The sequence below is a fragment of the Leopardus geoffroyi genome, chromosome A2 (assembly GCF_018350155.1).
Source record: "Leopardus geoffroyi isolate Oge1 chromosome A2, O.geoffroyi_Oge1_pat1.0, whole genome shotgun sequence".
In the NCBI taxonomy this organism is placed as follows: Eukaryota; Metazoa; Chordata; class Mammalia; order Carnivora; family Felidae; genus Leopardus; species Leopardus geoffroyi.
Genome location: NC_059331.1, coordinates 46,384,282 through 46,500,900, shown reverse-complemented (window position 1 = coordinate 46,500,900; position 116,619 = coordinate 46,384,282). Strand labels below are relative to the sequence as shown.

General features: G+C 40.0%; 1 protein-coding gene across 1 annotated transcript; it reads left to right on the top strand.

Moving 5' to 3' along the window:
• The first annotated feature begins 8,893 nt into the window (after positions 1 to 8,893).
• Positions 8,894 to 105,293, top strand: SUMF1 (sulfatase modifying factor 1). The gene is made up of 9 exons (XM_045493608.1): positions 8,894 to 9,215; positions 26,599 to 26,772; positions 31,155 to 31,229; positions 55,523 to 55,605; positions 57,494 to 57,616; positions 58,369 to 58,483; positions 64,001 to 64,114; positions 93,185 to 93,244; positions 104,168 to 105,293. The coding sequence occupies exons 1-9, from the start codon at positions 8,940 to 8,942 to the stop codon at positions 104,276 to 104,278; spliced, it is 1,131 nt and encodes a 376-aa protein (XP_045349564.1). The 5' UTR covers positions 8,894 to 8,939; the 3' UTR covers positions 104,279 to 105,293.
• Positions 105,294 to 116,619: the final 11,326 nt, after the last annotated feature.

Here is a 116,619-nt window from a genome sequence, read left to right as displayed (position 1 = left end):
CCATTTTGAGTGGTGTGTGGGACACATATAATTCCTGGCACAAGATGGCAGCCCATCTGCTAAAAATTTTACTGGTTGTGACCTGGGAACATGTCCATGTGGAAAGGAATGTCTGTGATGGTGTGCGGACTCAAATTTGAAAGGTCAATAGGTACAATAAATCCACGGATAATGGGATTGTCTGGTTATTACCAAGTTGCATTGATCTCCTACAAAGCATAATGAAAAACTGAAGGCAGTTAATAGTCAAAAACTGAGTGAGAGAGCCAGAGGGCCTCTTTGGTAACTTGCCAAGAGGCCCTTTTCCATTACTGTGCAAGACCAGACTCAGCTGAGTGGTAGGCTGATGGGCTAATTGTTAGAACCCAGAAATCCAGAGATGTTTGGACATTCAGCTAATGCAAGTCTCCTATGCTAAAGTTAGGGATCAGGTTGGAAAAACCTGGGGCCTGAAACATGGGACAGGGACATTTAGGTGGATGCGCTTGGGAAATGTAGCTGTATAGACTTTGAACCCCCATAGCCTGTGGAGGTGGCCTATCCCTCCCTATAGAGAAGTAACAGCTCCCCCATGGGGGAAGACACTGTAGAACCCCCTCCCTTACAAGGTAACAGGTCCCCCTGACACAAGGAGCTGCGATGTGGTGTCTAATGGGGTGTCTCTTGATTGGACAAGGGCCCCCAAATGTAGGGCAATGATCAGGTGGATGCCAACGGTGCAGGAGGTGAAAGAATTCACCAGAGGCAGAATAAAGGCAATAGAAGTTCATTGAATACACAGCAAGGGAGCATGGGCGGGACAGCCAAGGAGAGGCTATATGCCATGAGGCAGTGAGTGGGGGCTATTTTTAAAGAGGGAAAGTGAGGAGGTAGGCTATGTATGGAATTCTTCCTTTTTTGGTAACTGTGCCTGGTTGTAAGTAGCCCATTGGTCATTTAGGGCCTATGGATATTTTGGGGTGGGTCTCCTGATGGGCCTGTTTGTATTCAGCCAGGTGATTGCTGAGGGCCCTTTCTACATCCCATCACCCAAACCTGTTTGTCTAAAAGTGTCTCTTCATGCTCCACCTCCTCTGTGGCTGCCAGGCTATAAACAGGGTTAAATCCCAGTATAGCCAAACATAAGAAATGCTGGGCCTGATAAAAGGAGAAAAAAGATTTTATGTTAAAGGAGATGCAAGAATAATTATCATGGTGGAGACATTGGAATGCCTTATGCATTATTGATGGGATGTAAAATGGCACAACCATTTCGATTTTAGCCATCCTGACAGGTGTGAGGTGATATCTCATTGTGGTTTCGATTTGCATTTCCTTGATGTTAAGTAATGTTGAACATCTTTTCATGTGCCTGCTGGCCATCTGTGAGTCTTTGGAGAAATGTCCGTTCATGTCTTCTGCCCATTTTGATTAGATTATTTGTATTTTTGGTGTTGAGTTGTGTAAATTCTTTATATATTTTGGATACTGACCATTTGGATATGTCATTTGCAAATATCCTCTCCCATTCAGTAGGTTGTCTTTTAGCTTTGTTGATTGTTTCCTTCACTGTGCAGAAGTGTTTTATTTTGATGTATTTTTGATAGTTTACTTTTGGTTTTGTTTCCCTTGCCTCGGGAGACATATGTAGAATAACGTTGTTATAGCTGATGTAGATAAATTACTGCCTGTGCTCTCTTCTAGGGTTTTTATGGTTTCAGGACTCACTTTTCGGTCCTTAACCCATTTTGAGTTTATTTTGTATATGATGTAAGAAAGTGATCCAGGTTTATTCTTTTGCATGTAGATCCAGCCACTTTGGAAAACAGTTTGGCAGATCCCTCGAAAGGTTAAAGCGGAATTACAATATGACCAAACAGTCCCACTCCTAGTTTATTCCCAACAGAAATGAAAACATTACTCATAATGGCTAAAACTCAACAGTTCAGGCAAGAAGGAATGATGTTTGCATTTGTTCCAAGAGGCCAGAAGACCCACCGAGGACTATAACCCCTTGGAGGGCTCAGAGGACACACATTCCCCAAGGTCATCAGACATGCACCGGGCAGAGGGGCACCAGCATCAGTCAGCAGTTCAGTGGAGGCTTGCCTCTGCAGGCCAGGGCTGACTGAGAAGGGTAGCCACAAAGCTGGAGCTTGCAAATAGCAATGGAGATGACAGGGTCCTGGGGTAATACAAGCTAGCTGGTGGCATTTATCATTAGCCTCCAGGGGGATAGCATTAGTGCAACAGCAGACAAGTAGGAGGGGGAGCCAAGGAGACTTGCCCCACAGGGCGTGTGTGGATGGTAAAATAGGTGAGTAACCAACAGAGAGCTGCTACAGTTAGAAGGAGGCTAAGGGTGGTCGGCCCACTAAAAAGAGTGCAGACATCAGCAAGCTCAACCAATACTGGCCTCAATCTCAGCTGCTGTGCTTGATGTGGTATTGTTGCCAGAACAGACTTGAATTAAGAATGGTTTTTATGTTTTTCAAGGTTTGTAAAATAACAACAGCAATGAAACTGAAGAATATGCAACAGAGAAACTATGCAGCCCATAAAGCCTAAAATATTTGTCATCTGGCCCTTTATAGAAAAATTTTGCCCACCCCTGCTTTACAGTTTTACTCTCCATCTGTGTTAATGTTCTTGCCCTGTGTCATAGTACAGTTTGAAGAGAGCTGGACTAAGTTATCTGGACATCCTCAGAATATTATGAAGCTATATCACACTGATGATATTAGGTTAATCAGCCAGGATGAGCAAGAGGGGGTTAGCACTGGAAGCCTTTGTATAAAACATAACACTCCAGAGAAGGGAGATAAGCCATGAAGATTCAAGAATTGTCCATCTCTGTAAAGGTGGGTTCACTGGTCAGGCCTGTGCCAGGACAGCTTCTCCAAAGTGAAAGACAGATTGCTGCATTAGGCATCCTATGAAAAAGGAAGCACAAGGGCTAGTCTGGTTCTAGAGACAACATATTCCACAGCTAGGACTGTTGAGATAGCCCATACACCAGGTAACATGGAAGGGCAGGTTTAAGTGGGGCTAGGAGAAAGAAAGAGCTCAGCAGCAGGAAAGAGGCCATATGGAGAGAATGGCAAGCCCAAGTGAAAGAATCACTACACTAGGCCTCAGGGATTCATTAGAAGCAAAGTTGTGCCATCCACAGCAGAGAATGACTGTGATGATTAATTTTGTGTCACCTTCACTGGACCATGAGGCACCCAGATACCTGGTCAAACATTATTCCAGTTGTTTCTGTAAGGGTGTCTTTGGATTAGGTTAACATTTAAGTTGGTAGACTGACAAAAGCAAATTGTTCTCCTTCATGTTGGTGGGCCCCATATAATCAGTTGATGGCCAGACTAGCATAAAAAGGCTGATCCTCCCCTGAGTAAGAGAGAGTTCTTCCTCTCCAAATGCCTTTGAACTGGTACATCACCTTCTCTCCTGCCTTCAGGCTTGAACTGAAACATTTGCTCTTCCTGGGGCTTGAGCCTGCCAGCCTTTGGACTAAAACTACACCATTATCTCTCCTGGTTCTCAGACTTAGACTTGGACTTATACTATCAGTTCTTTTGGATCTCCAGCTTTCCCATTCACCCTGCAGATCTGGGGACTTGCCTGCCTCCGTAGTCATGTAATTCAATTCCTCATAATAAATCTCTTTATTATTAATTAATTAATTTATTTTTAATTTTTTTTAATGTTTATTTTTGACAGAGAAAGAGAGATACAGAGCATGAGTGGGGGAGGGGCAGAGAGGGAGACACAGAATCCGAATCAGGCTGCAGGCTCTGAGCTGTCAGCACAGAGCCTAACACGGGGCTAGAACTCATGGAACTGTGAGATCATGACCTGAGCCGAAGTTGGATGCTCAACCGACTGAGCCACCCAGGCGCCCCTCTTTATTATTTATTCACACACACACACACACACACACACACACACTCTCTCTCTCTCTCTCTCTCTCTCTCTCTCTCTCTCGGTTCTGTTTCTCTGGAGAACCCTGAGAAATGAAATTATGCATCTTTTATTTTATTTTTTTAAGTTTTATTAAGCAGGTAAGAGGGGCAGAGGGAGAGAGAGGAAGAATTCCAAACAGGCTCCATGCGGAGCATGGAGCCTGATGCAGGGCTCAATCCCATGACCCTGGGATCAAAACCTGATCTGAAATCAAGAACTGGATGCTCAACCAAGTGGGCCACCCAGGAGCCCCAATTATGCATCTTTTAAAAGCAGTTCTTGCTTTTAAAAGCAGTGCTCATAAGCACTGCTCCTAAGCACTGGTAGAGATAGAAAGACATGCTCCTAAGCACTGATGGAGATAGAATCGTTGGTGACCAAGTAATCATGAATCTGGAACTGCATTATTAACTTGTTTTGTCAGACCCACTAAGTTCTTAAGTCAGGAAAGCTGAACAACAATCCATTATGAGATGGAAATGGTACATCCAAGATCAAGTCCAAGCAAGACGTGATGACATGAGCAAGCTGCACATAACCACCATTGCACCAGTGCCCCTTCCTCCACTCATATTTAGGGTCATGTAGGGGTCTCTTATGACTTACAGAAGTAGGAGAAAAAAAGCCCAAGCTGGGTTTTTGTATGGGCGGCCTCAGGTTGAGGATGCAACCCGAAAATGGATGGGAGCTAGTAGAATGCCTTATCCACAGGCATGTTTTCCCACCAACACAGCAACTGAGCAGGGGACCCATTTCATAAGGAAGGAGATGCAGGGGTGAACCCATCCAATGGTTTTATCTCATACCACATCAACCAGAAACAAGCTGTCCTTGTGGAAACTGGGAGTGAGTTACTGAGGGCACAGTTGAAATGCCAGCTTGGAGGCCATCCTCTTCGGGATGGGGTCATTTATAAGGATGCCTATATGGCACTGTGTCCCCAAGTAGTAGGAGTAAATGGTTTAGGAATCAAGGGGGTGGTAGTAGAAGTGGCCCCACTTATTATCATTTGTTTTTTTTTTTAATTTTTTTTTAACGTTTATTTATTTTTTGAGACAGAGAGAGACAGAGCATGAACAGGGGATGGGCAGAGAGAGAGGGAGACACAGAATCCAAAACAGGCTCCAGGCTCTGAGCTGTCAGCACAGAGCTCGATGCGGGGCTCGAACTCAGGGACCGTGAGATCATGACCTGAGCCGAAGTCGGACGCTTAACCGACCAAGCCACCCAGGCGCCCCCACTTATTATCATTTGTAATAACCCACTGGGGACTTTGTTCCTCCCATCTCTGGAACTCTAAGCCCTGCAGAGTTGAAGGTCCTGGTCCATTAGATACAGGAAGGGTCCCACTGAACTGTAAGTCATGGCTGCCATCAGGGCACTTTGGATTCCTTGTGTTCAGAGACCAGCAGGCAATATAAGGAATCTCTAATTTGGCAGGGAAATTGACCTGATTGTCAGAAAAAAATGTGAGGTGTCTTCTTAAAACTGCACAATGGCACTGCTTTTCACTTACAGTAAAAGTTTACCATATCGTACATCACCTAGCCCTCTGCTACCTTTCTGATCTCCCTTTCTTTTTATCTTCCTTTTGCTCACTCTATTGTAGCCAAACTCATCTCCTTGCTGCTTAGAAAACATGCATACTTTCAGGGCTAGGGTTCTTTCATCCAGCTTCATTAGTAGAAGGAGCAAGAAGACCAGCACAAGTACCTCAAAAGGGAGGTGGAGTGTGGGAGAGACACCGAATAAAATGACCTTATTTGTACAGAGTTGGTTGGTGAATTGCATGTTTACTTCTACTGTCTAGTGTAAGCCTCTTCATGTAGGGATTTCTTACCAATATCTTCCACTCACTCTTTGATTGGTGACCAGTAAGAAATTATCCAGTGGCTTGAGACAGGAGGTTGACACTTCCTGGAGAATCTACAAAGTATCCATTTTGGATAATGATTGCTAAAAATAGCAAACTATTTTTTGAGGTACTATGAAATTCCAAGCACTGGGCTAAGTCTTTACATACTTTAACTTAATCTTTTTTTTACATTTTAACGTTTATTCATTTTTGAGAGACAGAGAGATAGAGCATGAACGGGGGAGGGGCAGGAGATAGGGAGACACAGAATCCGAAGCAGGCTCCAGGCTCTGTGCTAACAGCACAGAGCCCGACACCGGGCTCAAACTTACAACTGCGAGATTGTAACCTAGGCCGAAGTCAGACGCTTAACAGACTGAGCCAGGCAGGCGCCTCAACTCACTTAATCTTTATAAAACCTCTAAGAAGAAGATATTGTTATCCCTATTTCACATATAAAGAAATAGAGGCTCAGAAAGGTGAATTGGCTTATGTCCTACCTCTCGCAAGTGGATAGCTTTAAACTCAGCTCTTTCTAAGCCTAGATCTGTATTATTTTCTCAGCAATCTGCTTCCCTTTAAGAGAAAGAGGTCACATTCATTCATTTATCCATTAATTCAATAAATTCACTGAGTGCTTATCACATGCCAGGCTTTGGCCTAATTTTGCCGATAACAGGGGTGAAAATTGGCAGGCTTCTTGCCTTCATGGAGGTCATACCCTAATGGTATAGGAGGATCATGAATCTAAGGTGTTCAGTTTTCAGAAGGGCAGCTGACACAGCATGTGCAGAGACTGAACTTTTGTATAGAGACTGATAACAATTATCTTTGACCTAGACTCTGGAATCTAAATTGTCCATAGTAAATTTATAACCATAGTTAAAACAATGAACTTTTAGCCTCACCAACTGTGAAATGGGTATAATCATAGTAGGCTCCTTGTCAAGTGGTTGTGATCTCAAATAATAAAATGTGTGAAAGCTCTTGGAAAACTGTGAGATAGTCAACAAGGGGGAAAGGACTATCCTATATTCTTTTTTTAAAGTTTATTTATTTATTGGGGGGGGGGACAGAAAGTGAGAGGGAGAGAGAGAACCCCAAGCAGGCTCCATGCTCAGCACTGAGCCCAAAGCAGGGCTCTATCTCACAACCATGAGATCATGACCGGAGCTGAAATCCAGAGTTGGTCGCCCAACTGACTGAGCCACCCAGGAGCCCCTATATTCTTTAATAAAAAACAAAAAACAAAATCCAAATGTAAACTAGATAGTGATATAACAAACACCTAGATACCCATAAACAAAAAGCTTCAACAAATATCAACTCAAGGCCAATTCTGTTTCAGTTCTAGTCACCACCTTCCTCCCATCACCCATTTTTTGGGAAGCAAATCCTTGACAGCATATCTCCTTATCTATATATAGATTCCACCACATAAATTTCAAAGGAAGGGATTCTTTAAAAAAACATAACCACAAATACTATTACCAATCTTAAAAATCTACACGCAAAATTGATATTAATTCCTTAATTTTATTGAATATGGTAGTTTGATTCAGGGTCATATTTCCCTGATTATCTCAAAAATGTTTAGATCTCAAAAGAATGTTTGAATCAATATTTAAATAAGATGCAGGGGCGCCTGGGTGGCTCAGTTGGTTGGGCGGCCAACTTCGGCTCAGGTCATGCTCTCATGGTTCATGGGTTCGAGCCCCGTGTCAGGTTCTGTGCTGACAGCTTGGAGCCTGGAGCCTGCTTCGGAATCTGTGACTCCCCCCACCTCTCTGTCCCCTTCCCAGCTCATGCTCTGTCTCTCAAAAAATAAATAAACGTTAAAAAAATTTTTTTAAAAATAAGATGCATATATTACAGTTGGTTGAGGTATCATTTTATTCTTTCTACCTCTTTTTCTTTTGATTTTTTTTTCCTGAGGAAACTGGGTCCTGTAAAACAGTAGCTCTTGAACTTTAGTGTGTATTAGTGTGCATCAGTATGCATCAGAATCATCTAGAAAACATGTTAAAACACGGGTTGCTGGGGGGGCCTGGGTGGCTCATTCATTTAAGCATCTGACTCTCGATTTCACCTCAGGTCATGATCTCACAAGCCCCACATTGGGCTCTGTGCTGACAGTGAAGAGCCTGCTTGGGAGTCTCCCCCACTCCCCCCAAATGCTTGCAGGCTCTCTCTCTCAAAAATAAATAAATATTAAAAACAACAACAACAACAAACCACAGGTTGCTGCATCCTGTCTCCACAGATTCTGACTGAATACTACATTTCTAACGTGTCCCCAGATGATGCTGACGCTGGCTGGTCTGAGACTCTTCAAGAGCCACTGTTGTACCTATCCCAGTGTACCTAAGATTTCTCTAATTATAGCCTCAGTGAAGTGTTTCAATATGGTCATCGTCCCCTTATTTCTTATTAAGGGAAGCTTCTTTAATTGCCTACAGTACATCATAATGACTAAACTCAGGTTTTAAGTTAGATTGGGCTTAAAACTTGTTTTTTGACACTTAATTTGCTACGTGACCTTGGGCAAGTCATTTAATTGCTCTGGGAACCCAGTATTACAGGTCCTCGGGACATCTGGGGCTCAGTTGGTTGAGCCTCTGACTTTGGCTCTGGTCATGAACTCACGGCTTGTGAGTTCGAGCCCTGCGTCGGGCTCTGTGCTGGCAGCTCAGAGCCTAGAACCTGCTTCAGATTCTGTCTCCCTCCCTCTCTCTCTCTGCCCCTCTCCCGCTTGTGGTCTCTCTCTTTCTCTCTCTCAAAAATAAACGTTAAAAAATTTAAAAAATATTACAGGGTCCCTGTGAGGATTAATGAGATTTCAAAAAGTTAAGTACTTACTTAGCATACTGCCTGGCATTTAGCAAATGCTCAACAAATTTGATTATCATTTTTCAACCAAGAAATAATGATGAGGCTCAGAGTCGCTGTAAGGCCTTGAGTTTTGTAGGGTTTTGCGTTGCAGGGTCAGCGGAGCCTACCAGAGGCGCTCCATAGGAATGGTACCCAGAGAAAGTTGGAGAGAGAGCAAGGCTACCTCAAAAATCAACTCAGGGTTGGCTTCTTTAAGGAGGGCGCAGTCACGTGACCCACCTGGTCACATGGCTTGCGGGACAACATGGCTGCGCCCTCACTAGGGCTGGCTGGTGGATCCTGCGCCCGGCTCGGTCTCGTCCTCTTGCTGCCACTGTTCTTGCTGCCGGGCGAGGCGGCTGGGGGCGAAGAGGCCAGGACTGGCGCGGGCGCGGGCGCGGCTTCCCTGGCGGGCTCATGCGGCTGTGGCACTCCCCAGCGGCGCGGGGACCATGGCAGCTCGGCGGCCGCGCACCGATACTCGCGGGAAGCGAACGCCCCCGGGCAGGTCCCGGGAGAGCGGCCGCTCGCGCCCACCAAGGTGCTCTCTCGATTCCCTGAAGGCGGGTGGGGACCTCGGGGTTCTTGGACAGGGTCGGGATGAGCAAGGCAAGGGGTTTGCAGGAAGGCAGGTAAAGATTATAACCACACCCCAAGTCGCTCACGTGCTGATTCGATTCGATGAAAAGCACCTCCCCCCTTTTCCCCCTCAAGACGGTGGGATCTTGGGGCCCGGCTGAATCCTGCTTGTTAGGGAATTTGGTTTGAGGACAGTTGACACTCCCCTTTCTCACTTCTTACTCATTTCCTCCTTACTCCACCCTATCTTCCTCTTCAGTTTCTCTGGCGTTTACTGGCGACAGGTTTTATTAACTGTGAAGGAATCTGGACAGTGGTCTTTAAATGTCTTTAACATTGTTGTATGTTTATCGATAGATTCTTCCAGTAGACACTGGTTCTTTTGTTTTGTTTTTTCAGTAGACTTTCTTGAGGGCAAGGACTTGTCCTGTTTTTCTTATTATCCTTATTACTTCAGCACATAGGAAGGACCAAACCAATTGTAGTTCCTTTATTAGTGTTATTTATCTGTGCCTCTCTTAGTGCCTGGCTGTGTTAAGTGTTAGTATATATGAATAATAACATTGGTAACAACAGTTACTTCATTCTTTCCAGGTACTTTGCATATTGGTATGGGTGTGGAATTATGGGGACTAGAACCCAGATGTTTGACTCCTAAACTCCTTCTTGTATATCTAGTACATCCTTTCCTTATTTTTTCTATCCCCCTTTTCTTTCCTGTGGTTTAATTCTGAACAGTACTCAGGACTTAGGTGAGAGGTAGTGTCCTCCATCAGGCCATGCCTGACTTCTTCCTATTTCTTCCTCTTCAGTATTTCCGTATGCTGCCACCATAGTAGTTCTTTACTTTCACATTACAGTTACCAAAGATACTGTCTGGGGGTGCCTTTCCCCCGCTAGGGAGTGAGGATGTTGGGGGTGAGGACTCTTTGTGGCTCAGGTATAGAGGGTTAGGAGGTTGGTAGCTGGGCTTCTGGTTGTTTCTCTATCCTGTGTAATTTTTGGCCTTATACATTTTCTGGTTGTTACTCAGAGGATGCCCTGATGTATTAGTGTTTATCTTTTGTGTGGTAGGAGCCCTGGTTATTGTTGTAGTGTGTATTGACCATAGATGATTTTAATTTCTTTCTACCTTTGTGGTAAATGATAATCAGTTCCTCCCTCCTTCAAAAGAGAATGCCTTGTATCTTTTTATCTGCTTTGTTACTAACAGGGTGACATTTACAGATTGATCTATATCAAATTTTTCCCTAGAACCTTTTGGCCAGTACAGAACATTCCTCATTTTAAGTGCTCTAACTTCTTTTTTAATTTCAGAATGAAATGTGGGTGCCAATGTCTGTTTAATTATGTTCATAAGATAAACATTTTTTTTTCCATTTTTTCAGAGTGGTTTTGGATCTGGCCTAGGTATTGTTTGGGTCATTTTTGACAAGTTCCTGTTTGCTTGTTTGTTTGTTTCTTCCATACATGTTTTTATTTTATGCTAGTCTTCCCTTGCATTCACTTTCTCTAATGTTTGGAGGCATCTTATGCTATTAGTGAACTAGCTGTTGCTGAGAACACAGCTCACAAGCATTCAAGGACTCTACTTAATGACTGAATCCAAAGTAGCCTTGTTATCAAGACAAAAGACTTCATAAGAGGCAGTTCTTTATCTCTCTGTTTTCCTTAGTTTCAAGTGTTTCAGTTCATGTGGAGATGACTTTGGTCTAATTCTGACACTTAGCCATTATTCTGAATTCAAGAAGTCCAATATTATGAGAGAGATACTTGGTTGTAGTGATTGACATTGTTTCCCTTAATTTTCTTTTTTTTTAAAACTTACTGTTTCTTTTAGAGGATTTTTACATTTAAAACAAAACTGAGAAGAAGGTACAGACATTTCTCATATATCCCCAGCCCCTACACAATGTATAGCCTCCCCAGTTATCAACATCCTCCACCAGAATGGTACATTTGTTACAAATGATGAGCCTACATTTATGTATCATAGTTATCCAAAGTCCATAGTTTTCCTTAGGGTTCACACTTGGTGTTGTGCGTTGTATGGGTTTGGACAAATGTACGGTGTATATTCATCATTATAATATCATATAGTGTGGTATATAGTATAGTATTTTCATTCCCCTAAAACTCTTTGTGCTCCCTCTATTCATTCCTTCCCCTCCTCCCCACTGGCAACGTCTGATCTTTTTATTGTGCCCATAGTTTTGCCTTTTCTGGAATGCCACATTTGGAATTATATACTATGTAGCCTTTCAGATTGGCTTCTTTCTTTGGTAATATGCATTTACGATTCTTCGATGTCTTTTCATAGTTTAATAGCGAGTTTCTTGGTAGCACTGAATAATATCCATAAACTACAGTTTATCTCTCCATTCACTTACCAAAGGGCATCTTGCTTGCATTTAAGTTTTGGCAATTAGGAATAAAGCTGCTATAAACATCTGTGTGCAGGTTTTTGTATGGACATAAATTTTCATAAATACCAAGAAGCACAATTGCTGGAACATATGGCAAGAATATGCTTAGGTTTTTAAGAAACTGCAAAATTGTCTTCCAAAGTGGTTGTATCATTTTGCATTCCCACTAGCAATATATGAGCGTTCCTCTTGCTCCACACTGTCACCAGCATTTGGTGTTGTCATTGTTCCAGATTTTGGGCATTCTGAGGTATGTAGTGGTATCTCACTGTTGTTTTAGTTTGCATTTTTTTGCTTAACATATGATATCTTTGCCATCTGTGTGTCTTCTGTGTTGAGGTGTCTGTTAAGTCTTTGGCCCATTTTTATTTTCCTTTTAATTTTTTTCCTTTTCTTTTTTGATGTTTATTTATTTATTTTGAGAGAGAAAGAGAGCAAGAGCGAGAGTGAGCAGGGGAGGGGCAGAGAAAGGGGCACACAGAAAATCCCAAGCAGGCTTCACACTGTTAGTGTGGAGCCTGATGAGGGCTCGAACCCACAAACCATGAGATCATGACCTGTGCTGAAATCAAGAGTCAGACACGTAACTGACTGAGGCACCCAGGTGCCCCTTGGCCCGTTTTTAAATCAGATTGTTTTGTTTTCTTATTGTTGAGTTTGAAGAGTTCTTTGTTTTGGATAACAGTCCTTTATCAGATGTGTCATCTGCGAATTTTTCTTAGTCTGTGGCTTGTCTTTTCATTCTCTTGAATTATTTTTTGAAGAGCAGAAATTTTGAATTTTATTGAAGCCTGGCTTGGCACCTTCTTTTGTGGATGATGCCTTTGATGTTGTATCTAAAAAGTCATCACCTGGGCCCCTGGGTGGCTCAGTCAGTTAAGCATCTGACTTCAGCTCAGGTCATGATCTCACGGTTCGTGAGTTCAAGCCCCGTGTTGGGCTGTGTGCTGACAGCTCAGAGCCTGGAGCCTGCTTCAGTTTCTGTGCCTCCCTCTCTCTCTGCCCCTCCCCTGTTCAAGTCTGTCTGTGTGTCTGTCTCTCTCTCAAAAATAAATAAACATTAAAAAAATTAAAAAAGTCATCACCAATACCCATTGTCATCTAGGTTTTCTCCTATGTTATCTTCTAAGAGTTTTACAGTTTTGCATTTTAGATTTAGGTCTGTGATCTATTTTGAGTTAATTTTTGTGAAGGGTATAATGTCTGTGTCTGGATTATTATTTTTATGTGAATATCCAGTTGTTCTAGCACTGTTTATTGAAGAGACTATCTTTGCTCCACTGTTTTGCCTTAGCTCCTTCCTCAAAGACCAGTTGACTTTCCTTACGGATGTTTTCTCCTGGGCTCTCTTTGCTGTTTTATTGATCTATTTGTTCTTTCACCAGTATACACCATCTTGATTACTGTAACTTTACAGTTAACTCTTCAAGTTGGGTAGCATCCACCCTCTAGCTTTGTTTTTTTCCTTCAGTGTTGTGTTGGCTATTCTGGGTCTTTTGTCTGTTCATATAAACTTAGAATCACTTTGTTGATATCATAAAATAACTTTCTGAGGTTTGGATTGGGGTTGTATTAAATCTAATTTTTTTTCTTTTGTGTTTATTTAGTTTAATTCAGCAGATGTTTATTTGGTACACATATTTTATAACACTACCTTATGTCCTGGGCATAAAGAAAAGAAAAAGACCTATGCCCTTCCCTTAAGGCATTTACCATTTACTCTCTGGTGGGTGTGCGCTTGCTAGCGTCTGCACATGTGCACTCTCTGTTCCCCCATCGTTTTCTCCCCCTACCTTCCTCTCTCTCTCATTCTCTCTCTCTCTCCCTTCCCCCTCCACGCACAATTACATGTAAGCATCATTTTTCCATAGTGATAACACTATAGGAGAAATATGTTACAAAGCCCTTGGAGAGGAAGCAACGATTCATTCTTCCTGGACAAATTAGGAAATGTCTTAAAGAAAAGGTCACATTAGAGCTAGGGCTTGAAGGAGACATTTTCAGGAGCTGGGATGGAAGGACAGATTAAAGGACATTCCAATAAGGGGAGGAGCGTGGGCACAAACAAAGCGTTGTGCAGGTGCATGGTGTGTTCTGGGAAATGTTAGTAATGTAAGGTTTCTGGGGATGACATTTTCACACTTTTTAACGTAACGCTTTTCAACTAGTGAGTCTTTTTTTGTATTTCAATTCATTTAATGAGCACTTGGCAAGATGAGGGACACAAAATAATAAATAGCACTGGCTTTACCCTCAAGGAATTTACACTTTCATTGGAAAGTTCTTGCAGTAAAAATTGTATGGGAAACAACTTAGATATTTTAAAATTTTACTCAAGTCCCTTCTGGTTAAAAATATATATAATTCTCAATGAGAAAATTGTCCTAACGATTTCTACTGGGGTTATTTTGTACAAGGTAGCAAGATGTTTTGATCTCCATGTATCTTTTAAAACTGTTGCTTGAAAGGCATTTGGAATCATGGGATGATTAAATTGTATGTCATGGCTCTGTATGTATGGGTAACTCCAGTCCTGATTTCCTATCTGAGAATGGTTCTGATTGGGTAATGCTTTCCCATGTGTCGAAGCATGATCGAATGCCATCGCTTCCATGAAACCTTTCCTCCAGAAAGTGGTATTAAAGGCAACTTGTATATTTTCTTTGGTATTTTCTGTGTAGTTGTCTGATATTCTACATGGGAAGTATTTTTAGACCTTTTTAAATCTCTGTATCTCTATTGCCAGAGTGCCTTACACATTTTAGACATTCTCTAATAATTGCTTGAATGATCTGTTACCTTTTTTTTGGTGGATACAATACTGAAAAAAATGCTGTGGGAATAAAGAGTGTCCCATACTTTGAAGAAAACTTTGTAAAATAATCTTTTGCTGTGTCTCATCCTCCCAAGAATCCAGTAAGAGATACTATTGAGGCCACTGAGGGTTAATAGACTTATAAATCCCACTTTACAGATGAGGCCACTGAGGGTTAATAGACTTATAAATCCCAGGGCTTGAAGGAACTTTAATGTTATTCCGTCTGTAATTATTGTCTGTCTTTGTAGGCGGTAGACTAAGGGAATGGTATAGATAGATAAGCCTTGTATAGACAGCTAAGGCAGATCCAGAGATCATGCTTCTCTTTTTCACCTCACTTTCTTCTGAGCCTTTAGCTTATTAGATTTGAGGAGAGGAAAGAAGGAAAAGGGAGGCCTACCCAAAAGTGTTCATATAAGCTTATTTCATTTTTGTATGTAAGATAAAAATCTCACAGCAAGGGAAAGAAAAGGCAAAGCTGACCTCAGCTGGAAAAAAAGTGGGAGGAAGGCCATTATGGGCTCTCATAGTTGGAAAGTTCAAGAGCAGATAAGGCTCCAGACACAACTGGTTCCAGGGCCTGAGTCAGTATCTTCAGATCTTCCTTTTTGACTGTCTCCTGGCTCTTCTTTCTTATGTGTTTGCTCTGTTTTCAGGCAATCTCTCTCTTTCTGTCTATCTCTTTTTACTGATGGAAGAGAGTACCCCTTTTCTCAAAGTCACAGTTGGCCAACCTGAGCCACAGTAGGTGGGGTAAGAGCTCATGACTCTTTATACTTAGAGAGTTGAATACATGGTTTTCAAAGGGATGTCAGTTGCTCTGACAAGAACAGGAAGCATTGAATGCCAGGTGGGCAAAAGTAATAGATGCCCACTGCACCTGGCTGGAGTGTCTAGCCCAAATATGGTTCTAGGGGTAAAAGAATCACCTTGACTTCTGTGCTTTTGGCTTGAGTGGCATTGACACAAACTGTGGTGTGGCAAAAGGGTTTTAACATAATTTCAAGGAGGAATGGATTGTTTGAATCTGGAACTTCAAAAGGAAGACTTGATTAGAATGGTTCTTTCATCTGGCTTACAGTCCTACAGATTGAAACACCTGGTGCTCTGGATTTTACCAGCACCACAGTTCACATTTGTAGGACAGGAAACTCTATCTCATTCATGGAAATTGGAAATTCTGATCTACTCAGAGCAATGCAGGCTACTGTTATCTATTACTTCCAGAACGCCTCCAGAACGGAAACTTGGCTTATTCAGGGTTGGCTATCTCTGATGGTTAATGAAAGAAGAAGAAAAAGAAAAACTAGGCCAGGAGTCCACAGTGGAAGTTGTGATTGTATTAGCATTGTTGGTACTCACCTTGAGGGAGAAGAGGATGAGAAAATGAGGTGATTGTAAAACTTCATTAGGAACAAGGCGCACAGCTTCCTGTGGGTCTGAACACCTGTTCTCAGGATAGGACCTACCTGTCTGCTGCTGGAGAGCTTTTTCATTTTTACCTTTTAAGTCCTTTATTAAACCTCTTTTTAGACCATTTTAATAATCATTTTAAAACTACACTTGAAGCTTTTGTCTGAAGTCTTCTATTTTTCTGCTTCTCTGCAGAACTGCTTAACATTCTGCCTTCTCTTCCAAGGCCTGAGGAATCTTGTGTCTCAGACATTTGGAGGATTATGAGAATAATGCATGAACCTAGTTCAGTCCTTGAGCACAGTCTTTCTTTTGGGGGGAGGGGAGGCAAAGCTTTTATGTCACACAATTCAACCTGTGCCTATTACTCCTCTATACTACAACAGCTTTACATTATACCCAGTCACAAAAATACTGCAAGAATACTTCCTAGGAACCCCAAAATAATATTGACCCTGTTCATTTGGTCTGTCTCCAAATGTTCCAATTTCTTCACACTGGAAAACTCCTCCCTGTGTAGGTTGGAGCATTTTCTGGTGGAGAGCTGTGTTGCTTTGTAGTTGATCAGCGTACTACCCGAGGGTGTGGACTGGCTTCTTCCTTAAAAGGGAAGACCGAGCTGGTGATCTGGCTTTGGGCCGTGGTTTCTTCTTCCCATAAAATTACCTTGTGGTTGCTTTTGAGAATTTCCTTTGGCCTGAGATTCCAGAAGACAGTGCATTTGGATCTGAGGTTCAAAGGTAAAGATGAGGCCCAAACTCTACTAAGAAAATATAGAATGTTTGTCAAGCAGTGTCTTTTACACAGGTTTCATTATCATGCAACCATGCTATCCAAGTCTGGGACTGTGTTATAAAAGAAAAATAATTTTTACAATTAGGAATAATTCAAATAGCTAATTCCTCATCATATTCATGATTTCACTCATTCAGTCCATAAAGATTTTTTTAAGTGTCTGCCCTGAACTATGTGCCATGCTAGGCCCTGGGGATATAGAAGTGAAAACTTTATTTGTGATTCCTAAAGAGCCTAGGATCTAGGGGAGGTGAAAACCCATCATTAAGTTACTGTGTGTGCCACTTTTTAGGATACATAGAGGTATTTTTTGAGGAACCCAAATGAGGACATACGACTCAGACAGAGGAGGGAATTGTAGGCAATAGGCCTAGAGGAAGTGATCTTGAATATTGACTGTTTACAGACAGTGTAGGTAGAATACAGGGTGAGGGAGATGGTGAGAGATTAGGCTTCAAGGCTTAGATACTTTATTTTACCCTGAAAAGGTGAGGGGCACACCTAAACAAATTAAGTAGGAAAGTGGTATATGATTAAATTGACATGAACCTTGAGATCATCACCTGAGCCAAAACCAAGAGTTGCTTAACTGACTGAACCACCCATGCACCCCTACACTATGTGCTTCTTAATGAAGAAGACATCACCACCTCTAGGGAAGTTTTAACTACCCCCAAATCAAACCTGAATCTGATAAAGCCTCCAGATTCAGCTATCAATTTTCAGGAGGTGCAGAGGACAGGGGATAATGGTAAACTACACTATAAGTTTATAGTCAACAAAATCTTGACTCTGGGAATCTCTATGGGACAAATGACCCAGTTTCTTCAGCAAATAAATTGCAAAAGGAAAAAGTTAAGGGAGAACTTACAGATTTAGATACCTAAATACCATATTAAAAAAAAAAAACAATGTAAACTGTAATGTATAGGATGCATAGTTAAACAATTAAACTGCAAATAAAATAAGGTAACAGTGCATATAAAAGGATAGCGCAGTATGGTGACTATAGTTAATGCAGTATTATATATTTGAAAGTTGGTAAGAGATCTTAAAAGTTTTTACCATAAAAAAAACAAATTATTTAACTGCTGTGATGGATGTTAACTAGACTTATTATGTAATCATTTCATACTATATAGGATTATTGAATCATGTTGTACACCTGGAGCTAATACAATGTCCTGTATCAATTGTATCTTAAATAAAAGTGAAAAGTCTGAGCAGTGGTTTTCCTCTCTGATGAGACAGAGGATTTATGTTCACCATGGGCATAATAATGGCTTCTGCAGTAATTGGCAAAGTACTTTCTTTCATGGAGGGTGGGTTATAAAGATGTTTGCCTTACAATTTATTAAGCAATATATGTAATGCTTTTTAAAATATTTGTTACAACTAAAAAAGATTTTATGTTTTAGGTGCTGCAGTAAAGGTGTCCATTCTCCTAAAACAAGAACAATAACAAAAACAGCCATTTGCCCTGAATTTCCTTTTTTTTTAAGTTTTTATTTTATTTTATTTTTCAATATATGAAGTTTATTGTCAAACTGGTTTCCATACAACACCCAGTGCTCATCCCAAAAGGTGCCCTCCTCAATACCCATCACCCACCCTCTCCTCCCTCCCACCCCCCCATCAACCCTCAGTTTGTTCTCAGTTTTTAAGAGTCTCTTATGCTTTGGCTCTCTTCCACTCTAACCTCTTTTTTTTTCCCCTTCCCCTCCCCCATGGGTTTCTGTTAAGTTTCTCAGGATCCACATAAGAGTGAAACCATATGGTATCTGTCTTTCTCTGTATAGCTTATTTCACTTAGCATCACACTCTCCAGTTCCATCCACGTTGCTACAATGCCCTGAATTTTCTAAGCAATGATGTGTATGGGGCACTAAAGAAGCCCCAGAATAAATTTGAAATCTTGTATTGGTTACAAGTTGGGTTTCCACCTGATTCCTTATAGAACTGTCAAAAAGTACACAGTGTTTTTTTAGAGAAGTAAAAAGCTATGCCTTTCTGGAACTGACCAATCTTTTTAATTAAAAAAATTTTTTAAATGTTTATTTATTTATTTTGAGAGAGGGGAACAGGAGAGGGGCAGAGAGAGAGGGAGACAGAATCCCAAGCAGGCTCTGCACCATCAGCGTGGAGCCTGATGCAGGGCTCGAACCCATGAACCATGAGATTATGACCTGAGCTGAAATCAAGAGTTGGGTGTTCAACCAACTGAGCCATCCAGTCCCTCCTGACCAATCTTTTTTAAAAATTTATTTTTAGTGAGGTGTAACTGACCAATTTTCTTTTACCTCCTTTCCTGCCCCCCACCCCCTGCCTGTGGCAACCACCAATCTGTTCTCTGTATCTGTAAGCTTGTTTTTTATTTGTTTGTTTCTTTAGATTCCACATAGAAGAGAGGTCATATGTTATTTGTCTTTCTCTGTCTGACTTACTTTACTTAGCGTAATGCCCTCAAGGTCCATCCATGTTGCAAATGACAAGATTTTATTCTTTTTTATGACTGAACGATTGAGAAATATATGTATATATACATTATATATACCATGTATATGATATACACAAGGCGGTATATTTTTATATATACACACATATTTATATACTTACATACGTTCCACAGTTTCTTTATCCATTCATCCACTGATGGACACTTAAGTTGTTTCCATATCTTGGCTATTATAAATAGTGCTACCTTGAACATTGGGGTGCATACATCTTTTTGAATTTCTGTTTTAGTTATCTTTGGGTAAATACCCAGAAGTGAAATTACTGATTATGTGTTCTTTATTTTTTTATTTTTTAAATATATTTTAATGTTTGTTTATTTCTGAGAGATAGAGAGACTGCATGAGTGGGGGAGGGCGGAGAGAGCAGGATACCGAATCTGAAGCAGGTTGCAGGCTCCAAGCTGTCAGCACAGAGCCCATTGTGGGGCTCGAACTTGTGAAACGCAATATCATGACCTGAACCGAAGTTGGACGCTCAACTGACTGGGCTACAGGGGCGCCTCTATGTGATCATTGTTTAAATAATACTTTTTAGCTTTTTGAGGAGCCTCTATACTGTATTCCATAGTGCTTGTACCAATTTACATCCCCGCCAACAGTACACATGAGTTTCTTTTAACCACATTTTTTGCCAGCACTTGTTTCTTACGCTGTTGATAAGAGCCATTGTAACAAATGTGAGGTGTATTGATAATAGCCATTCTAACAGGTATGAGGTGCAATCTCATTGTGGTTTTGATTTACATTTCGGTGATAATGATGGTGAGCATCTTTTCATGTACTTGTTGACCATCTATATATTTTCTTTGGAAAAATGTCTATTTAGGTCATTTATTAATCAGATTTTTTTTTTTTTTGCTGTTGAATTGTATGAGATCTTTATATATTATGAATATTAGCTTCTTGTTAGATACATGATTTGCAAAAAATTTCTATCATTCATTAGGTTGCCTTTTTATTTTATTGATGGTCTCCTTTGCTGTACAGGTGCTTTTTAATTTGATATAGACCCACTTGTTCATTTTTGCTTTTGTTATACTTTTAGTGTCAGATTCAAAAAATCATCACCAACACCTGTAACAAGGAGCTTACTGCTTAGATTTTCTTCCAGAATGTTATGGTTTCAGGTCTTATGTTCAAGTCTTTCATCCATTTTGAGTTAATTTTGTGTATGGTGTAAGATAGTGGTTTAGTTTCATTCTTCTGAATGTGGCTGTCCAGTTTTCCTAACACTATTTATTGAAGAGACTCTTCTCTCCATTTGATATTCTTGGCCTCTTTGTTGTAAACTTATTGACCATGTTTACATGGGTTTATTTCTGGGCTCTCTGTTATGTTTCATTGTTTGTTTTTATGCCAATACCATACTGTTTTAATTACTGTAGCTTTGTAATACTGTTTTAAATCAGGGAGTGCAATGCCTCCAGCTTTGTTCTTTCTCAAGGTTGCTTTGGCTATTCAGAGTCTTTTGTGGTTTCATGCAAATTTTAGGTTTGTTTTTTCTATTTCTGTGAAAAATGCTATTGGAATTTGATAGGAATTGCATTGAATCATAAGAATGCGATTAATTCTTTATTAATTCTTTATTAATTTATTAATTAATTCAATATTAATTCCTTAAATGCATGAGCATGGAATATCTTTTCCATGGTTGTTTTCAATTTCTTAATGTGTTGTTTTCAGTATACAAGTCTTTCAGCCCCTTGGTTGAGTTTATTCCTGGATATTTTATTATTTTTGATGCAGTTGTAAATGGGATTGTTTTATCTTTCTGATATTTGGTTATTACTGTATGTATATGTAACAGGATTTTTTGCTATTGATTTTGTATCCTGCAACATTACTGGAATTTGATTATTAGTTTACAGTTTTTTGGTGGAGTCTTCGGGGTTTTCTATATAATGTTATCTGTACATGGTGATAGTTTTACTTCTTCCTTTCTCATTTGAATGTCTTTTGTTTCTTTTTCTTCTCTAATTACTCTGGCTAGAACTACCAATATTAAATTGAATGAAAGTGGCAAGAGTGGGCATCCTTGTCTTGTTCCTGATCTTAAAGGAAAAACTTTTAGCTTTTTACCATTGAGTATAATGTTAGCTGTGGTCTTGTCACATACCCTTTATTATGTTTAGGTACTTTCTGTCTGTACCCATTTTGTTGAGAGTTTTTATCATAAGTAGATGTTGAATTTTGGGGGTGCCTGGGTGGCTCAGACAGTTAAGTGTCTGACTCTTGATTTTAGCTCAGGTCATGATCTCATGTTTCATGAGATAGAGCCCTGTGTCAGGCTTTGCGCTGACAGCATGTGGCTTGCTAGGATTCCATCTCTCTGCCCCTGCCCCCGCCTTCTCAAAATAAATAAACCTTAAAAAAAATTAAGTGGATGTTGAAATTTGTCAAATGCTTTTTTGCATCTGTTAATATGATCATATGATTTTTTCTCATATGTTATGTTAATGTGGTGTATCACACTGGCTGATTTGTGGATGTTGAATCAGACTTGCTTCCCAGGAATAAATCCCCCATGATCATGGTGTGTGATCTTTTTAATGTATTGTTGAATTCAGTTTGCTAATACTTTGTTGAGAATTTTTGCATCTATGTTCATCACAGATATGTGCCTATAATTTCTTATTCTTGCAGCATCCTGTCTGGTTTTGGTGTTGGGATAATACTGACCTCATAAAATGAGTTCGGAAGTTCTCTCTCTTCAGTTTTTTGGAAATGTTTGGGGAGGATTGGTAATAATTCTTCTTTGAATGTTTGGTAGAATTCCCCAGTGAAGCTGTCTGGTTCTAGACTTTTGTTTTTTGGGGGAGGTTTTTGATTACTGATTCAATTTCCTTAGTAGTAATCGGTCTGTTCAGATTTTCTGTTTCTCCATGATTCATTCTGGTAGGTTGTATGTTTCTGGAAATTTTTTCCAGTTTTTTAGGTTGTTCAATTTTTTGGCGTATAATTGTTCATAGTGGTTTCTTATGATCCTTTGTGTTTCTGTGGTATCATTTATAATATCTTCTCTTTCATTTTTGATTTTATTTATTTGAGTCCACTCTCTTTTTTTCTTGGTGAGTCTAGCTAAGGATTTATCATTTTTATCTTTTTAAAGAACTGGTTTCTTCATTTATTGCTCTGAATTTCTCAGAATTTCTTTTGCTGCATCCCATAAATTTTAGTATATTTCCATTTTTATTTGTCTCATATTTTTTAAATTTATGTTTTGATTTCTTTTTTGACCGCTTGATTGATAAGTAGCCTGTTGTTTAATCTTAACGTAACTGTGAATTTTGTGGTTTTCTTTATGGAATTGATTTCTAGTTTCATATCATTGTGCTTGGAAAGTTGCTTGACATGATTTCAGACCTCTTAAATTTATTAAGACTTGTTTTGTGGCCTATTATGGGATCTATCCTGGAGAGTGTTCCATGTGCACTTGAGAAGAATGTGTATTTTTTGCTTTTGGATGGGATGTTCTGTATATGTCTGTTAAGTCTATTTGACCTAATGTGTTGTTTAAGGTTGTGGTTTCTTCATTGATTTTCTATCTGGGTGTCCTATCCATTGATATAAGTGGGATATATTATTGTGGTGCTGTCTATTTCTCCCTTTAGGTCTATTAATATTTGGTTTATCTATTTACATGTTTATATGTTTACATATGTTGGTTGCATACATTTTTACAAGTGTTATATCCCCATGTTGGAGTGGCCTCTTTATCATTATGTAATGCTCCTTGTGTTTTATTGTAGTCTCTGTTCTAAAGTTGATTTTGTCTGATGTAAGTATAGCTACTCCAGCTTCCCGTTGGTTTCCATTTTCATGGAATATCTTTTTCCTTCCCTTCACTTTCAGTCTGTGGGTGGTTACCTCTAAAGTAAGTGTCTTGTAGACTGCATATAGATGGTTCTTGTTTTTTAATTTATTCAGTCACTCTTTGTCTTTTGATTGGATAGTTTAGTCCATTTACATTTATAGTAATTATTGATAGGTATGTACTTATTGCCATTTTGTTAATTGTTTTCTGGCTTTTGTTGTTGTTATTCCTGTCTGTTCCTCTTTTCTTCTCTTGCTCTCCTTCTTTGTGGTTTGATTGGTTACTTTAGGGGTTTGCTTATATTCCTTTTCCTTTATCTTTTGTGTATTTACTATAGGTTTTCACTTTGTGATTACCATGAGGTTTTCATATAACAACCATGAGATTTTTATATAGCCTATTTTTAAGTTGATAACTTGTTTTATTGCATTCTAAAGTGTCACATTTTTACTCCCTGCTGCCATATTTCATGTTTTTGATATCTCATTTTATATCTTTTCATTTTACATATCCCTAAACTAGTTATTGTGATGAGTTGTTTTCACTTTCTGTGTCTTTTAATCTTCATGCTAGCTTTATAAGTGATTAGTCCACTATGTTTACTATATATTGGTAAATATATTTATTATGTATTTCCTTTACTTGTGGATGTTTAACTTTCTGTTTTGTGGATGGTCCACAAGTTACTTAACCTGTCTACTTCTGATGGACATTTAGGTTATTTCCAATCTTCTGTTAAAAACAGAGCTGTAATAAATTGTATTGGATACCAAAGATTGGCATTTCAGAAAGTTCAGTAGGTCCTTAAATATTTGCTGAATGAATGACTGAACAGAAGATAAACAGCTTAGCGTGGAGCAAGGAGGGATGTCAAAGGATGAGACTGGAGACAGGGTGACTGGTTGTGAGGCTCCTGCAGTTGTCTGGGAATAGAAAAGAGGGGACAAATCAGAGGGAAATACGTTTAGGAGATCCAGTAAGACAGGGTGACCTCTGTAATGCTGGGATTAGGGGACAAGAATAGTCAGGCATGATTTTTTTAAAGTTTACTTATTTATTTTGAGAGAGAGGGAGTGTACATGTGTGTGCACGCATGTGGTCTCACCAACCATGAGATCGTGACCTGAGCTGAAATCAAGAGTCAGACACTTGACCAACTGAGCCATCCATGTGCCCCAAGCATGATTCCTTAGAGGAATAGTAATACATTGGACAAATAATAAACATTTATTACCCATATATCATAGATGAAAAGAGCTTCATTTTCATTGGGAAATATATGCACAGAATTAAAGACAACCACTAGCAAAGATAATCAATGGAAATAGTAGGAATCAATGATTGTTGATTACTACTTTCCATTTCTTCTGATCTTGTTTTTCCAGATCTTCTGCTGTTACTGCTAACCCACATTCTTTCTTTTTATTCCTAGTTATCTCTCTTTGACTTCCTCTTTTTCCTTCCTCAATTTGAACCTTATTTTATCTTATTTTTATTTTATTTTAAAGTTTACTTATTTTTGAGAGAGACAGAGATAGTGTGAGTGGGGGAAGGGCAGAGATAGAGGGAGAGAGAGAGAATCCCAAGCAGGCTCCATTCATACTGTCAGTGCAGAGCCCATTGTGGGGCTCGAATCCATGAAACTGTGAGATCATGACCTGAGCTGAAATCAGGAGTCAGACACTTAACTGACTGGGCCATCCAGGCACCCTGAGAACCCTTATTTTATAGATTAGATACCTCACAATTCTTAAGCTGCCGGGAGGTCAATGAATTGATTTGTCATTCAGCTGATTAGAAAGTAAGATACTGTGCCTGCAGAGTATATTTCTGACAGATGGTATGGTTGTGTGTGTGTGTGTGTGTGTGTGTGTGTTTAACATTGAGATAGGAATGTGTGGGTGGCTCACTTGGTTACCTGTCTGGCTCTGGATTTTAGCTCAGGTTACAATCTCACAGTTCATGAGATTGAGCCCCAAATCAAGGCTCTGTACTGTGTGGATCCTGCTTGGGATTCTCTCCCTCCCCCTCTCTCTGCCCTTCTCCTGCTTGCATGTGTGTGCATGCTGTCTTTCTCTCTCTCAAAATAAATACATAAACTTAAAAAAAATGAGATAGAATGACATACCATGAAATTCACCTTTATGAGTTGAACAGTTCAGTGTTTCATATCTCATTCACAAGGTTTCACAACCAGCATCAGTAATTCCAGAACGTTGCATCACCCCCAAAAAGAAACCCTGTATCCATTAGCAGTCATTCCCCATTTTTATTTTCCTCTACCTCTGGCAACTGCTGGTCTACACTATGTCTCTTTGGATTTGTCTGTTCCGGGCATTTCATAGGTATGGAATCATACAAGATGTGGCCTTTTGTGAGTAGATTCTTTCACTTAGAATAATGTTTTCAAGGTTCATCCATATTGTAATATGTATTGGTACTTCATTTCTTTTTATGGCTGAGTAATATTTCATTTTATAGATGTACCACATTTTGTGTATCTGTCATTTGATGGACATTTGAGTTTCTGTTTTTTTGGCTGTTGTGAATAATGCTACTCTGAACATTTGTGTAGGAGGTTTCTTTGTGGACATTTGTTTTCATTTATCTTGGATATCTTGCAGGGTCATATGGTAACTCTGTTTTTAGATTTTTAAAGAACCAAGAGACTGCTTTCTAAGGCAGCTGCGTCACTTCACATTCCTTCCAGCAATATGTGAAGGTTCCAATTTCCACATCCTTGTCAATACTTGTTATTGTCAATCTGCTTGGTTGTAGTCATGCTAGTGGGCATGAAGTAGAGTCTCTTTTTAATTTTTTACTTATATTTTTCTGATGATTCATGATGTTGAGCATAGGCTTGCATTTGTTAGGTGAATATATTCGGTGCAGTCCTTAGGTGCTCTGTTTAGGGCTAGACATACAGTTGTGAACAAGGCAGTCCACTGCTCTCTTGGAGATTAGATTTTATTTGAGACCATAGATAGGAGCAAAGTAATTGCAATTAGAGTTTTAATAAGGAATCAATTAAGGACAAGGGCATAATAAGGGCAAGACATGGTCCCTTATTAAACTTTTTACATATTCCATTTCAGTGATTTAAGTCTTTTCTATTTCATTGGAGACCCACATTCACTCAGTGGTTTTTAAGAATATGATATATGGCATTTTTGCATTTGATTTTATTTTTAAAAATAAAATTTGAAAAAATTCAAAGGAAATGAGAGCATATTAAAGGAAAATCATACTGAAATGTATAAAAAAAGTGGAATATTTTCCCTGCCTTTGCACTCCAGCCATTAGCAGCTTGGTGACTATTTATTGCTCCAGACCTATTTCCACGGCATATATCATGTAGAGTTTTGATTAAGGAAACTACCTTGCGAAAGAATTTTCACGTGTTTTTGAGACTTGCATAGGAGCATGAGTGATATCACTGTGCAGTGATTTATGTGGTGGGCATGTAATACCTTGGGTGCTTATTGTGTGCTAGGTGCTCTGTGCTTGACACAGGTCCACTTTGGCTCTAATGGCACAACTCCTCATCTCCCCTTTCGCTGCAGATGGTCCTCATCCCCGCCGGAGTGTTTACAATGGGCACAGATGATCCTCAGATAAAGCAAGATGGGGAAGCACCTGCGAGGAGAGTTGCTATTGATGCCTTTTACATGGATGCCTATGAAGTCAGTAATGCTGAATTTGAGAAGTTTGTGAACTCAACTGGCTATTTGACAGAGGTAATAGGGTTGGGATGGGGAGGAAGAATTTGGTGTTTTCTAAAAAAATTTTTTTTTTGATTTTTTTTTAATGTTTATTTATTTTTGAGAGAGAGAGAGACAGAGTGTGAGCAGGGGAGGGGCAGAGAGAGGGAGACACAGAATTGGAAGCAAGCTCCAGGCTCCGAGCTGTCAGCACGGAGCCCGACACAGGGCTCGAACTCACAGACTGTGAGGTCATGACCTGAGCTGAAGTCGGACGCTTAACCGACTGAGCCACCCAGGCGCCCCTAAAAAAAAAAAATTTTTAAATGTTTATTTATTTTTGAGAGATAGAGAAACACAGCATGAGTGGGGGAAGGGCAGAGAGGGGGGAGACACAGAATCTGAAGCAGGTTCCAGGCTTGGAGCTATCAACACAAAGCCCAACGCAGGGCTTGAGCCCATGAACCTCGAGATCATGACCTGAGCTGAAGTTGGACGCTTAACTGACTGAGCCACCCAGGTGCCCCGAACTTGTTCTTTTCTAATATCGATTATCCACTTTCTATTATGTGCCCAATACCATGTTCAACACCTTATGTATATTTCATCTAATCTAGTTCTCATAGCAACCCCATGAGGCCAGTTATGTTTCAGGAAACCGAGGATTAGAAAGTGGTTTGCCCTGAGTTACACAGCTAGTGTTGGGGCTGGGATTCAGGCCTGGCTAGTGAGATGGCAGGACCTGTGTTCTTAACCAGTAGCCTATATTGTGTCTGGGCTTTAATATGCAGAGTACCACTGCTCGGGATTTTTGAGATAGCACATAGCATCTAGAGTAAGACCACTTTTTCCCTCTCAAAAAATTGCCGTTTGGTTACAGATTTCATTAAGCTATAGATGCAGAAGTGCGGCTTTTCATTTTTGTGGTTTTATTTCAATGCCTGACAACCCATAAGCTCTCCTGTAGCAGTTCCAGATTATTCTCTGGTTCTGAATCCCAAAGCAAGGTTCTGAAAGTGGATATTTATTCTAAAAGGGAATAAGTAGATGGAGGCTTTCTAGTTTATGAAACTTTCTCTAAGTGTCTAGAGTATACTTTTGTAGACTTCCCATTTTCTCTCACCAGAGGACTTTACCCTCGCCTTCAGTTTGTGGGATCCTTGTTTTGTTTTATTTCCCCCTGCCCAGGCCCAAGACATCATTTTTTTTTTTTTTTTTTTTAAGTAGGCTTTATGCCCAGCATGGAGCCCAACGCAGAGCTTGAACTCATACCCCTGAGATCAAGACCTGAGCTGAGATCAAGACTCAGACGTTCCACCAACTGAGTCATCATGGTGCCCCTCAGTTTTCTCTTTTAAGTAAAAAAGTAATTTGAGAGGAGCCTCGCTGGCTCAGTTGGTGGAGCATATGACTCTTGATCTCATGGTTGTGAGTTTGAGCCCCTCATTGTGTGTAGAGATTGCTTAAAAATAAAATCTTAAAAAAAAAATAGTAATTTGAGAGTAAATGTTGAAAGCAAAACAGTGTTCAAACAGTGGTTATGCAGCATCACATTTCTTTGAATTTCCTAAAATATATAAAGTGTATTTCTCTTTTATATGTGTTTAGAGTACAAGAAGTCCCTCTTTTTTTCGTTGTTTCATAAGGTTCCTCTCAGATCAGTTTCCTCGATAGTCTACGTAAGTTTGAAGAAGACTTGGAAGGAGAGGAGCTCCCTTCAGATTAGCATTTAACATAAAGAAGATAGAATCAACAGAATTTAGGGCACCCAGAAACATGGATGGGGAAAAATGACATCTAGCTTTTTACTAAAATTCAGCTTTTCCTTCAATTCAGAGGCAGATGACAAATCATACTAATGGTAGTAGCACCTATAACTTTGTCACCAATTGAAATCACAAATGTTTTTTGTCACATTATTGTTGTTGTATATATCTTAAAATATTTGCATTTATCCCCACTTTAGAAATGATAATTATGAGACCTTCCACTAGATCTCACTTAATATTATTATTATTATTTTTTTTTAATTTTTTTTTTTTCAACGTTTATTTATTTTTGGGACAGAGAGAGACAGAGCATGAATGGGGGAGGGGCAGAGAGAGAAGGAGACACAGAATCGGAAACAGGCTCCAGGCTCTGAGCCATCAGCCCAGAGCCTGACGCGGGGCTCGAATTCACGGACCGCGAGATCGTGACCTGGCTGAAGTCGGACGCTTAACTGACTGCGCCACGCAGGCGCCCCATCACTTAATATTATTAATAAAGAGGACATGTATATTACTATAGCATAAATTAACCTTATTAATATTTATACATAACTAGTTTTCTTTGTAATCATATTGATTTTGTTTTATGCCTTTAAACATTTCATTCTGAGAAGGAGGCCCCTAAGCTTCACCATACTGCCTGAAGGGTCCAGGGCACAAAAAGTGTTAAGAACCCCTACTTTGCATAAATACTTCATTTTTTTATGACACTACATTTTTTTTCTTCCCCTGCATCTTCATTTCATATCACATTCTACTTACTCACCATGTTCTAGCCCAGCTGGTCTTGTTTCTATTCCTTGAAAACTCAGCATTCTTTTCCATCTTGAGATCTCAGCCGTATTTTTTTCTTTTAAAGTTTATTTATTTATTTTGAGAGAGACAAAGAAAGCGTGAGTTGGGGAGGGGCAGAGAGAGAGAGAGAGAGGGAAACAGAGAATCCCAAGCAGGCTCCACACTGTCAGCATAGACCCTGACATAGGGCTTGAACCCACGAATTTGAGATCATGACCTGAGCTGAAACCAAGAGTCAGACACTTAACCGACTGAGCCTCCTGGGTACCCCAGTGGTCCATATTTTTTTTCCCTGCTTGGAGTTCCCCTCTCTCCTTGCCTGTCCCCCTCTTACTGTGGCTGGCTTCTTCTCTTTCTTGATTTGTGTCAGCTTAATGTTTCCTTCTCAAGAAGGCTTTCTTGGCGCACTCTATCAAACAGAGGCTTTTCTTGATACTCTTCATCTTACAGGGTCAAGTAAATTGTAATTATTTTCTTCTTTTTTTTTTTTTCTTTGATTCGATTTTTTTTTTGTCTGCATCCTCCCCTTGCACCAAGTAACTGCTCTTAAGACAGGGACTGTGCCTATTTTATATTGATCTTGTATCTCTGTCATTTAGTTCATAGTCAGGCACAGAACAGAGATGGGTGTTTGATACATGTTCATTGGATGAAGGGTTGGCTTAGATGCTTAGGCATGTCCCCACAAGGGAAGAAGGAAGAAGAGCAGGGGAGAAGAAAAGATGATGAGCTCTGATGAGGAAAAGGAGTTTGAGCTGTCTGTAAGGCCTGAACTACAGGGATCCAGTAAGCGGTTAATATCATCTAGTGGGGATAGGACTGGAGGTAGAGATGTGAGGGTCAATTACAGTGTGTGCTGGTGGCCATTAAAGGGATGAGACTGAAGGATTTTGTGTAGCAGTTTGTCACTGTATCTCAAAGTGTGATCTCTTGGACCACCTGTGTTAGAATCACCAGCTGAGCTGTTCACATATGCAGGTTCCTTGACCTCACCCCAGACCTCCAGAATCAGAATCTCTGGAACTGAGAAGCAGTAATGTGTAGTTTTGATAGGCTGGCCAGGTGATCTCCACTGCGTAAAGCCCAAGAGCCACTGATGTAGTGAGAGAAGAGTAGAGAGCCCAGACAGAGCACTAGGGAGGAATAGTGGTCTAGAGACTAGAAGAAGAGTCTGTGTATTTCAGGGGATGAGGAGGAAGAGTCAGAAAGAGGAGGGAAACTAGCAGAATAGAACCATGGAGACCAAGGGGTTAATGTAGGCATTTGCAGAATGAGGTCACATGCAACAAATAAGACCAGGTAGATGAGGACTTGAGACGGTAATGTTAAACGAAAATAATCAAAATACAAATTTCCATCTGATGCTTGAATTGGCCACTTGAGATTTATAAACACAGTTGACACTTTCATGGAGCCAGAGTATCATATCAGAATATCAGCAAGCAATGCCATTTAGTTCTTTTAGCTAGATTGCAGCAGCAGAACAAAGGACAAAGGTTGATTATGTAATCTGACATGTAAGGAATACTATTATTTCCAAGTCATTTGTAATACTTGGGGAGATGCATTTCCATCAACAGGAGCAATCACATTCTCAAAAGCTAATCTCTTCCAGTCTGCGTTCTTATCAGCTAAATGAACCTGAAAAGACAGTGGCCTCTGTAAGTGATATTAACCTGTTTTAATAGGAAGCCAGATGCTTTTAAGTCATTTCTGAATCCTCTGGGAAGTCATAAGAAAAACTTAAGTTCATCTGGACAAGAAGAATCACTTTAACAGTGTGCAAAAAAAATGGTACTGGTGAAACATGTTACTCCAACCTTCCTGGATTTTTATTGCCTTCTTTCCTTTCAGGCTGAGAAGTTTGGTGACTCCTTTGTCTTTGAAGGCATGTTGAGTGAGCAAGTGAAGACTGATATCCAGCAGGCAGTAAGTAATGTTTAAACAGACTCTCACATTTTTCTACTGCTTGTTGGAAAGGGCTTGAAAACTCCAAACTACAAGTGCCACCCTCCTCATCACCCCCAGCACCTAACCATTTCTGCTCTAGATTTTATTGTGCTAACAGGCCCATGGGCCAGACCACCTTGAATTGAAAATGCCTCAAGTCCAGGATGGTGTTTGAAGAAGTGTTGGGTCTGACTTGGGTTTCTGTCTTGTGCACCTGAGTGACACATTGTGTTGCTGAGGAAAACTCAGCTGTCCACTAGATGTTTCTGGGTTTCTTTTACTTACAGTCATGTCTAGAATGGAGGCTTAAATGTGAATTTTTTTTATTTATTTTTTATTTTTTTTAACATTTATTTATTTTTGAGACAGAGAGAGACAGAGCATGAACAGGGGAGGGGCAGAGAGAGAGGGAGACACAGAATCTGAAACAGGCTCCAGGCTCCGAGCTGTCAGCACAGAGCCCGACGCGGGGCTCGAACTCACGGACCGTGAGATCATGACCTGAGCCGAAGTCGGCCGCTTAACCGACCGAGCCACCCAGGCGCCCCTGTGAATTTTTTTTTTTAAGTTCTCTTCTTAAAGTCTTGACCTCATCAGGTGCCAGTGTGGAGAGAGAGCTTCCTATTTAATTAAACATTCATGAATTCCTATGATCAGAGTAGTATTCATGAAAGGGGGACCTTTGCTCTGGATAGTCACAAGACACTGAGCCACGGAACTGGCCTTACCACCCAGGGTGTACCTGCTTTCATAGAGAGGATCCAGGGAATGCGAATTAGGTGTGTTTTTCTCAGAAATCATGGGAATAGTGCACTGGGCTTCCATAACCTGTGTGGTGAGCAGAACTTGGGATTTCTGTATGTTTGAATATTTGTTTACACACATGTCTCAGAAGGAGGCAGAAAGTATAAGAACAAGGAAAGGGGTGTGGGTAAGCTAGGAGGTTGAAGGTTCACAAAACAAAGAGGGTAGGGAATGCAGAAGAGGCAGGAGGTGGTGAGAGAGATGGGAATTGGGGGCCGCCTTGATTGCAAGGGAGACTGATTAAGATACAGAGATTGAAAACAGGAATTCAACCCTAATCTTCCTTTGTTACACAGATTCCCTTTCAGTTGGCTGAACTTGGTCTTTCTGTATTGGTGTCACTGTTCTCTCTTGTGAGCAGTAGTGCCAAAAAAATTAAACTGTCCTGGCTCCCGTTTTCTTTCTTTTCCAATGACTGTAGCAAAAGTGATGGGGGAGACATGAGATGAAACCAGACTTGCTCTCAATTCATTTATAGGAGAATCAGGCCACTTTTTTGTATGTGTTTTACATAAATGTTTTTAAAACGTGACCAAGCTGCATCTAAATTTCAGTTTTCTTTGCTCATTACAAGTTTTTATTACAAGTCTACTATGTAATCCGATCCTTTTTTTTTTTTTTTTTTTAAAGGCCTTTGAGGTCACATTGGCCTAGGGTTGATGAGCCAGCAACTCAGGATGCAGTACCTTGTTCTAAGATATGGAGCTCAGATGAGGGAGGGCCTCTGTGCTTATTTTTGTAATTTGCTCTTTTAGATACAGAGCCTCCTGTCACTTGAGAACCTCCAAACACATTAGGCATAAAGGCACAGGCAGATTATTGCTAGGCTCTGAAGGTGCCCTGTAAGTGCCTAGCGAAGAGTGTGTGGCTGTAACTAGGACAATAACAAGCCGCTCTCACGGGATCCTAGTGTTGCTCACTTGCTTAAATGCTCATAATGGAAAAGCAAACCTTTTAAGCATGTTTAGAAACGGCTGGAATGAATACGATGAATCTATTCATGATTTGAGAGAGCTAAGTTTTTGTTTTCAACCCCTTCTTAGGCCTGACATAGCCTCATGCACCAGACCTTTTTTTAACCCAGTGTTTCCACAAGCATAGCATATGGGATGGCCCAGGAGGGGACTTGAAGTGAAACAGGAGTTAAGTTAAGGTGGTATGCAGCTAAGCATAAGCTAATCCTGAATCATGGAGTGAGACAGATATTCCCTTTTCAGGTCTCTTCCTAAACCTGAATACGTCAAGGCGTAAGTCTCATTTGAGTGCTAACGTCATTAGCACTAGGTGACACTTGTTAGTCTCCTTTTAAACATGCAAAATTGACCTTGGAACCTTACCCAGGCTACAGTAGCTAACAGAATTTAGTAATATTGTTTACTTTCATGTAATTATTTTATAATGTTATTTATTTTCATATAATTATTTAAAATAATTCATACAACTTTTAAATGAGTGTAATTATTTTAAATGTCATAAATGTTCTTTTTGTGACAGCACTGGTGATACAGATTTTCCTTTAATAAAGCCTTTTTATTGTAAAATAAAACACAAATACAGAAAACCGCACAAAGCAAATGTTTAGCTTACTGAGTGTTCTAAGGTGAGCATGTTTGTAACTATCACTTAAGTCAGGAACAAGAATTTCGCTGCCTGTCCCAATAACCCCCTCCATGAACCACAGCTTTGTCCCCCTTCTCTGTCCCTAAAGTTGCCATTATCCTGCTTTTTATTTTTTTATTTTTTAAGTAAGCTTCATGCCCAGTGCAGAGCCCAGTGCGGGACTTGAACTCATGACTGTGAGATCAAGACCTGAGCTGAGATCAGATCAAGCTATCCTGCTTTTTAAAGTAAATGCTTCCTGAGCCACCTGGGTGGCTCACTCGGTTAACTGTCCACCTTTGACTCAGGTCATGATCTCACAGTTCATGGGTTCGAGCCCCAGTCAGACTGTGCTGACAGCTCAGAGCCTGCTTGGGATTCTCTCTCTGCCCCTCCTCCAGTCATGCTTTCTCTCTCTCTCAAACATAAATAAGTAAACTTAAAAAAAATAAAGTAAATGCTTCCCTGTATTTCTTTATAGTATTATCACCATTTGTACATCCCAAGACTACTATACTATAGTTTAATCCTACCCATTTAAGCATAAATTTGTGGCTTTTTCAAGACATTTTAAATCACAAGTTTCCCTTCCATTGTCCTCTTTCCTCCACCGCCCCCCCCCCCCTTTTTATCCTTAACAGTTTATTTCTGGAAGAATCCTGTGGACGTTTCCCTGGTCTGAATCTTGTTGTTTTCCGTCGCATGGTGCACTTCACCTGTTTTCTGCATTTCCTGTGGTCTGGGAGCTGGATCCACAGGCCTGATCAGACTCGTGTTTGAGCCCTATGACAAGACCTCAGATAATATGGTGTTTGTTGTATACATTGTTCTTAGGTTTTTGATGTTGCTGTTTAGTTGCTTTGTCTGTTTTATGCATAGATTTGGAGAGATCCAAAAATTATACTGCTGCTTTCATCTTAGGTAGGTTTTTTTTTTTTTTTTTTTTTTAATGTAAAGTTTTGAGGCAAGACATTGAACTGGCTTTTAGGGTTTTCCCGCAAAAATATCTGAAACTGTGTGAATTTAATTGTTTAAAACAGAGTACATGTGCATGATGAAATCTACTTAGTTGTGATTATCATTTGAAGGGATTTAAAAAAAGTGTTTATTTATTTTGAGAGAGACAGAGTGCCTTAGTGAGCAGGGGAAGGGCAGAGAGAGAGGAAGAGAGAGAATCCCAAGCAGGTTCCCTGCTAAGCATAGAGCCTGATTCGGGTCTCAGTCCCAGGAACCTCTGAGGTCATGACCTGAACTGAAATCAACAGTTGAATGCTTAACCTGAGCTACCCAGGCGCCCCTGTTGTGATTACCTTTTGAATGCTCAATTTGAAACAATCGTCTTAAAAGGTATAGCTTTTAAATCCTTTAAAGGATTAACGCTAGTTTTTGTTGCTGTGCTATTTTTGTTTTATGGTATTTTAATCTACTTAACCCTTCTATTGTTGAAAAAGATAGTGTTTAAAATATTTAATGTTTAAAAAGTACCTTCTTTTTAATAATTGTATTATTAATTTGTCTTATAAATCTTTGACATGAAGAATGGCCATGGGGTGGGGTGAAAACAGTTGCTCTTGGTTTGTGGTTTGGCACTTTCTGAATTTGCTAACATTTTAAGGAAACAAATTTGAATAGGTGTCCTTGATAAAGGAGGAGGGTAGACTATTTTGAGAAGTTCTTTTTAACTGAAAGCCAATTTCAAGTGAGGAATCAGAATTACCAAGTCATTTTTTTTTTTTTTTTTTAAGTAAAAAACAATTTCGAGACAGCCGTCTCCTGCCCAAGTAATGCTGGGTACTGTGTTATTTGGATGAGGCTGCAAGGAGTAATGCAGCCTGACTGTCTCTTACATAATCACAACTGGGTGACGACTCTGAGGTAGAAAGAGAGCCGTTAGTAAGGATGTGATTCAGTTACCTAAATGTGCATGGGTTGTAATGAGAAATGCCTTGGGGCCCAGCAAGATTCTGAGGTCATACCGCAAAAATAATTTTTAGAAAAAGCCCTGGTAAGTCAACTAGTGTAAGCCAAGCCAGAAAGTGTTCAGAAAGGCAAGTTCCAGTACGTAGGAAAAGTAAATTCAAATGACTCAAAACATGAACCTGATGGATAAATGGCTCAGGCTCGTTTTTGATGTTAGAAGTTTTACTTTTCTGGTAGCTCAACCACGGTTTCCCTGAACAACTTCATTTTGGCTTTAAGAAGTTTCTGCTTTCACAGGACCAATGAGGCTTTTGTTTCTCAAACTGATTTTGGGGCTTGTTTATTCAGAGAAGCCATAAGGAAATGATCACAGCCTTGGAGTGAGGGAGACCTGGTTTTAAACCTCAGCTATGCCTTTTACCAGTTGGTTTTGGGAAAAGGCACTTAATTTCTTTGCTACTCTTTTTTTTTTTTTTTTTTTTTTTGACTTTTCAAGTTTGAGAGTTTATTTTGAAAGTTTTGGGTCATCTTTTTTAAGCATTTTGATCTACAGATTTTTTTTTTATGATCCCATTAGTTCCACATTCTATAGTATAGTTGTATTTAAACCTAAATATTTTCTAATGTCCAGTATCATTTCTCTTAGTGATTCTGTCTGTTTTTGCTTTATATATTTCAGAGCTATGCTGTTAAGCTTGAAATTGTAAGTGCATAAGTGTAGAAATGTATTCTTTTTGTTGAATTAAATGTTTTGTGGTTTGTAAAAAGGGATTCTCTTTTTCTCTAGTAAATTTTATCTTCAAGTCTATTTTTTCTGATATCTACATAGGTGCACAAGCTTTCTTTTGTCTAATTTTTATCTAATACATACTTTTCCGTCTTTTCATTTTCATTCTATCTGTATCTATGTTTTTAGGTAGATTTTTTGGGTTTTTTCCCCCAAAGTTTTATTTATTTAAATAATCTCTATACCCTGTGTGAGGCTTGAACTCATGACCTTGAGATCAAGAGTCATATGCTTTTACAAATGAGCCAGTGGGGCACACCTAAGTATATCTCCTGTAAATAGTATACAGATGTTTTTATTTATTTTTATTTTTTTAAGTTCATTTATTTATTTTGAGAGACAGAGAGTGAGTGGTGAAGGGGCAGAGAGAACGACAGAATGCCAGCCAGGCTCTGTGCTGTTAGCACAGAGCCCAACAAGAGGCTCGAACCCAGAAACCACGAGATCATGACCTGAGCTGAAATCAAGAGTCAGATGCTTAACCGACTGAGCCACCCAGAACCCCAGCATATAACTGTTTTTAAGAAATCCATTCCAATAGTCTTTGTCTTTCAGTCAAGAGTTTATTTATGTTTATATATAGTTTATTATGATTACCTATGTATTGGCTTTATTTCTACCATTTTATTTTTTTCTTTCTCTTTATCACATTTTTTTCTCTTCTTTTTTCTTCAGTTTCTTGCATATTTTTCTCTTTTCTCCTCATTCTAATTTCACTTGTCTCCTTAGAAGTTCTATATGTATGTATCTTCATTTACTAAACTATTGTAACATTCATTTAAAGTCTAACTTTTAGTCTGTTCATTTTTCTGCTCTATAATACTAGGACCGTGCTCTCATCATCCCCATCCAACTTATGTATTACTGATATCCACTATTTTATTCCAATTTGTTCTCTTCCTCCAGTACTTAGATGTTATCAATACATTTCTATATAATCAATATTCAGTTGTGGCTATAATTACTGCTGTCTGCGCCCTCCTTTCTGCATGCCAGACAGAATGTATCTTCTGACTAAAAGACATCCTTTGGTAGTAAATGTTCTTGTTATTAATAGTTTGAAAATATCTTTAATTTTGTTTTATTGTTGAAAGATATTTTCATGAAGTAAAAACTTGAGATTGGCAATTATTTGCTGTCTGTTCACCGAAGAGATGATTTCACTGTCTTCTGGCTTCTGTTGTTGCCATTCTTCAGTCTGGTGCTTTTCCTGTGCAGGTGATCTGGCTCTGGCTGCTTTTAAGATTATCTCCTGTCTTTGTGATTATACATTTGGACTGTGATATTTATAGGTGTTGATTTCTGTCATTTATCCAGCTTGAGTGTCATTGGGCGTCCTGGATCTGAGGACTGTTTCTTAAACAACTGTGGAGTCTTTTTTTTTTTTTTTAAGTAGGCTTCATGCCCCACGTGGAGCCCAACACAAGGCTCCAACTCACGACCCTGAGATCAAGACCTGAGCTGGACATTTAACCAACACCCAGGCGCCCCAACTTCAGACTATTCTTAACAATTATTGTTTTCAATATTGCTTTTTCTTCATTCTCACTTACCCCTCTTAGGGACTCCAGTTAGGTGTGAGTCAGCCCTTGTCAATCTCTTAAACCCACTTTTGAATCTATAGGTATATATATTCCATTTATATATTTTATTTTAATTTTCGTTGCTTTTTGGCTATGTCTTTGGTAATATTAGTAGTTGCCATAAGGATTACAAGATGTGTACATAACTTCTCACAGTCTATCATAGAGTTAACGTTTTAATGCTTCAAGTAAATGTAAGTACCTCATAACCATATAGGTTCCTTTACCCCTGTGCTATACTTGGCATATATAGTACATCTCTATACATTGAAAAGACCCAAGATGGTGTTATAATTTTTGTTTGCAACATCATATATATATATATATATATATATATATATATATACACACACACACACATATATATATATATATTTAATGTTTATTTAATTTTGAGTGAGAGAGAGAGAGACAGAGCACAAGTGGGGGAGGGGCAGAGAGAGAGAGAGAGGGAGACACAGAATCTGAAGCTGGCTCCAGGCTCTGAGCTGTCAGCACAGAGCCTGACGCGGGGCTTAAACTCATGAACAGTGAGATCATGATCTGAGCCCAAGTCGGATGCTTAACCGACTGAGCCACCCAGGTGCCCCTATATTTTTAATTTAAAGAAGAAAAGTAATCTATTATATTTACCCAAACCATTTCTGTTGCTCTTTATTTCAGAAGTTGCCTGTTTTCCTCTGGTATTATCTCCTTTCAACCTAAATAACTTCTGTTAGCATTTATGTGAGAACAAGTCTTATATCCATGAATTCTCTTAGTTTGTTCTCATCTGAGATGAGACATGTCTTTATGTCCCCTTCATTCCTGAAGGATATTTTCACTGGATACAACAGATCTCTGGGTTGGCACTTCTTTCATCACTTTGAAAATGTTTGACTCTTTTCTAGTCATGTGGTTTCTGATAGCACCAGTTCAATCACTGTTCTCTTATATCTATTAGTGTCATTATTTTCTGGCTCCTTTCAAGACTTAAAAAATCTTAGGGCACCCGGATGGCTCAGTCGGTTAAGCATCAGACTTCGGATCAGGTCATGATCTCGCAGTTCGTGAGTTTGAGCCCTGCATCAGGCTCTGTGCTGGCAGCTCAGAGCCTGGAGCCTGCTTCAGATTTTGTGTCCCCCTCTCTCTCTGCCCCTCCCCTGCTTGTGCTCTCCCTTTCTCCCTCTCTCAAAAATAAATAAACATTAAAAAAATTAAAAAAAAATCTTGTCTTTGTAGTTTGATTATGATTTGGACATTTGGGGTTTTCTTAGGATTTACGGATTATCCTATTTTTTGAGGTCCTTGGTCTGTAGATTTATGGCTTTAACCACATTAGGGGAGTTTTCAGCCATTTTGGCAAATATTTTTTTCAACATTAATGTTTCCTTTCTTTTTAGGACTCCAATGCATGGGTGTTATCCCATGTAGATATTATCCTACATGTTCCTAAGGCTTTCTTCATTGTTTGAAAATTGTTTTTTTCTCTCTGTTCTTTTAGATTGTGTACTTTCTATTGATATATCTTCAAGTTCCCCCTTTTCTGTTATTGTCATTGTGCTCTTGAGCCTATCCAGTGAATTTTTAATTTTAGATATTATATTTTGCAATTCTAAAGTTTTTTTATTTTTATTTTTTTTTAATTTTTTAATTTTTTTTAACATTTATTTATTTTTGAGACAGAGAGAGACAGAGCATGAACGGGGGAGGGTCAGAGAGAGGGAGACACAGAATCTGAAACAGGCTCCAGGCTCTGAGCTGTCAGCACAGAGCCCAACGCGGGCTCGAACTCACGGACCGCGAGATCATGACCTGAGCTGAAGTCGGCCGCTTAACCGACTGAGCCACCCAGGTGCCCCTCTAAAGTTTCTTTTTAAAAAATAGTTCCTGTTTCTCTGCTGATAACTCCTACCTATCTATTCATTTCAAGAATATTCACCTTTACTTCATAGCTGATGATTGTAATAGCTGCTTTAAAGTCTTTGGTAATTCCGGGGTGCCTGGGTGGCTTGGTCAGTTCAGTGTACAATTCTTGATCTCAGGGTTGTGAGTTCATACCCTGTGTTGGGCTCCATGCCCTTAAAAAAAGTCTTTGATAATTCCATCTGGGGTATCTTATGGTTGGCACTGGTTCATTTTCTTTTCCCTTCAGTGTTGAGTTTCTGGTCTTGATATAATTCTCAGGAAAATGTTGAGGGGTTTTTTTGTTTTTTTGTTTTTTTTTAAAGGCAGTTAATCTGGTAACCTGGTTAGGTGTAGACCCCAAGTTTTGTCTTGTTTACTGCCAGTGGTGATTTTGTAGTTTTGTTTCTTCATTCCTTTTTTGCCAGTGCATCACTGTGGTTAATTATTTTTTTCTTTACTGTAACTAGCATTTTGCTTCTTTTAATCAATTTCTTGTATGGGTAATAATGCCTAACTAGGAGAGTATTGTAAAGATCAAATTCATGTACAAAGAGCCACCTACTACAGTACTTAGCACATAAAAAGTCTTTTAGTAAATGTCATTATGCTGGCTTCTTCCAGTGTGCTATCTCTAATTGAAAATTGAGTTAAATTTTCTTTGCTTTGCTTTACTGTTGCCCATTTGTAAGATTTGATAACATCATATATAGCACTCTGCCAAGTTGTAATGATATTTTGAAAAGATTTGGTATTGTGGAATAAATCCTCTTGGATTATCTCAGAGTCCTTGGCTGGAGAAATATCAGTGATACATCCTTTCGTTTTCTTTTTTTCTTTTTTTCCTTTTTTCTTTTTTTTTTCCTTTTTTTAGTGGGGGTGGTGAAAATATACAAAAACATAAAATTTAACATTTTAACCATTAAAAAAATTTTTTTTAATGTTTATTTATTTTTGAGTGACAGAGTATGAGTGGGATGTGGGGCAGAGAGAGAGGGAGACACAGAATCTGAAGCAGGCTCCAGGCTCTGAGCTGTCAGCACAGAGCCCGATGTGGGGCTGGAACTCACGAATCGAGATCACGACCTGAGCTGAAGTTGGATGCTTAACCGACTGAGTCACTCAGGCACCCCTTTTTTAACCATTTTTGAGCATACAGTTCGCTGGCAGTAAGTCATTCCCAATGTCATGCAGTCATCATCACTGTATTTTTCCTGAATTTGTTGACCATCCCTTACAGAAACTCTGTACCCATGAAGCAATAACTTCACATTCTCCCTTCCCTCCCATCACCTGGTAACCTTGATTGTACTTGGTCTCTCTATAAGTTTCTTTACTCTCTGTGTCTCATAGAAATGTCCTTTTGTGTCTGGCTTACATGACTTAGCAAAATGTCTTCAAGTTTCATTTATGTTACAGCATGTATTAGATTTCATCTCTTTAAGGCTGAATGATATTCCATTGTTTCTATAGACCACATTTTGTTTATCTGTTCATCTGTTAATGGACATTTATGCTGTTTCTGGCTATTTAACATCTAATAGCTGTTTTGGCTTTTGTGAATAATGCTGCTGTGAACATTGGTCTACAAGTGTCTGAGTGCCTGCTTTCAATTCTTTTGACTATGTACAGTGACGTATTTTTTGAGTAGTTGTTTGGATTCATGCCTCCTTAATTACCTGCCATTATCCCTGTGGTGTGTTCTTTGACTTCTTCTAGTGATGGAAATGAGTCTACCTCCCTCTGTTTGAAAGTTTGCTTTTTGGCTTAAAATGTGGCCTCTTTAGCAAACAATCAAAAATGTCCTACTGTCCTCCAGATACTTTGCTATTCCTGAGAATACAGAAATGGAAGATATTCCACCCTGTTGCCCTTTACAGGCTCACAATTTAAGGGATGGGGTCATATAGGCTCTAAACCAAAATTAGATGTTTTTTTCTGATTTATGAATTTTTTTATATCAAATGTTTTAGAGAAATAAAAACGAAGACACATACATCATGTTTTTTAAATTTTTCAAAAAGAATGAGAATATGTGAGATCCATACCATTGTGGAATGTCCTGGAGGTAGCATGAAATAACATTGAGAAATGAATTGGGAAGGGCATGGACAGGTGCTGTGGTAAGGAATGCTGTGGAGCAGTTAGGGGAGGTGCCTGGAGAGCTGCATTTGTTGTTGACCAGGAAAGGACTGTGTGAGGAAGAAGCATTTAAGGGAAGCCTTGCAGATATGGAATAACTAATTTTGGGATCAACTAGAGCAAAGCATCTGGTGAAGGACCTACTATGTTCCTATGCTCTGGCTACTCACCTTCAGCCTTCTATGGTCTGGTCTTAGCTACATTTACTCTGGGAAGTCCATTTGAAATGGCTTTCTCTTGTCCCATATTCCAGATTTAGATTGTTCCATTTATTCTTGTCGCTTCTTGTGCTTTCTTTTTATGTCAGTTGTCTCACTTATAATTGTTTCTGTAGGTATTTGTTGAATGCCTTCCCCTTTACCAGGTATATTTTATAATGGTGCGTGAGAATGCACTATACCACTATGTCCCCAGCATAGTAACTATCGCTTAAGCACCTAATAAATATTTGCCAAAAAAATGAAAGAATGCCATTTGGGTATCATCTATTAGAGCATTTAGTTTTTGAAAGCTACGGGGCTCAGACCTCACATGACCTGTCTCATGTTGGAAAGTTGCTTTTTCTTGGCAAGAAAACACTGGCTTAGTCAATCGGGGTTGAGGTAGGTTCACAGTAACTGAGTTATTTGGGAAGGGTGGTCCAGGGGTGGCTGACGGGATAAGATAAGAAGAAAACATAGTCACACAACTGTATTTTGTGTCTGTTTTTGAAAAGAATAGTTGTCTGTCTGATTGAGGAGTCAATGTGTGGTGTAGGCTCAGGAAGCAAAGCCTGATAACCCTGGAAGGTGAGAACCCAATACAATAGGATAACAGGGCATAGTTTTTTTTTCCAACCTGCTCTGAAACAAGGCACCTGATCAGAATGAGTGTGAATGAGGCAAGGCATATTGGGGTTCTAGAGGCTCCGACTTGAAATATCTCTTTAAGGAGTCCTTAAGTTTCTCCTCCTCCTCTTCCTTCTCCTCCTCTTCCTCTTCTTCTCTTTCTTTTCCATTTTCTTCCTCGTCTTCCTCTTCTCCTACTTCTTCTTCTAGTAGGCTTCATACCCAGCACAGAACCCAACACGGGGCTTGAAGTCACCACTCTGACATCAAAACCTGAGCTGAGATCAAGAGTTGGACATTTAAGTAACTGAGCCACCCAGGTACCCCCTTAAGTTTCTTTCCAAGTCCTAGGTCTTTTGTGATTTGACTTCGATGAAGAAGTAATAATGATTCTCACATCCCCGTACCTCCCAAATATTGGTGTCTGCATTGTAAACCTCTAAAGTGAGACAAAGATTGACTATTGAGTAGGGAGTCATGCCTAGGAGAGATCCAGCTTTAAGAAGAAGTTATGCAAAAATGAGAATTTTGAGTTAATGGAACTTTCAAAACCATTTGGCAAAAAACCCTTTCTTTATAGATGAGGCAGTTGTGGCCCAGGAGGGGAAATGGTTTGCCTCAGTTCTGGATAATGTCGAGGGTGGTACCTACCTATTAGTCCCTGAGAACCAGTATAGGACCTTTCCCACTGTGTAAAACTCATAAGCCAGGAGCTGAGTCTCTGTCTTTACAAAAGGACATCCCATTGAAAGACTATATCTAAAATTGGTATTTATCCAGAACATGGTCACCCGAAGTGGGGAGGGGTTTGGAAAACATGGAAACCTCAGGAACAGGTGAATTTATTCATTAAACAAATGTTTATCTCGTATGTGCTATGGGCGAGGCAGTGTTCTGAGTGCTGTGGATACAACAGGGAAGCAGGTATGAGTCCTCAGTCTCTTGAAGGTTGAACTCTATAAGACTCTAAACAAGTGAAGTTGTAATGGACTATGCTAAAGGTCTATGAATAAAGTAAAGAGAGTAACAGGATAGAAAGTGGCTGTAATGTACTGTGGTCGGGTTCTTTTGGCTCTTTTATTTGTGGGGTCTGGGATGGCTTCTCTGACACTTGAGCGTAAACCTAAATGAAGAATAGGAGCCAGCATGACCAGTAATGAGGGAGTGATGAACGAGGGGGATTGTGATGTAAGTTGATGGTTAGGTTGGAAAAGTAGGTGGCAAGTGGATTATATAGGGCTCTGCAGCCTCAGAGAAGTTTGGGTTTCTTCTTCAGTGCAGTGAGAAGCCATTGGACCTAGTTAACATTCAATAAAAAATTTTTTTGTTTATTTCTGAGGCAGAGAGAGACAGAGCATGAGTGGGGGAGGAGCAGAGAGAGAGGGAGACACAGAATCCGAAGCAGGCTCCAGACTCTGAGCTGTCAGCACAGAGCCTGATGTGGGGTTCGAACTCACAAACCATGAGATCATGACCTGAGCCGAAGTCAGTCACTCAACCGACTGAGCCACCCAGGCGCCCCGGACCTAGTTAACATTTTAAAGAGGCTGCTCTGTACCATTATCAACAATAGCCAAACTATGGAGAGAGCCAAATGTTCGTTGACTGATGAATGGATAAAGAAGATGCGGTATATATACACACTAGACTATTACTCAGCCATCAAAAAGAATGAAATCTTGCCATTTGCAATGACGTGGATGAAGCCAGAATGTATTACGCTAAACAAAGTCAATCAGAGAAAGACAAATACCATATGATTTCACTCATATGTGGAATTTAAGAAACAAAACAGATGAACATATGGGAAGGGGTGGGGAAGAGAAGAGAGGGAAACCACAAGAGACTCTTAATGTTAGAAAACAAACTGAGGGTTGATGGAGGGAGGTGCATGGGTGATGGGCTAGATGGTTGATGGACATTAAGGAGGGTACTTGGGATGAGCACTGAATGTTGTCTGTAACTGATGAATCACTGAATTCTACTCCTGAAACCAATACTGCACTATATGTTAATTAATAAAAATTTAAATTAAAAAAAAAGTAAAGAGTTTGCTCTGGCTTCTGCATGGGTTTTGTCACAGTTGGTGAGACTTGATTGCTGTAGAGCAGGGTGGTAGGAGTAGAGATGCTCAAAGTGGTCTGATATTTGGAAGTACATCTGAACCCATAAGGGGAGAAGGAGAGGAGGGACTCAAGTATGACTACTACGTTTTGGCCTGAGAAGCTGGGGAGATGGTGATTGCCTTTGAGATGGTAGAGAACCTGGAGAAGGTTGGAGAAATTACTGAACCTAGTGAAGACTAAGAGTTGACTGAATTATAATTATTCTACAAATGTCTGAAAGGTGATCTGAAAGGAATTTGATTTATTCCATGTGATCCTTGGGAGCCTAATGAGTGCCAGCAGTTGAAAGGCCTCTGGAAGGCAATTCATTTTAACCATTGATTAGGAATCTTCTGTTTACTAGAATGACCTAGACATGAGGGACTGCCTGTGAGGAAGTGGTGTCGGTCACCTGAATTGTTCAAGCTGAGACAGGGAGACCATCTATTGATAGAGTGACCATACAATTTATTGTCCAAATCAGGACACTTTTGAGAGTGAAATGGGATGCTCTTAATTATGCTGGATAACAGGTGTAAATCTGGACTGCTCCATCACATGAGGACCAGTGTTTATCCTATCTTACCTATCCTCCTAGGGACACTGTAGAAAGGATACCTTTGGGTATAAAAGTTGAAATCATGTGACCTCTTGACATTCCATTCAGATCTAAGGTTCTGAAGATCTGTGGTATGTTTTATTGAACCAAAAATATTGATGCCCAACTTTTCTGATTAAGTGAAGTACACTTACAATGCAGGCAGCTTCCTGTGTGGAATGCCCTACCCACTCCTTCCCTGCTTCACTTGCTCCTCCTTCTCACCTCCTATGGGAAGCACTTGCAAAGTAGCATCCCCTGACTGTGGTTGGGTGCCCCTCCTTGGGCTCCCATAGCTCATCCAGTTCCTCTTGGTTGCAGTATTTAATGCAGGCTTAAAGTCATCTACTCATTTGTTTGCCTTCACCCCCAGATTGTATGCTTCGTTTCTGCACCTCCTGGGCCCAGCACAGGGCTGGCGTAGGGCAGATGTTCATGGAATGTTTATTGAGTGAATGAATGAATGAGTGAATGAAACCATTGTGAATCAGTTTTTTTTTTTAATGTTTATTTTTATTTCTGAGAGAGAGAGAGAGAGACAGAGCATGAATGGGGGAGGGGCAGAGAGAGAGGTGGGCACTGAATCTGAAGCATGCTCTAGGCTCTGTCAGTGCAGAGACTGACTTGGTGCTTGAACCCACAAACTGTGAGATCGTGACCTGAGCTGAAGTTGGACACTTAACTGGCTGAGCCACCAAGGCGCCCCCATTGTGAATTAATTTTATAGATTTCTAGTAATAAACTGACTAGATGTTACTAGTATATTACTAATATCTAGTATATTAGATAAGATTTCTTAGTGTACTAATTTTACTGATTGAGGAAACCATGGCTCAGAGAGGTTCAGTAACTTGCCCAATGTCACATCGCTAGTAAATAGTAGGAGAGGCAGGATTGGAACCTACTAACAACTTGGTGAACTACTTGGCTCAGATGCATACTATATCCCTTTATTCAAAACTTAATTACATGTTACAGTTTAAAGATTTTGAAAAGTTCTGCAATAATAATAATAATAATAATAATAATAATAATAATAATAAACTTGTTTAACTTGATTGACCCTGTGCCTTCCTAACTACTTAGACTGCTGTGACTGTGGAGCCTCCCCACCTCCACCACCACCTCCCCCTTCACCTACCAACATCTTGTAAACTATTAGGAAACAGCTGTTGGAAAATGCTTGGATAGTAGAAAAGAGTTATGAACTGAAAATCTGCAGTTGTAAGTTCTTTTCCTGGCTTTGCCTGCTGCTTTTCAGGGCTTATTTTTTCATCTGTAAAATGAGGAAGTTTAAATAGATGGCCTCCCAGATCCATCCCACCTTTAAAACCCTGCAGCATTGTAAGCATGCCTGTGTTAAGCATGCAGTCATACTGGGAAAACATGGCATCCCTGAGTGTAGAGCCAGGTTTCCACTCCCTGCCAAGCTCGTCTTTGCTTCCCCAACTTTAGCAGAGCTTTTTGCAAGATACACAATGCTGTTAAAAATTATGCGTATGTTTCCTATATTGTGTGTTGTCACCACAAGGAGAATCAGCATTCACTATGCTGCCTCTGGCACAGTGTCCAGCTGCAGGGTGAAACGTACATGTCGGGCTGGTAACCTGAAGAAGTTAGCCCTGTGGAGTATTCAGAATTTGTTCTGTGGTCCTGCAGCCCTAGGCTGAGATGGGCTAGCTCAGTAGTAGCCTCTAGTTTTTCTTTTTTTTTTTTTCCTAACATTTATTATTTATTTTTGAGACAGAGAGAGACAGAGTATAAACGGGGGAGGGTCAGAAAGAGAGGGAGACACGGAATCTGAAATAGGCTCCAGGCTCTGAGCTGTCAGCACAGAGCCCGATGTGGGGCTTGCACTCACAGACCGCGAGATCATGACCTGAGCTGAAGTCGGACGCTTAACTGACTGAGTCACCCAGGCACCCCTAGTAGCCTTTAGTTTCAAGGGACAGGAGTTGAACCACCACACTGTGTGACCCTCTGCAGATGCCTGTCGCTAAACCACAGGTAGGAAGTAGATAGATCATCTCTGACTGTGGACCTTGACTGCCTTTGCAGCAAGAGTCCTGTCCCCTTTATCATGATACTTTTGGGGGTGATGATTCTCCTCTTTTTCTTCTCTTTTTCAAAAAACAGGCAGGATTATTCATTTTCTGATTTACCTCCAAAATCTCCCGTTCTTAGGATGCTTTTTCTACATTCTGTCTTCTGTTTGCCCTTTTTTTTCTCAGAAGCTTCAGAACTTGGAAGGCATGAAGAAAAAAATCAAATGGCATTCAGAGTTTGTGCAATTTCCCTGTATTATACATTGAAAAGGATCTAAGTAAGCCACTAACAATTTAAGGAGCCTAAATGGAGCCTCCTTGTAAAGAATTGTAATAAATACCTTGCTGTGGAGTGCCATGATTTTTTTTTACATATACTCAGCCCTCTTTGCAGAGGGAAACTACTCACAAAATCTATTAATGTTGAAGATTTTTAAAAATGAGTTTTAGAAAGAACTATAGAGATATACTCTTAGGTACTATTTCTGGAAATTTAGCAGAAGCAAAAAAAATTCAAAATGTAAGTAAAGGTGTTTGAAAATGTTTACTGTATTTTTATCTGTAATAGCTGCCCCCCCCCCCAAGAGCAACAAAGTTTAATATAACTTGAGTGGTTCAGTGTTAGGAGATTATTTGGTAAATTATGATATATCAAGATGACAAAATATCGTGTATGGCCACTAAAAATGTTTGTTGTGAAGTCCAGATTAAAAATAGGAAAATATTTAGTAAAATGAATGAAAACAATCAATATATAATTTGGGAAAAATATGTAAAAATGTGTACGCTGATTGATGAAACTGGAAGATGAATATAAAAATAAAATTTGCAAGGGCACCTGGGTGGGGTGGCTCAGTCAGTTTAGCGTCCTACCTTGGCTTAGGTCATGATCTCACGGTTGGTGAGTTTGAGCCCTGCATTGGGCTTTCTGCTGTGAGCACAGAGCCCGCTTCAGATGCTCTGCTCCTTCTTTCTCTGCCTCTTCCCTGCTTTCTCTTTCTCAAAATTAAATAAACATTAAAAATAATAAACTTTGCAGAAGAATGGTGGATATAAATAATTTTTAATTAAATTAATAAATATTTTTAATATTGATTATTTTTTGGTGTTTCATTGTAAACTTAAGTCTTTTACCTCTGTTAAAAGAAAACAGAAAAGCTGAGTAAAAATATGTTCAGTGTAGATAATTTACAAATTAAAAATGGTGCCCACAAAAGAACATTAAATATTATCCATAATCTCACTACCCAGAAATAACCATCGCAGACACTTCAGTATATGTACTACTAATCTTTTCTTGGGGTGTGTTTATGGTGTCTGTCTGTAAACACACTTTTAAGTAGATTTGTCTACACATACTTACTTATAAGTGGCTTTTTTCATTTTCTGTGTAGGGTAAACATTTATCTAAGCAATTACATTTTTACATTTTTCCTGCATATAATTTTTAATGACTACATTCTGTTCCTTCCTCTGGATGTACAAATAAGCTAAGCAACTCAGCCGGTCTCCTCGCTGTGTGTGCATATGATGTAGTCTTCTGCTGAGTATTATCAAATTGCTGTTATGTTGATTTACATGGACACCTCTTTGCCTAAAGAAGTAAAAAATATATATATTAAAAAAAATCCTTTTCTTTCTCTTTTTTTTAAAAATCCCAAATCAACTTTCTTCATACAACTGAGAAGTAAACTAGAGCACTTATTTTATTTTTTAAAAAATTTTAAAATGTATTTATTTTTAATTTAAATCCAAGTTAGTTAACATATAGTGTAGTAGTGGTTTCAGGGGTAGAATTTAGTGATTCATTACTTACATATAACACTCAATGCTCATTCCAACAAGTGCCTTCCTTAATGCCCATCACCCAGGTAGCCCATCCCCCCACACAACTCCCCTCCTGCAACCCTCAGTTTGTTCTCTGTATTTAAGAGTCTCTTATGGGTAGTGTATTATGATAAGCAAAATAAGTCAGTCAGAGAAAGACAAATATCATATGATTTCACTCATAAGTGGAATTTGAGAAACAAAACAGATGAACGTGGGGGAAGGGAAGGAAAAATAAGATAAAAAAAAGGAGGCAAACTAGATCATATTTAAGGATTCTTTGAGCCCAATGATTCTTTGAGTGATTTTTTTCATGTTACATATAGTGAATGACTATTTATAGGCTATCTACCCACTTCTCTCTTAAGGATGTGTAATGAATATTTAGAGTATACTGATTGATGCCGTGGGAATGTAGTGCATTCTAGCATGAGGAATTTCACTAAGAACTGAAGCAAAAAGTATTGAAAATTTTCATATATGTCTTAAATTTCATAAATATTTGTACTCTGTGTGAAAAAGTATGCCTTTTTCTGTCACACAAATTCTATTAATGAATACCTAATTTAGGATTTAATTTAAAATAAGCTCTCAGAATTGACTACCTACCTATTTCAATGATGAATTCATTTTTGTTCTTTATTAAAGCCTAGTTCTTTTATTTTTAATTATTTGTTTGTTTATTTTTGAGAAAGAGAGCGAGCACGCACACATGGGTAGGGAGGGGAAGAGAGAGAGGGAGACAGAGAATCCCAAGCAGGCTCCGCACTGTCAGCACAGAGCCCAATGTGGGGCTTGAATTCACAAATTCTGAGATCATGACTTGAGCCAGAATCAAGAGTCAGATGCTTAACTGACTGAGCCGCCCAGGGGCTCCTGAAGGAAGAGATTTTTAACTCACTGTGTGCTTTCTATTTTGTTTGATTCCTTCAGTTGCTGGATTCTCCTCCGGTTTTAACTTACACTTCATGAATTTGAACAGGTCTATAGTTTCTCATTGTTCACTAGTGTCAGTTGAAACTTCTCCCAGGCTGTTTTTATAGGGGTAACTGTCATATTTAAACTGTTTCAAGAAATGTCCATCTTTTTAATTTGCTTGTTTAAATGCATTTAGTTTTTAAGAGAACAGCTGTAAAGTTGTGAACCTGACATCTTTACACTTGAATATGCATAATTACACAGTGCTCTTTTTCCTGTGCCGACTGTATTCTAGGCTGTGTGTGTATAAGAAGCATAATTTACCACCTCTGGCAAGAATAAAGATGCCTTTGATATCTTCTCCATTTCTTTCTTTAAACTGTTACTACAATTCCCTAGGGAGAGGTGAGAAAAGATGTCTTTGCGCCAGGAAGTCCATTTCTCAAGGGGACATCAATACTCACATGGCTTCTATTTACATTGTAATTGGTCACTGGCTGTCTGGTACAGCTGTTTCAACTTAAAACCCAAGACAGTTGCTATGGAGATGGTTGAGTAGAAATAGGTCAAGTTAAAATCCTTTTCCCCCTGGATATAAGGGAGTGCTGTAACTCTGGAATTGTCTCAGTTGAACAGAAAATGGGTAGGTGGGCAACCACATTTAAAAACAAAAAAGTCCTCTTTGTAGGATGAGGCTTATCATACATGCCAGTCTGCTCCACTCTGTGAGCAACACACCTGCAGACCCTTGCTGTTGAAGCTAAGGAGCTTAGAGATACCATAATTTGCAGTATGACCTTGATTAGCTGACTCATATATGGCTCTCAGAAGTTATTTGTTTCATAAGTTCCTCAACATGGTAGGATAGCATTTATTTTCAAGACAAACCAGGAGTTCAAGAACAGGTTTTTAAAAACGTAGTGTTAACAGTAACAATTGGAAAAAGGAAGGCATCTAGTGACATTGGATGGGGTTTGCCTAAAATTGGTCTGGGAAACATCATGGCTTTCCCAGAGCGTGATTCCCAGGATAAGTGATGTCCTACCTCTGATTGCACTGGTCCTCTCGTGTGGGGTGACTTTGATTACCTGTTTTTTCTTCATCATGTGTCAGATGGGGAGATCGTTCCTGACTATGTATCTGATGATTACAGTGAAGACTTAAGGTCTTTATCACAGATAGGCATGTGGTATAGGTACTCTTATAGGTCCCAAAGCTTTGTCTGGCTTAGGGCTTGGTGACTGTGGATTCCTCCTGCATCCTCTATACCCTACCCCCTTCCTCCCCACCCCCCAACTCTGTGGTGCTACTTGCTTCAGGGAATGGGTTAGTTTATGTGTAGATGGTTCTCACATCATGATTGTGATGAAAGATGACAACTATACACTCTTCTTGAGAATTCTTTGGAAATGACACATGTTCTAATTTCTCAGCCTATCTTCTGAAAAGGTTGAACTGGGGGGTGGCTGGGGCTCATGCTGAAGAAGTATTAGGGGGCAAATTTTCACTGATAGAATATATATTCTTCAAAAGTTCTAAGAGAATATTGCAACATGCAATAGCGTAAATGAATAACAGTAATAATGAGAGCTAACACTTACGTAATTCTTACTCTGTACCAGGCACTGTTCTAAGCTCTTTATGTACATTTCTTTATTTAATCCTCACAACAACCCAAGGAAGAGGATAGAAGTATTATTATCCCATTTTACAAATGAGGAAACTGAGACCTAGAAAGGTTAAACTAAGAAACCCAAGATCATGCAGCTTGTAAAATGTGGTGCTATTGTTCAGACTCGGGTAGCCAGGCTCCAGGATAGGATGCTCTTACCACTATGCCTCTATGAACTATATATTAACATTTAAGAACGACGATCTTTTTTTTTTTCCTGATTACCATAGTGCAGCGGGTTATTTTGCACCTCCCAGGGTGCATTTGGCAATGTCTGGAGACATTTTAGGCTCCCGCAATTAGGGGGAGGGTGCTATTGGCATCTAGTGGGAAGAGGTCAGGGATGCTACTAAACATCCTGCAGGGCACAAGACATCCCCTTACAACAAGGAATTACTTGGTCTACTATGTCAGTCATTGCTGAGGTTGAGAACTCTTATTATCGTAATACACACTCATTCTTAAAAAAGCATATTACTCCTCTAGTCTTGACCCCCATAATTGCAAGTATATTCTTCCAGACTTTTTTTCTGAGTATACTACATATACATTCGTATGCATATATTTTACAGAATCAAATACATATCCTATTCTATAGGTTATCTTTATAACACATTATATACATATTTCCACCTCGGAGTATCTTTTGATAACTGTACAGTATTCCTTTGGATGGATGGCTGCCAAGGCTGGGTTACTTTGTAATTTTTAATTAGAAATAATACTATAATACTGTAGATCTATCTTTGCATACTTACCTCAGGTCTTAGTATCTTGGAGAAAAACTAGGTTGTGGCCTTTGGACGAGGGCAGTGTTAACGTGGTGTCCCCTCCCCATCTCAAGCCAGTCTGTTCTTCGTGTTTCACTGTGCACATCCCTGAGATTGTTGATCATTGTGAACCTCCATGAATTCAAGTCATGTAAGCTAGGGGTCTGTTTGGGATGCCTTGCTAAGATAATGTGAAAGGTTCCAGAGAAGAGAAATCCTGGGAGAAGTGAAAAGCAGATATTTAGAATGAGAGAAAGTGTGTGTGTGTGGTGGGGAGGAAACTGAGTCAGACCTATAGCACTAGTGTGTGTAAGGTGGTACCTAGATCCACCAGTTTGAGTTTTGTAGACATTTTTAAAGGAAAATGAAGTGACTAGGTCCACATTTTGTTCCCCACTTTGTGCAATGAACCATGTAAGATAAACAAAATAATTTAAAAACTGTCGATATACTGTCTTGTCTTTCATTTTGAGCGAGAGAGAGACAGAGAGTGAGCGGGGGAGGGACAGAGAGACAGGGAGACAGAATCCCAAGCAGGCTCTGCGCTGTTAGTGCAGAGCCCGACGTGGGGCTCAAACCCACAAACCACGAGATCATGACCTGAGCCAAAACCAAGAATCTGACGTTTAACTGACTGAGCCACCCTGGTGCCCCTCAGTATACTGTCTTAACTTATACTCTGAGGATTCCTGGAGTGGAAGATCTCTTTTAGGAATCAGGCTCAGTGCTGGCCGACGTTGGGTGTTCAGCAAATATTTGTAACCAGAGTGAATTGAGGGGAAGAGGAGAGGAAAGGGAACAGTCTAAGAGGCCCTTGGAGCAGCCGTACCAGGGTCTGCTCTACATCAGCCAGGTCCATGGAAGCTCCCCTCTGAAGAAGGGGCAGGGAACTTTGGAGCACATGTGCCATTCGGGCTTGGGTTTGGTTGTCTTCACTAAAGCTGTGCATATTCAGCAGTGCCACTCTGTGGTGTGCAGTCCACAGAAATGCATATGTATACTTGCTGAAAGTCAGGAGCACCTAAAAATGTTGATAGAAGTAAACACTGTTCATAATAGATAGCCCTGAACTGGAACCCACCCAAATGCCCATCAGTAGAAGAATAGATCAGTAAGTCAGTTTTTTAAAAATAGTTGCTACTGATGAATGTTTCAAAACACAAAAGGTACAAGAAAATTAGGCAATCTCATTTCTTCCACCCAGATTTAACAAAGGTTAACATTTTGTCACATTTGTCTTCTTTACTTCTTTTATTATTTTAAGAAATAGAACTTCTGGTGCCCTCTCTGATCAGTGTTGGGGTGGGTTGGGGTTGGGTGAGTGATCTGAAGTTACTGAAACTCGAAAGTGGGAAAACCTCGGCTTTCTATGCACCTTTGCCCTTGACATGGAAGGGGTTACCTGTCGCTGGACCCTAAGCATCCAGCAGTCAAGTCAGTGAGAACATCCCCAGATTTAAGTGTCTGCAGCGCCATACTTGAAACAGAAATAAGCCATGCCTTTCGCCTCTCCTGGACTCAGAAAAATAAAACACCTTGCAATAGTGTCCTTTAAGGACATAATGCCTCTATCATTGAAAAATATAAGAGATTTTGTTTTTTCCCATCAGGTTGTGATTGGAATCCCATGAATGTTTTGATTGTGCTGATATGAAAAAAAGAACAAGAACAGAGTTTGGTGTTTTCAGTGATTGCTGTAATTGTTAGCAGAAACACTTCCCCCTTCTCTTCCACTCAACCCAGCTCATCAGGGAGCAAATGACTGACAGTAGCATTGTCATGGGGACAACCTTGAGTCTACTTCGGTTTATATTACAAGAGTCATTTGCAAATTTCTGTTCTTTGGTTAGTATTAGGAACAGTGGTGATGAAGATGTTTTATGACTCTCCTCCTGTCATGAGGCCATGGTTGAGATGAGTTCTCTGTACTGAGTGCATGCTAGTGCCAGGCATACTCGTAAGCCCTTCATATATGTTATATGTTATAACAAGGATCCTTGTTATAACCCATGAGGTAGGTATTGTTACTGTCTCCATCTAAAAGTATGAAAACAGGCCTTGGGAGGTTCAGTAGGTTGCCAGGGGTCACATCATGAGTGATTTAACTCTTGATTTGACTGGTTCCAAAGCCAAGCTCTTAACCAGTCACTAAATGAGGCCCACTTGGGACTTTACTTGGGTAACTGGAACTGTAAAGTAGGAATTAAGGTCCTGGGAACATCTGGCTGAGCACTTCCCTATCTAATTCAACCTCTGAGGTAGGTGAGGCCAGGGTCCTGCGCCCATTTTGCAGATGAAGCCAGATAAACAGTGAACTTGCTTGGGGCTGCACATCTGATGTTGGGCTAGAAATTGAACCAGGGTCTTTTGAAAGCACACTGCAGCTTTTCACCCTATGCTTCAGCTTGATATCTGACCAGCTGGGTTGGACCTTCAGCCCAGCACATACTTGTAAGGTTAACTCTGTTTCCCCATGTTTTAAGCAGGAGCAGTACTACCTGTCTCTCACTTGTTAGAGATTATAGAGGATTAGCTAGCACTTCCTCTTTTAAACAATTCTTGGAGATACACATCATTTAAATACATGTCTATTCAGTCATTGTGGTGCTTTATGATATGAAATAATACTTTTTTGTTGAAGATTTATTTTTGATAGTCTGGTAAAAGTATTTGTTTGGTAACTGATATGGAAGTTGAAGATCATAAGTCAGATTTTTTTCTGCACATACTGAGTCATTGTTTTTCTAGAGTCATCCTAACTAACCTCAGCTTTTCTGGGTGTTGCCTTGAGGTTGCAGCTGCTCCCTGGTGGTTACCTGTTAAAGGCGCTAACTGGAGACACCCAGAAGGACCAGACTCTACTGTTCGACACAGGTGAGGCTGGTGGTTCTTTCCCTGGTGGACATTTTTAATTGCCAAAAAGATTCCTGTGCTGTTGAAAAGGAACTCAGTGGCCATCTTCATCTGTAAAAGAGTGCTAATGACCAACTCTCGTTGGTTGGTAGGAAAATAACATAGCAGGAAATAACATATGTGGAGACCCAAACACTGTTGTAACTCATAGAAGGCTCCTAACAAGTGACCTCTTTCTTCCTCATTTGGCCTCTCAAAGAGTTTGCTTTGCAAATTTTTTTCCCCCTTTGACAGGCCTATTATAAATCTCTTGACATATTTAATGTTTGCAACCTGTCTGTTTGCTCTCTCCTATGAGTGGGTCACGATGAGGAAGAAGACCATCTGTGCTGTGGATAAGTAGTTGTGTCTGGCCAGGTGGTCACTGTGGAAACTCAAGCCTTGGGTATAGGATTCATGTCATCTCCAGCCCTGGACTGACATACTTTGAGGCCACCATCTGACTGAAAAACCACAGAGCTGCAAGTCGGTCAGCCAGTCTCCAGGGTGGCAAGGAAATAATTATCTCAAGCAAAAATAGAGTAGCACTTTAAGCCCTGGAGATGGAGAAAGGTTGGGTCAGGACTCAGCATCTCAACAGCCTAAGAAAACTGTTCTCCTAACCCACTTTTTCTGATGGGAATTTTGAGCCTCTATTTTTAACAACATCCCTGGTTATTGCCCTCATTGTCAGGGAGCTAAGAGCTCATGAAGTTCAGCTTTAGGGATATAGCCCCTTGACGAAGGGCAGAAACCTTGCAAAGCCTGAGCTGGCAGCCTTCGTGGTAGAAATAGACTGTGAGGCAGAAAGTCATAGAATTCTTGGGCACCACAGGTTGACTGGGCCTCTTAGCTCCCAAGTGGTATTTTCTTTCATGAACTTAATAGAAGAAAAAGCTAAGGCAGAAGGAAAACCCAGAGGGGAATGTATTTTTTCCACTGAGTACATTTTCTTAGCAAAGTATGTCTCTGATTGCTGAAAACAGTAACTGACACGTAACAGGTACTCGGTAAACATTTGTTGAAGGAATAAATGAAAGTCATGGTGTAATTGCTGGAGGGAATTCAGAGGTGTTTAAGGAATGGACTAGGAGTGTGTAGTTCACTTGAAAAAGGGTGAACAGGGAATTAGAATTATCTAGTGCTGTATGAACGTGCAGATTCCCTTATTTGCAAACTTTCCCCCTAACCTTCCTTATCCTTCTGTGCCCTTAGAAAAAATACTCATTTGGTATCTGCTAGCAGGAGGTGCATATAGCTGACTAATCTGTAGTAGAAAGGCACAAAGTTTAAAGCCAAGCAACCTGTGCAGAGGAGGGGAAAAGCAAGATTGTGCAGGGGGAAAAGTTGAGATTATAATATAGGCCCAAGAAGTCCCCACTGATCCCTTTGAGGGCTTTGGGGTAAATAGGGCCTGTAGGACGGAGCTGTGGGTGTTCTGAAATGGCTGGACCTTTATGCCCCTACTGTGGTTAGTCATTGGCTGTTCTTAGGTGACTCTCCACAGCTGTGGGAGACCCTGAAGGGGTACTCCCAGCAGCTGGAACAGCACTCCTTCCTTCGAGGGGGACATGGGGGGTGCATCTCCACACCCAGTGTACCAAGTGAGATTCTCTGGGGGTCTAGGCCTGCCTGCTGGGGAGGACATGTTTTAAGTCTAGTTCCAAGGAGGATTATAACCCATTTGGGAGACTCAGATGTTAGACACCTGTGGTGGAAGGTGACAGATGTGGCACAGCTGGGGGTTTGATTGGACTGAGATTGGACACCCAGATTGGACTGAGGGTGATTCTAGGCGCTTTGCTGAAGCTAGTTTCTGTTTCCTGTTCTAGTTCGTGCCCCTCTACACTCTGCTTTTGCTCTTCCCCAGGCCTGATCATCCAGTTCTGCACGTCTCCTGGAACGATGCCGTGGCCTACTGCACGTGGGCGGGAAAGCGGCTGCCCACGGAAGCTGAGTGGGAATACAGCTGTAGAGGAGGCCTGCAAAACAGGTACTCAGAGGGTCTCACCTTGCCTACCTATGTGTTGACCTTTTTCTAAATCTGTGGAACTTACTTCGGTTAGAAAGTTGATTGAAAACAAGAGCTTTTTCTTCCTAGGCTTTCTTCATCTGCATGAACTTACTAGGAGACACTGATGCCTGGGTCATCAAAGCATCAGGTGAAGTGGGCTCCCTGCAGCCCCAAAGGGTGCTTCACGCATTCATCTCCCTATGATCTTACAGAGTCCTCCTCAGAGCCTCTTGGCAGGCTGCCTTGCGTTTAGGATTTTCTTATTTTAGGCATGTCCTGAAGCAGTGGTATTTCTCTGCTTCTAGAACCATGAGACAGAAAGCTCATGTTTGGGTCACATCTTCTAGGAAAGGCTCCTTAAAATAGCAGAGGCTTTTTAAAAAAGTGTGGCGTGATACTGCCTGATTGTGCTACCATATAAGTCCACAATGATGCCTACTTTCCCAGCCTTCTATAAGCCCTTCTTTTAGCTATGTGACTTATTGCAGGCCTCTCTAGTACCCGGGAAACACGGAGATTGTGGTGAACTTGACATGAGCTGGTTGTGCGGAAGTTTCAAAAACAAAACAGTTCTGCTTAAAAGCTTTATTTATTTATATATTTGAAATGTAAAACGTAGTTCACTCAGAACAAGTGAGCAATGCCCTCTCTTTCATTGCATTCCTTCTCTTGACTTTAATCCAGAAGCCTGTGCCTATTTGACAGGCTGATGCCTGTGTCTCTTCTGACAGACTTTTCCCCTGGGGCAACAAACTGCAGCCGAAAGGCCAACATTATGCCAACATTTGGCAGGGCGAGTTTCCTGTGACCAACACTGGGGAGGACGGCTTCCGAGGGACTGCGCCTGTGAGTAGCGAGGCTTCCGGAGGCGGGCGGCAGCCACAGAGAACGCGGACATGCGCGGAAGGCATTGCGCACTCTCTGACCAGTCTGTTGCCGTCTTCCTGTGTTCATCCGCCTGTGCGCGTGGCAGTTCCTAATAATTAATCAAATATTCTTTTTCACAACAGTTTTCTTTCTGATTCCATCATACTTAGAGAAACTTCGGAAAACAAAAAGAGTATAAGAGAGAAAATTAAAAGGACTTGGAATTTTGCCACCCAGAGATAAACCTTGTTAGCATTTTGGTACATTTCTTTCTGCTCCTTTCCATGTTTATTGATGCTAATAATAGCTGGTAGTTAGTGAGTGCATTGTGGCAGGCTTGGTGCTAGTCCATTTTTATGAGTTAATGCATTTAATGTTAATTCAACTTTGTAAAGTAGGTACCATGTATTTTATCCTCATTTTCCAGGTGGGCATTCTGAGGGACAGAAAGGTTAACTAACTTGCCCAAGGATACGCAGCTGGAAAGTAGCACAGTTGGAGTTTGAACTGGGTCTGTTTGTTTCCAAAGTCCATGTTCTGAACTACCATATATGCCAGCATATGTTTTTCTGGTGTATATATAGCTGTGTATATGTGTATATTTGTGTGTGTATACACGCATACATACATATATGCATATACATATATATATATGCATGTATATATACATGTATATACTTTTTACATGTTGCTTTTGGGTCATGCTGAATGTAATACTTAAAATCCTGTTTTTCCCTGCTTAATATGAGGAACAAATACATTGTCTTTCAACAGATGGATAACCTGTCATTTGAATAAGGCCTAATTTATTTGCCTTTTATTAATCATTCACTAATTTAGGTTATATCTGTTGTTTTGTCATGTTTTGTTTTTGCTAAATAATTTAACAAGGAACATCTTGTACATAAATATTAAATTATATATCTGATGATTTGTTTAAGATAGGTTTCCCAAAATAAAATTAATGAGCCAAAGACTAGTAAACACTCTTGGTAAAGGTTTTAGATATATGGCTAAACTGTTTTCCAGAGTGCGTATCGCATACTTCCCTCCACAAGTATATAAGAGTTCTTTTCTCATTGCTCTTTTGCTGGCAAAATCATACACTAATGAAGCAATGTTGGAAATATTTCATTTTCTCCTAACAGTGAGGAAAGAAATCTTGCGGTGGGGAAGTAACACCTTACTGGGTTTGTTGTTACAGAGAATGATTTTCTTTCAACACTCTTTCAAACAGTTGTCATTTTTTTCATATTTGTATTTTTGTTTCACACAAAAATAATTCTTCCAAAATTTACTTATAAATGTAACACAGATACATTGTTTGGAAGATGGCCAAATGACTCTAAAATTTGACTGAAAATAATAAAGTAGTGAGAAAGACCCAGACATTTTTGGAAAAGATGAAGAGTGGAGAGACACTTGACCTACCAGAAATCTAAAAATAGTTTGAGCTATAGTAGTTAAAGCATTATAGTTTCATTTTTGGGGGGCAATTGGTGTAAATAATAGATTGCATGAGAAGATGTAGCCTTCCAAGAGGTATTGGGGTGCATATGTGTATATATAAAATTCCATATATGTGTATAAGCATGTGATAAAGGAACCATCACAAACCAATGGGAAATGATGTACTACCCGAAGGAAGCAGAAGACTAATCATTTGATCTAGAAGTTGGTTCCTCCAAAGTTTCCTTCATGATAGCTGCTACTCTCACAAGCACATAGTTGTATTTAGCAAAATGAGGGATTAGACATGTCAGGGACTAAAGGAGTTCCACTCTTTCTCAGACTTTCCATGGGTGAGAAACCTAGCCAATGATGGGCCACCTTTGGTCAGCGAAACTGGAATTGTAGGTGCTCGATGAGGATGCTCACGAGTCCCTAGGAAAGATGTTGGTAGATGGAGGCAGTGGAACAGTGGCCATCGAAGTGTTATACACTGCCACGGAGTGTGCAGCATCTCACCTGCGGTGCGCTAACCTTCAACATGGATGGCTCAGAACATTGGGCTCATACCCGGCCTTCTTTGGTAGCAGATACATTAGAGAGACTGGCACAAGGGCCTTAGCAGCCTGGGTCCCCTTCCTAGATGGTAGGCTGTGAGAAGTAGGGCTACTGCAGTAAGCCTTGAATCCTAAGGTGTGGGCTTCCGATGGACCAAATTATATAAGCGCCTGTCAGTTTTAGTAAAAGGCCATGAAAAGGCTGGACTGGGAAGTTATGAATATTTTACAGTGCTTACTGCTATGGAATTTCATATCCTATTTCAGTACTTGAGTCTCCAAGGAAAACAGTCATTTATCCTTAAGGGCACCTGTTCAGAAAACACAAAGTTCCCTGTGAAATAAGGACACTTTACAGATGTTTAGAGTGGGAACATTTAACTGGGAGTTCAGCAGATGTCTATCCTGGAATATATGCACCAGAAATTACCTGAAGAAGCAACCATGCAAGTTCCTAAGACAAAATTAGAACAGTTCCCAGGGGCCCTCAAAGAACCAATTTGAGAGACATGACCTGGGGAGAAAGAAACAGGAGGGCACAGGGAGGTGGCTTCCACCTGTGTTTGGAATGAGACTTAGCAAGATCTGTATCTTCAAAATAGGACTGTTGACCCAGACAGTTACTTTGAGTCCACTTGAGCTGTTGTGTCCACACAGTCTGTTCATTAGAGAGAAGGAATTTAACTTCAGTGGTGGGGTGGACTACAGTGAAACAGCTCTCTCACCTGATATTTTATGTATGCTATTACTTCTGGTCTGGATGGAGCAAACTATTCTGACCACAGTGAATCTTACGAATTGGATTTTTATTTTGTTAGCCGCTTTCATACAACTATTAGTGTGTTTTGGTTTTAATGCATAGCAATCATTCAGCAGGTTTGAAATATTTCTCATGCACATTTGTTTTCTTGTGAGGTTCCTGGAAGGAAGCTTTGGTTAGTGCAATTAATTTAACAATGAGCAGTTACACAGTTTCTTCTCCTTAATGGCATACTCATAGATGGTAATTTTAGGGATGGTGACTTCTAGATTTTATCTCACTTAAACATCAGATTTTTTTTTTTTTTCAACGTTTATTTATTTTTGGGACAGAGAGAGACAGAGCATGAACGGGGGAGGGGCAGAGAGAGAGGGAGACACAGAATCGGAAACAGGCTCCAGGCTCTGAGCCATCAGCCCAGAGCCTGACGCGGGGCTCGAACTCACGGACCGCGAGATCGTGACCTGGCTGAAGTCGGACGCCTAACCGACTGCGCCACCCAGGCGCCCCTAAACATCAGATTTTTTAAAGGGGGAAGAAAACCCCAAAGTTTGAGTCAATTTTATTTCCCCATCTGAATGGTTTAAGAGCACCAGATAGGTTAAATTGCTTGCTCAGTAGCTGCTAAGTGTGGGCACATAAAAAGGACCTCAGGCACATGAACTTGAGCCCCCTCTGCTTGTGTGTTCTATGAGCCTGAGAAATGATTCTTCCCTCCAGAATGTTTGTTGCATCTTTTAATTGCTCTTGTGCCCCTGGCTCTTTCTCTTCTCTTCTTGAAACAAATTAATTTCTTCTTTTTCTTTCTATTCCTTGCAGCTATTATCCCACCTTACTCTTTCCGATCATCTCTAAATTCTTGAAGAACGGTTTATGCCTGTGGCCTCTCCACCTTTACTGTCTCTCTCAGTTTAGAACTGTGAACTTGATTCCAATGAGACTCTTCTACCTTTGTAGAGGAGGATACAGCCAGAAATCTGCAACCGGAAATCTCTGCAGCCAGAAATCCTCTCCCTCTTGGGAATTTCTGAGACATTTTTTCCCCACTCATTTCCCTACTCATCCCACTCTGTCTTACAAAATTAGATTTTTTGTTTTGGGTATATATTTTTTCTCCCTCAGTAAGCTCTTTGATGTCTTTACGCCATTGATCCCTTCCTGCCTTCACTTGACATGCATGGAATTACTGAATGATGCAGTAAATAAAGACTGCTGTTTCCATAATGAGTGCTGAATATGGAAGCAGAGTGGCAAAATTTTTTAGCTTTCCAAATTATCCAGATGAAGTTCTTTTAGGAAGTAGCTTCATAACTTTGAAGTGCTCTGAACTGCCCAAGTATCAGGTGCTTCCATATTCATGTGTCAAATGGAGGTGAATTTTTAGTTTATTCATTTCTTTAGTCCTACGTCATTAGTATGGGGAAAAAAGACCCATGGATTTACAAAAACATATATATTATTGTATTTTATATTATTATTTTTATTTTTTACAAAAATATTTTTTAAAACCCAAAGATAGGGGCGCCTGGGGCGTTTAGTTGATTGAGCATCTGACTCTTGATTTCCGCTCAGGTTACGGTCCCAGGGTTGTGGGACGGAGCCCTGTGTCAGGCTCTGCACTGAGTGTGGAGCCTGCTTAGGATTCTCTCTCTCTCTCTCTCTCTCTCTTTTCTCTCTCTCTCTCTCTCTCTCTTTCTTTCTGTCTCTCTCCTCCTCTCTCTCTCCCTCTCCTTCTCTCTCTCTCTCTCTTCTTCTTCCTCTCCCTCTCCTTTTCTCTTTCTCCCTCTCTCTCCCTCTACTCTCCCTGATTGTACTTTCTCTCTCTCTCTGTCTCAAAATAAATAAATAAATAAAAACCCAAAGATAACTTGATATATTTTCATTTAAAAAATGAAAATTTTCTTTATGTTTGAGAATTTCCATTAAAAAATGTTGGGAAAATATTTTAAGTCGTTAAAATAGTGTAATTGTCTACACTAACTTTTTCAGTTAAAGTTTTTTCTTATCCCTCTCCCTTCCTTCCTTCTTAAAAAAGCTTTATACTTTGGCTCTTTGTCTGTGACAATATTATGTGGCAGACTGTCTGACCTGCCTTTGAAATGTGATATGATTGCTTGCTGATGAATCTCAGTTGGCCTCATACTTCCAGGTTCCAGAGACTGACTGCAAACCTTTTCTTACAAATATGCTTGATAATGAATTCACATTTCCTTTAGAAAAACAAGTCGTCTCAGTGTTTTGATGATAATGACTGAGGCTTAAAGATAAGATAGTGAGTTGGAGGGGGCTGGTGGGTAGAGAGGACAGAAGTGACTTGGCGTTTTGCAATGTAAAAGACATTATGTGGCCACATATCTTAGCTCTGATGGTAAAACTTATAGTGGGTCTGATATGATGTTTCTGTTATGCTTTTGAGAGTTGAAATCATCATCTCCCCCCTCCCCCATCAAGTACAGATTTGGTCATTATTTGTCTGTTAGGAAGAGTTTTGTTGGCTTCCTTACCATGTAGTATAAACTCTCCTTAGGTTTCTAAACTCCCCTAGAGAAATCAAAGCAAAACATGTCTCTTTCTTTGTTTTTACATTGGCCAAATTGCAGTTTGATGGTCAGAATGAAAATTAATATTCATACCTTGAAGTTCTACTTCTTTTAGTGCATTTTTGCAGCAAAGAGATTTTCCAAAGAAGGTGAGTACTTTGACAGCATATTCCCTTTTTTTAATTTTTAGGTCGACGCCTTTCCTCCCAATGGTTATGGCTTATACAATATAGTGGGGAACGCATGGGAATGGACTTCAGACTGGTGGACCGTTCACCATTCTGTTGAAAAAACACTTAACCCAGTGAGTATCATTCTCAGACTGTATCATGAGAAGATTATATCCATCCCCTAGGCGGTCTGTGGCAAGAATTTCATGTGTTTCTGAAGAGTATTTGTCTGCTCTTGAAATTAATCTTGGAATTTCCCCAAAGGGATATTAAGTACGTGTCTCTCATTTCAAGTTTAAAGCGCTGTGTAGAAATATCTACAAGCATTTTAGGTACTTCTGGATGGTGATGGTAATAATTATTTGAGTGAATCTGCCTATAACTTTAGAAATTATTATTCAGCCTCATAAATTTGATCAGAGTAAGATATCTAAATAACTATGCAAAATTCATTAATGTTTTTAGTAATAACCAGTGAGATATGCTAGATGGTATTTATCATGCAGCTAAGTGCCTGAGTTTTGATTGGCTGAAATTTTGATTCAGGAGTGTTATTTAGAGAAAAACGAGAAAGTATTTTCTGGTCAATGTTGAATCAGGAAGTTGAGTCATTTAGTGATTATTTCCTGCACTCTGCAGTATGTCAGTTTGGTACATCATATGCCTTGGGAATTAAGACAACCACGTTTATCTAAGTTTTACCTACTCTGGTATGGGAAGAATGTTAAATGCAACTAACATTCAACTGTGCCCCTAAAACCAGGCTCTGCCAGAAGAACATACAAAAATTGAGGGACTACATGGGCATGTAGGTGAGAAGTACTTCCTTAAAAAAAAAAACCGTGTCTGAATATTTTTTGTTGTGTGGGGGGAAAGAACCATTTAAAAATCCTATCTCTAGCAAGCTAGACATTCATAAGTCAGAACCAAGAATATATATTTATACCAAAACTAGCTAGACTGGGAACTTAATATGCTCAATTTTAAACCTTAACCTTTTGAAAAGGCAACTAAGAGTAACTATAAAGAAAATTAATTCTTCAGTCTCTTGTCAGTGGAGGGTTAAGCAGCTTGAGTAATTGAAGAAATTGTCAGGCTCTGTGCCTCAGGCCATTTTTCGGAATATAAGGATAAATTTGTTTGATGTGCTTGATTTTTCTTCACAGAATAACACGTGGGCTGCTCATGAATAATCTGGAGACACAAACCTACTTTCTTGGGTGCAGATGAAAAAGCTGAGTTCTTCGGAAACTGTCATTCCCCCACTCATTTCCCTTGTACTTTCTGGCAGGGCTGGTGCAAGTAGCGGTCAAAGACAACTCTTCTCTCCAAAATGAGAATAAGGTTGTGAAATTCTCGGTAGGTTTGTGGTTGGGAGACGCCATTCTCTACTGGCAAGATGTGACTTGGCATTTGCTGTCAGAGTCAGAAATAGAATTTTTCCCCCTCGGATAAAAGCATCTGCATGTTTGCAAGGGGGTGCACAAGGCTTCAGGATTCTGGCAAGTTGTGAATGTATCTATCTGACCATCTGTTGTCGAGCTGAGCGCTTATTAGCTTCCAGTCTTATAACTGCTTGTGTGTCTTCTAAGGATTTACAGAAAAATTCACATTTCTCTTGTTTTCCCCAGTCCCAGGAGCTATCTTAGATGTCATCTTTGCTTTATAAATTGTTCTGATTTTAGATTTCTCTTGGTCACAGTGGCCTCATTTGCTTCCTGATTTGAATGGGCTAAAATTCATCTGTTTTGAGAACTAAACCCCAACTTCCTAGAGAACTCAGATTCCATCATTCAAATCTTTACAACTTCCTTCATTTCCAGTGCCACTGGCATGTCCCATATGGGGTACTGCAACAGCCTCCCAGCTGGGCCTCTGCCTTCCATCTCTCTGCACTATGCAGCTACAATGACGTCTACAGAGAACAGATTTAACGCAGTCACTCCTCTGTTTAAAACCCTTCAGTGGCTTCTTGTCTAAAGAAGAAAGTACAGTTTCTTGAACACAAGTTCTCAAGGCTAAGATCATTTAATCCTTGCTGATCTTTCTAGCCATACCTTTTACTTCTTCTTCAAACATTTAGTTATAAAATTTAATAAAAATTCAGGATGATACAGAAAATAGTATAATACATACCTGCCATTTAGACGTAACATATATTAACAGTTTACTGTATTTACTGTATTTCTTTTAACCAGAGGAAAAGGACAAAAACTGGTCTCCAGGTTAACACTGGATATTGTTAATATTTTTAATTTAAACAATTTTAGTCAATGTATAGTGCAATCTCACTGTGGTTTTTAGTCATCATATGTTAAAGTCTGCATCTCATAACTCTAGTCTCTAGCTACCCTTTGACCTGCTTCTGTTGTCATTGTTGGGTTTGGTCACATCTTGTTTTCTCACATGCCTGGCTATTTTTGGCTGAGTACCAGACAATGCATATGAAAAATTATAGATATTATTGGAGATCTGGATAGTGTGATCTTTCTCTAGAGAGGATGTACCTTTGCCTGTGGAAACTTCCATTTCAGATGAGCTAATTCCAATCAGGAGTTGGGATGTTTTGAAGGTGCACTTCAGTCCCTGTGAGGGCTTGTCTGGATGTAGTTTTTAGGATGCCAACCAAAAGTCAGGAGTTTTACTATGGCTCTTCTTCCTTGAAGGGTCTTGTAATTCCATTTTTTGTTTCCTTAGGCCACGAGTCTATTGAGAATTCTATTCAGCTTCTCAGCCTTATAGCTGCTGCCTTTGTGAATCAGCAGACCTCTAGGTGAAACTAAGAATGGGAAAGGTCATCTCTGAGCTTCCCTCTTCTCTGGAATTTGAGCCCTGCAGTTCCTCACAACTATAGTAGTTTTCATCTGGTTTGGTTAAAACTCCTATTTCTCACTGAGGTCTCAATTTATTTGCCTTCTTTCCCTAATGGCCTGTGTATCTCCAGTGCCTAGCAAAGAATGTGGTGCATAATAGCTGGTCCTGTAACAAAGCCAGTTCCAGAGACCTAGAATTGAGTGTGACCACTATTCATATTTCAGGTGTTTCAAAAGCAAAGGCTGCTTGGAAACAGACATTTTCAGGGAGAGTTTTGAACCAAAATGTCCACGTGATTAGTAAACATTTCAACTCAGGAACTGACCTCTTCCATGCCATGCATATGTGTTAGTTCCAAGACTAACTCATAATGGCAAATCATTTTAAAGCTTCTTTGGGGAGCTTGAGAAAAGTCAGTGTTCTGTATGCAAAGGCTATTCAGGGAATATCTTTTTCTCATTCAGTGACTTCCAGGGAGCAAAAGTTAATCATTAGTGCTTATTTTATTGGGCAGTCATTTATGGCAGAAGCAGGTGGTGGAAATATCTTGTGTGCTTTGTACACACAATTCTGAGAGAGGCTGATGTATTTGACCATATGAAGTGAGGGTTGGTTTGGTCTTAGCTGGTAGGAGGTTATGTATAGGGTGTGTGCATGTGTGTGTGTGTGTGTCTGTCTTCTGGAGCTGCTTAAGATGGCATCACCTCTTTACACACAGATACAGTCCAGAGTATTACCATTGCTGCTACTATTTCTTTTAACCAAACAAACAAACAAAAAAAAGGTCATTTTTTTCCCTTTTCAGTTACCTCACCCCAAGGCCCATATTAATCTATGGCAGTATGTAGTGCTTTCGGTAAAGAATGTGTTGAGCTTACATAGCACCCTAATTTCCAGCACCTGCATACTCACTCACACTACCCACGTACCATGCTGACTTGCTCGCTGATTGTGTGAGAGGATGGTGTGATCTATGATATATTTTCCACTCTAACTTTGAGGTATATGGTTTCATTCGGGCAGCTTTTTTTTCCTGAGGGAAAGAACTCCAGTCTTGGAATGAGTCAAAGTAACTTGGATTATAGCTCTGCCACTTAATATTAAAGGAATTTCTGTAAACTTAGTATATCTCTCTTTTTTTAAAGTTTATTTATTTATTTTTAGAGAGAGACAGCACAAGTAGGGGAGGGACAGAGAGAGAGAGAGAGAGGGAGAGAAAGAATCCCAAGCAGGCTCTCCACTGCCAGTGCAGAGCCCAATGAGGGGGGCTCACACTCATGAACCATGAGATCATGACCTAAGCCAAAATCAAGAGTCAGACAGTTAACTGACGAATGCACGCAGGTACCCCTAAACTTAGGATATCTTAACTTTCCTTATCTACAAGTTGGGAATAATTTTACTTTTATCATGAATTTGTTGTGAAGTTAAATTTGATGATGCTGCATGTGAAAGTACTTTATACCTCAGAAGTGTTGTTGTCTATTGTTTTTGTTTAAATTATGTTTTGACTGCCTACTTGTGGTATTATATGCTTCTCTCAGGCAGAGTTGATGAGGAATGTTGGGGAAGAAAGTGATATTTATAAATAAAGAATGCTGGGGCGCCTGGGTGGCACAGTCGGTTAAGCGTCCGACTTCAGCCAGGTCACGATCTCGCGGTCCGTGAGTTCGAGCCCCGCGTCGGGCTCTGGGCTGATGGCTCAGAGCCTGGAGCCTGTTTCCGATTCTGTGTCTCCCTCTCTCTCTGCCCCTCCCCCGTTCATGCTCTGTCTCTCTCTGTCCCAAAAATAAATAAACGTTGGAAAAAAAAAAAAAGAATGCTCAGAACTCCTTCTCTCCTTACCGTTGGCTGGCATAACACATTGTCATCCTTAAATGAGAAACTTGCTAGTGCTTCATGGTTCATTCAAGTCCAGCGGGAATAAAGTTTTTCAAAAACCATTCCTGCTTTGAATGAATCCGGCTGCTTGCCAAATTCTATTAGCCAGAGATTGAGTTTGTTTTGTTTTTGTTGGTGTGTAATTTGATTGTTCAATTAGATTGTATAGCTCCAGACATTTTTGGAACTGTATCCTGTTTTGCCAGGCTGCTTTGTCACGGTATAGGATTGACCAGGGAGGTGGTAAGCCCTCCTTGTCTGCATTGAATGACACGGTTTTGAATGACACTCGGAGCCCCTGGCTGTCACACATGGCACATGCCTTCCCTCTGACCTGAAATCTGCATGTACAGTGTGCTGGCAGGTGCCACACTTGTCAGTCCTGCTCAAAATCTTGTTTTCCATGCGGTGATTGCCCTTGGGACTTGGGATGATGGCACTTGGGACATCACTTTGGTCCATCCTCTACACTCCACACTTGATTACTTCTTTTCCCAGTAACCCCTCCTCTGGTCTCCTGCCACTGCATGAATCAATGAATTTTGTACAGCAAGAATGTTAGATTCCTACTTAGCCTGTCTTCCTAGTCCTCCTCTGCCCTTGGCATGCGACTGTCCTTGTTTCAGTCTGGCAAAACCCGGTAAATATCATGTCATCGTTCTTAGTTGAGCCTGCCACACCCAGCGATTACCCAACAGCAGCCTAATCAGTGCAGCAAGCCGTCATTGGTACCTAGGTTGTGCTAGGACGAGGAGCTGACTGAGGACTTTTACCTGCTTTTACCTTACCTAAGGACCTCATTCCCATATTTTTAATGAGGATGTTTTAGGGGCATGAATAAATCGATTTGAAGGAGAAGTAACCTAGTATCAAAAATGAAAAAAAAGGGGCGCCTGGGTGGCGCGGTCGGTTAAGCGTCCGACTTCAGCCAGGTCACGATCTCGCGGTCCGGGAGTTCGAGCCCCGCGTCGGGCTCTGGGCTGATGGCTCAGAGCCTGGAGCCTGTTTCCGATTCTGTGTCTTCCTCTCTCTCTGCCGCTCCCCTGTTCATGCTCTGTCTCTCTCTGTCCCAAAAATAAATAAACGTTGAAAAAAAAAATGAAAAAAAAACATTCAGGTGTTAATGAAGCTGACTTAAACTTGATAGTAAATTAATATGGTTTACATTGTACTTAGTATGTGCTAAAAGGAAAACAGTGTCTTGGGACTGTGTCAGGGAAAATAATTCTTTTTCTCCCAAGTGGTAGATGGAGATCATTAAGGAGAAAAAGCTAATGTTTCTCCACTGCTGCTTTTCTTTGTGGCTCTGGAGCAAGGTTGATCGTCCAACAACAACAACAAAAGTGCTGAGAAATAGAAATAACTGTGAATGTATATGGCTGAGATATTTAGATCCTGTAAACACATTTTCAAACCCATTATCCCAACACTCTCTTTTTGCTTGCAAAGAGTGAATGGGAATTCCAGTTGCTGTTTGGAAGATCGTAAAAACACTGTTTGTTTCTACTTTACAATAAGAAGTTACCTTTACAGCCTCATGTTACTGTTTACTCTCCCTGAGCAAACAGAGCAGGACACTCACGTGTATCTTGGCCTCCCCTCTCAGTTTGGAGGACCAGTGGATTTAAAAGTGGGAAATGAAGACCTTCAGCCTCTGCCTCTGTAGGAATCCCTTCTTTGGTACACCGGACAGCTCTGATCCTGCAGCCGCTCTAACACCTGCGGCAACTTGCGTTATCAGATATTCTCATTGTTGTGAGGTTGCCGTGACCAACCAGAGTATCCTGTCCTGAAGTTTCACCTCATTCTGTATTTGGTGAGAACACAGAACACATCTTCTCTCTGTCTTGTACACAAAAGCTTTCCAAATACCTGGAGATAGTCCCAGCCTGTGCCCCTCTGTCTTTGTCTTTCTAGATAAGCATCCCCAACCTTCAGGTGCACCTTGGATAACTTGGTTTCCAGTCCAAGGCAAGCTGCATTACATTCCTCTAAATAACAAGAGTGGGAGGGAAAAATCCTTTTTTCTCAACGGGCACCCAGAACCGTATGCAGTATTCAATATGTCCCCTGATCCATGCTATTAATTCTAGGACTGTCCTTTTCCATCATTTTCTCTCATCAGATCTCAGATTATGTCAGCAGTGAAGAGGTGAGCCAGGGGAATCCAATAGAACTGGGTTTGGATGTTTTTGCTATACTTCTGGCTTACCGGTTGTATGATCCTGGGAAAGTCACTTTACTACTCTGGAACTCAGTTTGCTTCTTTTCCTAAGTGGGGATAGAAGATTCTGACTTCATAGAATTGTGAGGGACAGAGAGAAAGTTTGTATCACCTAGCATGATATTTAGCAAATGGCAAGCATATGATACATTTTAATCATTATTAGTACTGTAGCATTATTCTTGAGAGTCCTATTATTATTTTTATGAATAGTGCAGCAGCAACACGAAGGGCAGCTTCTCACTGTTGGCCCCTAGTAAGCTTGTAACCAAATAAAACTTCCCTTCACCCCACCACCATATACATTGATTTTAGGCTATTTCCCTCCCACATACACTTGCCATACAGCTATTTTTTTTTTAATTTTTTTTAACATTTATTCATTTTTGAGACAGAAAGAGAGCATGAATGGGGGAAGGTCAGAGAGAGAGGGAGACGCAGCATCTGAAACAGGCTCCAGGCTCTGAGCTGTCAGCACAGAGCCCAACGCAGGGCTCGAACTCACAGACCGCGAGATCATGACCTGAGCCGAAGTCGGACGCCCAACTGACTGAGCCACCCAGGCACCCCCATACAGCTATTCTTTTATGCAACTATTTTTTAAAGTAGTTTGAAAGAAAACTTTTGAGAAATTTCTCTATGTTTATAGCTGCATTTTGAAACAATTCAGAGCCTATGTCTTCTGTCCATGAAATTCAATTTTTTGTATGATCTTCAACTTTGAGAAACAGCGTATAGAAATCGTTGTGACTATCAGCACTGTCATTTATGGTAGTAGTCTTCCCTTCCGGCTCTTTATAATTGACAGATTTGGCTGTGTTTTTGTCATTGATACACTCTGAATGGGGGCTCAGCCTGCATTTACTGAGCACTTACTATGTTCCAGGGCTCTCTTGGGAATGCAAAGATGCATGAGACAGACCTGGTTGTTGAGAAGCCTGTAGGTTGGGTAGTGATCAGATTAATCCAGAGGCACCGTGGTAAGAATTGTTGCTGGTATGGTTGAGGTGGGAGCCTCGATGAACTCTGTTTTCTGCTGGTTGGAGCTTTAAGGGCTTCTCTGAGGAGGTGCCCTTTGAAAGGATGGCAGTAGTTGGCAAGATCCCTCTGCTAGGTCCTTGACACCCAGACAGGGAAGACAGGGCACAGCCCTTTGAGGAATTCATAGTAAGCAGAGAAGGAGTTTTGTCTTTTTCCACTGCTTTCATTTTCTTGAAGTAAGTGCTCAGCCGTTGGTACCCTGAGCCACAGATGCCCTGTCCTTGCCCTTTAGTCCTGAAACACCAAGCCCTCTCCATGCTCAAAGTAAAAATAAAAATAGTGAGGTGTGTGTGTGTGTGTGTGTGTGTGTGTGTGTGTGCGCGCACGAGTGCACGCATGTGTGCATGCCTGTGTCCTTGTGTGCTTGCTTTTTTTTAGTTTTGCTGTAACATATTTACCTCATCCTTATAGGAGCATTAGAGCTGTTTAAAGAATTTGTTAGCTAACCAACTAGGGCTTTGGAGAATGACTTGTAAGTTGTCATTCTTAGTTTGGTATGTGCTCAGTAAAAGGGCTTTTATAAGCTATCTTTTTCACAGTGTATGGCACTCCTGGGAAGGGAAAACCATGTGTGCTCTAAGATTGGGAGGACAGAAGGTCAGCATAATGGATTGGGGTTATAATAGAAACGTTAAATGAAAGAGTGAAGAGTTTGCTAATGTGATTATTTGCCATCCTCAGTCAGGTTCGTCCTGCTGCGCTGAATAACAGAACCATTGTTACGTGATGAAAGCAGAGGTCAGTAGCCTGGGTTTCCATCTGAAATTTAGCTTTAAAGAGTCGTGGGGCCTTAGGTGTTCTTGCCCTTGTTTGGCTTACTGCTTCATCTGTACATTTTGCTAGGGGTGTAGCAAGCAATTCTTGGGGTGCACAGTAAATTTTGGCAATCGCCCTGGCATCTGGTGCTGGCTTGGAGAGTAGGCCATGATGGGTGAAGTGGCTGGCAGTAACATGGTTAAGAGGACTGGTTTTAAAATGATTCAGACATAGGCCCACATCCTAGTTCTGCCACTTACTGGCATGGTGGCCTCATGGGAAGAAGATGACATCTTTTGATTCTGTCATCTGTCATTTGTAGATTCCTCGTCTACAAAATGGGACTAACAACAACACATGAGGATACTGGGTTGTTCGGAGGATTAGAAAGAGGTTAGACAGAGCAGTCAACACTCTGCCTGCCCCATAGTCAGCACTCATTAGTCTAGAGCCAGTTATTTTTTTCCAAGTACCTGTCTATTGGAACATTTCCTTTTTGAAAATCTTGTCCCCTTCAGCACTTCCTCTTGTTTTTTGTTGGGCCGGATTAAGTTCTTTTTCTTTCATTTATTTAATAAACATTTAATGAGCATGTGCTGTGTGCTAGGGGCAGTTAATTGCTGTGATAAACATCACAGTCGTTGGGGCACCTGGGTGGCTCAGTCAGGTAAGCGTCAGACTTTAGCTCAAGTCATGATCTCACGGTTCATGTGTTCGAGCCCCACATTGGGCTGTGCTGACAGCAAGGAGCCCGCTTTAGATCCTCTTTCTCCCTGTCTCTCTGCCCTTTCCCTCTTGTACGCATGCTCTCTGTCAAAAGTAAACATTAAAAAAAAAAAATCCTAGTCCTTGCCTACAGAGAGTTTGGATTTCAAAATCCCTAGTTATGGTCCCCTACTTCAACAGTAATAGGAAGTTTTTGCCCCACTGACCTTTAGGAAGTCAGAACCAAAGCCCAGGTTTCTGGCTTCCTCTCAAAGGCTGTTTATTCTTTCCATGTGCTCTGTTTACCTGGAAAGGGCTGAGAAGAAAGGAGCATGGTCGGGCCTGCAAAGGCTCCGTTAGTTATTTGGGTCCAAAGCCCAAAGACCAGTTCTGAGCAGCTTTTCTGGCCAGAGAAGGGGTACTCATGAAATTCTAGGTGGAGTAGGCCTGCAGTGCGGGTCACTTGCTGAGGTTTGAATCTCCTGTCTTGGTGTGCTTTGTGGTATGAATTGACAGCCAGAAGCTTATATGCTACCTCCAGGACCAGACCCTCTCAGCTGGGCTTGGCATTCTGTCTTCCACTCTGTGGGCTTCCCTTTCCATCTCTTGCATATGTGGGCTCCCCTGGGCAGTTTTCTTCTTGGTTTTACAATGAATCTCCCAATATCTCCCTGGTATCTTAGCCCCTAACTTAGGCTTAACGATTGCAGTTAAGACCTCTATCTCATCACACGTGGAAGTCAGCAAAAGTTAACTTCACTTATGTGTATTTTCCAACACACAGAATAATTCTGTTCTTTATAGTTTTTCCCACACAACAGTCCATATTCATAAACCATTTTCCCATGGCACCTCTCTGTCAGAATCATTACCAATTGTTTGGGATGAAAAAGTGGAGTCTCTCAGCTTGAAGACGGTCCCCCAAGCCCATCCCCACATTAGCTTTCTAGATTATTAGTGTGAAGTGTGTTTTTGGTTCCAGACAAAGAGATAAGCCTCAGACCCTGCATTCTGGTGTGATCACCCTGACTTTACCCTGGGCTGCCTAGTGCTTTTGGGAGGAGTCCAGTCCAAGTGCTTATTCTTTACATTTATAGAGGTTTTCTTTCCCCCTGAAGAGTCTAAAGTGCTTTCCCTGTCTCTGTCTCTCTCCCTTCATTTCTCATATCCTCAAAATATTCCTGCTTGTGTAAAAAGAGGAATGTGGTCTTAGATTCATTTCTTATGAGAATTCATGGAATGGAGAGAGGTGTTGACTTTGCCCCAGATTTTGAATTTGATTTTCAGAGTCAGGATTAAGTTCCAGGTCTTCTGATGTTGAGACTTGTACAGTGTTTACCAGACTCCAGATGTTATTTGAAAAACAAAACACGAAAGGCTACTTACTTCCGTGTAGTATTTTATCACAAACTGCATACATTAAGTCAGGAATTTCAGGAAGTGTTATAAATATGAAAGATAATTTAAGAGATGTGAATTGCTGTGTCATGCAGTGGCTTCTTCCAAAAGCAAGGGAGAGGCATTGAATTACGCCTCTCGTTCTTTATATCTTGAGATTTTAAATCAGTTTTCTGTTCTTACGTTCCTAATCTGTTATTTCCACTAAATTATTTTTTAAAAATATTGATCTGGCAAATTGGCTTTTGTACCTAACATTTGACTTGTTAATTAATTTCAGAGTAATATAGTGTCATTCCCATTTCTATAGCTTTACCTTCCATGACTCCCTATGCTATAGTGTGACTCATTTGTTCTTTCCCTAAGGATCTGGAAATAAAATCATGTTATTGAGAAGAGAAAAACAGAATAGTTAAATCATCTTTTTTGCCAGGATATTCTGTTGTTTTTTTTCATGTCGATATGTAGACACATTTATAATATAGGCGTATACGTATCTACACCTATGATTTCTATGTAAGTCTATACTTTTATTCATTCAGGAAAATTATTGGCAGCCCACTCAATGCCAGACTCGTGTGCTGGGTTCTGGGAGTCCAACAGACACAAATTCCTTGCCCTCAAGGATCTTGTAGATGTTAAAGAATCAAGCAAATGCACCTAATTGTATGTGTGTGTATATATATATATATATATATATATATATATATATATATATACATTTATGCATATGTATAAACATACATATATATGCATACGTATGTATATACATATATATGCATATGTATTGTACATATGGAAGAAGTATATATAACATGATAGTTAAGAGCATGCATTTTTAAGGGCGCCTGGGTGGCTCAGTCAGTTGAGCGTCCAACTTTGGCTTAGGTCATGGTCACAGTTTGTGAGTTTGAGCCCTGTGTTGGGCTCTGTGCTGACAGCCGGGAGCCTGGAGCCTGCTTCAGATTGTGTTTCCCTCTATCTCTGTCCTTCCATGGCTCATGCTCTGTCTCTCTCTCTCTCTCTCTCTGTCTCTCTCTCTCAGAAATAAATAAACATTAAAAAAAGTTAAAAAATAACTTTTAAAAAAGAAAAAGAGCATGCATTTTTAGAGTTGGACCCAGTTTCCTAGCTCTGCCCACTACTAGCTGAATAGCCTGGGGCGAGTCACTTAAACTCTCACACAGCTTCCTCATTGGTGAGGAAATAGGAGCGCCCCTTGTGGTTTCAGTAAGATAATGCAGAGAAAAATTTTAACGTGGCTGTTCTGTAGTAACTACTTGATAAACCTAATTATGACCACTATGTTCCATGTGCAATGACCGTTTAAGTACAGTAAGTTAGCAAACTATGAACTGATACCTCTCTCTGAAATCAAGTCCACGGAAGACATTTATTCTAGACTTTTTTAGGGATGTGATAAGGAGATAAGCCATCTGGTAGCGTGCAGTTATAAATAACACTTCTTTCTGTGGACAGTCTTTAGTTTATAGTTACTAAAGGAAGTACACACTGCTTCCTCTAAGCAGAACTTAGAGAATTGGGCCCTTAGCACTTGTCCACTTTCAAAATGTTGAAAATAAAAACATGGAAGCCTTCAAGCACTCATTGAAAATAATGTTTATCTCTAAATACCATCTGGTATAAGCTAATTGCTTATACTCTCTTCCTAACTTGCTAATGAGTTTTCACTGAAGGACAAAGGAAGTTGTGAGAGTAAGAGAATGTGATCAATGAAATCCTTAGGAAGGGTAAAACTTTATGTGTCTCACTTCACGCAGTGCTTAGAGCCATGTCTGACTTTGCAAGGAGGATTGAACAGGTTTATAACATTATTCTGAGAGATGGAAGTGATTTGAGTCTGGAGCAAACCTTTCAGCAAATGTAGTCTATACCGTGTGATGTTGGAGGCTTGGTCAGTTGACCCAGAAGTTACCTTTCTTTAGAATGATACCACCATATACCATGCATTGTTTAGGATGAACCAAAATCAGAAAAATACATATATAGGACTATAATGTGTTTATTGAAAAAAATCCACCTATGGGTGGACCTGTAGAGTTCACACCCAGTTTGTTGAAGGATCAACTTGTACTTAAAAATGGCTGAAATGGGGGCGCCTGGGTGGCTCAGTCGGTTGAGCGTCCGACTTCAGCTCAGGTCACGATCTCGCGGTCTGTGAGTTCTAGCCCCGCGTCGGGCTCTGGGCTGATGGCTCAGAGCCTGGAGCCTGCTTCCGATTCTGTGTCTCCCTCTCTCTGCCCCTCCCCTGTTCATGCTCTGTCTCTCTCTGTCTCAAAAATAAATAAATGCTAAAAAAAAAAGATTAAAAAAAATGGCTGAAATGGTAAGTTTTAGGTCATGTGTATTTCACCACGATCAAAAAAAAAAAAGTTAACGTCCTTGGATAAGGTACCTGAAAGAAAATCGTGTTGCTAATTGCCTGTCTCCTGTCTTGGCAAGAATTAGTGGAAAGGATCCCTGGAGGGAGTGAAGTGATTTGGGATGGAGAAACTCTAAGGTGGAAGGATCTGGGGATGTGTCCACTAGCTTGTGTTGAATGGTCGTGAAGAAAGGGCCTCGTAAGGTTTCTGGTGCAGCATCTGCATTTCATGAGTGAGGAAACTCAGGCCACTAGTAAAGTGACAGAGCCTGGAGTAGACACGGGTTCTCCCACCTTATTGGCCTGTGTGGTGGCTCCCTGATGATACCTTTTGCCCTGGGTCATCCTGTGGGGACTCAGAAGTTTTCTCACTGATATTTCCTGCTTGTAATCTGTCTTAAGCCCAGGACTTTTTATTTTCTGGAGTTAGTGTTAGTCATTACAGATCAAGGTCTCAGATTTCAGACACCAGTTGCAAATGAGGTCACCATGCTTGCCACACTTCTGGCCAGCAAACTGCAAACATGGGGGCTCTCATGTTCTCCTCCTCAGGCTTGGTAATTTACTAGAACAGCTCACAGAACTTAAGAAGTTACTTTACTTATCATTATTGGTTAATTTTAAAGGACGCAGGTCAGGAATAGCCAAATAGAAGAGATGCATAGGGAAAGATAAGGAACAGGAGTGACACAAGCTTCCATGTCCTTCCCAGCACATCCATTTTTTCCTTCCCAGCACATCCAGCTGTCCGAACCCTGTTGGTTAGAGGTTTTTATTGATGTTTAATTAAGTAAGCGTGATTGATCAAATCACTGGTCATTGGTGATTGAACTCAATGTCCATCCCCCCTGCAACCCCGCTCCCTGGATGTCAGGGTGGGCCCGAAAGTTCCAACCCCTCTAATGGCTTGGTTTTTCTGGCAACCAGGCCCCATCCTGAAGGTAGCTACACCCAGCCCCTATCTCTAATGAAACATCTCTTTATCTTACAAAAGAATTTTTTTTCTTTTTTAGCACTTAGGAAATTGTAAGGGTTTTAGGAGCTGTTTGCCAGGAAGTAGGGACAAAGACCAAATGTTTATTTTTTCTTCTACCATGGCTAGGAAGAAAGGGATAGATGGGGTAAGAGGAGAGAGAGTAATGCTGGCTGGAGGGAGGGCCTGATCTTTCAGCCTGGCTGGTGAAGTGCCATCTGACAGAGACACTAAATGGAGCATTGAAGCAAACGTGCATTCATCTGAGGGAAGATGCAGGGAGAGCTGTAAGTGTAAAAGGACAGTGGTATCACTGAGGGATTTGAGAAAGGGGATGATGTGAAACACGCCAGTATTGTGTTGCCTTAAAAAGCACATCCGCAAGCGGTCTTGTATATTCACAAAAACACTTTCTACCTACCTGACGTTGTGGCTCTCTGAAGTTTTATGATGCCTGTAGTTTTTTTTAGTAATGAAAGGAAAATGTTGAACTCCCTACTTACCAAACTCATTTCTGGGACATCATTTTTCCTTGGAAGTTTTTGAAAACCATTCCAGTAATACTCAAGGGAAGATGAGACTTTGCTTCTATGGTATAAGTTTAAGACCCCAAAGCCCAGTGTGGTTTGAGCCAGTGAAACCACTGAATGTATCTGTGGTATCAATCTAAGTATGCATGTCTGAGTGGTAGGTGTTGCTGCTTTAGATGTGGACTTATTCCTGATTGAAATGAGGAGATACTATATGCGGAGAAAAGCAATTAAGAAAAGCATGTCTAACAAGGGACATGTTTCAGTTGCATATCCAAGAGCAAATGTATGTATGTATGTATTTTTAAAGTTTTCATTTATTCTGTGAGAGAGAGAGACAGAGAGAAAGAATGTGAGCAGGGGAAGGACAGAGAGAGAGAGAGAGAGAGAGAGAGAGGAAGAGAGAGAATCTGGCAGTGCAGAGCCTGACGCAGGGCTCGATCTCACCAACCGTGAGATCATGACCTGAGCTGAAATCAGGAGTCCGACGGCTAACTGACTGAGCCACCCAGGCACCCTGTCTTTATTTTTTAAAGATATGAACTCTTGAGTCATAGTTCTCCTTGGGTTTTAGCCATTTTCTTGTAGCAAATGTATTCTGAAATACAGAGAGGTTTGTGTGCTTCAAAGTGAACAGCGGGATGATTTACTTTTTTAAAAAAGGTAGTAATATCAGCTCAGAGGGGGCACATGGCAGAATGGCTGAATATGAGCCTGGATCCAGATGACCTGGGCTTGAACCCTGGCTTACTAGATGTGTGACCTTGGATAGGCTATTTAACCTTTCCGTTCCTTAAGTCTCCATTTGCAAAATGAGGCTAATGATTGTATGTCCAAATGTTTCTGGATTGTGGCTGTGCCTGGCACAATTGTTAATGGCTTTCCCCTTTGATTCCTCAAAGTATCTTTATTTGGACAATAAATTATATAGTTGCCCTACCAATAATCGAACCTGTGTCAGAAGATCCATTTTGAAGATTAAAAGCATTAAAAACAATACCTACTTATAATATGTGCTCAGTAAGTATTAGTTGCTGTTATTAGCTGTGACAACTAGAATCCATGTTTTAAATATCCAGTTTCATGCATTACCCCAGAAGCAAGAATTGTTACTGTAGACCTTGAGCCCTGAAAGTGACATTTTTTTTGTTGGAAAATGGAGAATCACCACAGTGTGAGCAAATTTAATACAGTTTTGAAAAATTCTCTTCCATTTTAACCTAGCATGGGTGAAACAAGTAGCTTGAAAGAAATGGCTGTTTTCTTTCATTTCACTAACAGGGTAATCACCACCCAGGGCATGCTGGTTTTACGGAGAACATACCATGGGGGTTGTTAATTTGGGTTTTGTGTTTAATGTGCTGTTCTTTCCAGTCTGATCCCTAGTTTTCTTTCTTTGATCTTTCTTTGGGCATCACCTTCCTTTTCCTCTCCTCATGTAATGTCTAAAGTTAATTGCTGTCCCTTCTTCATACATCCTTGTGCTAGGGGATAAAGAAATTATACATAACTGAAAAAGCTTTATTTGCAGTAATGGTTTCATGTACCTACTCTTAAAATCCTTTGACGTGTTTGAGATTGGGTAAAAAAAAAAGTGGGTTAATTGGGATATGACTTTTCTTCATATATGCATCTTGATCAGAGTTGCGGCTAAGCTTGCAAGGTAGTCACGCTAGACAGGCACAGAGGTGGGACGGACCTTGACTCCTGGCCCTGCCACATGCTAGCTGTGTGACCTTGGGCACTCCATTTATTTCATCTCTCTGAGTTTCAGTATTTAGCATGCTTAAAATGGGGGTAAAGATATGTGCTGCTTTCCAAGGTTAAACATGAGGCTCAAATGAGATGATGAGTTAGCGTGCTCTAAGCAAATGTTGGCCAGGAGTTCCTTTCTTTAAAAATTGGTTGATGTGGTTGGGACTCCTTTTGGAAGATCCATGAGCAGAGGCTTGGAGGAAAAGAAGATAAAAATGCTGCTTCTGTTTGTGTGTTTCTGAGTTGCCTGTGGCTGTAGTACTTGGCTATCTATCTAACCAGGTGCTGCTTCAGCATGCATGAAGTACTTCAAATGGGCGGCAAAATGGTTTTTCTTTTATCCTAAACTTCAGGCTGTTGGAAGCATATCTGTGGGAGCCTGTGTGATCTGACAGCTTGAAGGCTCGACTAGAAGTCAAGTGTGCAAGGGCGCCCAGCTTTGAGCCAACCAGGGAAAGGATGACTTAGCTCTCAAAGGAACATGCACATTTCTCAGGTGATAGAGTAGAGAATAAAATCTGTCTCTTTAAACTCCACATTCCCCTGCTCTTCAACTTCTAAGGAAGTCTTTGACTACTAGCAGTCTGGGGCTCTGGAGCCAGCATAGTATTTTTCTTCTTTTAGTTTATCCTGGTTTATGATTTTCTCCCCTTTAACTTAAAAATTGTTTTTATTATAGAAAATTTCAAATATGCAAAAGTCAAGAAAATAGTATATTATACCCCCATGTCCTTAGGACCTAGTTTTAAAAATTATCAACTCATGTCTAATCTTGTTTCATCTGTATTTCTACCTGTTTTGTCCTTGCTCCCCACTTCCCCTGGTTTATTTGAAGCAAATCCCACACTTTATATTTTATTAAAAATATCATCCTGTTTGTTTTTATTTTTAAAAAGTTTTATTGTAGTACAATTGGCATAAGTTTCAGGAAACTAAAGTGTGCTATTTGATAAGTTTATACATCAGTGTGGATGTGTATACACACAGATCAAAAAGTATATACACACACATATCCATGAAACCACCACAGTCTAGACAGTGAACATATCCATCACCGAAAAGTTTCCTTGTGTCCCTTGGTAATCCTTTCCTCTTGCCCCTCTCTGCCACCCATTACTGATCTGTTTTCTGTCACAATATATTAGTTTCTATTTTTTAGAGTTCTAGATGAATGAGATCATAAAGTACGTACTTTTTTTTTTTTTTTTTTTGGTCCAGTTTTTTTTTCGCCGTAGCATAGTCTTTTGTCTGTTCTACCAAAATCATCATGCTCTGACTAGGTACCATTTAGGAAGCTGCACGACCCTTTAGCAGATATTATAGTAGTCCCGGTGAGAAATGGTGGTTTGGACCAGGGTGGTTACCATGGAGATGATAGCTGCCACAATTAGAGATCTGCTTTGGAGGTAGAGCTAATCAGACCAGCTGGATTTGGGGATTAGGGCGGGGGGGGGGGGGCGGGGATCCAGAATTACCCCTGAGGATTCTAGCTTGAGCACATGAAGAGAGTGTGATGAAACGGAGGAGACTCAGTGAGCAGCTATGTATGACCTTTCCTGATTCAGTCCTTCCCTGGATGTCCATTGCTTCTTCAAAGCTGTCATTATTATCATTGGTTGATTTGAAGCAGTACTTGAACTGCAGATGAAAAAACTATTTGAAGCACTTTAAAGTATTTACAGGATTACTGGGTGTTATCAGGAATGATATTAAATAAAGGCTAGCTGCCATTGTCAAGTTGAAAATAATGAATTTCAGTGTTCTCCTCAGGTGTTTGTAGTATCATCTGGACCAGGCAAGGAGAGACTAAGAAGTACAGAGGCAAATCACATTTTTAAGAGCTTTTAAAAGCTGCTTGAGGTGAAGTTCACTCCACTTTTTTCATGGCTCCCAGAATGTTTTTGTGCTGGTTTTATCATTGAAAATGTTCTGCTAAGTCTGATGCTGTGGTGATAACATCTTCACGCCCTAGCTTTGTGAATTTCACCGTAAAGTAGGATAGCCTGTCTTCCTTCTACAGGGTTATTAACATGTCAGGTGTTTTATTAGAACTTGGACTCCCTTTGGGGGTTTGGATTCAGAAAAACTGAGTCAAGTGATTTCTTTGGTTTTGGAATTTTAGAAAGTACATGCCACCTGGATTATTAAGTTTATGGGCACCTTTGGGAAACCTGATTAGTTATGAACTAATACTATATGATAGTAACAACTGCACATTTATTGTTTATTACTTGCTGAGTGCTTTATATGCATTATCTTATTTAATCTCCACATCAGTCCAATGAAGTAGGTACTATCATCATCTCCATTTTGCTGGGGAAGAACGTGGAATGCAGACGGGATACCTGATGAGACCTAGACTAGTCTCACAGTCAGGGTTAGAGCTATGACTTGGATCCAGGCAGGTAGTCTGGCTGCAGAGCTCATGCTTTTCATTAAGAGATAATATTTTCATTAAGAGATGGTATTCCCCGGTGGCTCAGTTGGTTAAGCCTGCTTGGGATTTTCTCTCTGCTGCTCCCCTGCTTGTGCTCGTATACGCTCTCTCTCTCTGTCTCAAAATAAATAAAAATGTGTTCTTTTTAAAAAAAAGAGATGATACTTGAGGTGGATCTTGCAAGATAAATAGAAATTTAATGGACAGTGGGGACTGGCATATAAGGTAGAAAGAATCTAGTATCAATGCAGGGACGTGAGAAACTTATTGTCCTGGGGGCTAATGATGAGAAATAATGTTGATAATGTAGGTATGACCAAAAAGACTTAGGGCCTAAAAAATACTTATTTTGGTTATCTAGAGCAGCTTTTTCATTGATAATTTTATGAGATCTTTAAAAAGTCTCCTTGAAATCTTGAATAAGTACAGGAGATCCCATTTCTGTTTTCTCAGTTCCAAAGATCTCAGATGGGGAGCTTCTGAACAAGCTGATCTCAAAAGCATTTTCTGATTTCAGACAACCTAGATTTTGCCATCCAGGAGTAAATCCACCGCTCCCACCTTTTCTGCTCAGCTCTGAGTCCCTTTAGTGTTAAAAGAAATCTGCTTGTTACTTTTAAACTGAATAGTATTTCCAAACCTGCTCCCACTGACAGTAGTTGAAAGGCTAATAGTCAGCTAGCATCTGAATACCACTGGAGTGGTAACTCACTTATTTGGTTCATAAAAAGGATGATGGTTGTAAAAAGGAAAGTGTATGATGTGGTGGGTTAGCCATTATTTGGAGGCTAACTCTTATTTCCTGCTTTAAAAATGTATTGTGCTATTTTGTAGTTAAGAATCGATTATAATGAGGAGGTAGTAAATGCAAAATAAAAGGTGCTTTTAGGTTTTAATGAACAGTGCTGTTGCTGAGTATCAGTGAAACAGATTTGTTTTTGTTTTTTAAATGAATAGGTAGTTTGTGGATGTGAATTTCAAAAGGTACACACTTTCATCCTGTATCTCAAATCCCTTCTTTCCTCTTCAAGCAACTTTGATTGTCCTTTAATGGCCCTTTTTATAAAGGGAGTCTATACTTGTATTAGCATATATGAGTGTGTTATTTTTTTTAGGATTTTGTTATGGAAATGCTAATTAGTAAGAGTAGAGAGAATGTTATCTTGCCAGTCATGATAGCAACTAGTGTGTGTGTGTGTGTGTGTGTGTGTGTGTGTGGGTGTGTATGTATGTGTGTGCACATGAGCAGATAATCTAAATAAATGTTTACTTTTCACCTAAAAAATAATTAACATGAAAATTAACAAAGTTTAACCCATACTAAGGAAAAAGATTAGTTAGATAGAAACTGACTAGGCCCACATTTGGATTTAACAAAGACTTCAAAGCAGCTACTATATTTAAAGAACTAAAGGAAAATGTATTCAAAGATACAGTAGGAAATGTGATGTGAGTCAACAGAGAATCACAATAGACAAATGCAAATGATTTTAAAAAAGTGAAATTTATGGAATTGAAAAATACAATAACTGAAATAAAATTTCCCTAGATTAACTCAGTAGATTAGAAATAGAAGAAGGAATCAGTGAACTTGAAGGTAAATCAAGAGAAATTTCCCAAGCCAAAGAATAGAAAGGGGAGAAAAATTGGACACAAATCAGTAGAGCACTGTGTGACAATATCAGGTGCTTCAACATAATTATGTAACACATGTATAATAGGAGTCCCAGATGGAGAGGAGGGAGAAAAAGGGACAAAATATTTCTGAAGAAATTGTTTAAATACCAAATTTGATGAAAATTATCTGAAAAATCCAAAAAGTTGAAATAACTCCAATTTGGATGAACACAAAGAAGAATACACCTAGACAAATCATAGTTACACTATTGAAGAACAAAGATAATATTTTGAAAGTAGAAAGAGGAAGCCCCTTAACACATATAGGGCAAGAATAATGTGACTAATGGCTGATTTCTTATCAGAAACAACGGAAGCCCGAAGATGGTGTAGTGATAGATCCCAAGTGCTGAAAAAAACCATCAACTAAAAATTCTGTGTCCAACAAAACTATCCTTTAAAAACGAAGATGAAGGAGGTTTTTCTTCTGGTTCTGGCAAAGTAGAGGAGACACACATTTCCCTGTTCCTCCCACTAAATGTAATTAAAACTCTGGATACTACAAATAAAATAAATGTAAGAAAGGTGAAAAGAAGGGTGCCTGGGTGGGTCAGTTGGTTGGGTGTCCAACTCTTGATCTCAGCTGGGGTCACAATCTCGCAGTTTATGTGTTTGAGTCCTGCATCAGGCTCTAAGCTGACAGTGTGGAGCCTGCGTGGAATTCTCTCTCCCTCCCTCACTGCCCTTACCCCACTCGTGTTCTCTTTCTCTCTCTCTCTCTCTCTCTCTGAATGAATGAATGAATGAATGAATAAATAAATAAATAAATACATAAATAAGATAGGTGAAAAAAAGGAAGAGTACCTGTGGACCTTAGAAATGAAATGGTAGTGAGTTACATGCATTTTCTTTTTGATCCATGTGTCTCAGACTCAGAGCTGAGGAAACGAGCAACCTACAAATGCCAGCAAATATAGATAAAGTCCCAAGGAAAGCCTGCTCTATCTAGTTAAAAGAGAAAATAGGAAAGGGGTAGTCTAACCATACAGAAAACTTTTAGGCAGTAACCACTCTATTCCATCCAAACACTGCATAAAAAATCGTGTTCTCATCCAAGCCTGCAAAGTCCATGTGGAGAGCCTATACTTGCACCCTCATGAGTCTGTGTTGAGGTGCCATAATACCCCCACCAGGGTAGCATCAGAGAAGGTAAAGTAAGGACAAGGCCTTTCATCATTGCCAAGCAGTAATACTGCCACCCTCACTGTGGTGTAAGTGGAGACTTTGTGGTGAACCAGAGCTCTCCCCTCCATGTACCAGGAAATAACGAGAGTCTCTCCTGAGGTGTCAGTGGAAGCCATGTGGGGAACCTGGATTTCTACTTTCACCTGGCAATAATGAGATGGCTCCCTCCCTCTCTTCCCCTGCCAGCGTGGGTCATAGAAAGCCAGGTGAAACAGCACGGTTAAATAAGATTCAGAGGCTTGCAACATAATAAAAATGTATTCAGGTTTCAACTGAATAATCATTTAATCATACCCAGAACCAAACGAAAGAAACAGTAGATGCTAACACTAAGATGGCAGAGGTTTTAGAATTTTCCACCAAAGATTTTAAAGCAGCCATGATAAAGATTCTTCAGTGAGCAATTAAGAACATGCTTGAAACAAATGAAAGAAAAATGGAAAGCTTCGGGAAAGAAATAGAAGATATAAATGAGAACCAAATGAAAAATTTAGAGCTGAAAAATAGAATAACCAAAATAAAAGCTTTGTGAATGGGCTCAAAAGTAGAATAGGGACAGAATAGCAACAGCAAGAACAACAACAACAAAATCAGTGAACTGGAGACTAGAATAAAAGAAAGTACCCATTCTGAACAACAGAAGAAAAAAGAGAAAATAAGTGAACGAATGAGCCTCAGGGACCTATGTGACTTTAACAAAAGATCTAACATTTGTGTCATGGCAGTCCTGGAGGAGAGAAGGAAGAGGGTGGGGCTGAGGGAGCACTCAAAGTAGGTACTGGATGCATACCTCCCAGACTGAGGAAAGACTTAAACCTGTAGGTTCAAGAAGTTAAGTGAACCCTAAACAGGACTGTCCCAAAGAAATCCATACCAAGACATCATAATTACACTGCTGAAAATAAAAGACAAAGAAAAATATTGAAAGAAGGCAGAGGAAAGAATACCTTACCTATAGGGAAAAAGTCAAATTGAATGACAGTGGACTTCTCATCAGAGATCCTAATAAAGGCCCGAGGAAATGGCATGATAGTTTTAAAGCGTTTTCTCTCATGTTTTAAAAATTTTGTTTGATGGTTGAAGCAGAAATTATAGCATAGTCTGATGTGTTTCTAAATGTATTTAGAAGAAGTCTTTCATACATTATTTTTTTAATGTTTATTTTCAAGAGAGAGAGAGAGAGAGAGAGTGGGGAAGGGCAGAGAGAGAGGAAGAAACAGAATCCAAAGCAGGCTTCAAACTCGGAGCTGTCAGCATAGAGCCTGACTTGTGGCTCAAACTCATTAACCTTGAGATCTTGACCTGAGCCAAAGTCAGATGCTTAACCAACTGAGCCACCCAGGTGCCCCCATACAATTACATTATAAACAGGGGAGGCTAAAGGGATATAAAAGGAGATACGTTTTCTATGTTTCACTGGAATTGGTAAAATAACACCAGTAGACTCTGATGTTTTATATCATCACAGTTTTATATATATGTTTACATGTCACATATATATCTGTAATGTAGATATAAATGATAAGATATAAACTGTGATTTATATATAAAACTGTGATCTATATATAAAACTGTGATAATATACATGTATATATACACACACACGCATATATATATATATAAATGTACACTCAAAACTCTATAGGTAAGTAAAAATGGATTTCTTAACAAAAATGTTTAGGTAATATATAGGAAGACAGGAAAAAGCAAACAGAACCAAAATCATAGAGAACTGACAGAAAACAACAAAATGGTAGATTTAAGTTCTAACATCAATAATTTCATTAAAAGTACATGCTCTAAATATATCAGTTAAGAGACAGATTGGCAGTGGGGACTAAAAAATATAACCTAATTATATACTGTCTACAAGAAACTCATTTAAAATATAACGATATAAGTGGATTGAAAACAAAATGTTGGGGGACACCTAGGTGGCTCAGTTAGTTAGGTGTCCAACTTCGGCTCAGGTCATAATCTCATGGTTCGTGAGTTTGAGCCCTGCGTTGGACTCCGTGCTGACAGCTCAGAGCCTGGAGCTTGCTTCGGATTCTGTGTGTCCCTCTCTCTATGCCCCTCCTCTGTTAGCACTCTGTCTGTCTCTCAAAAACAAATAAACCTTAAAAAAAAAATAAAATGTTGGGACAAGAGATACAAACATTAATCAAAAGAAAGCAGGGATGGCTATATTAATACATAAAGTAGACTTCAAAAAATTTTTCATGTTTACTTTTGAGAGAGACAGACATAGTGTGAGCAGGGGAGGGGCAGAGAAAGAAGGATGCAGTTTGAAGCAGGCTCCAGGCTCTGAGCTGTCAGCATAGGACACAGGGCTTGAACCCATGAACCATGAGATCATGACCTAAGCTGAAGTTGGAAGCGTAAATGACTGAGCCACCCACACACTCCTATAAGGTAGACTTTAAAGCAAAGCAAGTTTCCAGAGTCAAGGAAGGATATTCTATAGTGATAAAATGGTTAATCCAACAAGAGGAAATAGAAATACTTAAGAATTTTTTTTTAATGTTTATTTTTGAGAGAGAGAGAGAGACAGAGTGCGAGCAGGGGAGGGGCAGAGAGAGAGGGAGACACAGAATCTGAAGCAGGCTCTAGGCTCTGAGCTGTCAGCACAGAGCCTGATGTGGGGCTCTAACTCATGGTCCATGACCTGAGCCAAAGTCAGATGCTTAACTGACTGAGCCACCCAGGTGCCCCAGGAAATAGTAATACTAAATGTGTATATACCATTGAATACAGCTGAGACATATGAAGCAAAAACTAATTTAACAGAACATTCAAAGAAGAAATAGACCAATCCACAATTGTAGCTGGAAACTTTCATGCCCCTTTCTCAACAATTGATAGTATAATTACATAGAAAATCAGCAAGGACATAAAATAACAGTGATACAATCAGTGGATAGGATCTAACCAAGATTTCTAGAACAATTACCCTACAACAGCAGAATATCCATTCAAGTAGTCATGGAAAATATGCCAATGGAGACCACATCCCACACCATCATATAAACCTCAGTACATTTAAAAAGTTTTAATTGTATAAAGTATAGTCTCCAGCAAGAGTGGAGTCACACTGGAAATCCATAACAGAAATAAAATAGGAAAATCTCCAAACACTTAGAAACTAAACAACACACTTCTAAATAATCCATGGGTCATAGGGCAAGCCTCGAGGTAAATCAAACAGTGCACTGAACTGAATGAGAATGAAGATGTAGATGAATGTGTTACCAGCGAGGGGTGGCCCACGGGGCATCCTCCCGTGCCCCAGGGCCAGATGCTCGCTCCAGGTAACCAACTCCCCACTGGGACACCATGTATAAGAAAATCAGAATAAATGCTTGATTCCGTGTTATGTTCTAAGCAAAAGTGATAGTCCAATAGACTCTTACAGAAATGCCTCATGCCTCATTCTTTTTAATAGCTGTTTAGTAGTCCACACTGTGGACTTTATCAAACAGCATGTTTAATAGTAGTGCTTTTTGACTCTTTGCTGACTGATGAAAATTTGTCCAACTCTGTCCTTTCTTTTTTTTCCCTTGTCATTGTGTTGGGTATAAAAAGGAGGGACAGGGAAGTGTCTCCTGACTACACAAAATGTCGTTGTTAGTTCTCTTATGAAATACATCTTGGCAGGCCTTGAGCACGTTGGCCACCTTCCTTCCTGCAGGCTTGTTTCTCATTCAATAAGCCAGTCATACTGATGAGGGTTCTGTGGTATCTTGTGTGGATTTTTCACTATTGATGGCTTTCATGCCTTCCTACGTGTTTTGAATGAAGATATATTCCCCTGCACTAACACTCAGAGATTGCTTCTTTATCTCTTTTCCTGAGAACTTTAGCTGCACCTTGGCCTTTTGGGATTATTGGGGCAGACATTTAGAACTTGCAGTTTTGGGGGCACCTGCGTGGTTCAGTCGGTTAAGCAACTGACTCTGGATTTTGGCTTAGGTCATGATTTCACAGTTGGTGAGATCAAGTCCTAAAAGTTTGTTAGTGTAACATTAAGCATTTAAGGCCATGGAAATACTGCGACCCTGCAGTGGAATGAAGAATAGACAGTGGCTTAGTCTGTGACTGTTTCTAAGTACCTGGAAATGCTTAGAAAACATGAACTTCTGACCACATAGTTAAAATTTGCAAGTCAACCCAAAGCTATCTACACATTCAATGCAATCCCAATCAAAATTGCACCAGCATTCTTCTCGAAACTAGAACAAGGAATCCTAAAATTCATATGGAACCACAAAAGGCCCCGAATAGCCAAAGTAATTTTGAAGAAGACCAAAGCAGGAGGCATCACAATCCCAGACTTTAGCCTCTACTACAAAGCTGTAATCATCAAGACAGCATGCTATTGGCACAAAAACAGACACATAGACCAATGGAATAGAATAGAAACCCCAGAACTAGACCCACAAATACATGGCCAACTGATCTTTGACAAAGCAGGAAAGAACATCCAATGGAAAAAAGACAGTCTAACAAATGGTGCTGGGGGAACTGGACACCAACATGCAGAAGGTTGAAACTAGACCACTTTCTCACACCATTCACAAAAATAAACTCAAAATGGATAAAGGACCTGAATGTGAGACAGGAAACCATCAAAACCCTAGAGGAGAAAGCAGGAAAAGACCTCTCTGACCTCAGCCGTAGCAATTTCTTACTTGACACATCCCCAAAGGCAAGGGAATTAAAAGCAAAAATGAACTACTGGGACTTTATGAAGATAAAAAGCTTCTGCACAGCAAAGGAAATAATCAACAAAACTAAAAGGCAACCAATGGAATGGGAAAAGATATTTGCAAATGACATATCTGACAAAGGGCTAGTATCCAAAATCTATAAAGAGCTCACCAAACTCCATACCCGAAAAACAAATAATCCAGTGAAGAAATGGGCAGAAAACATGAATAGACACTTCTCTAAAGAAGACATCCGGATGGCCAACAGGCACATGAAAAGATGCTCAACATCGCTCCTCATCAGGGAAATGCAAATCAAAACCACAGTCAGATATCACCTCACGCCAGTCAGAGTGGCCAAAATGAACAAATCAGGAGACTATAGATGCTGGAGAGGATGTGGAGAAACGGGAACCCTCTTGCACTGTTGGTGGGAATGCAAACTGGTACAGCCACTCTGGAAAACAGTGTGGAGGTTCCTCAAAAAATTAAAAATAGATCTACCCTATGATCCAGCAATAGTACTGCTAGGAATTTACCCAAGGGATACAGGAGTACTGATGCATAGGGGCACTTGTACCCCAATGTTTATAGCAGCACTCTCAACAATAGCCAAATTATGGAAAGAGCCTAAATGTCCATCAACTGATGAATGGATAAAGAAATTGTGGTTTATATACACAATGGAGTACTACGTGCCAATGAGAAAGAATGAAATATGGCCCTTTGTAGGAACGTGGATGGAACTGGAGAGTGTTATGCTAAGTGAAATAAGCCATACAGAGAAAGACAGACACCATATGTTTTCACTCTTATGTGGATCCTGAGAAACTTAACAGAAACCCATGGGGGAGGGGAAGAAAAAAAAAAAAAAAGAGGTTAGAGTGGGAGAGAGCCAAAGCATAAGAGACTCTTAAAAACTGAGGGTTGTTGGGGGGTGGGAGGGAGGGGAGGGTGGGTGATGGGTATTGAGGAGGGCACCTTTTGGGATGAGCACTGGGTGTTGTATGGAAACCAATTTGACAATAAATTTCATATATTGAAAAAATTAAAAAAAATCTTTAACTTCGAAAAAAAAAATTTGCAAGTCAGTGTGTTAACCATGCTTGGAGAAAACATGATTCTTTTAACTTCTGCCACTTTTGTCTGAGCCCTTGACACTAGACAAGTAGTTGTCAAGAAAAAGGAAAACTAAGATAGGCAGCATTATTCAACTGTCTCTTGTGTTCAGTAGACAAAAAGTAGGCAGCTGTGTGATTAGTTGATTTTTTTTGCATAATAGGGGAAAAGCAAAAAGATCCTTGTAGCCCCCAAACTTCCCCTATGTGGTTCTGGTTTGTAGGAGGTTATTGGTACTTCTCAGATGTTCTTTGCATGGCTAATCTGATGTTGAGGCCCTTTTATCCTGGCAACTGAAGTTTTAGGATGTTCATTTCCAGTGCACTTCTATCCAAAGCTCTCCTTAGAAAAAATAGTCTTACCTCTTGGCTGGCTGTTTCTGGCTTCAGTTTTCATTACAGTGGTAGTCACTGTGTGTTCTTGCATCCTCTTAGGGATTGTCCAATTTCCTCCATTTCTGGTCCCATTACAGGGAGTGTAATGGACTCAGACCAGCTGCCTGGGTGTGAATCCTTGTTCTGCCACTTGCTTAACTTACATCAGAAGTTGTTATGGAGGGGCGCCTGGGTGACTCAGTCAGTTAAGTGTCTGGCTTTGGCTCAGGTCATGATCTCACGGTTCATGAGTTCAAGCCCTGTGTCCGGGCTCTGTGCTGGCACTTCAGAGCCTGGAGCCTGCTTCAGATTCCATGTCTCCCTCTCTTTCTGCCCCTCCTCATTCACATTTTGTCTCCCTCAAAAATAAACAAACATTAAAAATTAAAAAAAAAAAGGTGTTATAGAGAGGGGTACCTGGCTGGCTCAGTTGGTGGAGCATGTGACTCTTGATCTTGGGGTTGTGAGTTTGAGCCCCATGTTGAGTACAGAGATTACTTAAAACTAAAATCTTAAAAAAAAGTTTTTAAGGAGATTACATGGGTTAATATTTGCATCCATGCTTGGCTCATAGTAAGCACTATATAAATCTTTTTGGAAAAGATAAACTGTGTTCTATATCTTGATTGTGGTGGTGGTTACATGCCTGTACATTTGTCAAAATTCATCAGGCATGTGCATTTAAAAAGGCTTAACAAGGTTAAAGTTTACTATATGTAAATTATACCTCAATAAACCTGACCTAAATTTTTTTTAAAAGATAAAAGGCAAATTTCTTCAGTCAGCAAAGGGTTTACTAGCTGTTACACAGTAGGATTATAAAAACATAATTCAAAGAGACTAGCCAGTCTAGTTGAACAAGTCAGTTGTTATGCAGGATAAATTTGCATATTAACTTGAGAAGGTGATATAAAAGATACTGCCAAGCAGCTTGTTAGTCATCTAGGTGAGAAATGCTATTACAGGGGTTTAGAGGTGAGATTGCTTACGATAGTCATAAAGATTTTATCAAAGTGGGAACCTGAGCGGGACCTTAAAGGTTGGGTAGGATTTGGAGAGGTGGGCATTTGGGAAGGTGCATGTGTTCAGGGTGCATGGGTTCATGGGTTTTCTGCCCACAGGTGGAAAAGCATGTAGAAAGTTAAGGCAGCTGTGGAAGAGCTGATTGGACTAAAATGAACTCTCGGCCAGTCTGTGAGGAGCATCTGTGTTCTCTGGGCTAACGAGTTCTCTTAATCCACAGAAAGGCCCCCCTTCTGGGAAAGACCGGGTGAAGAAAGGTGGATCCTACATGTGCCATAAGGTGAGTCAAGTCATTACATTCTGTTTTGGTGTACTCACAGCTCATTAATGGAACCACTGTCATTAGCCCTAAAATGTCCCATCACTTCTGTGAATATATACCTATCTTCATCAAAACCAAAAAAAAAAAAAAAAAAAAAAAAAAAAAATAGTCATCTCAAATTTGGACACAGGCATGGGGAAAAACAGCAGAGGTTGTGAATCTTTTGTTAACCAAATTCCATCTGTTGAAACTTGATCCCTTTGAGAGACCTTTATTGTCCCCTGAACCAGGGTGGGCTCTATACTATTTCCAGCATGCTTATTTGGAAGTACACCCTTAATTTATTTGAGATTATATCTGGATACTCTGTGGAGATTAAGGTAGGGTTAGAAATGGAGGGTGGATTGTGCTGTACTGGAATGGAAACATCACAAATGTTCTAGGTGTAATGGGTGTGCTCTATGAAATAAGCATCAATCTCAGAGAGTGTTTCTGCTCTTTGGGCTATGATTTCAGTGTCAGAACTGGTTGTTCTTGGGTAGTCAGCGTGAGTTGGTGTTTCATGAATAACCTTTTTAAGGAGTTTGGAAATTGAATACCACCTCTCCCTTTTTTCTTTAAATCATATATTTTTAGTATCTCCAACACTTGAGCTTCTTTCTATCCCTATGCAAAGATGGCATTTTGCAGATGGTTATTACAAGAAGTTTCCTATGGTAATTCAGTCAGTCCAGGCAGTTAGAGACTTAAAACAACCTATCAGGGCTCCACGTTAAGTTACTAATTTAACGATGGATGTACTATCAAACTTTACCTTAAAACTGTGGTTCTCAAACTTTATTGCATATTATAATCATCTGGGATCCATAAAAAAGACTGTTGCCTGTTTCCCCACTCACTTCATTTTGATTTCTCTGGAGTGTGGCCTGGGCTTCAGGATTTTAAAGGTCTCAAGGGGTTTAAAACATTCTGCAAAGTTTGGAAACCACTAGTCTATAGAGAATCTCTGGGGGTGCTCAGTCAGTTAAGCATCTGATTTTGATTCAGGTCATGATCTCGCAGTTTGTGGTTTCAAGCCTCACCTCAGGTTCTGTGCTGACAGCTCAGAGCCTGGAGCCTGCTTCAGATTCTATGTCTCCCTTTCTGTCTGCTCCTCCCCACTCACACTCTGTCTCTCTCTCAAAAATAAATAAACATAAAAAAATGTTTTTAAGAGAATCTCTGTAGATTGTATGTGTGTCTTCTGTATTTCCTAAAAATTTTAATCCAGTTATTTAAGTGAGGTTTATAATTGAGTTTATTTTATGCTTTACACCTACATTTATGACAAGATGCATAGAAATTTATCTTTACAATTCTAATTTTAAGTTGAAATAAAAACATTGCCCTAGGTCATCCAGTACTTTTAAATGTTCACATACATTAGTCTTTAGTCCCAGATTTTTTCTCTTATTCAAGCTGTTACTACAAGTATATTGAATCCTCTTACTGGGGAAATGGAATTCCATGAAAAACAGGTGAATTTCTCTTTGAAGAATAGTAGCTCAAAACCTTAATTACCTCCAGTTGTGTTTCTCACATATGGCACTTTTAAAAATTGAGAATCCATTTACTCTGTAAGAATTGAGGACCAGAAGATTTTCCCTCAAGAAAGTAAGAGAAAATGAAGCTTGTAAAAAACATTTAAGTGTGAACACTAAATGTATTTCATTGCCATGCATATGAATGTGTTTACTTTAACATTTAATATTATTTGCTTATTTTAAATCTGTATTTTCATAAGCTTCTCAGTTTATTATTTTAAAATATTTTTTAACCTAATACATGTTTTTAATAAATAAGTTTACATGGTATAATTGGTTTATCTTGTGTTCTGCAACCTTTGTTAACTCATTTGTACTAGTAATGTTTTTGTAGATTCTGTTGGTTTTTCTGCATAGCTGGTTATATCATCTGTGAATATAGACAATTTTACTCCTTTTAAAATATTTATTACTTTTTTCTTGCCGTATTGCATTAGCTAGAACCTTCAGTATAGTATTGAATATGACTGGTAAGAACAGACATTTTTGCCTCATTTTTAATCTTAAGGGGATAAAAAATCAACTTTTCAAAATTAGTTATATCAGCTATAGTGTTTTCAGAGATGTTCTGTATAAGTTCAAGGAAGTTTCCTTCTATTCCTAGCTTTTTGAGAATTTTTATCAGAAATAGATATAAATTTTGCTGGATGTCTTTTCTGCAGCTGTTGAGATGTTTGTATGGTTTTTCTTTTTCACTCTGTTAATATGGTAAATACCTTCATAGATTTTCAGTTTTCAAATGTTAAACCATCTTTGCCTTCCTAGAGTGTGCTAATTTAGGTATGATGTATTATCCTTTTTATAAATTATGGATTCAGTTTGTTAAAATGTTGAGCATTTTTGCATATATGTTCATGATTGGTATTGGTCTCTTGTTTTCTTGTCGGGTTTTGGTATCAGTGTACTGTTGGATTTATACGTTGAATTGGCAAATATTCCTTTATCTTCAATTTTCTGGAATAGTTCATGTAGAATTAGCAGTATTTCTTCCTTAAATGTTTGATAGAATTCCCCCACCCCAGGGAAACCATTTAGGAGTAGAGTTGTAACCATAAAATTAATTTAGTTAATAGCTACAAGGTTATGCAGATTATATTTCCTCTTGATTAATCTCTGGGAATTTGTGTCTTTAAGGAATTTGTTCATTTCATCTGAGTTGTTGAATTTACTGGCAAAATCTCTGCCCTGCCGTTTGTCCATTTATATTTAATGTGATTATTGATATGGCTGAATTTAAATTTGCCCTTTTGATATTTTTAGTCTTTTTTGTCTCATCTGTTTCTTTTCTCTCTGTTTTTGACCTCTTTTGGTTAAGCATTTGTTATCGCTCCACTCTCTCTCCTTTGGTTTATTAGCTAAAACTCTTTGTCTTAAAATTTTAGGGTTTCATTTAGAGCTTATATTACATATCTTTAGCTTTTCTTAATCTACTTGCAAGATAAATTTTAATTTAGTTATGCTCAGAGTGATAGAGTATTCTAGAAGAGGAATAGCAGAGTAACAAAACATGGTTAGATCCATGGGATTTTTCAGAAAAAAAAAAAAAAAAACAGTTGCTGTAGGATCTTGGTCAAGTTAATTGTAGATGATGGAGGTAATTAACATCAGTCTGTCAGGAGAAACAACACAGTGTTGGCTGTGAATTGCTTTCAGAGCACTTATCCTTTCCACTAGATTAAGAGTGGCAGCTATAATTAAATTATTGAGCTATAGACTCTGAAATTAGATCTGAGTTGGAGTTCTATAACTTCTTGCTAGTCTGTTGTCTTAGGAAAATTACTTAACCTTTCTCAGCCTCAGTTTTCACGTTTGTAAAATGCACACCATAATTGCACCTACTGTATGGTTCTTATGAGTAAAGAATGGACCAAGTATATAAGCATGACTAATACCATCATCATTAACCATCATGTTTGTTATCATTAGATTGTGTTTTCCCCTCTCCTTTTGAATAAGGAGCCAACCAATGAACTAACTTGAGAGGCAGAATCCTTGAAATGATTCTTTCGGCATAGGTGAAGATCAGTAAAAGAAAGGAAATTGCTGTAAAGAAAAAAAAATGTTGAAGTTCATTTCGAAAAAAAATCACCCTGCTTAGAAGAGGACTTGCTTTTGATCATGGACCAGAGCTAGTTGGCATGATTAAAGTAAGCTCTGATGATTATTCATAACTTTTTGAAAGTCCATCTGAAGTACAGCTTTAGTAATGAGAAGAGAGCACAGAATGAAAAACTATGAGTCAACGCAGCATTGGGTTAAGAGCCTAGACTCTGAAATGGGATTGAAAAGGCTTGGATCCACCACTTACAAAACCGGGTGACCCTAGGCACACTATTAGCATGTCTGTGCCTCAGTTTTTCCTGTGTATACAATGCAGATGTGAATAATACCTTCCTCAGAGGATTAGTGGGAGGGCTAAGTGAATTAATACATGTGAATTTTTTAGAACAGTTCATAAAGTAAGTACTCAAGAAATATTAGCTGTTGTTCTTGGATGTTGTTAGACTAATCCCTGTGGGGTATTTATCCCAACTCATAATATGGAGGAAATCCTCACTCTCCTGCCATTTTACACCAAGATTACTAAGAAAGGAGTTGATTTAGTTGTCAATGGCAAGAGCAGTGGATGTGAAATTGAGAGACCAGGATTCTGCTGAGGTGATTTTATATAATGATTTCTTTTTTTTCACAATGAGCTATAATTTCCTTAAAACTTCCCTTTATTCCTGAAAGTTGTCTTCTCATAAAAACCATATTGCTGTCCCACTTGACTTCAGAGCCCCAAGGCTGGTAAGTCATTATCTTAAATGGATTGTTTCTGAGTCCAGGATCACATTCTTAGTGTAGACATTGAGATCAGTTTTACACAATAATTATCCATTTTAATGAAAAGGGGCTAATACAGGTCCTTGCCACTACCGGTGTTCTTAATTAGTAAAATGACCCATATTTCAGCCCCTCAAAGACCTAACATCATTAATAACCATTTTTGGTGCTAAAAGTAGAGTTGGAAAAAAAGGAAAAGCAATGAGGACATTAAAATCAGGCCATTTTCTGCTTTAAATATGTGTTCCATTAGTTGCCCATTATTCGAATTTAAAATGAACTACTTATTAATAAATGTTTGCTGAGTGAATGAGTTCATTTGAAATGGAATGATGATGTGAACGGTCTCTCTTATGGTGGTCCTGACCTCCCAAACTTTAATTTACAGTGAGCCTTGCTTTTTAGGGCTCAATTCTTCACAGCCATTTAGGTTAATGGAAGATTTTAGGGTCTGCTGTGATCTCATAAAGACTAGCTCTTTTTGTTGTCACTGATTTTAAGCTTGTTTGTTTTACAGAAGCAAACATTCATTACATGAAAATTAGAAAATAATAAACATAAAAATGAAAATAAAAACCACTTATCCTGCTTCCTGAAGTAAACTGTTGATAGTATTTTACTCACACTTTTTGGTACACTTCTATTTCTTTTCCCCCCCAAATGGAATTATTCATTATGTGCCAGGGTCTTCAGATATGGCTGTTGTAAAAATCTCTTACATATCATGGATCTTTTTCTACTATCTTATGTCACAGCCTCACGTTCCTTCTGACTAGGAAGGCATGCTCCGGACAGGCATGGTTTGTCAGGGTTGTTACAGCCTGTGTTTTGTGGCATATGGACAACATCTTGTTTTAAAATAGTTTTTTATATAATTTGAGGGATAAGTTGCATATAGAAATATGCCATCCAACAAAGACCTTAGTCCCATGCCTTCCTACACATATTCCTCATTTTTCCCATTTTTATAGCAAATACCTTTGGCATTTATGTAGCAAATGCACAGTTGACCCTAGAACAATGTAGCACTTAGGGGCACCAACCCCCCAGGCAGTCAAAAAGCCACATAAAACTTTTAACTCTCCCCAAATTTAACTACTAGTAACTTCCTGTTGACCAGAAGCCTTATCAAGCACATAGTTGATTAACACGCATTTTGTGTGTTATATGTATTACATACTGTATTCTTTAAAAAATTTTTTTAATGCTTATTTATTTTTGAGGGAGAGACAGAGCACGAGTGGGGGAGGGGCAGAAAGAGAGGGAGACACAGAATCTCAAGCAGGCTCCAGGCTCTGAGCTGTCAGCACAGAGCCCAACGCGGGGCTCAAACACATGGACCAGGAGATCATGACCTGAGCCGAAGTCGGACACTTAACCGACTGAGCCACCCAGGCTCCCCTTACATACTGTATTCTTAAAGTAAGTTAGAGAAAAGAAAACAATAAGAAAATTATAAGGAGAAGAGGAAATACATTTACAGTAGTCCTGTATTTATTGAAAAACTGTACCTAAATGGAACTGTGTAGTTCAGACCCATGTTGTTCAAGGGTCAGCTGTAAATCCATATTCGGATACTGGCAGTATTATCTTTCCAACATAAGGTTTTAAGACCTGTAGAGAAGCTGGCTATTGCTTTTGTTTTAGTGAGAAAGCAGATGAACCCCAAAATGTCAGGTAAGACAAAGTTAGTTTCTATAATTAAGAATGTTGTGTTCATTATAAAGTAACAGTTACAGTAACTTCCATGTGTCTGATGCTTTGCTTTTTTATGTCAAGATAAGATAAAGGATTTTAAAAAATGTCTTTTAATGTTTATCTTATTTATATATTTATATATAGAGAGAGAACGAGTGGGGAAGGGGCAGAGACAGAGGGAGAGAGAATCCCGAGCAGGCTGTGCACTTAGCAGTGCACAACCTGTGAGACGGGACACTCAACCGACTGAGCCACCCAGGCGCCCCAAGATGAAGCATTTTGACATTTTCCCATTAATAGCCCCATTTCATCGATGGGGGGACAGATTGAGAAAGGCTTTACCTGAGGTTAAATCGCTAATGTGTCTTGGATTTTGCTCTTTCTTTTCATAAATTAGTGCAATGTTCGTCATGATTTCCATTTGTATAAAGCCCAAATTCTTTCTGGTGAGAAGACCACCTGTAATGTAACTCCATCCTATTTACCCATGTTTCCTGCTTTTTATCACTTATTGTCTTTATACAGTGGTTGCTTTTGCCTGGAATTACTGTTCTCCAAACCTTTGGGCAACTCAGCTCATCTGGCACCGCCTCAGAGAGGCCTTCCCAGGACACCTTGTCTAAAGTAGCCACCTAGTCAGTGCCACTCCTCTCTCCCTATTTTACTTTCTTCCAAGCTGACCACTACCAGAAACTATCTTGAAGTTATCCATTCATTTATTGTCTAACTAATCCCTGTTGAATGTAAGCTTCTTGAAGACAGTTGCACTGTCTGTCTTGTTCCCCATCTTATTCCTTGTGCCCAGAATAGCATCTAGCATGTTGTGAAATCTCAAATATTTAATGAGTAAATAAACCCTGCTCTGACATGATCAGGCTATGGTCTTGCTATCCCCTTAAGTTGCCTGAATTTTTCCATTTTCATGCCTCTGATGTCATTGTCTTCTCTACTTAATATACCTTCTTTCTTCCTTTCTGAATTCTATAAATCATTGCTGCTCAAACTGCAGCCTATTGGTCCCATAGCATCAGCAGCACCTAAAAGCTTGTTAGAAATGCAAATTATTGGACTCTGCACCACATGTACTGAATCAGAACCTTTAGGTGTCTGGCCTGGGAATAGGTACTTAAGCTCTTCAGGCTATTCTTTTTTTTTTTTTTTTAATTTAAATCCAAGTTAGTTAACATAATAGTGTAATAATGATTTCAGGAATAGAATTTAGTGAGTCATCACTTACATATAACATCCCATGCTCATTCCAACAAGGCCCTCCTTAATTCTCATTGCCCATTTAGCCCATCCCCTCATCCAGCACCCCTCCAGCAACCCTCAATTTGTTGTCTCTATTTAAGAGTCTCTTACGGTTTGTCTTCCTCTGTGTTATTTTTGCTTCCCTTCCCCTATTTTATTGTTTCTTAAATTCCACATATGAGCAAAATCATATAGTTGTCTTACTCTGACTTATTTTACTTAGCCTAATACATTCTAGTTCCATCCACATTGTTGCAAATGGCAAGATTTCATTCTCTTTGATTGTCTTCAGGCTATTCTTAAATGTATACTCAAGTCAGAAGACCATTGCTGTAATTATGTCAATCCAGCCATGGCCCGGTTTTGCCTTCTAGAAGTCTTTACTAAAGACTTTGGCATTCTACAAGGGACAATTCCTTCACCTGAATTAGTAAAAAAACAAACAAAACAAACAAAAAAAAAAAAACAAAAAAAAAAACCCCAAAAAACAAAAAACAAAAAACCTCAGACTCTTTTAACCCTAGCCTGTTTTATAACCGTTTGATGTACAGCCATTGTTTCCGCAACCAGCCTGTGATCTGCAGCAGGACAGGACCATGCGTACGGTCAGGCTTCCTCTAGGCTGTGCACAGCATCAATCAGGAAGTGCTTGCTTGTTTTCTGCCGTGTGTGGTGCAGTTATGGAACAAGAATGTCCATGTCTAGATGCCTGCCTCCCCTGAATTAGATTCTTGCTCCAGTGTCAAATTCACTACACATAGTTGGTAGCACGGAGTCCTGGATTGTCCCCCGGAGTTTGATTCTAGAAATACCAAAGCACGGCTTGACAGCAGCCTGGTGAGTAGGGCCTCTGTGGGATGAGGCTTCTGCTGCATCCCCTTGTGTGATAAACTAGACATTTTAGAGCTGCACGCCAGGCACAGGCAGTATAGCAGATGCCATCAGCTTTTCACTCTTCCAGGTATATTTTTTTATTCATCTTCCCTCTCTCTGCCTGAGTATTGGTAATATGTTATATTCCTCACTGACCACAGGGAAAATGATAAAATTGGTTGCTACTGTTTCACTATCTATGGAAGACAAACCACTGTGTCTTTCTTTTTATGATAGATGTACTCTGGAGAATTTCTGTGGCAGCTTTGGAGATAATTTATTTTTAATTAAGAAATGTTTGGGGCGCCTGGGTGGCGCAGTCGGTTAAGCGTCCGACTTCAGCCAGGTCACGATCTCGCGGTCCGTGAGTTCGAGCCCCGCGTCGGGCTCTGGGCTGATGGCTCAGAGCCTGGAGCCTGTTTCCGATTCTGTGTCTCCCTCTCTCTCTGCCCCTCCCTCGTTCATGCTTTGTCTCTCTCTGTCCCAAAAATAAATAAACGTTAAAAAAATAATAATAATAATTAAAAAAAAAAAAAAAAGAAATGTTTTTAATGTTTTTTTGATTTGAGAGAGAGGAGGGGCAGAAGGAGAGAGTGAGAATCCCAAGTAGGTTCCATGCTCAACACAGAGCCTGATGAGGGGCTCAATCTCAACAACTGTGAGATCATGATCTGAGCTGAAATCAAGATCTCAGCTTAACTAACTGAGCCAACCAGGCACCTCAAGAGATCATTTTTATGCAGGTTAGAAACACTCACCTTTTGTTTGAGAAAGGAGAGTAAGAATTCAGAAAAAAATAAAAACCTCTTTCATGCAGACCTATTTCCCCCACCCCCCCCCGCCCCCCCCAATGATCTCTCCTTCCTGAGTCCCAAAGTTTCTTTGTGTAGTAGTTTCTGTAACCACCTGGCAGACGCTTTAGTTTCACTGGGCTGACTCAGCATTAATGCTCATGCTACACAAGATAACTAGTTTATTTTCATTCTCTGTTATTTTGGATCAAAGTACAGTCTTAGGATATGAGAGTTCTGTGCATGGTTGTTTTTGGAATGTGGAAACTTTTGATGTATTTAAGTCAGCTGTGGTTATTCACTGAATACCTACTAGGTGCCCATCCATGAGTGTTAGTCCTTCTTATTTGTGCAAGTATGCATGTACGTGCAGGATGAATGCATTAGAGGTGGGAGAGGAGCATGAGATGTGCTGTCTTTCCATCTAGGAGTATAGAATCTTGGCTTGGAGGCACATGCGCCATGGTCAGACCTGGGTTCGAATTCTGCTTCCTTCAACAACTGTGTCATCTTGGATGACTCATTTAATTCCTCTGTGCTGTTATGATTAAATGAAATAACACTTGAAGTGTCTAACGTGCCTGACGTGTGCTAGGTGCTCAGTGTCTGTGTGTGTGTGTTTGTGCACATGTATATATGTGTTCTCTGTCCCTGTAAAAGAAAACAGATACAAAACATCCACACACACAGCAGTGTGTAGCCAATCCAAAAGCAGTGTATTTCAAAAAATGTTTTTCACAGCCTTTCATACTTTTTATGTTCCTAGGCTTGTTTTTTAATTTTTGCCAATCTGAATCAAAAAGAATGAAATCTTGCCATTTGCAGCTACGTGGATGGAACTAGAGGGCATTATGCTAAGTGAAATTAACCAGTCAGAGGAAGACAAATATCACGTGATTTTGCTCATATGAGGAATTTAAGATGCAAAACAGATGAACATAAGGGAAGGGAAGCAAAAATAATAAACAGGGCGGGGGACAAAACTAAGAGACTCTTAAATACAGAGAACAAACTGAGGGTTGCTGGAGGGGTTGTGGGTGGGGGGATGGGCTAAATGGGTAAGGGGCATTAAAGAAGACACTTGTTGGGAGGAGCACTGGGTGTTATATGTAGGGGATGAATCACTGGATTCTACTCCTGAAATTATTATTGCACTACATGCTAACTAACTTGGATGTAAATTAAAAATAACTAAATAAATAAAATTATTTTTTGTCAGTCTGTTGAATATTTAATATGTTAATGGTACTCATAATTAATATTTCCTTGATTGCCATTTAGCTTTACTTTTTGCTTTAATGTCATATACTGTAAATGTAAAAATAACTTTTCAAATTATAAAAGTAACATACACTTATTGTGGGAAATTTGAAACTCCACTGCGCAAATATATTGTGGTCCGTTTTGAATCATCAGTCTTGTTTCCTTGACGTATATAATTGTGTAGCTTGAGATCATACCACACACACAGTTTTGCATTCTGACTTTTTCATTTAACTGTGTGTGTATCGCGAGAATCTCCTGTGTCATTAAGTATTACATAAAAAACATGACTTTTAATGACTGCTGAGTAATCCAGCTTGTGGATGTGCATAACCTCTGTAGTCGTCGGTTGTTCCTTTTTTTTTTTTTTTTTTTTAACTGTTCTAAGCAATGCTGGTACTAACATCCTTGCACCGTGTCTCTGTCTGTTTATAAGGTAACTACTGGTCAAACTCTGGACGTGCTGCCCTCTTCAAAACATACGTGCTAAGTAGGCCCGAGGGGGTGTTTGGGGTGGGACGGGGCGCGGGGAAGCCCTGTCTCCAGGTAGGCATGACTTCCCAGTAGCTGGTGCTCGGGTGCAACATGCATCTGACAGTTGAGAGCCTTTAAGTGAGAAACTAAGCACTCTCCCCTTTCCCTTCGTCTCTGTGCAGTCCTACTGCTATCGGTACCGCTGTGCCGCTCGAAGCCAGAACACACCCGACAGCTCTGCTTCCAACCTGGGCTTCCGCTGTGCGGCCGACCGTCAGCCCACCACGGGCTAAGAGCCAAGAAGAGCCTTCCTACGCCCAGAAGTCGCGTCTGCCCCGCCCTTGGCTTTACTCAGAACGCTGAACAACCAACCTCGAGTGAAGAATCCCCACTCCGAGTTGGTTTACATACCTGCCCAGGGGCCAAAGGAGCTGCCTCGCGGGACCAGACTGCTGACCTGTGTCAGCATGCGTGCTTTATGGTGTGGCGCACTTCTGGAGATCATCGCTGTGCTTGAGTTTGGAGAGTCTCTCAAAGAGGCAGGGGGTGAAGGAGACCCTGGGCGAAACTTCAGAAGGCATGGGTTCTTCCCAGGCTCTGCCACCAGGGCTAGACCTCAGGGTCCCACACTTGACCTTCTGGAGCCTCCATGACCTCCTCTATCCAGTGGCGGGGGGGATGCACAGCATGATCTCTGAGGCCTTCTCCGACAAATTCTATGCGTATATTAGATTCTATTGTGATTTCATAGTAAGAGTTTATGACAGATTATTTTTTAGCTATTTTTTTCCATGTGTGAACCTTGGGTAATACTAATCATGTAAAATAAGAGTTCTCTTATGTATTATTTTGAGAAAAGGATGGGGTGGTGGAAAAGGTGGTGGTGATGAGTCTTTATATTCATACTGCACTTTGTGTTTTCAAGGAAATCAGTGTCTTTTACATGGTTAGGATGAATCCCACATGGGCCCCTGGTGGTGCACTCAAGTTCAGCAGTCTGAACATGCAGGAATGTCTGTGGGGTGACTCTACTGTGCTTTATCTTTTAACATTAAGTGCCTTTGGTTCAGGGGGGCGGTTATAAGCCCTATATCCCCCCCTCTCCCCAAAGCCTTCAGTGAATGTGAAATGTATGCTACATGAAGAAACGTTTAATTCTAGATGGAGGAGAAGAGGAAAGAGAACCTTGAATTAACTCTATTCAGGGTATCCAGTATTTTATAATAGGGAAGTAGGACATCTTGTTGGCTGTGGAATATCAGATGCTCTGAATCCTGCACTATGTCGAATAAACTGGTATCTGCTAAAGGAGGCTTCCTTCTCTTGTTTCTCTCCATTGTGTTTTCTTTTAAAGAAATGTCTTTGTGACATGTATGTATTTTGTTTGCTATAAAGCTTTCATGTCCATTGGATACTTGACAACTTTGATGTGTGAGCAGTTTGCGGGAATTTTTGTTCCAGAAAGCAAAACCATTTGGCCAGGAACCTTATTATAACCTTGCTTCTTTGTGCCTCAGTAGATGGGGCAGAGGCAGGGGCGTTTGCCTCGGTTGGTGGTCCCGAAAAACCCGACAGTTTCTCTTGTCAGGAGAGCACCTTGTTCTAAAGCGATGGTTCTCAACCAGATGTCCCTTCATCAGGATCCCATCCTGATTCCCCAGTCCTTGAAGACCCCAAAAAGACGGGTCATTTGAAAGAAATGGCTCATCTTTATGTCAGTGTTCAAAAATTAAGTCAGATAATACTCATAAGTATTCCACCAACACTTGATTGCTGCTTTCATACATAGCCACCTAACATTAAGACACTTGTCTTAAAAAACAATCATGTTGCTGGGGTGTTCAGCTATATTTGTTAATCTGTCAGTTTGTGGATACAAAATGTTTCTCTGCAAACTTTTACCAACTGATGATGAATTCCAGGCAAAACAAACAAAAAATGCACTTGCTTAATTGAAAAAGCTAATGTAAAAAATAAGGTGTTTTATTCTTAAAGTCATCACTACTCAAGTACAGTTTTTGTTTTACTTGTTACCTCCCACCTGCTTGAATTTTTTTTAACACAGTTATGTTTTTAGTGTGTATATTTAGATTCTTGTTAATGAATGTTATATAGCATAAATATTTTTGGGTGTGTTTTGGCTTAGTCTTCACAACTGATTTTTAGCAGCAGCATAATATTGGAAAGCATTTAAAATTAAATCCCAAAAAGCCTTAAGAACCACATTTCTAGGTTATTAACCAACAAGTACACCAAACTATAGACAGCCGTGACCGCTACACCTCATTCAACTGCATACTGACATGTGAACAGACCAACAAGACAACGATCGGATAACTTCAGCTTTAATGCCATAGATTAGTTCCTGAAAAACCTGTTTTTGCATGCAAAAAACAGGGGACATAAGGGAAAAATATGGCTAGGGCAGACCACTCAAAGCTTAAGGAACTTTGTAACTAGAACATAAACAAAAATAGTAACTATCCTATGAAACACAGTAGCTCCATTAACTATCCAGGGGCATTTGTAGCCAGTATCCCAGCCTGAGTCAGCCCTTTGCATCCATATGCCCTGGGATTCCTTCTTTGTTCTCCAGGATATAAGTTCTGAAAGACATTTGCTTTTCTTTTTAATGTTTATTTTATTATTTATTTTGAGACAGTGAGTACGAGCGTGAGTGCATGTGAGCTAGAGTGGGGCAGAGAGAGAGAGGGAGAGAGAGAGAATCCCAAGCAGGCTCTGCTCTGTCAGTGCACAGCTCAACGCAGGACTCCATCCCACAAACCATGAGATCATCACCTGAGCTGAAATCAAGAGTTGGATGCTTGGGGCAACTGGGTGCCTCATTTGGTTAAACGTCTGATTCTTGATTTTGGTTCAGTCATAATTTCATGGTTTGTGAGATGAAGCCCTGCATTGGGCTCTATGCTGACAGCTTGGAGCCTCTTTGGGATTCTCTCTCTCCCTCTCTCTCTGTCCCTCCCCAACTCACAGGTGCTCATGCTCTCTTTCTCTCTTAAAATAAATAAACATTAAAAAAATAAAAAGAGAGAGAGAGTGGGATGCTTAACTGACTGAGCCACCCAGGAGCCCCAAGACATTTGCTTTTAACAGAGACCAGTTCAAAACTCAAAATATTGGGGTGTACACTTCTTGATCACTCATTTTATTTATTTATTTTCAACGTTTATTTATTTTTGGGACAGAGAGAGACAGAGCATGAATGGGGGAGGGGCAGAGAGAGAGGGAGACACAGAATCAGAAACAGGCTCCAGGCTCTGAGCCATCAGCCCAGAGCCCTACGCGGGGCTCGAACTCCTGGACCGCGAGATCGTGACCTGGCTGAAGTCGGACGCTTAACTGACTGCGCCACCCAGGCGCCCCGATCACTCATTTTTTAAGGGGTATGGGCATTGTCTTCGTAACATCTTTCTCTGCACCCTCAGCTTTTCAGAAAGCTTAATTAAGTGGTGGAAGGCACAGCAGTTCTTGAAGCCGCTAGATGAACTACTGCTTGCACTTCATGAGATTTTTAATTTTTTTTCTGCAAGTTCCATATATTGCTGAGGTTTTCTGTTAAACTACAAGAAAGTTTACCCCTGATTATCACAAGGCATACTTCAGATTGCATATGCCCCAACATGACTTCTGCATTCTCCTGTCCTCCATTGTCTCTTTACTGGTCACTTATTCTGCATTAAAGAAATACTTATTGTAGCAGTACAGACTATTTGGTTGATGTGCTAGTACCAGTATTGAAAATCTGGGTTTTGTTTGTTTAAGGAGCTCTTATGTTGGGTCTGTGCTTATAACTCTTATTTTTTGCCCCGTTGAAGGATGGAGGGAATTTGAGGTTTGATCTTCAGTCTGCTTTGGTCTTCATTCCTGGACAGTCTTAATTTATTTTCGGGGCCGTACCTGCTGAGCCAAGTGGGAAGTAAGTCATATCTTCTTTTTTAAAGCCTTGTAAACATGATTAGAAGTGGGGAGGGAACGGAAAATGAAGGTGATGGTGGTCAAGAGTGAAATTTCCCTTTTGGAAAATATCATATTACATGGATGCCTCAGACTTTGTGTCATTCAACTGAAAATGGAATATTGATGTGCATCAGTTTAGACATTTTATTCCTCTCTTCTTCTTTTTTTTAATGTTTATTTTTGAGATAGAGTGTGAGGAGGGAGGGGCAGAGAGAGAGAGAGAGAGAGAGAGAGAGAGAGAGAGAGAATCCCAAGCAGGCTCCATGCTTCTCAGCACAGATCCCAATCTAGGGCTTGAACTCACGAACTGTGAGATCATGACCTGAGCCAAAATTAAGAGCCGGACGATTAACTGACTGAGCCACCCAGGCACCCGTCTTCCTCTCCTATCTCCCTCCTCCTCCTCCTCTTCCTCCTCCTCCTCTTCCTTCTCCTCCTCCTCCTCCTCCTCTTCCTCCTCCTCCTCCTCCTCCCCTTCTTCTTCCTTTTGTACAAAGCTTCTCTGTTGTCACTATGACACTGAAGAAATGGAAGGTGCTGTTTATTTTAGTAAGTATTGATTTGAGGTGTGGTAAAGTAGTAGCTCCCAACTAGTGTATAGGTAAATTCTATTTTCCCACAGATTTTCTTTACCAAGAATTCTGCTTTTGACATAAAATAAGGCAGTGGGCCTTTGATCCACAAGAATCTCAGAATTCTAGTCCTCACCTTTTCAGAATAGATCATGTTTTCAAGCTACACATAACAATCACTGCATGTGGTAAAATCCATACTTGACAGTGAAAAGAATATCTTGAAAAACACAGTGACTTATGGTGTTTTTTCTTCTGAGACTTCAGGAAGTTCAGAAAAGAGACTGGTGTGATATTTATTTATTTTTAATTTTTTTAAGCTTATTTATTTATTATTGAGAGCACAAGCTGGGGAGAGGCAGAGAGAGAGAGAGAGAGAGAGAGACCCAGAATCTGAAGTAGGCTCCAGGTTCTGAGCTGTCAGCACACAGGGCTCAAACCCACAGATGGCAAGGTCATGACCTAAGGGCCCCAAGGGATTTATTTTTTTTAAGATGATATTTTGCATGCATTTCTTCCTCTCCTTTCCAACAAATATTAACGTTACCATTAACAATATTCCTCATAAGGGAATTAATCTACAGGCTGGATATTAGGAGGAAAACCGGAGGTACGGAGTGGGGCCCTTGTGGGAATGGGGTCAGGCAAGATGCAGGCTGTGTATGAGTGATGCCCTTTCTAAAGGGGCTGCTGTATCAGAAATACGAGACCAGGGGTGCCTGGGTGGCTCAGTCGGTTAAGCATCCGACTCTTGATCTTGGCTCAGGTCATGATCTGGCAGTTCTCATGAGATTGAGCCCTGTGTTGGGCTCTGCACTGACAGCCCATAGCCTGCTTGGGACTCTCTCTCTCTCAAAATAAACAAGAAAAAGAAAGAAAAAAGAAATTAGAGTCCAGAGTTGCTCAATTTTTCCAATTTCTGAGGGTAACTGGGTACCTGCCTTTTCATGTGAAGTCTTTTTTTGAGTATATTGGCAACAAATTCAGATGAAAAAACAAACACTGTGAAGACCTAATAAATTGTTTCTGTAGCCAGATTTGGCTTGGGGGGCGGGGGGCACTTTTCAACCTGGATTATGAAAATTTGATTCATTTCATGGAACACAAAATCTCATGTATTTTTATCTGAAAAATACTGATCAGATACCGATTGGAAAAGTGTGAAAAAGAGCCGTGGCTTGAGCCCAAGGACATGTTACATAGAAAGGCCTTATGAGACTCGCCCTTCATCCCCAGCTTATCCCACCTGAAACCACTTAACAGACACAGGCAGGCTCAGCAGCGCCCCTGACAGTCCTTTCCTACTAGCTTTAGCACTTACTCCTACCCGAAAATAGCAGAAACGTCACTTTCCTGACTTTGGTTTTCATTTCATTTATTGAAACTTAATTCTCTATAATACAAACTACCCTAGAGCAGGCCTTGTATTTATAGATTTGCTGGAATCCGTTGTGCTCTTAGTGAAAGCTGGCCTTTGTTGTTTCAAATGCTTAAAACACCATGGAAATTATTGAGCCTAGAGCCTCAGATGGAGCTTTGGCAGCTGGCCAGAACTTCTTCCTTCCTCTGACTCTTCTGTTTAGACCATTAGAGCAGGAGTTTAATTTTTTTGATTAAGCAAAATCATTACAGATAATATTCAGGTAGGCTATAAAGTGAGAAATGCTCTTTTCTGAAACTTGCCCTATTTAGGATTGGAAAGTTCAGGGGATTAGCACTAAGGGGTGGAATGTTTCAGCTTCAGATTCTAATCTGCCCCCAGATGATAATTGACCCCAAAGTCATCATTATGAGAAGCCTGGTTGGGCCTTTGGAATTAGTCACAGTTGTCAGGCAAGAAAGCGATTCCTTTTCAGAATAATTGAAGGTCAGATAGGATTGCTCTCCCACCTCCTGGTCTGGGCCATGTTTGACAAACTCCTGTTTTCTTTGCTGAGGGAATGGGAGACTGATCAGAGCAACTTTTCCAACCTGTCAATTTGGCACCTCAACAGAGTAACGTTAAGAGCTCTGAATCAACAAATGGGTGGAAAGTGAAACCGGCTAACTATCAGGAAAAGAGATAAGCTGTGCCTTGTCAGGTGGCGCTGATAAAGGTTCACCTGCATTTAGTTTGGTGCTGATGAGGAAAGGCTCTTTTTTCGAAGGCCACAATTTTCTCCGCTCCAGACACTCCAAATAAGGTTTTACTTATTTACTTTTAAGTGACATGGAAGGCTGTCCCTTTAATCTCTTCAGTGACTGTCTTTAAAAGGCAGTTTAGCATCACGTGAAGAGAACGTTGGAATAAGATTGTCTGGAATTAGCCAACCAGATACTTAACTGTGTGGTACCTATAGGCAAGTAGTGTCCTCTCAGGTAAAATGTGGATAATAAGGGTACCTACCTGTTAGGGTTGTGGAATGAAATGGAGTAAAGCAAAAATAAAGTACTGGGTTAAGTGTTTACTAGGCTCTTGTTCCTATTATCGATATGATTATTAAAGGTGGAGGACCAAGAAGGTAATACTGGATGGTTCTGGTCAGCCAGGGGAGACAGCTATAGAACGGAGAGTTTAATCGACAAGAAGTAAGAAAGAGTTAAGAGGCTGAATATAAAAGCATGAAATTGACCTCTGTCTCAAACATTAAAAAAATAAGCCCACATGATTGATCCCCAAATCTCTGTTAATGCTTGAATTTGAAAATATCCTGATACTACATGGTCCCATAAAGTTCTCATGAAAGGAGATCTGGTTATCGCTACATATATTATATAATTGTTAAACTTTTCCTCTTGAATCTACCCTCACAAAGAAAAGAACCTCTGCTATGTCTAATACCAGTGAAAGTATCATTCTTGGATATCATAGAGATAATTATTCTTAACAAAAATTAAGAGGACAACAGAAAAAGGAGGGTAGTTGGCCTGCAATATGTTGATCAGCCTGTTAACATTTTCAGTGGTGTCTTTGATGCTAGAGAAAACAATTTGCTTTTCGGATAATAGTTGTTTAGGAAATTCTGCTTAATCATTGAAATTCTTCTTTCTCATTTAATCCTTCTTTGAAATTTTTGGTCCAGGATCTAGATTCTGACTTCATAAATTACTAGATTTCAAAATCAGGGGTGCATGGGTGGCTCAGTCGGTTGAGCATCTGGCTCTTGATTTCAGCTCAGGTCATGATCTCTGGGTTGGTGGGGTCGAGTCCCGTGTAGGGCTCTGTGCTGGTAGCTTGGAGCCTGCTTGAGATTTTCTCTCCCTCTCTCTCTCTCTCTGCCCCTCCCCTACTCAAACTCTCTGTCTCTCTCTCAAAAGTAAATAAATAAGCACATAAAAAATTAAAAATAAAAATCAATATGATGTCCAAAGGAGAATACTCGATGGTTTGGCAGACAGCACTCCTAGGGATTAGTGTAGTGGGCAGTTCTCCAAATGGGGTCTGTGGACCCCTGGAGATCTCTATCTAACTCCTTCGCAGGGGGTTGAGTTGAAACTATTCTCATAATACTATTAAGATGTTATTTGCCTTTTTTATTCTCATTATTTCATTGACTGTGTGGTGGGATTTTCCAGAGACTACATAAAATATAAGCTTGTATATTTTTATGTTTTAAAAATGTCCTAGTCTTGGGGCACCTGGGTGGCTCAGTCGGTTGAGCATCTGACTTAGGCTCAGGTCATGATCTCACGGTTTGTGGGTTCAAGCCCCCCATCGGGCTTTGCACCGACAGTCTGGAGTCTGCTTCACAGTCTCTGTCTCTGTCTCTTTCTCTGCCCCTCCTCTGCTCATGTGCTTTCTTTCTTTCAAAAATAAACATTAAAAAAATTAAAAAAAATTTTTAATATGCTAAATGTCTCTAGATTTAACCCAATTACAAAAGCTCCTCTTTGGAGTCTTCAGTAATTTGTGGGCATGTAAAAGGGTCCTGAGAGCAAAACATTGGGGAACTCTGGATCTAGGAGAAAAGCAAGGTCTGCTGGTGTCTGAATTCGTTTTGGGAATAATGACGAGTTCTTCTCCATTTCTTTCGAAAACAGTCAAGAGGAACTGAGGTTAAGTGAACATAAGAGAAAGTAAAATTAACTGTAAGGACCACTCCTGTTCATTTGGGGAGATCTAGTAAACGCAGAGGTGACAGGGACCAGGTCCTCCGAAAGACTGTTCTGTGTGTGAACAGTCCTGTATTTGGAATCACTTTGATACAGAACTCCCCAAAAGAGACTCACAAGTGTAGGTACATGCAGCTCCCGCCCCCCCCCCCCCCCACTGCTGCAGCCTCTGCCCAAGGTGACCTTATGGTGGGACCCTGTATGTCACCCACGTCTGCCTCCTCAGATGGTGGTTGTGTTATAAAGCTAGTGGGAAAGATCATAGTTTTGCTTCCATGAAGCAACTCTTTCTCCTGGTGGATTTTGTCTTCATTTTGCCATAAATTGTGATTGTTCTGCTTCTTTTCTTTGCCGGTGTGCCTTCCAGCCAACAATTTTCAGCACCTCTTAGTCGGGCACTGTGCTGGGTGCTTTCTGATCTAATTTAATCTGCAGGCAATCTTGGGAGGAACCAGTTATTTTTGGTTAGCATTTCCGATGTGCACTTAGGAAACTAGGACTCACAGTATTTCCAAGGTACTCAGGCGACACAGCCGAATCAGGCAGAAGCAGCAACTCATACCATTTTTGAGACTTCTGTTCTCTCCACCGTACCATTAAACCCATGGTTCAATCATGAGTTTGGCGTGGGGAGAGGTGGAGTGAAGAGGGGAGAATAATGGGGCAGGAAGTGGCCCCGAGGTGGAAAAAGGCAAAGAGCAAGAAATTGAAATGGATTAGTGGTTAAGGACATGGACTCTGGAGCCAGACTGTCTAGCTTTGACTTCTTGTCCTACCACTTGCTAGTATTGTGACTTTGGGCAAGTTACTAAACCTATTTGTTTTTCTGATTTTGAAAATGAAGTGAAAGTACTTTTTAGATAAGGTGGAATTGGAGTCAGGAAGGTTTAAAATAGAATAGTGTTATCTGCATCTAAACCTTTGACCTGCTTTACGTCCATCCCAACTTTGAAGATTGATGCAGTAATTATTCTCCATATGGTAATGAGATGCCAAAGGTTAAGGCTACATGTTTTCAAAAGGCATGTTTCATCACATCCCCTCCCCTCCCCCCAACCCCCAAATGCATCACTTCTTTTTATAAAATCGATTATGCATCCATAAAGAAGGGGATTTTTGGTGGGGGTTGGGAGAAGCCTTGGGTATATGGGAAACACTGATCCTCTGGAAATAATGATCACAAAGTGCATTATCAGCTCATTTGTACCAAGCTCAAATCCATGAAAAGAATACAGCTGATAAAGACCACTGAGAAAAGTGTCCTGCACCAGGCTTGTTAAATAGCACTGTGAAAAAGCCAGAGAGGACTTCTTGATAAGATGAAATCCCCCTGGTCCTTGAGAATCTAGGCTAAAATTTCTCACTCTTTCTGAACTGTGCTGCTGGGCTAAAAACTGGGCGAATTTTCAGTGCAGTTTCCAACTCAACGTTTGCCTCCATTCCAGAACATTTGTAAATACTCAGTTCTGTGGGTAAAGGAAAAAAAAAAAAACCTCGCTAATATGTGAACCACATTCACATGTATAATTTTTTATTTATTAACAAAACCTTTTGCTTCGGGACATATTAGGCAAGCCAAAGGCTGAATCACATGGATTATTGCTTGTGGGCTGTTAGCTTTGAAGAACCTCTTTTGGAGCTGGCCCTTGGACCTCCATCTGTGGGAACGTTTTTTTTTATGTGAAGTGGCAACTTACGATGGTTTTATATGTAATGTTCCCCCTCTAGTGGCCAGATCGTTTGTGGTTTTACTATTTTTGTACAAATCATCTCTTGAGTGGGAGAACCTTTTAGTTAGGGGTACTCTAGATTTGGGAAGACTAGGAAGAGGGGATAAAAAACAGGGGGACACAAACTTCTTTTCCACAGGAAAAAACTGTTCTAAAGTGTTTGTCCATTACAGTCTCTAGCTTTTTATCTTAATTTTTTAAAAAGATTTTATTTAGTTTAAGTAATCTCTACACACAATGTGGGTCTCAGACTTAAAACCCCCAGATCAAGAGTTGCATGCTCTACTGACTGAGCCAGCTGGGCACCCCAATCTAGCTTTTTAATGAGGAGTTGGAGATGACAAATGTGGTCAGTAGAAGGGAGGAAAGGCTTTGGAATCATCTCTTATCTTTTTGCTCTGATTATTTTCTGAATTCCTATGCCTTTATTAACAACTATGTTGTTAATAGCTATCCATAAAGTTTCATTAGAAAACTCTTTACTATTATTTTTAAATATAAGAATAGCAAAATGCGTAGGGTAAAACTAGAAATTCTAAAAAATACTCGAAGTATCCTTAGAAACCCTTTGTCCTGTGGGTTCCAGTCTTCTTCCAAACCTGTGCCAGCAGGTAACTATTACTGACAGTTACTGTATCTTTCCAGGCCTTTTTTCTTTGCATTTAGAGACATACATGTATATATTGATATATATTGAACACACACACTCAGAAATCAGGCACAGTGTATATAACATATTTGGTTCTTATTAAAAAATGGAATCGTATTGGAGCACCTGAGTGGCTCAGTTGGTTGAGAGTCCAACTTCGGCTCAGGTTATGATCTCATGGTTTGTGAGTTCAGGCCCCACATCGGGCTCACTGTTACCAGTGCAGAGCCTGCTTGGGATCCTCTTCCCCCCTCTCTCTGCCCCTTGCCTGCTCACGCTCTCTCTCTCTCTCTCATAAAAAAAAAATAATAATAATTTTAAAAAATGGAATCAGCCACCTGGGTGGCTCAGTTGGTTAAGCGTCTGACTCTTGGTTTCGGCTCAGGTTATAATATCATGGTTTGTGAGTTCGAGCGTCGCGTCAGGCTCTGCACTGACACCAAGGAGTCTGCTTGGAAATCTCTCTCTCTCCCTCTCTCTGCCCCTACCCCACTTGTGCTTTCTCTCTTTCTCTCTCTCTCTCTCAAAATAAATGAATAAACTTTAAAAATGTTTTAAATAAAATAAAAAGTGGAATCATTCTATAAATGTTATTCATTTAATATATTTTGTACATCTCAGGAAAGTACTATATAGGTCTAGCCCTTTTTAAAATAGCTGAATTAATTAAATTAATATATTTAAACATTTCACTACTGATGGATATTTAGGTTATTTTCAGTTTTTTATTTAAAAATGTTTCAATAAACCTATTTGTAGTTACATATATCTTTGCCAAATTGTGCAGATATTTCTGTAGGATAAATTCCTGGGAGTCTAAATCCTGTATCCAAGCACATGGTTATTTTAAGTTGTGATGGATATAGATTGACAGCTTTTCAAAAAGTCTGAACCAATTTATAATCCCACGTGCTGTGAATCTGCAGCTTTTCGATGATTTTTTATATGTTAAAATGAATCTGAAAACAACCAAGGTAGCTCAGCATCAGGCAAATTCATCTATAGGATTCAGGAATAGTTGTCAGGGGAGATGAATGAAATCAAACTGAGGTCTTCATCTGGCCTCAGCACTAGAGCATTCCTGGTTGTTGCTGAAATACAACTCTAGGGCATGCTAATCGGTCCAATCTTGGTTGCAAATGACTCTGGTCTGCAAAAAGTGACTCACTGTTAATGAAATCAGTTTTCACGAGTAAATTGCTTCCACTCTCCACCCCTGCCCATACCCCACAGTGACCTCTTAACTGCTTCTAATTACCATGTTATTTTTCTCTTTGTGGTTTGGTGATCTGGAACCCCTCGCTGAGTTAATAATTCTGACTTTTCCTAAGTATGGCTTGGTGGGGGATGCATCTGACCTCACGTGCCTCTGAAAAAGTAAAAAAATCACAGTCTGAAGGTCAGGAATCTCACATGTTATCTAATCTCTCCAGCCTCCTCTCACCCGTCACCCTCCTCTATCTGATATCCTCAGAGCTGGTCCCTGCCTCACCTGGATTATTGTGATAGAAGTACCTTGGGGAGATTGTAAAAAATACACTTTTACGAGTCCTTTTCCAGGAAGACTAGGACTGAAATGTGGCCTGGGATTAGATACATTCCCAAGTCCCCAT

What these genes read in the sequence shown, in the direction of transcription:
- SUMF1 (XM_045493608.1), top strand. Translation starts at nt 8,940, where the DNA reads ATGGCTGCGCCCTCACTAGGGCTGGCTGGTGGATCCTGCGCCCGGCTC. An exon ending in GGCCGCTCGCGCCCACCAAG is followed by an intron (nt 9,216 to 26,598) that starts GTGCTCTCTCGA and finishes CTTTCGCTGCAG; the next exon opens with ATGGTCCTCATCCCCGCCGG. An exon ending in TTGAAAAAACACTTAACCCA is followed by an intron (nt 64,115 to 93,184) that starts GTGAGTATCATT and finishes CTTAATCCACAG; the next exon opens with AAAGGCCCCCCTTCTGGGAA.